Below are 140,508 nucleotides of genomic sequence, written 5' to 3' on the forward strand. Positions count from 1 at the left end.
GCACGTGGTGTGCTGCTCTGTTTATCTACCTAGCATAAGATAAAGGACTTAATTAATTGTTTAATTCATAAAATGACATTTTTATCATTGTCTCTAAAATATATTCCTTAGGGAAATAATGTAGTAAAAAAAATCTAATAATCTACAATTTAAGTTGTGGAATTTATATGTTGATACTATATTACATTAAATTAAATAATAAATATTTAAAAATAAAATAAAATGACGGGGAGCTACCTTGTGCAGTCATAACAAGGAGTACATGATTCACGTGATAAAAATTCAAAAAATGAAATTTCAACTGTTGGATATGATCAGTGAACTTAAATATGGCTTTGATAATAAATTCATAAATTTTCATATTCGTTCATGTCTCGATCTACGTAATAAAATCTAATTAGGACACTAACTCCCTAAAGACAGCTATGTCACGGGGTTAAAATTATTTTAAATTTTTTACATTGGTGCATAAAGCGGATTATTCAAACACGGGGATAATTTTGGAATAATTGTTTGAGCATCGGAGCTATTTTTAAAAGAGTAATTGAAGATTTTCAGATCACTTGAAATTAACTAAACAATATAACAGTACATGTGGCGCAAGTCTACCGCTCCATTTATCTTTTAAATGATTTAACAACTTCATAAATACTTTAAAATTAGCTACTATGACCGAAAACTTCTGTAAACATTACTACAATCTCCTTATGATGTGCTCTATCTACTCATATAAATGTTTAATGACTAATATATTCGGGTACCACATCCGCTATTACGAAGGTATGAGACATAAATATATCACTTTGTGGATCAAGGCCCAAACATTGTCGAAAATTAGTGATTTTTCGACCATGGCTATGGTACACTATAGTAACGATATCCTACGGTCAATTTTTATAAATTTTATTCTCTCAACAAAGTTAGTTTATAAAATGATACATTTACATATAACCTAATACAAATGTTATACCACAACACTAGACACGTTGTGATTCACGTGACAAAAATTCAAAAAATGAAATTTCAACCGTTGGATATGATCACTTAACTTATATATGGCTTTGGTAAGAATTCACTAATTTTCATTTTCGTTCGTATCTCGATCTACGTGATAAACTCTAATTAGGACACTACCTCCCTAAGGGCAGTCGTATCGTGCGGTTAAAATTATTTTAAATTTTTTCATGGGGGGATAAAGTGGATTATTCAAAGACGGGAATAATTTTCTGAGAATTGTTGGTTTAGAGACTTACTGTGTAACATAAAACATAATAAACTAGTCAAACCAATTTAGTTGGTATGTTATAATTCATTCACCTAAATTTAACCAAATCGACTGTTAGATGTCATTTTGATGGTGAAATATAGCGATGGTTAAAAATGTACATATTTTCATCAATGCTTAGGTCTCGATCACGAGGTAGAACCTATTTATCATCCTTAAGCTATAAAGGCAGTCGTATTTTTCCGACAATAAATTTCTCAAAGTTGTTACATGGTTAAATAGAACAGATTATTGAGTGCCTGGTAATTTTCACAAAACGTTTCGAGCATCCGAGATAATTTTAAGAGTTTTAGAAGGTTTGAGAAATTAAAAGACTCATATAGAGCTAGAAAATCATCATGTGGTGCATTGCAAACCACATAAAGATTTTAAGTGACTTTACATATTTTTAAAATTAAAAAAATCTTATAAATAGCTCTGATGCTTGAAAATTTCTCTGAAAATTACCCCAGTCTTTAAATAATATGCTCTATCCCATATAGTGTTTTTAAAATAAATTTATCCACACATACGGCTACTAATAGGTAGGTATTATGTTAATTATGGTTAATCATGTAGATCGAAACCCAAATGATTATGAAATTTCTTGAATTTCATACAATATCCATATATTAGTGTGACGATCACATCCAAAGGTTTGAATTTCAGTTGCAAAATTTTAATCACGTGAATTACAATGTGCCTTGTAATGCGGTAGAACCTTTATATTAGGTTACATCTAAAAGTATTCGTTTATAAACTAACTATGCTGAGAGAATAAAATTTAGAAAAAATGGACCGTATGATATTGTCTTTATAGTGTACTATGGTCGTGGTTTAAAATTCACTAATTTTTAGTAATGTTTGAGCTTCGATCCACACGATTAACTATGTTTACCTCATATACATTCCTAAGAGCGGCTGTATTACCTGAATATAACTAATCCAAAAAAAATTTATATGAGTAGATAGAGTGCATCACTTGGAGATTGTAGTAAGTTTTCCGGACTTTTTTGGGCCCTGTAGCTATTTTTAATCATGTGAATTACAAGGTGCCTTGTAATGTCGTAGAACATTTGTATTAAGTTATATATAAAAGAATTCGTTTATAAACTAACTATGCTGGGAGATTAAAATTTATAAAAACTGACCATATGATACCGTCGTTATAGTGTACTATGGTCGTGATTTATAATTCACTAATTTTCGGTAATGTTTAAGCCTCGATCCATACGATTAACTCTTTCTACCTCATATATTTCTAAGAGCGGCAATATTACTTGAATATAAAAATCCAAAAATATATATATGAGTAGATATAACGCATCAATAGGAGATTGTAGTAATTATTCCAGAATTATTTGGGCTCTGTAGCTATTTTTAAAGCATTTTGAAGTAGCCAAATCAATTAAAAGACAAATGAGCCGTCTGAATTGAGTCACGTATTCTTTTTAATTTTTTATTTAATTTTGAATGATCTAAAATTATCAAATATTCTCTAAAAATCACTTTGTTGCTCGAAAAATTCCCGAAAATTACCCCAATCTTTGAATAATCCGATCTATCCACTCATATAATATATATTTTTTAATTTTAACCACACGATATGGCTGCCCCTAGGGATGTAGTGTACTAATTAGGGTTAACCCCGTATATCAAAACTCGAACGATTACACAATTTTTTGAATTTCGTACCATATTCATATTTTAGCGCGACAATCACGTCCAACGGTTAGAATTTTTAATTTTTAATTTGAGTCACGTGAATTAGAACGTGCGTAGTAATGTGGTATACCATTTGTATTAAGATATATGCAAATGTATTCGTTTATGGACTAATTATACTGAGCAAATAAAAATTTGAAAAATTGACAGTAGGATATTGTAGAAATAACGATAAAAATGTAAATAAGCAAAATAAGGTGTTATTTATCTGTAACTAAAAAAATGTCATTTTATCAAATATGATAAGTTAATTATCATTTATGCTGAGAAGCACACCACGTGCCTCTTTTTTTATGCTATTGGTAAAGCACCAAAGCCATGTTGTTGTCAGAGATATTTAAGTACTTTGCCGACTCATCATGTTCACTGATGATTGAAACTCCAACTCCATGATAGAACCTGCAACTCCGATAAGACGAAGACAACAACGACGACGACGAAGACGAAACGGGAGATGAACGATGTCAAATTCAATACCCTATCATTATCCACGTTTCTTCTGTACCCAAACCCCGTTGCCCCATATTACTCATCATGTTACTCCATCCTTTCGGTGCCACGGCTTCCTCTGATGGACCACTACGGCCGGCAACACCTACTTCCTCAGATCCGGTTTTCCCTTGACATATATGATGTAGAGGTTCTTGGCTCCGGTGTTTTCAGCGCAGTTGATCGTCGCCGCCACCGGAAGACCCAGCGACATCCGGAACTTGTTCTCGGCCGACCCTCCCCTCCCTTGCTTCGACATATTTCTCTCTCACTTGCTTTCTCTTCCGCTGCTCGGGATCAATCTCAGTCTGGATCACATATTTGATAGAGAAAGGATTCCGTCTTTTTGTAATAAGGAAGACATAGAACATGTATTATTATATAATCATCTCTGACAAAACCCAAACAACAGCCACATTTTCATGCATGGCGCGTGGGTCGCACATCAAGCCGTGTACATACACGGGCCGTTCACCGAATAAGCTCTCCTCTATTATATAGGGTTTGATAGGATTAAACTTTCTCCCGTTTTCTTTTGGGAATTGATTGGACATTTTTTTGGTAAGTTATTTACTCTAACAATCTGATTTCCTCATTATTGTTTCGTCTTTTGGTACTCGGTGACCGATTACTGCTAATAATCTGATTTCCTCTTCTTCTTTTTTCCATGCAGATTGTACCCTTTGGCAGGGGCGGATCCAGCCCTGGTTTGATTGGGCTGGAGCCCAGGTGAAAATGAAACCAAGAAAAAAAACTCAACCCTCTATTAAAAAAAAACATCAGCATGGGTTTTTTCGCTGTATCTCACACTTTCACGTCTTCTTCTTTCAATCTCTGCAGCATTTCTCGTCTACTTCTGCTGATATGCTCTTCAGCCTCTTCTTCTAATCATCTTCTCGAGTTCTCGTTCAAGCCTGCATGTCACCACTCGCCATTGTCAGTCGCCTTGTTGAGTATTTTATTTGCCTATTTGGAAATTAGAATCAAAGTAGTGAAGTTTATTAATTAACATCAGGCGAGATATATACATAATGAAAGATAAAACAGAGGTGTGTAGAGATTTTTTTTTGCGCTTCGCGCAAATAAAAGTAATTTACGCTTCGCATAAAGTTAGCCCTAGTAAACATTTCAATCTCATATCGGCCACTGCCCTTTGATTCAATTGATTGTACTAAACAGCAAAACACATGGAGGTGGTAATTTGAGATTTCTTTAACGATTCTATGGTTATAGGATGAAGTTGTAAAGTTATCACCTTACACGTGCAATTAGAGATGTAGATAAGAAGGAGCTCCACAGTCTCTAAGGAATGTCACCATCCTAGGTGCCCATCTTAAAGTAATAACATTGTAAAGCATTCTGTTGTGGGATTCTCTTGGAAGCCATCCTACATCAGGTTTACCTGAGTGTAGTCTTGTTTGGTGCAAGTTCATTATCAAAGCTAGTGAAACGACGATGATCAGATTAGTGTTAAGAAATTAACAAACAAACTGAAGGTATTGAACTTGTTAACAAACAAATGATCAGTAGCTTCAACTCTAGTGATTCGAATTCATTCTTCATGTGTAATTGTGTAGTCCATGAAATTAAGCTGGATATGTGAATATGAGTTATAAGAATTATAAGAACTTCATGTGTTGACTGAGAGCTAGACTGCAAGAGAAACAAGACGAGTACGTGAAGCGTGGCTACCCCTGTTTGGGATGAACGGCAGGTCATGTTAAAACGACAAGGCGTAGATTAAAGGAAGATTCGTTCAAACAATACGTTTCTCATCTTATAAACTTTGGTACCTCATTTCCAAAAATAAAAAACTTTGGTACCTCATGTTTTACCAACACATCGGTGTTTTTTTTTTTGGAAAATGAATCACTTCATTTAGGGACACAACCCAATATAGAAAGGTCCAACAACAACTCGAAGCCCTCAATATAAAGAAATAGGAAAATAATCAAGCAATTAGTCTCCACAAAAGCCTAGTATTAGCTGACCACCCTACAAATACAAACTAAAAACTAAGAACATGAGCCCAATAGACCCAGCCAACACAGAAAAACACTAGCAAAAGTCCACATCAGCCGATGTTAACCCCGGAAAGTTGTCGATCATGCAACAGAAGTAGCACCGCACGGGAATGCATTGATGTCCTTGTGACAATCGAATCTCAAAACACCCATGATATGAGACCCAATCTGCAAAATCTATCCACCATAGACACACAAAGAAACTGAAGATCCTTACTGCCGAGATGGAACCAAGAACCAAAAATAGACCAAGAAAACCGACAACACAGATGAAAGAAAAGGGGGTGAAACACCCAATCGCAAAGAGCACCCATAATTCCTAAGGTAAGTGACATGCACTTTATACTCGCAGCCATAGGAAACCTCCGAAACAATATGAGTAGGGGAGCTTATTCAGTGCTCCACCGAAGTATGGACACCATCGCAAAGTTAATTGTCTACTTGACATGTGGCGTCTATGTTTAACATTAAATAAATGCTTTATTTCCTTTTCCATTCTTACCATCTTGGCCTCTTCATCTCTCCTCTTATTTTAAGTAATTGAACACATATGAAAAGTCTATCGAGAAAATTTCAATAGGTCATAAGTTCCAAACATGATCTGAAATGTTGCGGCTTGGAATTTAAAATTCCAAAGAAATTGAAGGTTCCTTCTGGAGGCCAAATCCATAAGTTTACTAAATCGAAACCTGTTTGTGGCATATGCAAAAAGTGGAATCAGCTTGAAAGGGGAACATGGGTTCGGTGATGGTTGCAGGGTATGGGTTCATGCAGAACGCCGATGACCCATTTACATTTTGTCACAAGGCATGGCCTTTAAAATGCAATCATATTGATGTAGTTATGCACTATCTACATTGAAACCCAGGCTAAAAAAGAAGTTTGCACAAACTGAAAAGAATGTTTGAAATCAACAGAATTTTTTGACCTTGCCTTCAACCCTTTTCATTTACCGGAAAATTGAAATCTAGTGGGACATCGATTTAACACAACGTTGTTTCAATCATTATCAATAGAAGACATAAATGGAGATCGTAAGGTAAAAGAGAAAAATTAAATAAATGATTTAATTATTCTTTTATTTAATAGTTTATAGAACAAAGTGGAAAACCACGTGTCAAGTGTACAAAAGTCGATGTCCAATCACCTAAAAAACTGAAGGTGCATTCAATCCGTTCCCTATGAGTAGGGGTAAAAGAGATAGATTGGATAATAGTAATCATAGATCTAAAAGAGATTGATTGACGAAATTGTAAAATTGAAAGGCCGATTGAGGAACGAGGTCCTCCCGATATGGACATAGCCAATTACTAACCACAGGGGATAAAGAGATCACCGAATGATCACCACATCGGGTAAAAGAGATCACATAAGGATTTCAAAAGCTAGAATAAAAGGATGAAAAAATATTGCAAAGCAGGCTAAAGAGGAACCCCTCCCACAACTCAATCCCAAGGTCAAGATTCGGAAGGATCCTAATCTGGGTAAGAGAGAAAGGGGAAGAGGGATGAAGATTGATCTAGTTTCTCTATCTAGATTTTAGAGAGAGAGGCTCTGATGGGGTCAATGCTAAAACTAGGAGAGAACCAATTATGTCATGAATTCTTTTAGGATTAGTTGTTCTGCCCAACTTCATATCGGTGCTGATGTTTGGATTCCAACAGACTTTCGATACTTTTGGTCAACAGCTCCATTACGGAGACTATTAGTTGACAATTTGACAAGGATAATTTCGTCCATCAAGTCTACAGCGCCAATTTTTCTAATTTTTTCCGCCATATTTTTTTGCCTGGAAATTACGCCAATTCCATCACCAATGGTCCTAATCCCCCCCCCCCCCCCTCCCTTTCACATCTACTGCTAAATTCATCGTAGTTAATTTCCCCCCTATAAAAAAAGCCTGCCAAATCCATCATACTAGATGCTTAATTTTTCAATTTGGTATCTTAAATTTGAGGCATGACACAAAATTAGTTCTTGCATAACATCCCCTGTTCAACAAATGTTCCTATATAACATCCCCTGTTCCCAATTTACACAATGATACACACAAAAAATCAAACAAAGCTCACATTTCCATTAATGTCAAAATACAGTTGTTCAATATTCAAAATATCCATTGTCATATAGGGAACTGGACATGGGAGCACACCAAATTGCAAAACACTGTCTAGAAATCTCTAAATTAAACATGGCATCTCATTAAATCACACATTGTCTTAACTACAAATATATTAAAGAGTTCTAATAAACTATTTACTCGGCACCACTAATAGATTGTCAATGTGTTTCATGATCATTTTGAGGTGGTTGATGCACATTCTGAAGTGGTTGTTACATATTTGGAACTTCTTGCTGTTGCTGCTGCACCATTCAAACATACACAAAATAATTCAAAAATCCACAAACCATTCACTGAACCACAAACTTCATTAATATACGAAGTTTCAAATTAGATCTACACTTTCTTTATCTAGAATTAGAGAATCATATCACACTACCGTACACGGGAAAGAGACAGAGAGGAAGTGTAGATTTGAAGATAGAGAGAGTGAATGAAATAGATTAAAGAGAGAGTGAAATGGTTGAATACGATTGAAACATTGGGAAAATTCGAGTATACATCAATGTATGCTATACATTTCACATTCGACAGTTGATATTGTTTTGTGAATGAGATCAAAAAATAATATTTGTTGTCAACCGTCAAATGTATAATGTATAACATACATTGATGTATATACTAGATTAACCCGAAAAATTGAGAGAACCAAGTCTAGTTTAGTTTAGTAATAATGGAATTTCCTAAAGTACCCCTACGGGTTTGAATTATGAATGTCAGAGCTGTTGACCAAAAGTACTGAAAGTCTCTTGGAGTCCAAACATGAGACATGGATGTGAAGTTTGTAAAAGGTTCCAAAGTTTATAAGATGAAAAACGTCATGGCTCGCAAAGTGGCCCACCACAAGAAGTTTCGTTTCCCCCCACCACAAGAGCAGATGAGGACAACCACACACCACCTTCGTTGTTGTCTGAAGTTGAAGAGAATCCAGTCAATCCACGATTCGCTTCACGCGTGACGCAACAGTTCGAATTGCTAATAGCCTTTTGTACTGTAATTAATTAGTTATTTAGAAATTAATTATGGTCTTCGTTTGGAACTTGTGCTCCAAACAAGGAGATAGGCTGGAAGAAAATGTGGGAGATTATAGAAGAGACTATAACTGATATTATCGTCATTTTTTGGATTAGAAAGAGAAGATTCACCATTATACTGATAGTGATTACTACGCAGCCTGGATCATACCATGCAATGGGGAACTACTATCCTTCTTTATCTAGTAGTGTTTTTGTTTTATAGTGAAATTGAGGACATAATCCTACTCGATCATTGTCAACTTGCCAAAAGACACTGTGTTTTTGTACCAGAAATATAAAAACAACTTGAAATTTTTTATCTGAGAATAATATTCTCCTTTTGTTCGCTGAAAAAATAACTTGGACTATCTAATGTAAAATTAATACACGTAGTTCATAACCCCCTGCAACCGCTAACAACTTTTAAATCACATCTTCATACTTATTTGTTTACCTATACATTTTATTTTCTCAATCTTATTTTAGAGGTTGTTTTGAAGGGTTCAATACTAACTCGTTACTCAATCACATATATTAGTGCATACAAGGCGATGAAAGATATATGATTTGATAACTCAACTATTGTGAGCAAATGTAACAAATAACTTTAACAGTATATCACGTCCGACATTGTTTGAAATTTATCATCTATCGTTTTTTTAGTTGATATCGTGTATGCAAAATTCAAATATATCAGCAATTTAGCATCTTCACCTTCAAATCAAATGTCATAATGAGATTAAACACATCAATAACAAGTAATTACTAATTAGGAAAATTCATTCTATGACCTAATTTTGTTCGAATAATTCGAGCTAAGTGGAACTCCTCATCTCTATAGTATTAAAAAGAGTTCTCAACTCTAATCAACAGCCTCGTTCTCCTAGTCAGCAGATCCGACGGCAGATGAGTGCGATCACTAGGTGGCGCTCAACTGCTCACCTCTAATCAAACTTTTTCACTATGAAATAAACACATTCAATAACACTCACTGCCCTACGGAATCTCCGATGCTCGTCCGGCATTGAACTCAGTCTCTCTTTCTCTGGAACAGCAACAATGTCCGTTAACGGAAACCTCAACGGCGATGAAGTGGAATCAATCACGTCGCCGTTAATTTCCCGCCACCACGGCCGGTTCGCGATCAACGACAACACGTCTCAGGTGGCTCTCGTCGGCGCCAACGTCTCGCCGATCGAGAGCCTCGACTACGAGATTTTGGAGAACGAGTTCTTCAACCAGGACTGGCGGAGCCACGACGTCGTCCGCGTCTTCCAGTACATCTTCATGAAGTGGTTCACCTGCTTCCTCGTCGGAATCGTCGTCGGAATGATCGGCTTCTGCAACAACCTCGCCGTCGAGAACATCGCCGGCGTCAAGTTCGTCATCACCTCCAACATGATGCTCGAGCAGAGGTAGAGCCTCACCTAATTTCGCTTCGGAATTTTGATTACGAAATTTTGGATGATAATTTGGGGAATTTTTGTTAGGTTTTGGCTGGCGTTCGTTGTGTTCTTCTCTTATAATTTGGCGCTTACTTTGTTTGCGTCGGCTATCACTGCTATAGTGGCGCCGGCGGCCTCCGGCTCAGGCATACCGGAGGTGAAGGCTTATCTCAACGGAGTTGATCCGCCGGGGATCTTCTCAATTCGGACCTTGATTGTGAAGGTAACATTGCATACTGTGTTGAATTTGCTTAATGTAGCTCAGCAAATATATCAGTTTTTATTAATTTTGAACTTTTGATCATATATGAGTAGAGATTGTCTATGAATTTGATAAGTTGATGAGTACTTTCTGTGCATGAATTTACAAAGTTTTGTAGTGATGGTTTTGCTGGATGTGCAGATAATTGGGAGTATTTCGGCTGTGTCGTCGTCTCTTTTGATTGGGAAGGCAGGGCCAATGGTGCATACTGGTGCGTGTGTTGCTTCGTTGTTGGGTCAGGGTGGATCAAAGAAGTATGGTTTGACATGGAAGTGGCTGCGGTACTTCAAGAATGATCGAGACCGTAGGGATCTTGTTACTTGTGGAGCAGCTGCTGGGATTGCTGCCTCATTCCGATCGCCTGTTGGTGGTCTGTTGTTTGCTCTTGAAGAGATGGCGTCTTGGTACATGTTCTTGCTGTTTGTTCATGTCTGGTCGATATTAATGTGTCTAGAACTCAGCTTTGCATATTGGGCCTAATATGTAGTGCATTTGATTAGACAAGTAAAATTGGAGCTAGTAGCTTTATGTGAAAATACTTCAAATAATTGAATATAAACTAATGTTTTGTTCTGTAGGTGGCGAGGAGCCCTTTTGTGGAGAGCTTTTTTCACAACAGCTGTAATTGCAATTGTGCTTCGAGCTTGGATTGATTTTTGCTTAAGTGGAAAATGTGGGCTATTTGGTACAGGAGGCCTGATCATGTTTGACGTCTATTCATCAGATATATCTTATCACCTGAAAGATGTGCCTCCTGTGCTAGCCCTTGCATTTGTCGGTGGTATATTGGGGAGCTTTTACAATTATCTATTGACAAAAATTCTCCGAATTTACAATTTTATCCATGAGTAAGCATTTTGCTAATGTCTTGCATATTTCAGTGATTTCATAATCTTATAGAACAAAACAGCTTGCTCTGCACTCCTTGTGATTTTTTTTTTCTTCAGGAAAGGCATCATTTACAGAGTTCTTCTTGCTTGCTCAGTTTCCATTTTCACATCTTGTCTTCTCTTTGGATTGCCATGGCTTGCATCTTGCCGGCCTTGCCCACCTGATGCATCAGAAGCCTGTCCTACAATTGGAAGGTCCGGTAACTACAAGAAGTTCCAATGTCCTCCTGGTCACTATAATGACCTTGCCAGCCTCATATTTAACACAAATGATGATGCTATCAGAAATCTTTTTAGTAAGGACACTGATTCTGAGTTTCAATATTCCTCAGTTCTGGTATTTTTAATCACATGCTTTTTCTTGAGTATCATGAGCTATGGGGTTGTTGTTCCTGCTGGTTTGTTTGTACCTGTTATTGTAACCGGTGCATCGTATGGGCGCTTTGTTGGAATGTTGGTGGGTTCGTACACAAATCTCAATCATGGCCTTTATGCTGTGCTGGGGGCTGCTGCATTACTTGGTGGTACCATGAGGATGACTGTGTCGTTGTGTGTGATTATTCTGGAGCTGACCAATAATCTGTTATTGCTACCATTGATAATGCTGGTTCTTCTTGTTTCCAAGACCACAGCAGATGTTTTCAATAGCAACATATATGATCTTATTATGAAAGCCAAGGGTCTTCCATATTTAAAGGGTCATGCTGAACCATATATGAGGCAGCTGACAGTAAGTGACGTAGTGACGGGGCCACTTCAACTTTTTAATGGCATCGAGAAAGTTAGTAATATAGTACATGTTCTCAGAACTACAGGGCATAATGGTTTCCCTGTAATTGATGAGTCTCCACCTCCTGAACCTCCGGTTTTGTTCGGTTTGGTCCTCCGTGCCCATCTTATTGAATTGTTGAAGAAGAAATGTTTTGTGACCACCCCAGTGCGGACAACTACTGATGCCTTTGAACAGATCTCCTCGGATGATTTCGCTAAAAGGGGTTCAGGCAATGGTGACAAGATAGAAGATATAGAACTGACAGAGGAGGAGATGGAAATGTACATAGACTTGCATCCATTTACTAATGCTTCACCCTATACTGTTGTGGAGACCATGTCACTAGCAAAGGCTCTCATACTTTTCCGGCAAGTTGGTTTAAGGCACCTTCTAGTGATACCAAAGATGTCCTCTGTAAGTGATTTCATCCTCCTTATTTGGTATTCTGTAGTATCAACTTTTTCGTTGCGCATCCATTAAATTCTTGTAGTTCACATGACATCCTTGTTCCGTATATGAACTGTCACTATATATTGACTGTAGTTATATGCTTGTATACTAGATTGATAAATGTTGATAATCTTTTTCAATTTGCTCAGTGAGCTTAACCACCAATCTAATTTTGGCCAACTGGAATAAGTACTTGGCTCCAAGTTATCGTATCTGAATGCCAATACGGCACCATGATATATGTGCTCAATATCTAACATTCTTTATATTATATATATATATATTACTTTTACTGTTTACTCGTTCACTCATCTTATTTACTAATTGTTTGTATCCTGCTCATTTTGCAGATAACTCCTATAGTAGGCATATTGACAAGGCACGACTTCATGCCAGAACATATATTTGGCATGCACCCTAGGCTGGTAAGTAGCAAGTCGAAAAGATTAAGATTTCGGCTCCCCCCTGCGAGTAAATTTTTTTAGGGTATCTTAGCATAGATTTAGTTTCCCTTGGGGAAAAGGTACTGTAAATAGTCTTATTTGAGCTACAGTTTCCTTGTCTAGGTTACAAAATCATGACAAGATTTGTTCCATTAATTATCAATCCCTTCATCAGAGTCCAGAGGTCAAGAACTGCTAAAGACCAGTAGCTTATATCATGCACTAAACATCATTAAACTGGAAATAATGGAACAAAGTTTTCTCATGGTGTATCACCAATCGTGGCAGTTTTGCTCTCTAATGTAGACATGTAGTATACATACATAGCGGAACAGTAAAGTTCAGGTGATCTATAGTAGTCTACATCCACTCTTTTGGGATTTCCTGTTAAAGAACCTCCGGTCTTTGTTGCACTTTGCAATTTACACCTTGGTTAGAATCTGACGGTTTTGAACTTTTGACATAAGTGAGCAATATGCTTATTATGGTTCATTCAAAGAGTCCAATAAACAGAAATGAGCGAATTAGTCTTTCCATCTTTCAATCACAACTTTATCGGATACCAATGTTCTCAACGTACAAGTATCTAATGTTTTGGAGTTAAGAATGACGCTGAGGAAAAGGCATATATGAAAACCAAACCGTGTCCTCGAGCCAAATATACTTTTTACAGGGCAGTTCAATACAGCTCTGATTGAATCAGAGGGAGGGATGGGGATGCCTCTTGCAATGCCACTACTCTCTTTTGAGACTTTTAAGGTAGTCCGCTCGTATTGTCCACAGCTGCTCTCCCACGGTTTTCATGTCTGGCCGATCAGCTCGAACTGGGGCTGCACACTGGATAGCCAAATCAAATATTTTCATCAATACGTCTGCATCTACAGTCTCCTCTATCACAGGATCAATCAATTCCATCGTTAGTCCTTCATTCAACTTTTTGAATGCCTGCGCATGTTAAGAGAAGACCCGTATATTAGTATCACAGTTGAGCTGCATTTTGTTGCTTCATGTTCTACTTCTCAAGTAGTGCTACAAAATCTATTACTAATCACTACTCAGTAATCAAGGGAAGGGAAGGGACGGGAATACAAGATCCTTACCCATCTGAGAGTGACTCGCTCTTCAACCGGTCTCTTCAGCTCCACTGGACGGCGACCTGTCACAATTTCTATAAGTAATATCCCAAATGAGTAGACATCACTTTTGACTGTGAGTTGATATGTTTTCATGTACTCCGGGTCTAGGTAGCCAACAGTTCCTTTCACTTTTGTCGAAATGTGTGTTCGATCGGTATCCATTGGGCCAAGCCTGGCAAATCCGAAATCAGCAACTTTGGCTCTCATACTTTCTGTCAGAAGAATGTTGGATGACTTCACGTCTCGATGGATGATTGGCTTTTCTAATTTAAGATGAATAACAGCTTGGGGATCAGTTTAGTTGCCAAATGCACATCAATAAAATACAATGAAGAATGTTCTTACCTGCGTATAGATGAAGATAAGTTAGGGCATGAGCAACATCAATGGCAATTTCAAGTCGCTGATTGAACTCCAAGGCTTTCCCAAGCTGACCTGTAAGTGTAGCAACACGGTTATTTATGATATCATTACTTCATATGTAAAGTTACTTAGTTTTATGTACCAGTAGCTTACCATCCAGATGTTCTCTAAGATTACCATTCGGCACATACTCTGTGATGATAAGTCGTTCATTTCCTTCATCCACATAACCTAGTAGCTTTACAAGATTCCGATGATCAATTTTGGCCAGAAGATCAACTTCGCTACTGAATTCGGTTTGCAAATTCTCAAAGAGTTCCTGTGTCAAAGTTTCCATGTTCATTTAGACGGGAGTAAAAAGAAATAATAAATATCAATATCGATACAGTCAACTCAACTTATGTGGAAAATTACCAAGTTGAAAACAAAAGCTACGGAGAAAATCCCTACTATGCAAGTCTCCAATCCACTACTCCTACTATTAACAAAATGAGTGAATCATGAACAACTGCAAGTGCCCAAGTAGTGATACCAGTGTTTTATTAGCTAGGATGTCAACGTTGATGGTATTTCCATTCATAAGCAAACCGATAAACATCAGCTTTCACTAATATCCACAACAAAGTTTCTAGATTATGAACTGTCAATACCTTCTTTGCACGTTTTATAGAAACAACTTGGCCATCAGCCAGCCGAGCTTTGTAGACAGTTCCAAAACCACCTTCACCTATAAGTTGTGATTTTGAGAAGTTGCGGGTTGCCCTGGCAATCTGACTCAAATTGAGATAAACAGAACCAAGTCTACTTAGTTTTGGAGAGTTTGTATATCTAGGACTAGGTGGTACACGATGTGGACTGGCTGTATATCTAGGACTAGGTGGTACACGGTGTGGACTGGCTGATATCTTTTCAGCGGCATGGGGTTTCACTTCAAAAGAAGGTGAATTATCCACTGCAAAAGAATAGTCAATTTTAGCATAACAATATATAGAAATAAAAAGGTCATATTAAGGAAAAAACTAATTTAAGATGGACACAGAAGTGCAACAGTGTACATAATTGTAAACATATCACTATAACAGCATGGACAGGTCAGATAGTACTGTTAATCTAACATTTGAACGAATGCATTTAAATGGTAACACGGAGCATTTGGTCACGCTATCATATGACAACCTGATATGTGATAACCTGGAGTTAGTACTAAACGCTTGAGATGTAAGAGACTTACTTGAATTTGTGTCCTTAGCAAGAGCATTGTGAGCAGTTTCTCTCCTTTTCTTATAGAAGCAGGGACAAAGGAAAACACAACACACCAACAACGCTCCACTTGCTGCGATTCCAACTGTTTTGGTCGTGAACATATATAAGTCTTTTCCATGATGGATAGGGGATCCATCCTTGGGCTCGTTATGCATAAGTTTTCTTGCTGTTTTGAAGGAAAAATCAACTGCAAAGAAGCAACACTTGATAAATGTCCGAAAACTTGAATACCAATCTTGTATTTTCAACAGCATCATAGAAACAAGAAAACGCAGGCAACATTGAGTATCAGAGCATACCTAGTGAAAGGACCAGTCCACAATATCTTCTTCCAATGTCGCCCTCCAACATGCAACCATTTGCATAGTATTTTTGAAGAGAATCACAGTATAAAAATTTCTGTACTGAATCCCCATTTATGTAAAACAAGTCCTGACCATTAGAATTCGTATAAGCAAACTGGTCCTTACAAACCTCCGGCTGTAGGACGAAAGCAGAGGCAGGGATTGCCGGCAATTGTATCAACAGCAACAAACTCAACATACTTAATGCCATTCTCAACAAAATATAATGTGCAATTTCCATTTTCTCAATGAAACGATAAGAAAGCATCTCTATAACCTTCTATTCTTCTTATCACCACAGACCTTTTCACATTCTCCAGGAGCCATATGTACTTCCAAATATAAATATCCCGCAGATGACTAATACAAGTTCAACTACTCCATACCCTTTATATACGCATGATCAGACCACCATCACTTCAAAATCCAACCAAACTCTACAAAGTACAAACAACAGAATCAAGATCAAAGTCACTGCTAACTTTCTTCTTTATCAGAATGAGCCTTTCCAAACTGCTGCATACAAACCAAGTCTAATCCACAACCATTCACTCAATACCAAGAATTCAGAACCTCAAACTCATGATACACAAAATTAAATCTTCAAGATCCAAATGATTAAAGACAAGCTCCTACCAATCAAAACAACAAAAACCAATCCAAACCCAGATGCCCAAACACCTCAAAGAACCAAAAAGCTTGAATCTTTAACTGAACATCTTACTGGATTTAGAAAAATCAAAATCCTGCAAGTCTCAGAAACCCAACATCCACAAAAGCTCTATACAAAGAGCAAGACAAGAGCTTCAAACACAATCCAATCAGCAGAATAGGGAAAAAGGGAAAGAGCATCTGAATAAAGAGAACACAAACCTGAACAGAGAGAGAGAGAGAGAGAGACAGACTATAGAGGCGGCTATGGCTTTAGCTATGTGTTAGCTAAAGCTAGCTGAAACCAAAACTGATGAATATATAGAAACAAAGACCGGCCTTGAAACACAAAGCAAGGAAGATGGTGGATTCTAATGGCCGTCTTTGTGTGAGAGTTGCATTAATGTATTGAAACATTGAAAATACAACCTCAAATTTGGACAAAGTGTTCAATGTTTCGTGTTTGACCGTTGTGAAACTACACAGATGATCCTGCGTCGAGTCCAACTACTCAGGGGGCTTTTGGCCATTTTCTTGCTATATTTTACACGATAATGGTCATGCCACCTTTTATTTTTCTTTGTATCTTGATAAGGATCAATTATTATTGTAATGGAGAATCTTGCTGTTAAATAGAGTCCATCAGTCTGGTGTCATCGAATAAAATTTCATGTTGTCATCACTTTGATCAACTGAAAATTGGTGTGGAAAGATGTTCAATTTTCTAGGTACAAAGATCATGAGAGATAGTGTGTAACATCATTTTCGTTGTACTACTTATTTACACTACTAAATATTGATTAGTAATACACCGGAACCAAGAAAAATGGTGATATTATTTCAAAAAAGAAAAAGAAAAATGGTGATATGGTTTTCCTTATCAGCTCTATTATTATTACGAACAGAATAAGAAAAGGAATTCCCTATATAATGGAATAGCCAAAGCCACTCTCAAGCCAAAACAAAGAAACATCCTCCATCGAAAAACCGAACCCTCTCTTTATCTTCTCTCTCGGCGATGTATATCAGGTGCGATTCCAACTAACGAAGACCGCGTCAAGGACAGGCCGATCTACGTAAGGGTACTTCCTGGTACGTCATTGAGGAGAAGCAATCATCACTATCGTTTACCAATGAAGTGACCGGATGTAAATCTGATAAAGACACAGTCAGGCGACTCCCTCTTCCCGAAAAAGGTTTGTATACGAACAACGTTGCTGTTATAAACTCCCGTGTGTATCTGATTGGTGGTGATTCGTATACTCGTGCACATGCGATGACAGCTCTCTTGGATATCTTCATCTTGATTTGAATTTGGATTTGGGAGTAGAAGAATGGAGCGTAGGTGGTGGGAAACATACAGAACATCAATACGAGGGAGGCGTAGTTGTTGGTCATGACGGTTCTGTTTATTCTTTGGGACCTAGGGTTTATCGACTCCGTCCCGGCGCCGATAGTTGGGAGATGTTACCGACACCGCCGCAAGGCCCCAATCCCAGGCACAACGGTTTACGCTGGACACGTCGTCTTGGTATCACTAACTAAAAATTTATTGGAGAATGCAGAATAATGAATTGTATAATGAAAATTGAAATAATTTAGAACCACAAGCGGAAAATAATAAATAATAGAGAACACCAGAATTTAACGTGGTTCGGTAAAATACCTACGTCCACGAGTAACAACAATAAAGAACCTCTACTATATAAACAAATGTTACACTCAGAGAAACACTACTTCAACACTCACACTTGAAAGGATACACTCTCACAATCACTTTTTTTTTTGGTACACATACAAAACTCTATACTTAAAGTTTTATCTCTATCTCTCACTCTTGATAACACACAAGATGATCTCTCCGGTATGGTACAACATTGCACCATTTCTCGTGCTTTTACATAGACAATTGGCTCCATGCACACACCATGCACTTAACATGCACTAGAAAGCAAAGTCAAGTTTTCTCCTCATTATATGCTCAATGTTGACATACTCATTAATACATGTTTCCTCTAACCTTCAACAATTGCAGCTTCAAGCTTCAACAATTTCCACTCGGTCCTATAGCCTACAAGGTAGCTATAGCTTCTTCAATTAATAGGTCACCAAAGCAATAATTCCTCATGCTTTCTATGTGTAATTCACTACATGATTTCTCACTTCCATTAAGGAGGGAATGACCCATCAAAACTTTACATCTACTCTGTAGGAGGAGGTGGACGTAATAACAATGCCAATGCCATGCTTTCTTTTGATTTGGAGTCAAATAAGTGGGATGTGCTTGATGACAACTTAGAGGGTGATTGATCTCCTGGCGTGGTGCTTTGCGAGGATCGATATTTGTTTTCTTCTGGCACTAGGAGTCCTCGACTCAAACTAGAAGAAGTCAAGTTATTGGCAACGAGGAGGTGGGATCAAGTGGAGGTGTGGGAGGAGGAGGTGTCTATAACATATGTTTTTGATCTGGAAAAACGTCGATAGCTATCTGAACCAGTTTAGGGACTCCCGAATGATGGACGCGAGTTTCCTGAACCTTACCGGCGATTAGGAGATGAATTTAATGCGTCATTATCTCCACAGTTATTCCAGATAAAAAAGGACGACGATCACTACTTGGCTTTGTTGTGGGATTCTTTTGGCGGGTTTAATTGTGAACTTACTTGGTGTAAGTTCACGAAAATTCTTACATTCACTCCGTGAATATTCACATGTCATTAAAACTAATGACGTGGCATAATATGAGTCACAATTTGAGTTAAATATTAAAAAAAATTGACTGACTCTGTTGTGCAAATGTGTAACACTTGCTTTTAGCAAATATGAGGTGAACCTCCACGGGATAGATGGAAGAACCTCCGGTGAGTTCATGCTTGACGTCTGTACTACTACCACCGTTGATATCCCGCACTTTTCTGCCGATTCACTGTCAAGTTATTATATTGCAAGTACTTTTTTAATACTGCTTCAGCTAAACTATTTCAGATAAGATTATGCCTGCTATAATATTGTTTTAAGAATCTGAACTTTTCACTTAATCATTATTATGCAAAAACTTACAAATCTCTACAGCGTTGTGCTTCTTGATTAATCTCCTTAACACTAATGCGGCTGGTTTCAGCATGTCATTCAGTCATTGTTTCAAAGGTGTTATGACATTGTTGTTAGGTTTACTGTTGGATTTAGTGTTATTTTATGAATCCATGCTTCTTCAAATGCTTTTTGTTACATAGCTGTTTCACCTGTTTGATCTATGATAACCATATAATTCTGATAAACTCATGAGGTAGTATCGGTGATGCCAATGCTATGCTTTCTTTCGATTTGAACCTAAGCAAGTGGGATGTGCTTGCATGGGCGGATCCATGTGGTAGGTTGTTTGGGCTCAAGCCGACAGAGTTGAAGAATATATAATAAGTTAGTACACATAAGTAATGAAAGTAGTGATGGTTCAGTTGGTAAACTACCTAATTTATTTTCCTCTATGTCCAAGTTTCGAATCATCTTTCTAGCATTTCTCATCTACTTAGTTTTTTTATCTAAACCCTACATATAGTTTTCTCTAAACGCTTAAGGTATGATATACATTTTTTTCTTTTCCTTCCCTTTTGCTTTCTCTGGTACATATATTTTGAAAAAATGTTTTGCTAAATTTGAACTTTCAATTATATGAATTCTGAAAATGTCTTCTTATATATATCATTGCAACAACAAAAGAATTTTCTTTTAACGAGTAAAGCAAATATATATGTATCAAGAAATTGCAAAAAAAAAATTACACTTCTAATTAGCCTAGACAGGTTTCTGATCCTGGATACGCCATTGTGTGCTTGACCACGACTTGTGGGGTGATTGGTCTCCCGGCGGGGTGCTTTACGAGGACCGCTACTTGTTTTCTTTTGGCACTAGGAGTCCTAAAATGAAACATAAACCCAAGAGCATGACGAGGAATGTTCCGGTGGAGATGCCGGAAGAAATGGTTCCTGGAATATATGTTTAATTATGATCTTAATTAAACAGGCTCAATGGCTACCGGAACCAGTTCGAGGTCTCCCCGGTGATGAAACCGTGCTTCCTTATGCTTACCAGCCGTTACCAGAAGCACCTAATCCCCCAAAATTTTCTCCACAATTGTGTCAGACCAAAACGGACGACGTCGAGTCGACGATCACCACTTGACTTTGTGAGGATATTGTCTGCTTGATGAGGGCACCTGCGACATGCTCAATTGTGCTGTAGGGATGTAAGCACTTACGCCCTATAACATTCCCTTGTCATTTGCTATTAATTTGCTTAGGGTTCTTGTTTAGAAATCAGTTGTTATTGTTGTGATAGCTACCTTTAGTATTTATTTTTCTTTTTTGCACTTTGCAAATCTTCATATCGATTTTTCAAGTTTCGAATTGAATAAACTACAGAGACATGATACGAATTAAGGTGTTAATTAATGGATCATTCTGAAAGTTTTCAACTAATGCTCGACTCTGATGTATACTAACCACATGATAGCAACAATATGAAAAATGAAGGCAGTTAATTACTAGCTAGGCAATGCCATCTCTGTTTGGCTTATTTCATCAGACATCAGCTGGCTTTACAAATTCTTCCAACACGTCTGTGCCATTCAGTCATCAACTGCAAAATGAATCCATTATGAATAACATTAGGAACAAGTACTGCTTTCTCATTATATTCTGATAGGAGCAAATGTAATACATTAATTACATTCACTCGAACCATAAAAATGGTGATGATTTGCCTTAATGGTGTCACAATATTTTCATGTGGTGTTGATTTTTCTAAGGTACAGAGCATGAGAATTATTGTGTAACAGCACATAGGCAGTGTATACATGCGAATCTCTTCATTTGTTGTATTATGTATTATTCATTTCCTCCATGATTAGATGTGACTTGATCGATTGAGTAACCATATAATCATATAAAAAGAGCAACTAGGGCACCATGGAACTTTGCTTAAACTTGAATTGTATTTTGTTATTGTTGCCCTATATTACAACTTACAAGTTAATTTTCTAAATCTCCCTGGGCCTTGTTTAGGGTTTAGGGTTAATTGGATACAAAGACAAGTTGGGTTAATTATGATTAAGAAACTTGGGCCTTGTTTCTAAGCGGGAGTCCACTTAAGATTTCAAACCCCGAGAACTATATAAAAGCCTGAAGAAATCCACAGAATCACTAAAATGTTCAAAAAATCGGTACCAAAATCGCGATCGGCGATTTCATCCTCCGGTCACTTCTTGCACAAAATCCGGTGACTTCCACAAGCCTCAGGCACCACCGGGCCAGAAGAAGGTAACTTAACAACGTCTCTGAATTTCGCTCTCTCTGTCTAAACCCTAATTCTAACTCCGGCAGCGTCTGATGTTCTCCCTAAAATCATCGCTTCAGATCAGGCCGAGATGGACGAGACGGCGAAAGAATCAAATTACGGAGGCGGCGGTGCGGAATTTGAACCGGTTGCGGTCTCCGATGACCGGATTTGTGAGCTTGATGTTCCGGAAAGGAATCAGGTCTGTTCAATTTGAATGGTGAAATATAAATTGAATCATTTTAATGTGTTTAATCTTTTTGTTAATTTTGTATCCATTTATTTGTAGATGTATGATGGATTTAATGTTAGCTTAGATGAAGAGAGTAAGTGGATATGTGATCAACTAGCAAATGGTACATTATTGGGCAAAAAGAAGGGCTTCTTTTCGTTCTTTACGTTTTGCGAAAGCAAGGCGAGTGGTGTGGAGTTTGATCCATTAAGGATGACATTGTTAGGTTTTTGGAGCTTCAGCATGTGCAGAAGTTGGATGTGAGTTAGAGTTTTTGTTTTTTTGTATTCTATAAGCAGGGGAATTCAGGCGTTAATGAATACGATTGATTTTTCGTGTTAGTTGGTTTCAGATTCCGTTTATTGCTTTGTATCGGAAAGAGGAGTGCACAAGTTTATTGAAGGATCCGGAACAGATTGGATTGGATGGTGAACATAATCAGAAAGCACCTACGCAGCTTAAGTGGCACAAGGTACTTGTAAATTGTAATGACACTGAAAATGTCTAGAATTGTGCAGTCAAGAGTGAACAACCAAGTGTTGATGAAATCTTTCATCTGCTTACTGGTTTGAATGATGACGACGTTTGTGAAGGACGAATTGTGCAGTCAAGAGTGTACTCGGTGTGTTTTTCTAGTGCAAATTGTATGACTGAATTTGGAGTGGTGGGTACGCTCCGGAGAGAAGACTTTTTAGATGATGGAAGGCGTGGTAGAGGCTTGGATAAAGAGCTGAAGAAGGGTGATGTCATCAGTTGCAAGATCAAAACTGTTAAGAAGAGGCCCTTTGAGTTTCAGATAATGCTTAGTTATGAATATTATCCACAATCTTGATAATGCCGATGATCTTGCGTAAAAGTGTATGGGTTACATCGTATGTTACATGAAAATGTTTATGATGTTGTTCCTAGTTCCTACTGCTATTATAGTACTGGAAATTATAAGGCTAAGTTTTGTACACGTTTTCGTTTTCCTTTTGTACAATTGAAGATCGAAATTGGTCTGAAAATCCTTTGAGCAAGTTACCACCCCTGCTGGGTATCATACTATCATATGTGCCTGTGATTCCTTATCCAATTTTCTTTCATGTGTGGATGGGTTTGAATTAATCTAGCTAGGAAGAAGCCAAATTGCCATCCAAATATCTATTCTAAACTATCCTACATAGCATTTTCATGCAAAAAGAGCCTTAAAGCTACAAGTGAAAGGTCAAGTTGTATGCGTAACTTTTTGGATTGTTATGTTTACGTCAACAAAATAATCGATGAGATTAAATAGAGGCAAAATTTAACCTAAAAAAAAACAAATTCACTATCATAGGAAATTATCGCTTTAAAGATGAACTTGAGCACGAATGACATGAACAAACAACGTGATAATTTTATGTTTACCGGATCATAATCACAATTAGAGTTCTTGATGTCACTTGCATGTGATCTGAAATTGTGGTTTCGTTTTTCTTTCTTGATTATATGTTTACCCGAAAGCTAAACATGCATATAACTGATATAAGTAACATGCATAGAGCAGAAGCAAATAAAGCCACCCAATAGAGTCATGTTCTTTAAGGCCTACGTTGTTGGCACCAATCTGGAATTTGGAGTAGACGTGTACCAATTTCGCAAAATATTTTTCTGGAATCGTATAACTCTTTCTGGGATTCTTGCAATAGTATTTGTTATCTTGGTTGGAGAGGTGAAGCCAAGAAAGAAGAGGTCACTCAATAATTATTTAGGGGACTCAATTCATTCATGTATTTCTTGACATTTCATTATATAATAATAATACAACTGATCGGATCGTAGTTGTTTTGGATTATGTGTGGTGTTCCAATTGGTGCTTAACATCTGTTAGCTTGGGATAGAAAGATTCGTCATGTGATAATAACATGAGCACTAAACTTTGCCTACCCATTAATTTGTGGCTTTTGCAAATAGAAAAATTAAAACACATCTTTGGATTGGATGTGAGCACTTTCATATGATTTATTCGAAATAAGCTTGAGCTTGATTTTGCTTGGCACATGTACGAACAAGTTGGAAGTATAAAAAGAATATTCTATATTTTTCTCGACAAGGATATATTTTTTACTTGCATCAAAAGAATCATATTCTATGTACCAAAAAAAATCATATTCTAGTTTAGTTTAATTTCAAATGAACTGTTCACGGTCTTTCCTCTTCCTTAAGCGAGGGTTTAGATTGTAAGTGGGTAGGGTTGGTCGTGTCTTTCAGTATACATGTTTATGATGCATGTCATTTTCATAAATTATTTAAATGTCGGTTCTTTTCTGGGTGTAAATGTAACGGGGAGGTTGTCTTTACAAATATAATGGAGGTTTTGATATGTGATGTTATTGTAGCGGTTCTCTTCTTGAGATTGATGGTGAGTACGTATAAACTATTTATGGAATCCGTTTTAATTAGTTCGAGATTAGACTTTTTTAGCTCATATATATAAAAAATCGTTCATTTTATTTTGTTATCTCAGCCAATCTCAAAATCTACGATTTTGATTTCATTTTCAACATTAGTAATTTTATAACAGTTACCAAGTGCGACCTTATGCTAATGTGATATGAGAAGGATAGCTATCAAATTAAGCTTGACAGTTCCTTTAAAAAAAAGAAGAAGAATTTAAGCTTGACAGTTAACTCGTTAAACTACAACTCCCAAGAATATTATCAGAAGATTCCCTAAATGTCGCTATATTTATTATTGAGTTTAAAGCTCTCTCTCTTTTTTACTCAATCATAAGTCGACGTGTGCTGGACACTCGCAATTGTACGAGGAAAAAGTTTCAACTCCCCACATTTCCCCGCCACCTGTCCGGACAAAGAAGAAGCATTTTGGACAAAAATGCCCTCCCAACACTAGTACACTCTTTTACCCCACCTACTCTTGTTGAAAATTTGAAAGTAACATCTTAACCAAAGTTTTACTCAGTTGAACTTAAAGTTTTACTGAGTTGAACTTAAATTTGGTGTGAGCAAAATAAGTTTTGAATTTGTTGTGAGTAAATTAGTTTTTGAATTCGTTGTGATAGAAAATAATTTAGGTGTTTGATAAACTATTTTTAATTTTATAAGTACTATGAGTTTGCATGATTATCATACTAGACATAAATCTTGTAACCAAAATCCTTCGTTTAACAACATTGTTCTACACTTTTACCATGTACGATTCAAGTAAAATTAATAAACTAGTAAAAAAATTAAAAATATATAGATGCAATTTGCAAAAATATACGTTGTAGAAATGAATATCATCCCAATTTTAGCCGTGGCATCTTCACATTTTATAGATTCATTTCTTGCTATTTTTAAATTTTTGTATGGAGCATCTTTTTATTTATACAAAAAGCACGTCATATTACAACCAAAAATAACATTAGTCTAATCGTTCGTTCATTAAGAGAATCTTTCAGTCAAATTAAAGGGCGAAATTAGAATAATTAGGAGAATCTCTTGAGGGGAATAACGTAAATGTATTTCCCACTAATAGTGTTCTAAATCCACGACCACATTTATTTCTTTTACCATGCGTATGAAAGTAGTCCCGGCTTTATGACTCAAAATTTGACTGAGGTAAAAACGAATTTGACTTTTTAACCGTTTCCAAAGGCAAAACCGCCACCACCTACAATCACATGCATATAAACCAGACCCTCTTCTTCTTCCTCCTCTTCATTTTTCACACACACACAGAGCTCCTCTCTCTCTCTCTCTCTCTCTCTCTCTATTTTCTTCTCACCAAATCAGTCAAACCGATCATACAATCAGGCCAAGATTTGGCCGGAATTGAGCTCCGACGATGCCGGATGGTACCAGAACGGCCGGTAACGACTGGATAAACAGTTACCTGGAGGCGATTCTAGACGTCGGCCCCGGCCTCGTCGACGACGCCAAGTCGTCGTTACTGCTCCGGGAGAGAGGTCACTTCAGTCCGACGAGGTACTTCGTCGAGGAGGTCATCACCGGCTTCGATGAGACCGATCTCCACCGCTCTTGGGTCCGCGTAAGTAGTACTTTACTTCTTTTGCGTTCTTCTGTGTGTATTTGATTCTCCGGAATATTCGATTTGCTGAGGTGGCGGTTGCGGTGGTGTTTTGGTAATTTCAGGCCGCGGCGACGAGGAGTCCGCAGGAGAGGAACACGAGGCTGGAGAATCTGTGCTGGCGGATTTGGAACTTGGCTCGCCAGAAGAAGCAGGTTACTGTTTTCTGATGAGTTTTTCCATTTTTGATTTGTTATGATTTTTTGATATGTAGTGGTTTTCGTATAGTTTGAATCAGAGTAGTGTGTGATCTAAAGATTGTTAATTTTGTGTGGAGGTGGTTAAAATTTGTATGTTACTGTCCAAAATCGAATCGAATTGCTGCTGATTTTGATAAAATGCTGATAGATTAGTGTGATTGTAGTAATTGCGGTTAAGTTTGAAGATATTGGGAGTTAAGGATGTGATCAATTTGCTGAAAATATGATTTTTTTTGCTTTGTGTTGTTCGGCAGCTTGAGGAAAAGGAAGCTCAGAGGATGACGAAGCGTCATCTGGAAAGAGAAAGGGGCCGGAGGGAAGCTACTGCTGATATGTCGGAGGACTTGTCGGAGGGAGAGAAGGGAGATGTGGTGACGGATGTATCGACTCACGGTGATAGTGTCAGAGGCAGGCTGCCGAGGATTAACTCTGTTGACGCAATGGAGACTTTTATAAGCCAGCAGAAGGGGAAGAAGCTGTATATCGTCTTAATAAGGTTGAGCATTTTTATTATTTAGGTGTATTTGGTTGTGTTGCATCGTTCCATGCGTGATCGTAGTGTTTAATACAATCACGCTTTCAGCATTGCTTAGAAGCATTGAAATGGTAGTTTCCCTTGCTACTCAGAGAACTTCATAAGAAACTGAATTTGGCTGATGGTGGCGGACATGATATTTGCTTCTGTATGATGATTTTCTTGTTTCCTGACTAAAAGTTTGCAATTGCAGTCTTCATGGTCTTATCCGGGGTGAAAATATGGAGCTTGGTCGTGACTCTGATACTGGTGGTCAGGTATTAGTTGGTTGTTGGTGTTTAAATTGATGTTATACAACTGCATTACATGATTTACATCTGTGTTGTTAAATTATATGATTACCTCTCCTGTTCCTCATGTAGCTCCCTTTATAATCTTGATTTTATGTTCTGTCTAGGTTAAATATGTAGTGGAACTTGCAAGGGCTTTGGGTAGCATGCCTGGGGTGTATCGGGTTGATCTGCTAACTAGACAAGTGTCATCACCCGAGGTAGATTGGAGTTATGGTGAGCCCACAGAGATGCTGACTCCAATAAGTGCAGAAGGTTTTGAGGAAGAGACAGGAGAGAGCAGTGGTTCGTACATCATTCGTATACCATTTGGTCCCAAAGATAAATATATCCCCAAAGAGAACCTTTGGCCACACATCCCTGAATTTGTTGATGGTGCATTGAACCACGTAATACAAATGTCCAAAGTTTTGGGTGAACAAGTTGGTGGTGGGAAGCCAGTTTGGCCAGTTGCCATCCATGGGCATTATGCGGATGCAGGTGACTCTGCTGCCCTCCTATCTGGTGCTTTGAATGTACCGATGCTTTTCACTGGCCATTCACTTGGCAGAGACAAGTTGGAGCAACTTTTGAAACAAGGTCGTCTATCAAGGGATGAAATAAATGCCACATACAAAATAATGCGTAGAATAGAAGCCGAGGAGTTATCCCTTGATGCCTCTGAAATAGTAATTACCAGCACTAGACAGGAGATTGATGAGCAATGGCGCTTGTATGATGGATTTGATCCCATACTGGAGCGAAAAATTCGAGCCAGGATCAGGCGTAATGTGAGCTGTTATGGCAGGTTCATGCCCCGCATGGTGGTAAGTACGTAGGTCCCTTTTCATGCTATAGTCAAATGTTTTCTCAACCAAAGGGACGACTTGAAATGCTGGTCTAGATTGAAATGGATGTGTTTTTTTTTCACCCTGATCAGCAGTTTGTGAAGATTATATATGTATATATATGATTTATTTGCTACTTTATCATATAAGTAAGACCTTACAAGTTTGTATTTCTCTGCAGGTAATTCCTCCTGGAATGGAGTTCCATCATATTGTTCCACAGGATGGTGATATGGATGGTGAAACTGAAGCAAATGAAGACCATCATCCTACTCCTGCTGACCCACCTATTTGGACTGAGGTATTATTTATTCTGTGTACATCTACCATGGTGGCTCCCAGACAGATAGCTGATAAGTAATTTGGAAGTGTTCTACTTTGTAAGAAATAAGGCCTTGGTCTCAAATTATGTTTTCATGTGTTATGTATGTTTGTTGTAATACAGATAATGCGCTTCTTTACCAATCCCCGGAAGCCTATGATACTTGCCCTTGCTAGACCAGATCCAAAAAAGAACATCACAACTTTGGTCAAAGCATTTGGAGAATGTCGTCCATTAAGAGAGCTTGCAAATCTTGTATGTTAGAATTCTTGTGGTATCTTCTTCGTGTTTGTATTTATCTGTGACTTATCTGACCTTTCTTTTTCTCTCTACTGTGCAGACATTGATTATGGGTAATCGGGATGGAATTGATGACATGTCAAGCACAAGTGCTTCTGTTCTTCTTTCAGTTCTCAAGCTCATTGACAAACATGATTTGTATGGGCAAGTTGCATACCCCAAACACCACAAGCAGTCTGATGTTCCTGAGATATATCGTCTGGCAGCAAAGACAAAGGTATGCATGTGAGCCATATATGAGATTAAGTGAGGCCCTATTAGAGCACTAAAATTATTTTTTGTAGCTTCAATTTATGTAAGTACTTTATCGTGTGTTTATTCTTTCACATGCTAATGGTTTTTTTGACTTTGCCTGTTTTCTATTTCCAAGCACTTCATGTCCCCCTAATCTTTCTACTTATTTGACCGCTGTCCTTTTGTGTTCAACATTGTTTACATTCAGTCCTATTTCTCATATTGCACTAAACCGTGGTAATAGTATTGCTCCTCTGGCTGTTACCTGAGCTAATGATGAGAGAATGTCTAATACTATATCTTTTACAACTACTGTTGGTATAATGTGAACCTATGTGTTAGGTTTGTTATTACTTATTGGTCCTACTTATCTGGTCCTTCTAAGTGTCTCATGACTGCGTAGAAATGCTTTTCCTTTACTGGTTAGATGCTCATCCCAATCCTTTTTTGCAGGGTGTTTTCATCAATCCAGCTTTTATCGAGCCATTTGGATTAACATTGATTGAGGTGCTCATCATACTTAAATGAAGTTTACAGGCATAATAGGTACTAACATTTTTATCTATAGTTTGAAACCAGTGTAACTGTATTCTTTTGTTGTGCAGGCAGCTGCTTATGGTTTACCTATTGTTGCCACGAAAAATGGAGGTCCTGTTGATATTATACAGGTAAACTACTCCTTGCTTATGACCATTGGTAGACGGTTTTGTACATACTGACAGATATTATACATGCAATTGTTGAATACTCTTGAAGCTCACTCAACTATCTCCGCAGGTCCTTGACAACGGTCTTCTTATTGATCCCCACGATCAGCAATCTATTGCTGATGCTCTTCTGAAGCTTGTTGCAGATAAACATCTCTGGGCAAGATGTCGTCAGAATGGACTGAAGAACATTCATCTGTATTCATGGCCTGAGCACTGCAAGACTTACCTATCTCGAATAGCCAGCTGCAAAGCAAGGCATCCACAGTGGCAAAGAAGTGATGATGGAGCAGAATCCTCAGAATCGGATTCCCCAAGTGATTCCTTGAGAGACATACAAGATCTATCTTTGAACTTGAAGTTCTCAATGGATGGAGAAAAGAGTGGACTTAGTGTGAATGAGAGTTCTTTAGAATCTGAGGGAAGTCTTGATAGAAAGACTAAGATAGAGAATGCTGTTTTGGCATGGTCAAAAGGTATTTCAAGGGACACGAGGAAAGCTGGTTTCTCAGAGAAAGCAGACCATAACAGTAGTGGTAAGTTCCCAGTGTTGAGGAGGAGGAAACATCTTATTGTCATTTCAGTGGATTGTGATACCATTACAGATCTGATTGAAATCACTAAAAAGATTTTTGAGGCTACAGAAAAGGAAAGGACAGAAGGTTCTATAGGGTACATATTGTCAACATCCTTGACCATAATTGAGATACGCTCGTTTCTGGTCTCTGGGGGCTTGGGCCCTAATGATTTTGATGCATTTATATGCAACAGTGGCAGTGATCTCTACTATCCATCTATAAATTCAGATGATCGTCCATTTGTGGTTGACTTTTATTACCACTCACACATTGAATATCGCTGGGGTGGAGAAGGGTTGAGGAAGACATTGGTACGCTGGGCAACTTCAACCAATGATAAGAAGGGTGGGAGTGAGGAACAGATTGTCACTGCATCTGAACAACTTTCAACAGACTATTGTTATGCTTTTAAAGTGCAAAAGCCAGCAATGGTAAACATTCCTCACCGCTGACTTTTGCATGAAGTAATATTGTGTTCGTGCGCATTTCAAATTGAGAATTTTATTAGGCACTTAAGTTCTGTAGTTTCTGAAAGCTACTCTCTCTTGCAGTATATTACTGTTGGCGCCTTGGCGGTATGCTGTAAAACTTATCAATTTCAATTTTGCAGGTTCCCCCTGTTAAGGAGCTTCGGAAGATGCTGAGGATTCAAGCTTTGCGGTGCCGTGTAATTTACTGTCAAAATGGTACCAGACTGAATGTGATTCCAGTGACAGCATCTCGTTCCCAAGCCCTCAGGTACATTATACTTGGTGAAGGGCCAAGTCTTGTCTAATCTTTAAACTTTCAGATACATTTGTTTTGATTGATCATCAACTGTGATTACTGAAACGTGCATATCCTTCAGGTATTTATATCTAAGATGGGGTGTAGAGTTATCAAATATGGTGGTTGTTGCCGGAGAATGCGGAGATACAGATTATGAGGGATTGCTTGGAGGGCTGCACAAAAGTGTAGTACTGAAGGGAGTTGGTAGCAATGCGATAAGCCAACTCCACACAAACCGGAATTACCCTCTGTCCGATGTCCTAGCAACTGACAGCCCCAACATCGTTCAGACGACTGAAGGTTGCGGCAGCGATGATATCCGCAGTGCCTTGGAGAAATTAGAGGTTGTCAAGAGCTAATACTGTGCATTCCTTTAGTGTCTTCATAAGCATTCTTTTTTTCTTTTCCGTCACGAACCTTGTCCTCTAAACTTTCTTTGCGGAGGCTCAGTCGACATAAAGCTCACATACCTGTATTCATATATTTCCATCTCTTCCAAAGCAAATCCTCAATTGCTTTCACTGGCTAATGGCTTGTAGCTATTTGTTTAGAAATAAACAGCCAATTTCATCCCCGTTTGTGCGACTCATGCATCTTGGGTTTACATTTTTTTGAAGAACTTGCTTACATAGTCGACTACTGTCCACGTCCTATAGTTTGCATTCGTCGTTGTGACATTAGGTCAGCATTCATGATCGAATATGGTATGAAAGAAGAAAATTGTGTTCTCTTAAATTCTCAGAAGTGATAACCAGAGCTGTTTCTTCTGGTTTGTTCTATATCTCGAAATAAAGTACCCTCATCAAGCTAGGTTGTTCGAGTGGGTCGTCACGTAGCACATGGTTGATAACTTGATATACCAAAGCATTATACGGAGACGTATATACGTTACCCGATCCCGTAATGAAGACAAAAATTGATGTCAATTTGCGGAAGCGAGCGATATACGTCTATGTATAATCGATACAGTAATATTTGGTAGGTATAAGTTGACGTGAAAGTGCAGAAACCTGGAGTTGTGGGCAACCGGAATCGTGTTCATATTCTCGGTCCTTAAAAAATAATTAGCAGTCCAATATTCCACAACTGGTTTCGTCATAGTTGGCTGCGCTTCTAAACCTAACTGTATATTGGAGACCCTGGATTTCACAACTACTATATCCTTCTGAAAAAACATTCCAAGCAATATAACCTTAAATATTTGAAATAGCATATTTTCTGCGTGATCATTTGAGGCGAAGTTGGTTTAGCAATTCATGGGATTTTCATTCTATCGTTTCTATGTGATAATAGTAAAGAACTCCATGAACTTGTTTCAAGTTACATCAACTCATACATCAATTAGTTCATCTAATGATTAGATTTAAATCCGACAATGAGCGATCACAAAGTCGGTGTATGTTTTCGGCATTTCGCCATTTGGGGCCTTCTCAATAAGTACAAGTTTGGATGTGACTGAAGCTAAGTATTACCATGCATGATGCATGCAATCAAAAACGTCGACGTATGAGATATATGAGACTACAAAGTGGGTGTTGATCTTTCATCGGAGCAATGTTTTAAAAAAACAAATGCGTATCTTAAGGCGTTATTTTGAGTCTTGAGTCTTAAAACTTGAGGCGCATAAGGCGTAAGTCTTGTATTATAAAAAATTATTAGTTAAATATGTAAATATATAATTATACACATACAAAAAGAACAAATATACATAAAACCTTACCAATTTATTGCATTTAGATATAATGAAATTCATAATCCAAACATTTTAGATAGTTTTCATCAAACTAAACACATTATATAAATAAATATAAAAAGATACCTAAAAATATTATTTTTAAGGCATAGTAAAATGCGTAAAAGACGTGAAAAACGTAACATAAGGCGTAAAAGACGTAAGTTTTTTAAGTCTCGGTGTCCAAATTGAAAAACAAAAGCATTATGTATGTAATCTTAAATTTTTTAAGTCTGAATCGAGACTTAAGACGAATTTTTTAAAATATTGAATTTGAGAAACTTTTTCATCATTAGGTTTATGAGAGTTTGTTAGGTGTGTCTTTATCACGAAAAATGTAGCTAACCCTCCTTCCCAAAACCAAAAAGTCTGAATTATTAATTTTAGGCACGAAGCTCAACCAACAATAACAACCCAAAAAAGAAAATACGAGCAGAAATAAGCACAGCATGCATGTCAAAAATGAATGAAGGAAGAGAGAGAGAGAGAGAGAGAGAGAGAGAGAGGAGTCAGTCTCTCATCTTTAAATGGTTGCGGTTGGACCAGTTGTCCATGTCCCTCCTCCTCCAAACTGCACTAAATTAATACCAAACCCAATTTAAGCTTTTCATTCACAACTTCGTCTTCTTCGTTGGGAATTTTCATCATTTGGATATTCTTGATCGATCTCTGTCTCTGAAAACTCTTGGCCCCTCCGCCTTGCACCCTCCTTGTGATTTTTTAACCTAATCATCATGAGTCCCGGGGAAGGAGGAGGAGGAGGAGGAGCTGCTGTAAGTTTCAGGAAGAGATCAAAACGACGGTCAAACAATGCTGCCGGAGCTACGAAACTGGATCCACCTCAAAACCATGACGATAGTTTTTATTACCAGTCATCTTCTTCGTCGTCCTCTTCTGTTTCTAACTATGAGAGCAAGAAGAAGAGGATTAGGAAGAAGAAGGGTAAAGGAAACAACAACAACAACAATAACAACGTTGGGGGGTCGTTAAAAAAATATGAGCTGATGTCGTATTGGGAGTTGCCGGAATATATGAAGGACAACGAGTTCATCTTGAATTATTACCGAGCTGATTGGCCTATTCTCGAAGCTCTGTTCAGTGTTTTCCGTTGGCATAATGAAACTCTCAATGTTTGGACGTATGTGATCAACATCGATTTTCAGTTTCTTAAATTATCTTTGTTTCTTGATTATGTGTTGGATCGTCTGATGGATTACTTAAAGATTTAGTTTTTCTTTTGGGATGGTTGATCATTTCTGAGGTTGATTTGATTTTGTTTGCAGGCATTTGATTGGGTTTGTTCTGTTTGTGGGTTTGACTATGGCGAATTTGTGGGAAGTGCCTCAGGTATCGGATCTCCTTGGCTTCTCTAACAGGTTTGTTCTCAATTCTGTTTTATGGAATTTTGATTTTTCCCCCTATTTATACATGTAACATATATCTTTCATAGCTTCAAGGAACATTAGGGAAAAAAATACAAAGCGAACTAGTAGAATTAGAGATAAAAGTAGTCAATAGGTGATCAAGGATATATATGTGTTTCTTGGAATTGAAGTTTAAAGCTGTGTGCTTCGTCATGTGTTTCGAGAGGCGAGTTTCCGTTTAATAGTGTTTACATTCAATATGGAAAAATATAAAAAGTGTGTTAAGGATGTTTGTACGTATCAGAATTCAGAACATACTTCAACCTTGTTTGTATATTTCCTGAAGTAGGAACTACATTTAAACAAGTATCCTTGCCATCAATTAGAATTTGCAACCAAGATTAGAAATCTCGATAAAGATTTCTGAGTTCATTTATGCCAAGTGAATGATTGAGCTACTGCTGGAATCTCTCAAGCATGCACTTTTCTGATTATGTGTTTGATATATGCAGGTACACATTTAGTGCAGCTGCAAATGTTTCCCATAATTTTAGTGCGGTAATAACTCACCTTCTATAAATTGGCACTCTTCCTCATATTATTGATTCATAAGTTAATTGATACTATAAATTTATAAGCAGGAGACAACAAACTTTGTTCATGATTTGAAGCAACTGACATCTCAGGAAGTGAACAACATTGCATCGCCTGGTCATCAATTGAGAGTGACACTATGGCCATTTTATGTGTTCTTATCTGGCTCTATGTTCTGCCTTCTTTCGAGCACCATTTGCCATCTGTTTTCATGCCACTCTCACCCCTTAAATGTCTTGCTCTTGCGCATAGACTATGCAGGCATCACCACCATGATCATCACCTCATTTTCCCCTCCGATTTACTACATCTTCCAATGTGACCCTCGCTGGCAATTCATTTACCTTGGAGGCATTACAGTAATGGGAATTGGCACCATTGTCACACTCTTCTCCCCGAAGCTGTCTAACTCCAAATTTCGAACCTTTCGAGCTTTGCTGTTTGCTTCATTGGGGTTGTTTGGGATTGTTCCGGCGGTCCATGCCAGCATTGTGAATTGGGGCAATCCGAAACGTGATATAACTCTGGTTTATGAAGTTGCCATGGCGGTTTTCTACTTGACTGGGACTGGATTTTACATCACTCGGATTCCCGAGAGATGGAGGCCGGGGTGCTTCGATTTGGCAGGTCACAGCCACCAGATTTTTCATGTTTTGGTGGTGATGGGTGCTTTGGCTCATTATGCTGCTATACTTGTCATGCTAGACTGGCGAAGCACCTTGGGGTGTGACATCAATACTAGTCTTACTCTGTAATATATACAGATACAGTGAAGCAGCTTGTTCATTTTTTCAACTACGCTTTAGATGATGATGATTGAGTAGGGCATTATCCATTTGTTGAGAGAAAGTTGTGTAAGTAAGCTTCGTCTCAAATGATAGCCTTAGAACAGAACTATAGAGGCTGTCAATTATCATTATGTTTCAGAAGAATTCCAGGGAAGAAAAAGAAGTGCAACATTTTTTACTATCAAATGTTTAATCGATGTGTGTAATTTTTTCTCGAAAAAAAAAAAGTTGTGTGTAATTCTTTGGGTAGTATAATATCTCTCTCTATGTTCTGCCTTAAAATAAAAAACCAATATTCAAATAAAACTACAAAGTACATGGTAGTAAAAAATGATGCACCTCTTTCACAAGCAGAGACTGAAGTCTGCACTTCCCTCCGATTTCTGTGATTTCAGAGATTAATTGCCAAGGTTAGCTCGAACTTGATCATCGATTTTTCGGTTTGCACATTGTACTTGGCTAAAACTACACCTACACATGTTTTGTTGCTTCTGTTACATTTCCATATGTCTTGTTGTTGCGAAGTTTTTATGATGCATTCATATATGCACCCTATAGAGCTGAAAAAAAAATCCTGAAAGAGACTCTTGAGTGATATCTTTGGTTCAAACAAACTTTTGGTAATGATGCATTAGATGGTTTTCTTAGAAGATTAAACAAGGCCTAAGAAACAACTGTTTCTTTCCCTGAACGTTTCAACTTGATTTAAGCACACTGCAAATCATTGTTGGCCTTAAGTCGGAATGAATTTGTTTTGCACTTTTGGATTGACAGTTTCTGTTTGAATTTTTTAATTTCCAGTGACTTGCACAGCAGATGAAAGCCAAAAGTCTATCACACAAGCATTTAGATAATGTATTACTCTCGCAATATGGGGTCTTTAGCCTCGTCTTTCTCAATCACAAGGTTAGAGAAGATTAAATAAGAACAGCAGAAACTTCAATATATGGTCTGAAACAAGAATCTTATATGATGAGAGAACTCCTTGAAATGAAACAACCAATATTCAAAAATAAATTATTGAATATTTTGCTACACCACTGAGGAGCGCTCATGACTACGATATTATTTTGCTAAATTATTTTGTATCTATAGGAAGCAATGACCTTGCACTAAATTATTTCGCTACACTACCGAGGAGCGCTATGTCATGGACCTAGTCATTCGGTTGCCACACTTGGTCCATAAGGCGCTCCTCCCCTATGGAGCCAGTCTTATCCAACGGGGCAATGCACTTATTTCACCATGTCTTGGGCTCATCAGGGGATCGGCTCTAGACTCTGACCAGTGTGTAGGGCGGCATACTCCCTTCTTCAACGTTAAGTCCCCGACTAGCGACAAGCTCCCCAAACTTAACCGGGTTGACCTGCCTGAAATCCTAGGAAGGAGCAGCCTGCCTGAACTCCTAGGAAGGAGCAGCCATATATCTCCCACACCTCTGATCTTGGAGCAATCCCACGTGTTCATGAAGCTCATATATCTTCCCCTATATAAATTCCATCTCCACCGAAATCACGATTGAAGACACACCTCCAAGGTTCCTACTACGTGTAATTCTCGCAACTCATCTCCATGGCTTGGTTAGTTTTTGATTTTCTACAATACTTTGTCTATGAAGATTGTAGTGTGATGCTTGTGTGAGATTATTGTTTTATATTGAGAATCAAAATTTTCAAATTGTTTTATTGAATTTTTGGTTCTTTGCCGAATTGATGGTTTCCTATAATTATTGAGTTTGTATTTCTATTGTTGTGTTCTCATACTTTTAGATAATTTTCAGATATGTGCATATGAATTTAGTACTTGGATGCAGTCCCTAATATTGTGTTTGAGTACTAGATTCATCAACCATATTGACACAAATCGAATCATGCCCTAAGTATGTTTGGTTTGTGTTGATTAAAAGTGGTAAAAATTCTGGAAATTTGCATGTGAAACCATGGTGGGTGACATCATACATGAAACTTGTCTCCAACAAAGATTTGATGCTTAAATGTAATCTTGTTTGATTTCTGTTCTAAGTGTTATTGAATTTGATTGCATGCAAATTTAGATTAGGCCCTAAGTCAATCTAAATGTTAATTGAAATCTTGCATGATTAGATGATCCCCTAAAGCTCTAATTGTATTGGTGTCTACAAAGTATGTAATTGGTCGAATTGGAATGCATGATAGGTTCGAGCTTATAATTATGTGGTGTAATGGTAAATTTAATTTAAATTTGTTAAAGAGAAGTCGATCATGTAAATAGTAATTTAGATTTTATTTTAGTAGTGAATAATCGATCTCAAACCCCCCATTATTTGTTAACACTAAAAGTTTAGAGTTCCCTTCAATTCTCCGTAAAAAACGATTCATGCTTATTATATACTAACGATGACATTTTACAGGGTTTATTATAGACGTTTTAATTAACGCTCTATCATTTAGTTTCAATTCTTAATCAGTAAGAAGAGATTAATTTTTCAATGAAGAAAACAAAATACAACAAAAACTAAAGCTAAAATCCCTAATACCAACATAGACTAGAATTATCAAAACTAATTATTGGTTTAGAAATAGAAGAAGTATGAAAAGAGAATTGTTGATTGATACACACCCAATAAGAATAATAACCTATAACAATATACATATACATACACATTAGAATGCATATTTTTACATTAAGGGTAAAAGTTAAACAAAAAAATTTCAAAAGTTAAAAACTGAGTGGGCTCAGCTGCCCCCACGTGAGTCCACCCCTGCAGTCTAACTAATTATTTCATAATGGAAATTATTAGCTAGCTTGTAAAGTTGCAATTACTCTTGATCTTGTTGTTTTTGAATGCTAATCGTGTTGGGTCATATATATAATCACTTGATAGTGGAGCACAAATTAAGGCATATATGTGGCCAGTAATACATGATATAAACCTTGGGTGCCAATGGATAAATGCATGACTTGATTGAATAACAAAATCAGGGAAGCAAAACTCAAGAAGATTGTGATCCAAGACAAATGCCACCACATTAGATGATGAGCCATGAACTAAAGGCAATGACAATTGATTGAACAAATTGGTACTACAAATCTACTATTCATCTAAAAATTAGCAATTGCATTTTTACACAATGCACCAATAAAACCAATTTGACTACCAATACCTCTTTAAATATTAAAATTGAACAATTCATTCATAAAATATTACTACTAGCCAATCTTATTTTAACACATGTGCGAATAACGAGGAACACACACAAATCAAAATTGCTATCCCCAATTAGGGTGAATTTCTAAAGATGGTTGGATGATCCCCCAATCCTCAATAAATCATTGCATTCTCCCTTTTTTCAATTCCCATCCAATTAATCAGCCAATCAAGTTATTGGTGTATTTGCTCTAAGTGGAAAGCTTCATTCGATTTTTAAGCAAATGAAGTGCTAATTTGTTTCGCACATTGTTTCACATGTGTATTCTTGAAATCAAACTTATCCATGGCATAAGTAATCTCTTTGTTGAGATGCTCGGGGCATGGTGATGACACAACAAAAAGTTGTTGTGGTCTTTTATTTTTCTTTAAGACGTCATTACACAATAAGAACTATATCTAAAGCAACCTGGACTAACAAGATGAATTATTTTGCCACAACTTTAAGTACAGTTTTCGAAGAAAAGAGGCCTTGTAAAAGTCTATCATCACAAGTCCTGAAAGAGTTTGCACAATAGTTTTATCATTGTGGTAAAGGAACCGGAGGGATTGACCGTTAGGGTTTTTATTGAGGATTGGGGGATCATCCAACCATCTTTAGCTTCTCCATCCGAGGATGGTGAGAAATTATTCTTGGTTTTCTCATTGAACCATCACTATGTGGAATCATTTGAAGCTGATGTAGTATCAACAAAGATGCATAGTGTTCATATAACAAATAAAAAAATCCTTGTGTCTATAGATGGTGAAGGGTGTCATTACCATAGACATAATTTCATTATCAATTTATGGGGCATATATACCTTTACACAAGCCTTGTTGTAACATCATTTCAGATGATTAACATTACATCCACGGAACTTTCATTTTTTAAATAAAAAAATGAATGATGAAACTATTGTACACCACATATGATAGTGTCTGTTGTTTGCTTGTAGTTATTTTGTTTTGATTTTTTATAAATAAAAGAGTGTATTAAAGAAAAAGGAAGAAGGGATGGCTGAGGGCTGAGGTTATCATCATATGCCCTAAAAAAAATTGCGCAATAGTTTCAGCATTATAGTGAAGGAACTGGGAGGGACGGGCGGTTATGGCTTTAGTTGGTGAGCCGGGGATCATCCAAAACTCTTGAACATTTCCATCCGGAATGTATCAAAATTAAAAAAAGTCATTACAAAAGAGTAATCCTATTGGAAGAGTGCATAACCGCATAAAGTCATTACAAAAAGAGTCATCCTATCGATCCTAAGCTCTCATATCCTTAAACTCTAGTCTAAGAGTAAGCAGCCACCGCAGCCCTCTTGAGAATCTTAACAAAGTAACCAAAGACCGCTCGTCCTGCGCTCATTGCCATAGCAATAAAGCCTCCATGCGACACCTTATGACTCAATAAGCATGCAAGAAATGCAGCATTGACCGCCATAGCAGTTATCTCGGCTGCGCCCGAAACCGAGATAGGAAACCCCATTCCTTTGAGTTCTCTTATAACAAGCGGATTACACCATGATATTACCGCACATCCGACAGTAAGAGACAGCAGCAGATTGAAATATGCCTGTATCGTTGGATCGAGAGGGACATTGGACTGGATATAATAATATACCCACTCAACCAGCAGTAGATAGTAATGATCAGTGGTTCTCACCTCTTTCCAAACCCTCGATAGAGCAGCCCCGGCACTCCTCACGGCTGCCGCCGTAGCAGCGAAACTACTGACGGCAGTGACGAGGGATGTTCTAGCAGCGTCACGCGCTGCTGCATCGGCTGCACGGGCGGCGGCCTCCTCCTCGGCTGCACGGTGGCGGCCCCTTCAATGCCACATTTAAACCTTGGTCAAAAAGTTGTCGCAGTCAGAAACCACTACACCACATCCCATGGTTTGTTTAGTCTTTTCGTTCTTCCTCAGTAGCACCTGTCCTACTAGCAAACAAAAAAGAGATCTACCGCAAAGTAAACAGTAACAAGGGTATGACCGTATCATAATCGTTACTATGCATTAGATAATAGATACTATATAGGGAAAAATCCTCAAATAGTATCTGAATTATACCTCAATGCATATTTTGGTACTTGGACTTTTATAACTATCCAAATGGTACCTAAACTAATGCTTCATCAACCATTATAGTACATCCTTCTGATTTACTATTAAAAATGAGAGTAAAATCGTCAAACATATGTTTCTCTCTTATTCAGTTAATGACAGATAGTATGCGAGATGGTTTATATATGTTGATAACTTGATGCTTGAAATAATAATAATAATGCACCCATCACCAATTCTTTATAGAAAATATCAGAAAAAAGGATATAAACAATATAAAATGAGCCTTCGCCAAAAACCAAGAACAAGTTTTTGTTATCTAATTTTCCATTTTTTTAATTTAAGTAATTTTAGAAAAATAAGAATTTATAGTTTAATCAATCAAAAAATGTGTTTGACAATTTTACTCTTATTTTAAACGGTAAATCAGACATAAGTACCATAATGGCTAACATAACATCAGTTTAAGTGTCATTTGGGTAGTTTAAAAGTCAAGGTACCAAAATGTACATTGAGGCATAATTCAGGTACCATTTAGAGATTTTTCTCTACTATATATTAGATATACCAATTTTCTATGCTATGCAAATCATTTTTGCACCTTAATATATCGTTGCTATCACTATGTATTTGAAAAGATTATGTGATCGACCATTGATTATAAAAAGTAAGATTTCATGATACACGATTCTAAAATTAGCAAAACCTAAGGTAGTGGAAAACTCTCAAATTACTACCTGTCGAATGTCACATTCATAAATTTATTATCAATATATGCCCTCAGCATCGACAACATTTCTCATTGTATGAAAACGATCAATTAAGCTATAGATATGTAGACGTGTGATTCCTCCCCACTTGCTATTTGTACCTATGTTGATTTTTTTCCCAATTTTTTTTTTCATTTTTGCCCTTTTTTATTTTTATCTACACCTTCATTCTATTTCATCATCGTGATTTCTTACCGATCTGACAAATGGGAAGATTATTTATTTAGAAATTTAGTTATAATTTACGTTCAATCAATGTATATATTATGCTTCTTCGGTTAATTATTTCTCCATCAATGTATATTTTTAGTTATAGATTTAAAAATATAATTTAGAAAGCCCATATAATATAAAGGTGTTCTCAAAATAATAATATTTCGATGAGTTATAAACAAATGCAAATTTATTTTGGTGATTGTACATAGATTTTGAATTTTCAAATGGAAAAATTTGTTAAATTAGAAAGAAATATTATACTAAAATAGATAGGAGGCGCACATAAAAATAAAAGGGTAAAATCAGAAATTTCGGGGAGAATTTTTTTACAAATAGTAAAAACATGAGGTGCAATTAAAATGACTCTACGTAGATATGATTTTAATAAAGAAACAAAAAATAAAACAAAGAAAAATAAGAAATAGACGGTTAAATCCTCCTTTCATTTCACGTCACCAAAGTCTCTCTCTCCTCCTTACTGATTGACCACCCGCCGCTGTTGCTTAAGTGGCCAAAGCAAACCAAAACCCCCACTACTCTCTCTCTCTCTCTCTAAAACCAGAAGAAGAACAAGGAAGAGAGAGGAGGCGAGACCACCGCCGATGGCCGACGAAGCTACCGTGGACCTCCCCTTACCGGAACGCTCCTCCATTCCCTCCGGCGATCACTCCGTCTGGGCCGACGTGTCGCCGCTCCTCGACGCCGCGTGTAAAGGTCCGTATACCTCTTCTCCTTTCGCTCCTAAGCTCAGAAGAATCTGGAGATTCTCCTCTGCTCTGCTCTGTTTTGGTTTCGGAGATGAATCCCTAGCTTGTTTATGTATAATAGCTATCGACTTCGAATTTCTAAGCTGAAACGCTGAAACTAGTAGCTTACTCGCATGTTTGGAATTTGAAAACGCTAGCATTTCGTGTGGTTATGAATCGTGGAGTGTTTAGGTGACTTAAAGCTTGAGCTGAAATCGATGTAGAATGTGTAAATCTTCATAGCTTAGTTTGATGATAGCTCAGATTGGTAGAAATGACTCAATGAGTGTTATGATTCGGTATCGAAAACATTGTATAAGAAGTTGTTATGGTTTTGGAACTTATTTGCAATTCGAGACTATTATGTCGAGCGCTCATTTCGCATTTGTCTCTGTTATTTATGACATTTCATTACAGATCTTCAAGATGGTATGCTTATTCATGGAGATAATTTCAATCTCTTTGCCGCAATGTCTGCTTTGGAGGTAAGACATTGTCTTCATTTCCTTTTAAATAGTATGGGTCGACATTGACTTATCTTTAAACTAAATAGTTTATTCAGAGTTGGATCATGATCTCCTCTCTGCCATTAATGCTGTGGACTTTACAATGTCTTCTTGTGGTACTCGTAATTGTTAGATTATGGACCCGAAGATGGATTCTGGTATAGTTTGTAAATACTACTCTGTTGATGAAGCTATTGAGGATGGTGCAGCTCCAGTTCCTATTAGCTCTGATAGAACAGTAGATGTTCAGTGCACTATTGATATTATGGACCATCTTCTAGCGTGTGAGGTATGGCATTACGTCTCTGATGGCATCCAAAGTACTCCCTTTCATATTTTTGTGATGCAGTGAGCTTAATTTTTTCACACAGATGAAATGTAAAGAGTACATGGTAGAACCCTCTTGAATAAGGCAAAAATTCTCGATATTAATCAAAGCTAATAAAATCATTAAGTCCTGGCTTTTAGTCACTCCTGCATGACTATTCTTTGTTGGGACTCTTTTTGCAGTAACATCTGCTATGAATTTATCTTTGCCTTTTCTTGTAGATTTTCAACTTTTTGTTTGTGTTTCATCATTTAATTGAAGTTCTTTGTATGTCTGAAATCAGTAAAGTAGAATAGTCACAAGTTATTGTGTTTGTTTCACAGTCTATCCTGTTGCCTTTGTTATATAACTAATCACTTATATGGCAGGCGACATGGCACAAGGGTCATTCATTGGCACAAACTGTCTTCTCTTGCATCTATCTTCTGAGGCCTGATAGGACATCTTCAGATGCATTACTACATTCTTATTGCAAAGTTGTAAGAGTAACCTGCAAGACGGTCATTTCAGTTGTCTCAGATGCACGCACTCATGAAGTAAAGTACTCCAACAGCTCTTTTCCCCTATACCATTTCAGTGTTTCCAGTGATCTGAAGTTGTTTATTGTCGATGTTGTCCTAGTAATCAATTTTTATAGCTCCTGGGATTGAATCATAGAAAAGAAATTAATGTGGACAGTAGGTTACACATGATTAATTAGCGTATCGCAGTAACTGAACGGTTACCAATGCACTTTGGTCTGCATGCAAACTTGTACTAATTACAATTATAATGTAGTCATTTTTGTTTTAGTATCTTCCTGAAAAGTGAAAGAAAGGTCTTATATCTATTTTAATTATGCTCCTGTCATTCCCAGGAAGAAGACCTCTTTACAATGTCATATGGTCTGGCTTTGCATGCGGATGGAGATGATAAGTGCTTATCAATGCTAAATGCTGTTGAAGAAACAGTTAATCGCCAATTACGTGCTTGTAAAGCACCATCCTCAAAAAGAACAGTGTTAGAAGGTACAATCTGTTCACAATCGTATACTATTATCTTTGTCAAGAAAATACTTCATGTTATATGCTCTTACTGCTATTTGTATTCCTTATTAGTTTTAGTTTATTGTAGTGATTGCCTCTTTTTGTTTCCTACCATATACTTTTTACCCACCATAGCTGTTGCAACCTTTTCAGACTGCATGTAAGTTTAGACATTTTACCAAATGGTACTTGTGTCATATACCAGCTATGTTATTTTTTGCAGACTTTGTGTCACTGCAAACTAATCTTGAATTGGAGGAAGCCTACTGCAAAGCTTTGTTATGCCGCTTACGTTTTCGTAAGGTCTTACCCTGTGCTTTTATATATATTTTAAATGCATCTGCATCATCTGTAAGCATGTGTGAATGCACTTAAAGATATGTAAATTGTAAACCCCAACTTGTTTAAGTTAGATAAAGGTGCTGTCTTTATTTTGCAGTATTTTTATCACGTTATTACTTGCATGAGACGTCCTCAAGGGAGAGGTTTGGAGTTGGCGAGAAAGCATATAGCCTCCTGCATATCAGAATTACAAATAATGCTCAACTCATCGGAGTTCCTTAGATCTAGGTCTCTTGGAACTCGTGAAGGGAGTATAGAAGATAAAACCACTGCTTCTGGTTGTCAAGCGATTGGATTTGATGCTAGTTTAAACTCTAGATTATCAGCTCCGACACCACCACGCACAATAAAAATTCTTAGTTGGAAAAAGGCAAGTATTCTGTAGTTGCTACTGATAGTGCTAGTGATTTACTTCCATTGTACTAACTCGTTTCTTTTGCAACATTTGTGATGCCAGACTATAGAATATTTTATGAAACTTCTTCACGATCTGGATGTCATATGTTCCTACCTGTTGGAGCCATCTTTAGAAAGTGTTCTGCACTTTGTTGTTGAATTCCAAAAATCATTGCCTGATTTAGTAGCAAGAGCTCATCTTCAGGTTGGGTATTCAATCGTTTCATTTGTTTCTGTTTATTGTATATCGGGTATCTGTTATGATGGCTCTAGGATTTTTTTTGGTAACATAGATTTTCGCACATTTATCTGTACCAATCTTAAAAAAAACTTGAGTCCCCTGGTTTTCACACCTATTCCAGTATCTAGAATGCAGCAACACTTCCCATTGTGAGAAGCAGTTTCTCTTTTCATTTTTGCGGCTCAAATTGTATTTTACATGGTGGTCAATCTCTACAGTTCCGTTATTTTTCTCAATTATTGACCTTGAAAAATGGCAGCGTCTGCTGGTTGAAGATGGGAAACTTTATGGCCGGGATCCAATATTCGGTGTTATTACCAGAGCTGCTGCTGTACCTCATTCTTTAAGGAACCATGATATGCAAAAACATGAATCAATTGTTCACCTAGTACAGGTGAAGCCAATTATTACTTTTGAATTATGTGTTTTTCTGTTCATTTTTTACTCTGGGGGTGATCAACTGATCATAGTTTGATTCTGATTCCTTTTTTGCTACTGAATATTTGGTAAATATTTGATGTTTTTTCCTAATGGGCATCAAGGGATATGAATTTATGAACTAATGCTATTGTATGATATTAAGCTATTTATTAATGTATTAGACATATCTCTGGGTGCTTCATCTAACATTTGAATCAATTCGTTTGCAGTTAGTAATCAATTTGCTGAAAATTTTATGTACAAATAGTGCATGGCAAAGGCGTAAGCTTGGAAAGATTTTACAGGATTGGCGTGTTGTTTACATACAGGTACTGCATGTAACATATCTTTAAATATAGAGATATTTCTTTTCTTTTTTCTACTTTCTCAACCCTCAAATGACCTCTGAATGACTGTATCTGAAGTGAACATCTTATGAAGCAATAAAGTCTAATGAGATTAATGAATAAGCTACCTTCTACATGGGCATTGTGTTGTTGAAGTGAAATGGATTTCTGCATATACTTAGCAAACTGACATTGTACACGATGCAATCCTCAGAGTGATATATCTAATTAATAGTTTGCTGTTCTCTTGCACTGTCTGTCAATAATGGTGTTGCTCACTAGGAGGACGATTTGTAACTCCAACCAGCCCTACTTATAGGGACTATTACATTGCTGCCTTAAAATCACATATTTTGAATTTAGTTAAACTTTTGACTTGAGTGGTGTACTGGTTTATCGGTGTTGTTGGTTAATATGCTTACATCTTTTCTATGTGAACTTATAGCTAGAGATGGCCTTTAGAAACGAGTTGGGGGAAAACACAAATTCTTCAAATGATGAGGTATGTTGCTCTAAGACTGTTATAATGTATACATTAAAGTTCTTGCTGAATCATTAAGCACAATTGGGTTTTGACAGAATGCGTGCATGAATGTAGTCCAACACATCCTTGTTTGGGTGGAGGAGCAAACGTACTGGATTGCTGCTCGATTTCTCATTTTAGGTTTTGAATTGGAGCTATATTCACAAAGTGAATATTGCATGGTATATTGGTACATCTATGTTGTCCTGATCAAGGTGTTAGAGAAAAAGTCTCTTAAAATGGTGGCGAGCAATGACAGTGGTAATTATGCTACATTCCGTAACTTAATTCAATTAAACAAGTTTTGGGGTTATTGAAGTTTAGTCATACATTCAACTGCATGGGCACAGGCTGCTGTCATTTTTCCATTGTAACTATTGGAATTCCTCTATATACATATTTTTTTAAGTGAGCAGATTATATGTAACACATTATTAAGTTAAAAGTATATCATATTCTGTGCTTTTTTTGGTTGGAGAGATGAATCTAGTGTAGGGCTCTGTACAGATGTTTACTGAGACTATACACCATCTGATGCATACGTACTTCTGTTGATCAGGTAGACGAAAGGGAAAGAAAAAAAGAGATTCTGGTAAAGATGTGGCAAGGGATATTCGGATTCCACCTGCAATCTTGTTTCTTCAATGCCAAATATGCATTGCAGAAGGACTTGCGATGGTAATTTTGCTTTAGTTAATCAATTTAGAAGTGTCACTACCTTCATGACACCAATCATAATGAGATGGGGTTAGGAGTTTATTTTTGAGGATTTGGATCTCATGTGTGGGTAACGAAGTTGTATGGTTCACATTATCAGCTACTCCTTTCCTAACATATATGTTTTGCTTCATTATTGAACTCACAGTTAAATGAATCCAATTTTTTCAGATGCTTGCTGCTCTGAGGAATGAACATATGATGGTACAACATCCAAGCCCTTTCAATACTGAGCATGAGGTATATCATTAATATTTTCCTTTACATTGAGTTGTTGGAGTGAACTTGGTAAATTACAGTACTATTCTCTAATGTAAATATGGGAATATGGGATGCAAAAAGAGTACACCTCTGTTATCTGGTTTGACTTTAATAGATTAGAGAACTTATTGGTCAATAATATTTTGGATGACACTGCCATTTTTCCTTTCTGGCAGAGATTTAGTCAGCACTTCGAGCTCCTACAAAAGGCTTGCATTCCTGATCAAGTTTCATACCCCTTGTTTAAGGATTCCACTACTCATACTCGTCTATTGGTTAGTCATTGTTGTGCGACAACCTTGCATTGTTTTCTGGTGGTTTTTCGGTAGGCTTACTGTTAACTCTTCCTTTTCACAGAACCTAGTTAGGTATGATCACTTTAAAGATGCTCAGAAGATTGTGAAGGAGGTGAAGAGCAGTTTTTCCAACAATCCAGAAAAATCTGCTGAACTGCGGAGGCTAGAGCAAGTAGCCGAGCACAATAGCATTGCCTTAAACATAATCTCCCGAGCCGGAGCCCGTGACCCCTCACTAAAGGTATCATTCGAGTTCAATCATCATCCTTGTTTCGCAACAGCCGTTGTCAAGAGATCTTGAAATTCCCTTCTCAACAATCCTGCCAATTTTGAACACTCGTTACCTCCACAGGCAATCATGTAGTATAGAACTTGTAACACCAATTTTTGAGGCAATATTTCGTTCTATGTATTCTTTTCCCCAAATGTAACTGCAATGAGTAAAGAATCAACCCCCACAATTGTCTGTAAGCTTTGATCGCTTTCCCTTCTTTCATATCCCCATTTTCAATCCCTGCTCTCTATTGTCCTGATGTCGTTTTTGTAGCTTTCTTGTCAAGAAAAAGAAGGATTCCATGGATATGCATCCTATCTTGTAAAGATTAAAGAAAGTCCACCGAAAATTATTTCCAAAAAGTTCGATTTGTGTCTTCTGTTTCAGTACTTTGGACCTCTCTGTTGTCCTTTATCTTTTGTTTCTTCCTGTATGGTTGGTTCTGTTATTCCAAGGACCTCTGTATTGGCAACCAGCAGCCATGAAAGTTGCATCAAGCGACGTCGTCGTTTCATGGATTTGTTATAGTATAATATCTTCGTACTTTAGGTCATCTACCTGACTCTACCGCCACCGCCTTTCTAGTTCAACAAAATCTTGGTACTGAAAACACAGTACAATGATACCAGCTCTGGAAAGCCCCCACTATAAGCTGGAATCGTCGTGTATGGCTCTGAAAATCCAGGACATTGGTTTAAATAAGAAGCATTATTTATAATTTTGCTGTCGTTTTATATATAACAATTATTGTGGGACGTCTATTTCACGAGTAAGAACTAAGAAAGTAGGAAGGTGTCATTCATTCATGAGGCTTTGTTTAAGAAACTTGAATCAGAGCTGGCTAATCACCTTGTGCTGCTATATTCTCTGATTAAATGATTTAAAATGGTGGCGTACTGGCAGTAAGAAGAAGATTATGAATTACGAAAGGATAAACATATTGTCATATGCTGTTAAGAATACCTAACATTTATACCTTGATTTCTTGGACAACAAAAGTCAAATGTAAATACATATCATCTTTTTAAAATTATTATTATATATCTTTAAATTAACGAATAAGCTAGATATAGTTGTTCATATATATAATAAGTTTGATCACTCGCGAGTCATGACAAACAAATAAACTTTATTTAGAATCGTAATATTGTTGCACAACTATGAATTGAGATAAAAATAATAATTGCATGTTGGTTCATATGGTGCTTGTACTTTTCTCAGAGTTGGAAAATGAGAAAATGCCACCTTTGTTCTATAGTTTGTTGGTTTCATATGGTTTAGGGCTAATCACATAGGTAAACTTTATGCCATAGTTTATGTGTGTTCCAAATGGCATAATTTAGCAATTTTGACTCTTTTTTGGCTGCGTACTTTTTTATCTTGGTGATTTGTCAATTATTGTATTCCATTATTTGAAAAGTATAAATGAGTGCTTGTTCCAATTATTTGCTAGGCTTTTCAGAGATGCAGAACCAAAGAGATGAAAAATAAATATGTTCTTCCAAAGTAAAAGGAATCATGGGCAATAATAATGGCCGGAATTTAAGAAAATCAGATTAAATTTGCAGGAGATTTGGATGAAGATAATTGAGCTTAAAGATTGGATCCCTAATCTAATTACTAATCACACACATCAATTAAAGAAAATCAGGCCAAATTAAGGGAAAGTTAAAAGAAGCCTGGGTGTCAAATCAGCATTGGCATTAGCTAATAAGCTCAGCTGGCCTTATAAGCTTTTCTTGTTTCTAAGCAACTTCTCTAATTCTTGTTCTTTGGACCATAACTTTATACTCATCTGTGTTTAATATTATGAGTAATAATAAAGTAAAGCTTGTTGCTATATTCCAGAAAAGTAGATCCACTACCGACACTCCTCTGTAACATCTCCGGTCATAAGTTTCATGCCAGCCATCCATCTAGACCCAACTCATAAGTCACATTCTACTATCCTTTGAAAACATTGCAATTATTACCATGATTCTAGTGAAATCAGAGAACCTTTATCCTTATTCATAATAATTCGGTAAGTAATTTAAATTGTGATTGAGCAATTTCACTCTTCAAATCTATCATCAGACAATTATCATCGGCTTTCTAAAATTTTAGGTGCTAATCGATATAAGACGTTGTCATTTGTTAAAATTCAAAATGAATGCAAGCGCATTGTCATCATCATTCACCAAATAACATCCCGGATAAGATTTAGATCGGAAAACCACCGCGGCATTACCTAAAATCAGATTCATCAATCAATTGTGATCAACTAATCAATTACATTAAAGAGTAATAAAAGACCGTAAATTACTAAAGAGGAGAAATTAACCAAAAGTAAAAACGTGGCGTGATTAAAGCTAGGGGTGGGCACGGAACGGGATGGAACGAGACGAGGCTCATCCCACGTCCCGTCCCACTCTTTTGAATCGGGACGGGACAGAGGTTTTTAAGAATGCATCACACTCGGGATTAATCCCGGTTGGGACGGGACGAGATCGGGACGGGACGAGACAAATCTCACCTTCATATGAAGTTAAATAAAAACCTATATTTTTACTTTTTCTTTAACGAAGTAACATTTAATAATGAAATTTTAACAAAAAAAATACATTTTATGTTCAAAATATTATAATGTACTATTATTATTTGAGTTAATATAATTTTGGAGTTATTAAGAATATAAATTATATTCATTTTGATACAAATATATAAGAATTTTTAAGTTTTTATTAAAGGTGGGACGAGACGGGATGAAGCGGGATAAAAATTATTTGTCCCACGTCCCATCCCACTATTATGAAACGAGACGGGATCGGGACGGAACGAACGTTTTTAGACCTCCATCTCATCCCTTCTCTATAAATTTCGGGATGAATTCCGGACAAGATTTCCGTTTTTTATGCCCACCCCTAATTAAAGCAAAAGAGTATAAAAAAGCGCACCAAAGAAGCGCGTGACATATTAACAATCCCCAAGGTCTTACAAAAAGGAAAGCCGAATTCTCTATCCATCTTTGACAGGTCGGAAAATTCAAAATTAAAATAATTAAAAATTAAAAAGAAAAATCGAATTTTGTTTAAATAAAAAGTAATAGTCGTAGGCGCCGACGGGCCAACCTTACCGAACTCATTTTTTTCTGGTCATCTCTCTCTCTCTCTAAAACTCAAGAAGAATTTCTCTCTCTAGAAATCTCCTTCGCACTTTCTCTCTCTCTCTCTCTCTTCCTCAATCGGCGTTTTCAGGTCAGTCAACCTCTCCGATCTCTCTCTCTCTCTCTCTATTTATCTCTGCTTTGTTCCGTTACGGTGGCTGAGCTGCTTCAACTACTAAACCGCGTGAATTTCATGAGCTCAAAAGATCTTTAACCGTTTCATATTCTAGCTGCTTCTTCTTTGTGTTGCTTCAATCTGCGAAATTCGAGCTTTTCTGTTATGCAATTCGGCTTCGTTTTGATGATTCTGTACAGGCGGAGCTGATCTCCTGAGGTTTTGCTGAAAGCTGAGCTCTTCGTTTTTTGTGAGCTTTTGATTTGGTTTAGTATAGCAGGTGTGGTTTGGATTGTGATTCTGAAGTGTTTAAGTGTGTAGTCGGTGAATTCGTTATGAGCTCGATGGATCTGGATTTTGGTAGAGTTAGGGTTTATATTTGATTTGCTTGAGTCTGTGTTTAGTGTTGTGATGAGTTTTGGTTTTCGAGAGGTTTGATTTCGATTGATGGAGGATTTTGTGAAGCCAGGCTGAGTTTGTTTTTTGGTTTTGAATGTTGGAGAGAGAATGGCAGGAGGGGGTGGTACTCAGAAGAGCATACGAAAAGTACTTGGATCCCTCAAGGACACCACCACAGTTTCGTTGGCGAAAGTCAATAGTGATTACAAGGTATTGAAAGTTATTCTGGTGTGATTTTGGATGGCTTATTTCGGGTTGTGATGGATCCGATTTTTCGTAATTGTGCAATTGGATGTTTGCAGGAGCTGGACATTGCGATAGTCAAGGCAACCAATCATGTGGAGCGTCCCGCCAAGGAGAAGTACATCAGAGGTAGGTTCTCTCTCTCTCTCTATCAAGATGGAATGCATATTGTCGAAGAAGGAGTTGGACTATCTGAACTGATGTAGAGTGTTTCCTTTTGAAGCTATTTTCTCTGCTGTTTGTGCAACGAGACCTCGGGCTGATGTTGCATATTGCATCCATGGTCTTGCTAGGAGGCTAGCGAAGACGCATAACTGGGCGGTAAGTACATTCTGTACTTTTTTGAAATTCTTACCCAAACTTGATTAGTCAAAAGATAGAAGAAAAACTAGAAGAAGAGACACTAGATTTGATTTGGTGGGTTAATATTTAGTGTACGTGATGAGCATTCCTTGGCTCGAATACTCATCCATCAGAGTTTCAGTGATCAGTGCTTCTGTTATATCATCTTATAATATGCTTGTTTTGGTTGAAATTCGAGTAATTAGTTATTTGTTGGTGTTCAGGTTGCATTGAAAACTCTAGTTGTTATTCATCGTGCTTTGAGGGAAGTGGACCCCACCTTTCATGAAGAACTCATGAATTATGGTAGAAGTAGAAACCATATGCTTAACTTGTCTCATTTCAAAGACGACTCCAGTCCAAATGGTACCTCCCAGTCCCTCTGACACACTCTAGTGTAATACTTCTTTTATCATAGGCTGACCATTTCACTTTGCAGCTTGGGATTATTCAGCCTGGATCCGTACTTATGCTTTGTATTTGGAGGAGAGATTGGAGTGTTGTCGTGTGTTGAAATATGATGTTGAGACGGATCGCCCAGTAAGAAATTTTCTTCTCCCGTTACCCGTTTTCTTTTAGCTTCTAACTAGATTTCAATCTATGACTTTGTTCTATAAGCACTTTCATCTCAAAATGCTACTTTGCTATTTCAGAACTGTTTGAAATTTCTGAGTTCAGTTGATCACTTTTCTCTCATTAAGCTTTACTGTTACTTTGACACTGCAAATATGAGTTCCAGATTGTCTATCTATAGGCATTGTGAAAAGCGACATACTGTTTCTCAATTTTGCACTCAATCTCTTGAAATAGCCTGTCATTCTTATTAAAAGATGTTTCTGCTGACTTATCCTAAACATTGTGGTGCAGAGGACCAAGGATTTGGACACTGTTGAATTACTTGAGCATTTGCCTGCTCTACAACAGCTTCTTTTTCGTGTTCTTGGTTGCCAGGTAAATTTTTCTTATTCCACCTCTCAAAATGAATGGGTTCATGTAATTGTGCTCTGTGTTCAAATAAATCTGGGATTGGCCACCATGTTCAGTCGTCCAAGATTGAAATATGCTGTGTGGCTATCGCCACAGTATTTGAACTTTTCAATAATAGGAAAAACTGAAATAGGCTCTCATTGTTATTCATGTCGATCATGGGCATAAACTTTGTTTTTTGTTTTCTTTTCTGCAGCCACATGGAGCAGCAGTTCATAATTTTGTGATCCAGTTAGCACTTTCGATGGTAGGTGAAGCTTGCAATGGATGAACACTTCCCCAGATCTTGCATATCAACTACACAACTTATTGCTTTTATTCTAATTGGCTTCTATCAATTCAATTAGGTTGCTTCAGAGAGCATCAAGATTTATCAAGCTATTAGTGATGGAACAGTCAATTTGGTTGACAAGGTAGGATATGGCCCTGGTATCTTTGACTAGAACTTTAGAAGTTTGCACTGTAAGCTAATCTTTTGTCAATCATAACTACGGCAGTTCTTTGAGATGCAACGCCATGATGCTCTGAAGGCTCTGGATATATATCAGAGGGCAGGACAGCAGGTAATTTCCCAGTAAATAGCTGTTCTGACAATGTCATAAAATAATGTTGTTCTAATATGTAGAGTTCGATAATGTTTTGACACTTCCACTCTTTCTAAACTTTTCAGGCAGAGAGATTGTCTGAGTTCTATGAAGTATGTAAGAATCTCGATATTGGGCGGGGAGAAAAGTTTATAAAGATTGAGCAGGTTGACTTTTCTACTTTGCAATGCCTATCACAACATATTGCATTCCTTGCAAGTATTCATGTTGAGGTAATAATGTGTTTGTAATGTAGCCCCCTGCATCATTTTTACAAGCCATGGAAGAGTATGTCAAAGAAGCTCCCCGCGTCTCAACAGTTCGCAAGGAGGTAAGAAAATTCTCTTCCTTTGAGCTTGTTAAATTGGAAGACAACAGGTCAATATTCTTCCCAGTCAGGAAAAGTGGATAATTCAAGTCTATCGGAAAAGGATAGATCAAAACTATGCTTTTTGGAACTAGTGCAGCACCTGTAAAATTTTGCTATGCAATCATGTGAATCTACTAAAGTATTTGTCAGTTCATAACAAATATAGTGTGTAGGTTATGGGAAGTATGGATGTTAATTTTATAATTAATAGTGTATTCATTTGCATTTTTATATTGTTTCTTAATGAATTTGAAGGTTATATCTTATGTGAAATGTTCTGGTACCTACAGTCCTGATATTTGAGTTTGTCATATTTCCTTTTCATTGTCTTGTCTTCATTTTCCATGGTAATAATGGTTTTCTGTTTATAGATACAGCTTCTGACAGTTCCTTCTTCAATCTTTAATTTGACAGGTGATTGTTTCTGCCCCCAAGGAAATCTTGACCATAGAGTACAAAAAGAACCAAGAAGAGGAGGAATGTCCACCTTCACCACCTCCTCCTGAAGCAGTGAAAGTGGTAGAACCTGTAGTTGAACCACCTGATTTGCTGGTAGTTCTCAAAATAATCCTTTTTATGTCATTCTTTCTTAAAATGTAGACTAGTAGTCTTCAATTATAAGTTTTTAAAATCTAAATTGGTAGGCTTTCTTTTGTTTCCAGGGTTTGAATGATCCTGTTCCAGATACTGCAGCATTAGATGAGAAGAATGCCATGGCTTTAGCTATTGTTCCAGTTTGTAAGTATTCTGTCTGTCTCTGCATGATATGTAATAAATATATTCTTGTAAGTCATTCAATAACTATGCATGAAGCTTCTTGTGTTCATATTAGATTAAAAAAAACAGACCCTCAGTACGTATCTAAAGTAACTAAAGTTGCAGCTGATCAACCTTCGGCTCAACCTCAAGCAAATGGAACAGGTTGGGAATTGGCACTTGTTACAGCCCCAAGCTCAAATGAGAGTGCTACAGCGGCTAGCAAATTGGTATACCTATCTTCCTAGTTCCCCTGAATCTTAGTGTTCACTTTCTATTGCAATTAATAGTCAGTTTCCTTGTTTTCAAAAAAGAAATAGTCAGTTTCCTTTTAACACGGATGATTTGCTTCTATTCTTTCTTTCTGTTACTTTTCATTATTCTCCTTATTTCCACCAAGAACACTATTGATGATTTTATCTGTTGATTGAAGGCGGGAGGGTTAGACTTGCTTACACTAGACAGTCTATACGATGATGCAATAAGAAGAAACAATCAGAATGTAAGCTACAATCCATGGGAGCAGGCTCCCATGAATGGTGGCATGATGCAACAACCACTTCATGATCCCTTTTACGCATCCAACACAGTGGCTGCGCCGCCCTCTGTACAGATGGCAGCAATGGCCAACCAGCAGCAACAGGCCTTCATGTATCAACAACAGCAGATGATGATGATGGGCCAACAACAACCACAGTCAATGAATCCTTTTGGGAATCCTCATGGAGCGCCGGCCCACCCCTACGGAGCAGGTGTGCCTGTCCAAGCATACAATCCATACACGGGCCTTTTGTAGATGGTATGCCCAAGGAAACACACTTACCATATACGGGAAAGAAGGGAACATGAGAAAAGTCGGTTTTAGATGCATCACAAACTCGGAGCCGCAGACCAGACATGTACCATATGTTACATATGTGCAGTAGTTAGCTAGGATTGATATTCTTTGTTAATAAGTAGTGGGAGGGAGGACTTTGAGCTATCAACATATCATCTTGTTCGGACTACATGAAAATTCTTTTATCCTGCTTTTTCATTGTTGAGGATCAAGCATGGATTCCTCTCTATTTTTCTTTCATTCTTTTCCCGTTTTTTTTCCATTCCTCCCCTCTGGTCCTGTTAAAGGATCTATATAATTGATAGAAATGATTTGTAATTCGTGATTGTTGATAAACAGTTGTGTAAAATGAGATGTGATGACACTAAATTTGGTTCGTGCGCAGCACTACCCTTCATCCCTTATGAGTTACTTTTATCTCCCTTCCTTTATACTTTGGGTAAGCATAGACCGTAGGTTGTGCATTTTTCACAATCACGTATTTACCTATTTCATTCTCGAAAGAAAATTTGTCGGTATTTTGTGAACTATATATTTGTAACACATTCTAAACACTAGAATAATATGACAATTTGAAAATAAGTTGAGCTTTTTGTGATCCAGGAGTTGATCTAGAGGAAGTATGTTAGACTACAAGTAGGGAGGATGCGGAAATAGGAGGTCGCATGAATCACGGCTTGTATAAAACACTCATTTTGAAGATGAGCGTACCAAAATAGCTCCAAAGTCCCGGAATGGTAACTCTCTCTGCCGCAATCAAATTGAGCATTCTGATGTTTTGACACATTGAGATGCAACATCTCTTCACAATAACACACCCGAGCTTCACAAGTCCGTCGGAATCATTCCTCGGACTCCATCGAATATCGAATTTTCGAAGGGAATTGAAAATCAAAATTTGTTTTTTTTATTAAAGAAAATGTTCATCACATTAGGTATACATCAATTTGCCGCCATAGCTAATGCAGTTATGTGTCAACCTCACGTCCTCTTTTGGCTCTTAACTAAACCCAGTAGCTTCCTCTTAAGCAAAGCAAAAAAAATAAAAAAAATAAAAAAATAAAAATGAAGCACACACTCTTCTTCTTCTTCTTCAATCTTCACATTTCATTATGTCGTTGTTGAAGTGCTCACAATTACAAAGCAAAACAGAATCCACCAAACAAATATGTCTTGGCTCTTTGCCTCTCTCCAACCCGACGCTGAAAACGACGCGTCGTTTCTCTCCCAAACCCTCACCCGCCAACTCCGCGGCGTCGCCACCTTCCTCGCTCCTCCTCCGCCGTCCTCATCCTCCTCCGAGCCCCCTCTCTCCTCCGATTATCCTCCGCCGTCGCCGGCGCTCGTGGGAGTCCGAAACGACCTCGCGGAATTAGGCGGGAGCTTCAAGGCCGGTCTCTCGCTTCTCTCCGTCGCCGGAATATCCAAATTGGCCTCGACCTTGCTTCCGGCTCGCAACGGAGCTTCGGACGACGACTGCGGCGGTTCTGCGCCGGGAATCACCGATGAGATTCTCGGCTTCGTCGCTGAGATTTCGAAGCTTCCGGACTGTTGGACCGGCTTCCCTATACCACTGGACCACCGCGGTAAAGTTTCTCAAGAACAACTCTATTTCTGTAGCTGAAGACTGTAGAGTTCATCTTTCAAAGTTTGATTGCAGTTTTGGTTTTCCTATTTAGTTTAATTGTTCTTGAAGTTGGTTTAAGAGCTAGAGTTGATTGCATCTTTGAATCTGTTATAGAAATTAGACCAATTCTAATTCAAGACGATGAGCTTGCTAATTCCAGTTGAACAAGACTTTTTTGGGGCTACAATGTTGTGGTGATTGATTCTGAGCTTGTTTGATTGTAGATTTTAACATGTCTAGTGCTCAGAGAGAGCATGCCTTTAGTGTTGAACAATTGGTTCCGGAGTTTGCGAGTTTAAGAGACCGAGTTTGCAGTGCGATGAGTGAGGAGCAATTCTGGATGATCTATTTCCTGTTGCTGCTTCCAAGACTCAATGCAGATGATTTTGAGCTTCTGTCGACCCCCAAGGCAAGTATCTTGCTAGTCTCGGTTTATTCAAGATAAAAAGCCTTTGATTAAGTTTGTTTCCGAGATGCTGGAGATCACTTTTTGTTCAATAGCAGTGCGTCCATGGGTGGATGTTGCCGTATGTGAGTTATTTTTGTGTAAGGTTCCACAATAGCGATTATTACTGCATGTGAGAGCTCGACATTGGGCATCATTTTGCATAACCTATATCACCTGCTGCTCTTGTGCGGCAACCTTGTCGGTTGTTATAGCCCATGGACTTTCCGTTGCTTCTCATTTTCAGCAGTGTTTTATCTTTCGTTCTACAAGTTCTAGCATCTGGTTAAGGAGATTTGAGATAGAGAAAACAGCTATTAGTGTCTTACTTTGTCATGGAAATCAGAGCTGTATTGATTTCTGTTACATGCTTCTGTGACTTGAGTCTGACCAATGTAGTGCTAGGTTCACTTTAAGTTTTTATTTGTTCAATTCTTTGTAGCTTCCAACAATAAAAGTAACACACATCCTGTTGAAAGAAAAATTTCTTCCTTTGCAGATTGTTGAAGCAAGAGATGTACTTTTGCACAAGCTTCAAAAGAAGAACACACATGTATCTGAGGAGTCAACTCTTGATTCAACTGAAAAGGACAGCCAGGTTGAGAAGACACAAGGTGAGGAAATCTCGTCTTTAAAAACAGAGATTGTAAATACAGTGGAAAGGTTAAGAATCGACGATGAAGATAGCACTGAGCAGTGGTCAGAAGAGGCTAGTATTAGTTCTGGAACTTTTGTGGATGACCCAAAGAAACTTGAACAAGATTATGATATCTCATTCAGCGATCTAGACGAGGAGGGGACTGACACTTCCTGTAGATCATCAGGCCTAAGACCAGCTCAGGCTGTAAGGGGATCAAATGACTGGGTTCGGCTGAATAGCAGTTCAGTGTTTGGTGGTGGCCATCAAAGGAATTTTACGTCGAGAGAGAAAGATTCAGAAGGTGAAGAGTCGAGTGACTGGCTCACTGTAGATAAGTCTGATTAGAGAAAATTTGGCTGCTGCTTTGCCCACTAATTGTAGAGTTTCTTGTTCTTTTTCATTGTTATTCTGGTGTTGAGTGCTATTCTGTAATTGCCTGGAAGAAAAATGCATATATTACAATAATTACATAAGCTACTTTGTGAATGAACTCCACTTTTATTAGTATGTGCTTTTGAGAGATGTATTAAGGACCAGAAGTCCACCGATATATGATAACGATTAGGGAACACCTCAAAAGCTTCAGTTTACACAAACACTATGTTATAAGAAACGCCTAGCTGCCCTCAAAATGTAGATAACAGAATCGAAAACGTTCCCTACACAACAAGAATGCACGAAGTTCATCAACAACATATGATGCAGAGCAAGATAAGTTTATAATAGAAATCGATGTCAACAACAACATTGATGAACTGCATCGAAGGATCAATGAAGTTTCCAAATCAGAGGTAAAACTCCTAGGAGGCCCGACTCAGGATTTCTATAAGCCTGGCTGAATTCTAATCAACCCCTTTCACCAAAGATGAGAAAAGACGAGGGATTTCACATAAGAAGAAAGCAACTATATAAGTGTTCCCTTTAGTACTTGTTAGGAAGATTTTTCTCTAGCTGAGCAAAAGTATTCATCACATTGATTCTGATAACTGAAACATAAACTTCCACTACATTAGGAACTTTTATTCATGAGATATCAATGAAATTGGCTTGACAATAAAAGTTTGGAAGATTTGGAGCACTAAGCTCAATTCCTCTTAAACCTAGGCATTTTTTCACTACTAGCATGATCGAGTGAAATGCTTAATCTTTCTAATCCGAAACACGAATGCAATGTCAAAGACTGAAGCTTCACACAAGAACAAAACATGAGTGGATCAGCTTGTCCAACAAAATGCACATCATAAAACACAAGAGTGGAGAGTGTGCTGAATCGATCATGAAAATATACCCCCAGAAAGCATGAGCGCAATACAATATGCCTTAATTTGGATTCTTTACCCTTCACAAGGTGAAGAATTGGAAACTCATAATAGCTGATCCTTTCACTAAATCGTTCAGATAGGTCATCAAATTCACACGTAAAGGCTAGATCAAGATTTTCAACACCCTTTTTGACGGCACAATCAATCCGGTCACCAATATTAAGAGCATACTCCTTTTAAAGGCAGCAACTAACTTTGAAGGAGACAATCCTCGAAGCCAAACGGCACGTTAGGAATCTATCTATTGTTATTACTAAAGACCGCACATTCTTCCTGCGAAACTCCCCGGTATTGCATTAGATACTATCCACCCTTTTGGCTGCGAGCATCTTACACCAATCGAATTCAAGGCTTGACATGTAAACATACATGTTCTTCCAGCGGTGAGACAAAACACTTGTACTTACAGCTTCCCTCAAACAGTCAAACTCAATAACGAGACAATGTGATGAAGGATATCATCTGGCAATGCACTGATGCGATCATTGACAATGCGGTTGCACTACATTGCTGGATATCATCTGTGTTAAAATCTAAAACAATTCACGTTGTTTTAGCTTGTTTATAACTAACCTTAATATCTAATAACAAAAAGTAGATAGGATACGAAGCATTCAGATGATAATAGGACTCTTTATCTAGGGTTTCACAAAATTCACCTTTTTTCTATCAAAATTCTCAAAGGAATCATATATAGAACTACGTACCTTAAACCCCAAAAATTCACAGAACATCTCAAATTCAACAGAATCAAACACACATAACACAATTCATCGAATGGAAAATTGGAATAGAGTGTACCTTTCTAGCAGAAGAATTCCAAACTGGTTCAGCGTCAGTAATCTGACGCATGATTTTCGTGTTTTTAGTCTCTAGGAGAATGAAGGTGGTTTTGGGTATGAGGTTTTTCTAGAAAGTAAAACATTGACTAAAGCCCTAGTGATCGTTTCTGTGTATATATACACACACACATAAACGATCAGAAGAGGACGTCCGCACCCCCCAAAAGTGTGGATGTTCATGCTTTCACCGGAATCCAGTGCCGGCAACGACTCTTCTCTTGCCAAACAAAGCCCGGGCCATGATTTGGAGCTTCTGCTTCTCGGTGGAGTCACTAGCTGCAGATTTGCAATCGACATTGATCATGCATGAATTTTCCGGTGAGTTAGCTCCTCAGACCTTCGGCTCGATCTCTTTTACCCTTATTTCTTGGTGAAGTCGTCGGGATGGTCGTGCTCTCTATTTGGCAACAGAAGCGTTACCGTCAGCGGCCTTACCTTTGTGAAAGCATCGACATCCACACTTTTGGTACTATGCAGACGTCCACCTGTGAACCCGCCTGTATGTATGTATATATGTATTTATGTTCTTTGTTAATTAAAATCATGCAATTGAGTGAATTGACAATGGTTCGTATGATCATATCGACGAGAAGGAATACAAGAGAGAATCTGATCTGCATGCCAATAATACCACATGGTGGGCACGTGAAGAGATAGAGAGAGCATTTAGTTAATTTGTATTTTTCATATCAAGGATATGTAATATGTTAATCAAACACTGATCCATGTATAGGATCGATCCATCATATATATCTAGGACAGTGGCAATTGCATGATTTAATTAACACAGAACATATATATAACTATGATTTGTAACTGTTGCTTCATTACTGTTAGGGTCTCATATCTATAGACTATAGTTGTCATTAAAGTAATATTCTTTGTTAGTTGTTTGGTACTTGTTTGTATGAATATCTGATATTATTTCAAGTCTTTGTAATAAGGGATTCATGCTTTACGTTCCCCCTTGTATTTGACAGTTTCATTAATTAAGACTCGAGGGTAATCGCACTAGCCCTCCATTCAAAATAAATAAAAAATATATATGATTTTTCTCAAATAAAGAGGTCTGCATCAATGGTTTTGGTGCGGATTTCTATTTTTTCACCACTTTTCGATCAGATTTCTTCATTTCCACCCGTATCTAAATAATATTATGTAGATTATCTCTGCAAAATTTAAGTCCATTTGGTGATCATTAAGGCCCTTAAAATCGAAAAACAAATGGATAGACTAAATTCTGTCAAACATTAACCGTTCATATTTTTAACAGAAAAACACAATTTTGAGAGCCTTAAAGATTACCAAATTGGCTGCAATTTTGCAGAGATGATCTACACAATATTATCTAGATACTAGACGGTAGAGATAAGAAAATTTGATCGAAAAGTGGTGAAAAAATAGAAATCCGCACCAAAACCATTGGTGCGGACCTCCGCAACCAATAATATATATATATATATATATATATATACAGTCATTATCCAGAGTGAAGCTTCACTCTGAAATTAGAGAGTGAAGTTTCAATTTTGTCACACTTTTCGGTCAAATTTTTTCACCATAAGAGATTTAATATTTAAGTATACTATTCAAGATCATCTCTACAAAGTTTCATCCAATTTGACAATGGTTTGAGTTTTCAAAATTGAGATTTACACGAACGGTTCACGTTGAACAGTTTTAATTCACTCATTGATTTGATCTAATTTCAATACCTTAACGATGTTCGAATTAGATAAAATTTTGTAGAGATGATCTTAAATAATATACCTAAATATTGAATCGCTTATGGTGAAAATATTTGACCGAAAAGTGTGCCAAAATTGGAACTTCACTTTGGATAGGGACTATATATATATATATATATATATATATGGTTATTCCAATGAAGGATCCTTTTTTTAGTTCAAAAAAGGGATAGCTCGTTCACCAACTTTTCGATTACATTTTCACATCTCCATCGTTCAATTTTTAGAGTCTAATGTGTAGATTACCTCTGTACAGTTTCCGTCAAAATGGTGATCGTTAATGTATCAAACTTGGTGAAAGCAATGAACACACCAAATATGTTAAACATGAACCGTTCATGTTTATAAGTTTAATTTCTAGTTTTGAATGCCTTAAACACTTCCATTTTGGCTGAATTTTTACAGAGGTGATTTACACATTAGACTATAAAAAATGAACGGTGGAGATGTGAAAATGTAATCGAAAAGTTGGTGAATGAGCTATTCATTTTTTAAACCAAAAAAAGTAATCCCTCATTAGAAGGGTCATGTGTGTGTATATATATATATATAAAAAATTTTAACTACGGACGTCCGCACTGTCTGTACGGTGCAGTTTCGGCAATTCCGGCCACTGGCGACGCTCAACGACGGTGCCGACCAACACATCTGCACTCCTCTCCTCCCGGTGCTCCTGTCTGTGCCAGCCAGAGTTGCAGCGCCGGCGTGAGACGGCCGGAATCTCAAAATTTCAAATTTCTGGGCACCGTACGGAGATTTTGAGATTCCGGCATATATATATGTATGTGTGTGTATGCAAACTGTCCTAAACATGGATCCTATGCACGAAGCGAAGTGATTTTACATTAGTTGCTGGTTGCTACATGCATATGATAACAAACCAACCACAACCAGTAGAACGGTCTCATCTGCTCAGTGTGACAGACTGAAAGCTACCTGCAGTTCATGTACGGCTCAGACTGCTCGATCTGTCCGGTTATCAGAGCCATGAATTACAAAGAGGTACTTAACTACATGGAGGATCGAAGTTAATTCGAGTACCGTTAGTTTTTACTGCATTGCATATCAGCATATGACTTGATTAATGGATTCATTCATTCAACTACTGACTATTTTAACCTACTGCCGTACCAAGAGACACCACAGCCGACAAACACCAACAGATGAGCAAGCCACGACTACTCACTACTCTCATACTCAAAAGAGTCGTAGTCAGTGGCGGATTTATGATGAAAATTTCATCTAGACTAGTTATGAGTCACTAATAAGATTTTATTTTCAATAGTGTTTTCAAGATTTTTTTTTGATGTAATAAAGATAAATTTAAACTCAAAGAGCACTATATATAGTGCTCTCATTTAACCCACTGTTCTTAAGAAGAAGATAAGATTAGGAAAACGAAAAATAGAAGGAAAATAAGAAATATAGTGACAGAAAATAGAAAAAAATGAATTTGTTAAGGGAAAATAGAAAAAACAAAGATGAAAATGTGGAAAGATGAAAGAGAAAAAAATGAGAAATCATGTGTGATAGGAATGACTCGAAGGGTCGTAATAGACTATAAAGACAAAATTTTGTAACTAAGCCAACTCAACTAACTCATTATTTATGTTTAGGAGCACATAAAAATTTCAAGTACTTTAAATTTTCGTCCGGACTTAGTGGATCCGCCACCGGTCGTAGTGGTATAGTGTATACCACAGTATATTTGAATTTCGTAGACTCGTCCGTACGTAGTTACTTTTTTAAGGATCCGTACGTAGTTGCTTACTGTTACTCTTTTAGAATACGTACATTATTGGTGCAATGCTGCATGGCGGATCTCGATCGCACTCTGAGATGCATGCGTGAAATATTGAATATGTCGATCGGGGTGATTCAAACACTAGGGCAACTAGCTACGATTAAGTTCAATTATAATGATTATTGCTCTCAGAAATGATTGAAAAGAGACAACAAGATGTCTCAATCTATCTGGATATATATATAGTCCGATCTGGATATATATGGACTGCTAGATATCACATGTCTAATAGCTAGTTAGCTTAATTGTTTGCTATCAGTGAACAAGATAATTACCAAGCTACAGTTTATGCATTTCAAATCACAATGTATGGGGGGTGTAAATTCTTTATCTAGGCATAAATTTTATTTGAATGTCTGTAGTTTACGGTTACCAACTACCAACCAAAAATCCAAGTCGGTATGCAAAGACAATGGGTTTGTTACTACCAGTATTCTAATTAAGTAACATATCGATCGGTACATATATTCAATGGATTGTCTTGGAAATGAAATTAAAACAAAAGTTATATATATATATCTATATATATATATTGTCAATTAGAATGCTGTAGACTATTACAAGTTCAGTAAAAATTCATGTTTCTTGTTTTCTTTTTTATAAAGAGGAAGTGCATATATATATTTTGGTGACTAGAGAGGAAGTGCATATTAATTACGAGTGTAAAAGAAAAAAAGTTTCTTGATAAGCTAACAATTCTCTAATATAATTATACTTCACCGCTCAGTGATGCATGACACTTTAGTTACGTACGTTCTGTAACGGTTCGAGCGTGATAGATCAATCTTCTGTTCAAACTACTGCTGCATTGCTGAGACACCCCGTCTTTCTGTTTTGTTTTAGATTAGATATTTAATAATTTTAGGGTTGTGAATTTCATCATATGGCTCGCTGAGAGACCAATCACATCAGGGTGAGGAAAGCCGATTCACGGATGGGCACAAGCATACAAACGAGCCAGCCTCTCTCCTGTCTTCCTTCAATTTATTCATCATTCACGGACACACCATAACCCTTTCAATTCAGACCCATCGTCCTCATGCTTTTCCATTTCATGTAGATTTTATCATATGCATGGACGTTGTTTGTTCCCTGTAGCTGTTGCTAGCTTGCTCTTCTGTCTTTGATCCCCACTGGTTCTCATTCGTCGACGCTGCATCTACTCCCCCACCACCATGGATATATGCATGTCCTGCATATCCTCTCTCTCTCTCTCTCTCAACACCACCATTGATCGATCTGATTTCACATGGTTGCGTAGCTGTACTCTGCCCTCAGAGCTACGCGCAACTACCGCCACACACACTGTTATATTTGTCTCATCTGTCTATTAGACTCTTGCGCTCCCAGCCCCTTCTGTGTATGTTTGAAGGAAAAATCTGTTGTGTGCGGCTGTATGAATGGATGAAACGTGTAAATATGATTCCCCATTAATCCAATTTTACTGACAAATAGTGTCCAAGAGCTTATGAAAAGTAAGAGAGCTACAGTCCGGCCAGAACTTTCAAGAAGCGATATATATCATCAAGAGGAACAGAATTGAAACAGAACATATAAGTACAGAAGGAATGATACAAGGATCCCACAATCGTCCGCGATAGATCGAGGTTAAACCCTCACTCAACCTCATGCCTAAACGTCTCTAGAATTTCAAAATTTCTGGACCAAACCCGAAAGTCCGAAACCTAATAAAGTAATAAACTATTTCCCACCCCATCTTTCACTGTTTCTTTAATTTGCTTCATCTAACCTCTCCATATCGAACCTTATATCACATAATCAACTAATAACAATGTATGCAATGACTGTAACTTGAAGGTTTCGCATCGCAAGATGTACGTCTGACAACCAGATCCTTGTTAAACACTGAAGAAGTATCGATCGTTAGAATGGTTAGATCACAAATTTGTAAAACAAATGAAAAACATGTTGAGTTCATCATGCTTTTCTTCGAAATTAAAGCTCAAAATTAGGCTCCAAACTCTAAACTCCAAAGAGAAAAATAAAACCTGGTTTATGCCTAGCTAGACATAATTCATATGAATTAACCCACTCCTGATCAACATGTGAAGAACTGAGGAAAAAGAAGATAAAGAAACGATGAATTGGTTAAAATGTGGGCTCTATACTTCAAAATAATAAAGCATGTGCTTCTTATATCCTTTTTTTGAACACCTAATTTCCCTAAAAGTTCCATTGTTAGTCCTTGGCTGTTAATGGCATTGTTGTCCTCTCTAAAGTCTAAAATGCATTAACTTAATGCATTATTGTCCTCTCTAAAGTTCCATTAACTTAATGCATTATTGTCCTCTCTAAAGTCTAAAATGGCCAATAGATTCACCATTTCGCTTATTGGTGGGACTGAAACTACTCTCACTGTAACTCACATGAACCTTTCGGGTATGAAAAATACTAGCAAAGATTGGTAAAAGCAGATGCGTGTCATAATCCTTCAAACTGAACAGTCTTGAAAAACTATAACTATATACATATATATATGATATATATATATATGATATATATATATATATATATATATGTGCATGGCATAGTTGATTACATGCAACTGTTTGGTACGTGTCTGCGACAATTCATCATTAAAATGTAGCTTACTTGTTATCATAGAAATAAACAATAACACAATTACTCTTCTTTCCTGCATGTGTTTGGTAACTAATTATAAATTAACGACTCTAAAACTTTATAGCATAGTAATCACCATTACTAGTAATCTTATGAACCAAATTAACACAAATGATTTCAGATTGGAGTGCTGCAATTTAAGGAATAATGGTTGGCAACGAGCAAAATTTGGCAGCTGCCTAGCTTTTGATCCCATAGCTAGTTGCTACTTGCTTGCCCCATGTTCACGTGATGTGCCTCCCTTAGGGTTTTTTGTTTGCTTCCAATCGTCACTTCTCCAGTCCTATATAATTCACCTCTTTTCACTACAAACCTCTGTACCATACCAGTCCCTTCTCTCTTTCTTCCAAAGAGAGATCCATACAGACTCCAAAGATGGAGTCCGGTAAGCTCAATGCTTTCTTCTTCATCTTCATTATCGTCATTTCCTCCGCCGCTCCGATTCTCGGCTGCCCTACTTGCGGCGGCAAAAAGCCTCCTCCCAAGCACACTAAGCCTAAGACCCCCAAAGGCCCTCTTCTTCCGCCCATTGTGAAACCCCCAGTCATCAAAGTCCCCCCAATCAAGGTCCCACCCGTCATCCCTCCCGTCGTTAAACCACCAATCACAATCCCACCCGTCATAAAACCACCGATCAAAATCCCACCAGTCATCCCTCCCGTCATAAAACCACCGATCAAAATCCCACCCGTCATCCCTCCCGTCATAAAACCACCGATCGAAATCCCACCAGTCATCCCTCCCGTCATAAAACCACCGATCGAAATCCCACCAGTCATCCCTCCCGTCATAAAACCACCGATCAAAATCCCACCAGTCATCCCTCCCGTCATAAAACCACCGATCAAAATCCCACCAGTGATTCCACCAATTGTGAAGCCCCCAATCACACTACCACCAGTGGTAGTGCCTCCAGTGATTCCCCCCATTATTAAACCACCAGTGGAGATTCCCCCAGTCACCACCAAGCCCCCGACCCCAGGGGCACCGTGCGCGCCACCACCCGGGAAACCATCTCCCACACCAGCTCCCAAGGACACTTGCCCCATTGACACACTGAAGCTCGGAGCTTGCGTGGATCTCCTGGGCGGGTTAGTCCACATTGGACTCGGTGACCCAGTGGTTAACGAGTGCTGCCCGGTGCTCGCAGGACTAGTTGAACTTGAAGCTGCAGCGTGCCTGTGCACCGCTCTTAAACTCAAGCTTCTCAACCTCAACATCTACGTCCCTATTGCTCTTCAGCTCCTTGTCACTTGTGGCAAGACCCCTCCTCCTGGTTTCACCTGCTCTATCTAGATCAAGTAAGTATAGTGAAACTAAGTACATTGATTAATTGAAACTCCAAACCCTAACCCTAGCACCAAGGTGTTTATATTATAATTACGACTCAGAGATAAAAGATTCCTGATTTCCTATCCTAGTCTTGGAAATTCTTTCATAATAATTAGCTTCTCTGCGTCCAACAGGCAAGAGCACAAAAGTTAAGGAGGACAGAATTAACTAATGGTCTGTCCTATAATTAATCATATCAAGACAATTATTTTATTCTCATTGCAGCAACAAAAAGAAGCTTAGCTATCACGAAGAAATTGTATCAAAATTTTTCTCTCCGCCTATTTCTCTTGTAATACAACTATACGTACTAAGTGTGTTTCTCAATGTTTTATTTCCTAAAGACTCACGTTATGATGATCAGGATGTAATAAGTGAGATTATGTACGTATTGCAGATCGAGGTAGACTCATGGAGGACTGAATCGTCATGAGCGGATGTCGATCAAGCCAGCCTCCAGTTATTTTCTTTCATTTTCTTCCTCCACAATCTATTCTTGTTTAATTTAATTAACTGGTATTGAAGCTGATTTGTATGTCTGGCTGTGAGATTATTGTACACCATTGTTTTTAAGTTAAGAGAAGATTGTTATTATTTCATCTCGAATGTGTGTTCTATCTCGATCAATGAAGCAATCAAATATGTTTGATTTGTTTACTGAGAGTGAATTTGTGAAAAATCCTCTGCGTACTCTCAAAAACCGTGAAAACCCAACGTATACAAAGCAAACGAAGGATATCGATGCATGGATAATTTAGGCAAAGACTTATCGAAAATTATATTGTACAATGCAATCTATCATGCGGCCATCATTGGGTCAGAGAAATAAAATCAAATATCAACCACACGATCTCATATGCATATTCATGGCATACATCAATGCACCATAGACCTATTTAGCTATGTGTCTTCCCCCCATTCGCCATGATTTAATTGACAGCACCAACCAGATTTGCTTAAAAATTTAATAAACTTCGATTCAATTTAGAGAGAACGAAAATGTGTTTTTTGTTTTGTTTTCTGAAGGAAAATGCATAATTTGATGGAGAATGTACCCTCCCATTCATTTAGTCCAAAGTTGTGGATAATATATCGTAGGCCAATTAGTGAGATATGAAGCAAGTTAACCTGGCTAGCTTCAACTACAGATCTATCTTCAATTTAACCGGATATACAGTAGGACAGGATAAAAACAAATAAGGTAATTTTTTCTGTGTCAATATAAGAAGCAAGGTGCCTGGTTATCTTTCGGTCAGGTCAATATTGAGCTTAATTAGGAGAGACAGATGTTCATTGGTTTTGGTTTTTAATGGGCTCAAGAATCCATCCAGCCATCCTTTTGAGTTTTGATAATATAATCGATCGATCAGCTCGCACTGTAATTGTTTACAATACGTACAGTAAAGAGCTATGATTTAACTGCGCGACTGCAACTTTAGAGACAATGTGGACACCACGTAACATGCTATATATGAATATATGATTGATAATTTGGTTATTAATTTACATCTTCTTCTTTGGAAAACTTTGGTTATTTGCGTCTACATCCGTTAATAATTTACCTTGATATGGATTATCAACCAAAAGAAGAAATTGACAGATGAAAACCAGCGTCCTCATATAGCTAGATAGATGAACCAGAGTATCATATGTCCTAATGTCCTATGGGAAATTGCCAAGAGTTGGAGAGGTACCCAGCTGGGATTAAAGAAAGAAGGGACCATTCTTAACCTGTTGCACATGGCTACATGAGAACCTGGTTCGTCTCTTATCCCATACCAGATGAGAGAAAAATCTAGCTAGCTCGTCGTGTTGTATATGTTGATACGTTCCTCTGGTTCTGTCAATGAAACCCAGAATTGCTAATTGGTTCTATGCCAGACACGGTGATATTCATTCTCCAGGACTCCGTTCAGAAGAAGTCCTATAAGCACACCCCTCACGTCCATTGCAGGCCGATATCAATGTGCTTATTGGCTTGAGAAATATGTATCTCCAAAGGCCAAGATAAAATCTGCTCTGGCTTGCACTGGGGAATCCTATATTACCATGTAATTGACATCTGAAGTAACATATATAGGAAATATGATTACTACTAACGTATATATACATGTTACAGAAAAGGGTGCCATGAGAAGTCACCAATACATCAGAACATCAAGAAGGTTAAACGGCTACGAATATGACTGGACTACACTGATCTAACTTTACCTAGAGATTTGAGGAGTCGCTATATAGGTAATGTTGATCAAAATATAGGTAAGAACTATCACCTGAGGTAAACAGACTAGGGATCTATCGAGGGGAAAATCACCCACACTTCATTCAATACAGGAACACAATATGGTGCAAGTAACATTGCAAGGAAAATGACTTCAAATATGAATCCAGAATGATTAACATTTTCAGTTCCTTTCACTAAAACAGCTTATCATCTGACTATATGCTTGACCAACTAGATTAGCCACTAAAACAACAATAAATCTAAATCAGAACTACATCTCCAATAACAAAGGTGGGCTTCCCGCACTAACAAAAACACAGCCACACCACCAATCACTAAGCCCTATGATATGAAAAATTTAAGAAAAAAAAAAGAGCAAAAAATGAACAGAAATTTATTTCTGAATCGGGGAACTATATATATGTTACAAATCCTCTGACAGAATTGCTGATCTACCCACTAGCTTATCACCAGGAGGCAAGCCGGATACTATGAGAAGCCACCAATACAGCCGACCATCAAGAAGCTTTGTTCAATGATAATCCGCTAGGAAGAAATGTAATTTGACTACACCGTTTTAACTTGGCAAGAGCTTCTTGAGACTTACCAAGCTTGAGATCCACATACACTGCAGTCAAAGAAGCGTGTGGATTGTTGGGTACTATAGACAATGCCTGTGCAACAAACTGGTGAGCCCGATCAAGTTCACCTTGCATGGCGTACAAGGCAGCAAAATTTACGTACAGAGCTCCAAGTGCCTCTTCTGGCTTGATGAACGCAAAACTTAATGCCTCTTCTGAGGCCGAACGTTTTGCAGTCGCCGACCCTCCATTCACCTCTTCATAATCAACGGTCTTGACCCCTTTCAACTGCTCAAAGTCATCTTCGGTGAACGGCAATTCAACATTATTAACTCCAGACAAATATGTCAACAAATGCTCAGCAGCATCCTTTGGCCTGTTTAGCAAGCAAAGAGCCTCTGCTGCATATACATGACCTAGAAATATGTAAATTCTCGAACATTCAGGAATCTCCAAGAGATATTTTGAAATTGACAAGGCCTTCAGTGGATTTTCCAATTCCAACTCCACAAATGCCTGATTAGCAAGAAGAGCTTGTTTAAGCAACAGATTTTCCTTTTTGCGAATCTCTCCATAAGAAGAAAGACAGTTTTGCACAAGCTCCTGAGTAGTTCCTCCCTTCTGCTCTTTTGCATCCCCATTTGCACTAACCTGACCCAAGCCTACAGAAGGCACAGAAGCCTCAGAATCGATGTTGTGCACGTTCTTGTGGTTGGAACTCTTGGATGATGCCACTTCACCGAATTCATTATCATCCAAGAGGAAATTAGATGGCAGAGAATTCTTACAGTAGCTTGATTCGGAATGGTTCAGTAAGTACAAGGCATTGGAGAGACACTGCCGGGCAAGGGACATTGAGAGCTTGGGTTGCTGATCACTGCCTAGAAATAAATCACCTTTTTCAGAGTTCCCATTCTTGGCAACCCCATCCTGCATGACAAGTTGCCTCCACTTTCCCTTGCCAATAACATAAACTCGAACTTCTGATGCACTTGGACTGTTTTTGACCAATCCCTTCTCTAGAGCCATCAGACAGCACTCAGCAAGCCGAAGCCACAACAGAGGCCGATTGTAGAAAACTAAACCTGCCTTTTGGAAACAGCGGGCAGCGGGTAATGGTTTTCCACAAGCCAAGTACTGCATACCACAATTGTATACTATCAAAAGAGAATTATCCAGAGAAAAAGTTGACAGATTCAGAGGCCTATCCTTCCGAAGAGATGAACAATTAAGCAATGCATTGGAGAAGAATACGGCTGATGTGTGATATTTCCCAAGCTGATAGTAGATGCATCCTAAATTATTGTTGATCATGCTTGAGATCCTTGTATCTGTTCGGTTGCTAGATGCCATCAACAGCTTGATTGCTTTACGAAAATTACCACGAGCATATTCAAGCTGGGACTTCAAGAGAAGAGCCATTGATAAGTCTCTGCCACGAGCGATGTTCATAGCATGCTTCACTTCTCGTTTAGCTTGCTTTAAGTTCCGAGTGAGAAGTAGAAATCGAACCTTGTAAAGTTGAGTCTTGAGCTTGAGATAAACAGAAGACACAGATATATCAGCTGGGTTCCTCGAAAGATCATTGGATGATAAGAGAGCAGTTGGCTGTGCAACATCCATGTCGAAAACCGCATTATCAAACTCGCCTGTCTCCTCAGAATCCAAAGCATTCGTATTAACATCTGAGTCCAAATTAGGAGCATCTGTGACTGATGAACTAGAAGGAAATAAAGACTTGGAAACTGTGTTTGAAGGTTGTTGCGACACAGTATTTCCATTGTCTCCCTGATTCATATAACTAACACCGAAAGCTCTCTCCAGATATAATAGAACATCCTGAATGATAATACAAAAAAAAGGGCAACAAGGATCAGCTGGGAACTAAATCCACAGAATACAAGCCTAGCACCAACAAGCAAAACAAAGCCAATCAAACAGAAAACTTGAATTCTCACACCACACCAAAAGCTGCAGTTATTATCAGAACTATCTGAAGATATTGATGGCAGTATGTACATGTATAACAAAATGTAATTTTCATGCGTGTGTGGCTTACCCAGCTTCAATGAAAGCCTAGGAGAGTCAAATGAGTGCAGATCTGAACTCAATTCAATTATGGAAGATTTATTAGGCTCACCAATCCAAGACAAACTCCACTAAAACATCATAGAGGTTTAGCTGTTAGCCTACAACCTATCATCAAAGCTGTCACTCTCATTTAACAGAAACACCCAAATCCATGACCACAGTACTCAACATAAACTACTAATAATGTATCAAAGCTGCTGATATCACCCACTCAACACAATAAAGCTGATGCATACAGTTATGCCTTATGCATCTAGAACAAACTAGGGCATAACAGGACAGTTAAGTTGATTGAATTCCGCCATCCTACACAAATAGAGTCAATCTTACAAATACAATGTGAAATTAGGGCTATATGTGAACAAATTATAACAGAATCAGCTGATGACACTATTAGCATTAGAACTTACAGCAGATTTCTTTGCATCATGGCAAGCTAGCCCCACATCAAGCAACAAAAGGCAAATATTGAGAGCAGTTTTCTGCAAATAATAGATGCACTTAGCACAGCATTACAGCTACATAAGCGACATTACTCTCAGTAAACAGACAAGTTACCTCATCTATAGGTCCTCTATTTTGAAACAAAGGTTCAACAACAGACAATGCCTTTGCATACTCATGAAGATGGAACCAAATAATTGCCTACATAAGCCAATTTCGATAAAAAACAACAGCAGTCAAATCAAAGAATCCTTTCGTTTCGATAATTGCAAAAACAAAAAAGTAAACATGGATAGTGTAACATACAATGTTTAAGGTCGTTATGTAAGTGTCAAATTCATCCATATAGACAGCAGAAGATGGATGTGTCGTTGTACTACTTGTTTTGGAACCGGAAGATGATTTATCTCCACTATTACTTGCAGACTCCGCTTGTTCTGCAGATGCTCGGGCAAGCTCTTCACTTCGCTTCTGGACGAATAACAATAATAACAAAAGGTTGAAATAGAGAAGAAAATTATCATATTGAAAGCTAACAGGTTATGCATGATGCTAGTGCTTACCTCAAATAACAGATGTGCAAATCACACACACACACACACACAGAGATATATATATATATATATATATATATATATAAGTAAGCTATCATATTGTATTAGCACAAGAATCAAACCCAACATAACTGGCTCCCAGTCATACTTTTAACTCTGAATTTAATATGGGACTCTGGTGTTTAAGAGTCTCATTCCACTCTATACAACATTTTAGGAGAACTAGGTCCATCCCAGTACAACAAGCATATTTCATGTCTGGTTCATCAGTTTCAAACTGGTAACAAAATAGATCATACATATAAGTTTTAAAAGTTATTCCAACTCAAGAATCCCAAACCTTATGATGTAGGTTTTGAGTGAGGTGGTAAATTACAATTGACTAGTTACCTGTATTCTTCTTTAACACACTGACAAGGACATTTGACTTGATCTAACACGCTGAAAAGGGCATTTTACTTCAACAATACAGGCATATACTCCCTAAATGGCCAAACCAATAGCCAAAGTTTAAGCACCTATTTACTGGTACTTGGTAATGATTTGCTTACAAAAATAGGTGTGCATATGAAAACACAAAGGGTCCTTGTGAATAGGTAGAAGACACAAGATAATGAATTACCTTGACGTCATTCAGTACTTCAAGCAACCTCTTAGGATCTGAGCAACCATCTCTACAGAATTCCGCAAGTGCGATATTATGACATATCTGATGATAAAAAAAAAACAACATTAAAGTCACAAGTAGCACAAACAGAGAGTATAAAAGCACATAACCAAAAAAGCCGTTTGTACCAAACTAGTAGAGAATCAAGAGGCAACACTAATTCAGTCCCAATCTACTTACAAGAATCTCGTAACCACTATAAAACTACTTATTGCATAAATAAACACACAATTAAAAGCTCGATTTTATTCGCAAACTTCACAACTCATTAACACTATTCGCTAGTCGTGATGAGATGAGATGATCAAGGATGTAAATTCGTCACCAATTTCAGTCACATGTGGCGAAAATCGATCTCGACTTCAGCCTACTGACTATTTCAACAGCATCTAAACCAAATCAAGTAAAGACCGCACTGAAATTTCAGCATTCAACCAAGCCAAACACTTCACTACTACTCCAAATTCCGATACAACATAAACTCGAAATCAAGCAATCACTTCACCGAAACCAATCAATCAAATCCAAAAAAACAAAAGAAACAAATCAGAGATTAGAATCCAGAGGCAATTACTTTGGGATCGCCGGACTTTCTTTTCAGGCACTCCTGCAGCGCCGTGAGGCACTGATCGAACTTGCCGGACTGGAATTGCAGCAAGGCCTCCTGCGCAAAGGCTCTGGTGGCGGACAAAACGGCGTCGTCTTCAGGCGAGGAGGAGGAGGAGGATGACCCGTCGCGAATCGGCGCGGCTAGTGACGTAGAGGAGGGAGATGAGGAGGCCATTCGAATCGATCTAGAAATCTTCGGGGAAACCCTAACTGTGAGGATTGGATTGGGGTTTGGGGGGTTTTTGAAACCCTAAATATTGAGGAAGGGGACACCTGTTAGGATTTGCTTCGCTGAAAAATGTGTCCGATTTGCAGAGAGAGAAGATTAGAGTGTGTGGAAAAGGATACGACTTGTAGAGAGAGAGAGAAGGGAGTTCTGATGAGGCTTTGTTTCGCTTTTTGCTGGTTTTGGGCTTCTCTCACCTTAGAACTATATGCCTTTTTATTTTCATTTTTTTGTTTTCTTGAGCAAACCTATTTAAATTTCTTTTCTCCAAAGTTTTATTAATTTTCCATAAATGGAAAAATGATTTTCAGAAAAAGTATATGGTCAGATTTTGTGATGGGACATGAGTCTCTAAGTTTATCTAATGAGAAACAATACTAACAAACGATCTTGTTGTGTCTCATGTAAAACCTACTGTGTATCAGTTGATGAGGATTTTGAGTTAAGTGATTGTACTCACGTATATGTTTGTGGTTATCATGTTAGAATGATGTTTGAATATCTTTGACATTTGTGTTATGTGGTGAGATTTAATACGTCATATTCTCAAAAGAGAATTCAATTTTTACTTTTTACTATTGTGTCAAGAAGAGAATTATACAGATTCTATTACTTCACAAATAATGTGAATCCGTATGCATTTTTTATTAAAATTCCAAGAGGAAAAAAGACAATTGCGAGAAATGAATTATATTACTTATATGCATACAACACGGTGTTAAATACTTGGTAAATACATACAACAAGCTTGTCCCAAACATTTGGGATTGAGGCTTAGCTGGAGTGAACATCATATAGCCCTACTTAACAAATGAAAAGGAGGTCTGCAGGAAACTATTATGAAGAAGCTAGATGGTTCCTCATAAGTTACTCTTGGACCGTCGGACTATCTGTTTCTCAACATCTGCAGAATGCATTCTGGATTCCGGATATCTTCACTGTCTTGTGAATCTTCATTCCCTTGTGAGTCCTCATTCCCTTGTGAAAAGTCGAGTGTTGTGTAAGTCTGGAAACCAATGCCGTGTCCCCCACAATCCCTCCCCCTTCCTCGTTGCGCTCGTCTCACTTCCTTCTGATGCTCAGTGAGTTCTATACTCTTCCTTTTCAAACTTGAATGTGGCATGTCCTTGTGCTTACTGTCCATGTTATTTCCCGCTAGTTCTACTCTTTTAGAGCCTCTATTGTGTGCTGTATTTACCGTAAATCTTGGTGGAGCAGTAATTGCCTCTGATGTAGATTGACATCTTTGGAGAGGCAGGCTTCTCTTGTGGAGGTTTATTCTGCCCTTTCTCCAGAGCTTGTCTAGGACATGTCGCAAGGTCTGGGGGTAATCCAAGTTGACTTGTTCACCGTACGTGGCGTTCCAAAAGGTGATGGTTGGCTCTGAGATGGACAATTGTGAATGCTCGAGAGTTTTCTCAAGGATGGATGCCTGGAGTTTGAGAAATGCAGAATCAAAGACTATTGGAGGCTGACTTCTTCTTAAACAATTAAGCATTTCGATCCACAGGAGTTCAAATTGATCACTAGTGCCCTCAGCCTGTGTTTCCATGCGTGTCAGCCATTCCAGCAGTGGGCTGGATATCATCTACAAGTGCAGATACAAAGTTAAACTATACAAGCTCTTGCTTGAACGCCGAAACTTACAGTCCATTTTTATCCAACAATAAGGAGATGCAAAACAACAGATGCAACATTCGGAGATTTCAATATCTTGAGCAGTAACCCCATTAGAAGATACACGCATTAAAGCAACTTCTTTAGATACAAAAGAGCTTTCTTATGACAGTCACGCTAAAAAAATTTCCTACAAATTGGGCTTCAATTTTTCAAACAAACTGTTAAGTTCTTTCATTCAATAACAAGAAGATGGGTCTAAAAAGTACACGAATAATTGAGACACAAAGAGCACATGAATACATGACATTATACTAAGAAGTACAAACCTCAAGAAGGGAGACGATATCCTGCTTTAGGTGAAGGGACTTGATGAAAAGTGCCAATGCGGAATATAACCTGCAATTTTCACATGAATTTCACAATACTGGACAATCCAAACATGAACTTAACAAAAAGTCTTTCCTTCGCTTGACTTACCTAGAGAACATGGGAAGACCAATTGGTGCATCTGTTCCTATCTTTGTCTGCGACAACTTCATACATCTGCATATGACACATGAAACATGATAAGTGGAAGGGGATAACGGAAAGCATCTGGAGAAACAAACATGTACAATCCCTTATTATTTTATCTAGTCCAAAATAACTTTTTCTTTCTCTATCAAGAAGATATTAAGGTGTCTCAGTTTCACTAACAATAACTCGTAGAAACAATAAAAAATAAAACTCATATTTCTTATCTTTAAACCATTTCAAGCCCACAGGATATAAACCCCCACAAACAAAACCACTTGATTTTCTTCTACCACAAAAGAACTTGTTAAGACTTGATACTAGGCAAATAGTTGACAATTACGGGGATTGAAGCACATGTAGAGATTAAACATTACAACAGTTGATTGCGTGAGTAACATTTGCACTTACCTAATAGCCAAAGCCAAGCACCCTTTGATGCCACCAGAAATCTTGTGATCATAGCCATGCTTGGTATTTCTATCTGAACTTAAATCTGAAGAACTGGAGTTTTTCAGAATACACAATAAAGCATCAATGTATAAGGAAACAATATGAAGATCCATATCCTTGAACTTTAAATGAAGCTCGTCAGCACATCCAAGCCTGCTAGTATGCTTGTCAAAGCACCTGTCCAATACAGAAACTAGATCCTCAGAGAAACTCCCAGCAGTAGTACACCCAGACAGTGAGGTACAGACAGAACCATAGAGGGACTTCCATAATGTGATGACTTGTTCAAGCTCAGTCTTCACCCACGGATAAGAAGGGGTTTCTGCGGGCCTTCCACTTTTCACGGACATAATGTCTTTCTGAGAGCAGGAGCATACAAGCAGAGGATAAAACAATAAATGGCTCATGGCGTAACAACTCTTGCTCTCACATTCCGTTTTGAACACTAAACGATCCTTCACATCATTTATGTAGCTTTTCAGACCTTCTGCTATTGCTATCCACATTGTTAAGCAGCCTGGCCCAATGTGCTTGTACAATAATTCAGTGGTGATAACGAGACTTTCCAGGGGACCAAAAGATGATAACATAAATTTAGTATACTGCTGCATTTCCAGCAGAATGTAGTCGACTTTGGATGCACTCAAACTTGAGTGAACAACCTCACAGAAATAAAGTACACTTAAATAAACCATTGGTGAAACCATTTCCATATAACCAATAGAGCAGACACCTGATTTTTCATATCCAATGTGAGGAAGCACTTGCAGGTTTTCAATATACTTGATATTCAATGCAACCTTGTAAAGAGGGGATCCCATTATAGTAGGTTCTATCTCTTCGCTGACAGCCTCTATAAACTGCAGTGCTATATGATGCAAGCCATGTCTGTCACTACCATCCAGGCTTACTTCTTCACATATATTTCTTATGAATTTCAGTATTGCATTCAAACACAGCATAATATCATCATAATTGATGGACGGTCTCTTGAACTCATGTCCAACTCCTTTCAAAACAGCTCTAAATAACCTTAAGGGGGCCTCATCAGCTGGAACCTTGCTATCATGGCAGACAGTTTGCTTTGATGATTGATGGATGAGACTGTAGATCATCTTTAGATGAAAATCCAACAGACTCAGATCCCATGGCAACCAATTAATAGGATATTGCTTCCATGAGCAACTGCCAGACATAATGGGAGAGTGCACAGAGGTTTTAGCTGATGACCGCTGGATTACCTGGTTACATGGATCATAGTCTAGAGGTTTACATTTTGCTGATATAAAATCATCAAGCAAATTAATGCACACATCCCTAGCCCAGAAGCTCCTACCGTCAGGATCAAGTTGGAAAGCTGCTTCAAAGATAGGGTCTAATACAAGGTTGATCATTGAACAATCATTCAAAGAGGTACCGAGTCTATGTAATAGATAGCACCATGTGTTCAAGCAGGCCAAGTGGACAGATACATCACATTTACTCAACATGATGCCTATAAGTGGTGTCATGATGAGCCTTGTGCTTTTCAAAGTTCCAATTTTTTGGATTTCACCACTGTTTATTTCCTGTATTCCCTTTCTTTGCATACGGGCATCCTCTTTTGCATCATTTGACGAACACGGTAATATCATTGGTGGGTGAATAAGAGCATCAATAAGACCTTCCCAGGCGACCTGGGTAATCAGATATCTATGTTAATCTACAGTATGGCATCTGAACATACTCTGAGACTAATTAAACTATAAATGCTGGTAACTGGGGTAAACTTTTACAGTCCTTGCTTGTAGAATCGCCAAGACTTGAAATGCATGATCCTAGACATTTAAGAAGTGGGAGACAGATTGATAACTTGGCACCCCAATCAACTCACAAGTATACAGAACCCATACCCTAACAACTTTGAATTAAGTTTTGACTTGAGCTCTTTTAAACCGAGATTTAGCAAAATTAACATCACAGAGAATGATCAAAATTGTTGCAAATTATAATGACTCTAAAGACTCTGTATGCTTCTAAAGAGTTAGACAAACAAACAAAAGTTATATCATATAAATGCAAATAATTCATATTTAGAACAAAACATCAAAAAAATGCTATAAATACCTGGGAAGCAATCTGAACTTGTGAATCATCATCTGAAAATGTTCTCTCAGGAATCTTCAGCATATCATTAATCAAATGTCTGTTCTTCAAGGCATAAGACCCTAGTAAGCGGATATACCATCCCCATGCTTGAATAGTTTGAACCTTCATACCACTGCTTAGCATATCGTGCATCCCAGTAAGCAACCTTGTCTTTAAATCTCTGACAATTACCTGTTTTTGGAAGACAATAAAACCAAAAAAAAAATTCTAAATACATGTTGCACGCAACAGAATAATCCATGTATAAGTACAAAGGTCAATATAAAAAGAAGAGAGCATAGAGGAGTGAGTGTACTTTGGAGAGACTTATTGGAGGAGGTATGATTGTAGGTCTAATCTTCAACAAACACCTTTCAGACATATCCCTGTCTCTCTTATCAGCACTAAGGAGCCTTCTATATATTGGAGGTGCCCATATATGCGACAAATCTCTCATGTTCTCACTTAAAACAGTTGCTAGCTTAATGACAGCCTGCCATATTATTAGCAAAGAACATAAGTAATGGAAACAATATTGCCAGTTTTACTATGATACAAAACACAACCTCACAATCATAAAACAGGATAATTATACAATCAAGATCTCAAATCATGTACGATACTAACAAAAACTGCTGCAAACTGAGAATGCAAGTGCTGACTATACCTGAATAGCCTCGAACGTTATTGACAGAGAACCAATGGGATTGTCAATGGCATGAACTACGGCGCGCAAGAGAGTATGGAAATGAGGAGCCAAAAGTGGTTTGCTCAGCTGTTGCATAGATATGCACCACACTCCTAAATTACAAACCGACTACGTTCACAAATCCACAAGTTAATATCACAAAAAAAAATGCCCAACTTCTGCACTAAATGAATGATAGGTAAATTAAGTTAACCTTCATTTTCGTAGTCGTAATGAGTCTAACCAATGCTTCCAAAACCAACCTCACATCCTCCGCTGCGAAACAAACAACAAGATCAGCTAAAGCAACCAAAACAAAATCACTGAAATTCAAAATCGAAACACTCGGTAGAATTAAACCACTTTCAAATTGATACCTGAAACTGCGGCGACAATGGCGGGGTGGTAAGTTATAAAACCCAAGCATTTCAACGCCTGCGTCGCGCTGCGATTCAAAACCGAATTATCGAAACGAAATTAGACTAATTGGAAATGAAGAGATGACTAAAAATCGATTTAGAATCATCAAAATCCTTACATTTCTTCGTCTTCGGTATCAAGATCGGCGACGATGAGACGGAGGAGGCTGCCGGAGCTCACGGCGAGAGTTTGGATCAAAGCGTGATCGTCGGGGGACTGTTCTTGGAGGTGTGAGAGAGTGGAGTAAGCGAGTGATTTGTTTGATTTGGTGCCGGAGGAAATTAGGGATTTGATTTCGTCGAGCTGGTCTGAGAAATTCGACATTGGATTTGGTGAGGGAGACGAGGAAGCGGGACTGTGAGGGAGGGGAACCCTAATTTTGGGGTTTTGTTTGAGGTTTGTGAATGACGGAGTTTCGCGCCAAAGCGCGGTAAAAAATTGGTGCGGGTGTTAAGTTTGGCGGGAGGGTGAAACCGTGACAGTAATTTTTCCTACTAGGTGTTTACAGCTGAACAGTCAGAATAGGATTCCAAACTACTGTACCCAGTTTAACAAAATAAAATATGATAAAAAAAAACTACAAAATCAGTGTGGGTTTTTAATGTGTTTATTGAAGTTTCGGCTAGGCATTTTAGTTTTTTCAGTTTTACACATGTTTTGAGGAAATGAACTTTGTCGCGGACGCATTAGCTACAAAACTGCTAGTTGGATAGATATGTTGCCTCTTGCTACTCAAAATATCTTGCATTTCGACTTCATTTAGAGGTTCGTCTTAATAGCAAATTTTTTTCATCGAACAAGAAAAAAACTAATTTCCTATATATTATACGCCGGTGGCAATTTCAACAGTGTACCTACAGTAGTGAATGTTCACAAATGACAGTGTCCGGTCAATTTTGCCATTGGTGATGTATTGCGTTTTGACGACACTGCCCCTTGAGTTGGATATGGAAGACTTCTTTCTCTCTCTCTCTCACAACCGACGTTTGTCCCCCTTTTCAGACCCGACCTCCTCTTTCTCCCTATTTGGGCTCTCCTCATACTGGGTATTCACCTTAGAACGACCACTAAAACTGGGAACGAAAATGTTTGATCAAATTCAAGCAAACGCTCTTGGTAATAGTAGTTTCAGTTTGAATCTATTATCTGTTTCTATTGGTTTTGAACTGATTGGGTTTTAATTTTAAAGGGATTTTCAACTGATCATTTGCATTTGTCTCGATTGTTGGGGATTCGTCTGATCTATATAGCGAGATAGAGAGAGGATGAGGAGTTCCCATGATCGAGCGGGGAGTAGCTATCATGGATTTTTTACATATTAAGTTCTAGGTAAGCTTCTATTTGGTTGTTCACTTTTTGCATTTGGGTGTCTGCCAATTGAGCATTTTTATGTATGGGTTTTGTACTCAAACTCCTAAAAATCTTTGATTCTTCATTATTCTTCAAAGTTCATATTTTAGAAGTCCAATTACCTCATTTTTTCTTCAGGGTGCAAACTTTAATTTCATATATGTACTGGGGAAATTGAGATTAATTTGATATGATTCAATGGGAGTTGGTAGCTCTATTGATCTATTTCGTATTTTTATTGAACTTAAACAAACCATTTTGGGTAATTGAACTTATGTTTGGATGTTCTAGGGAGCTCAAATTTGAATGAGCTGGATTTTGTTTTCTTTGCTTATTGACTTTATTTTTGGATTCTTATGTTACTCTGTTTAAATTGTGATTCTTGGTTTTATTCTGGTTAAATCTAATAGAAGGAGTGGTTGACATCTGAAAGTTGGCATAAACCAAATAGGACGTTGATTGATCTTCTCCAATAAAGTCATCTCATGTTTGGAGTAAGGTTGTGAAATGTGCTTCTTTTCCATGTCATACACCTCATAAAAATCGTAGATGATTATTGGATCAAAATCATGATATAGGAAGTGGCAATTAGATGAGTTGATCGGGTTTGTGGTTGTATAACGGAAACTCTTTATCTTAAGTTATATTTTCGACTACAAATTAATATCAGTGTTCTTGATTGCGTATAAACTAAGAGTTTTTGACTATATCTTAAACTAAAATACAGATCGATCGCAAATGTTATGATCAATTAGCTAGCAATTCCCATACGTAAGAATAAGAATGACTCACATCTCCAATAATTGATTTACGTTTCACCATAAAACTGCACTATATTTTGCTATACGAATCGATACGTGTGCCACAATTCATCAACTTGCCACATTTCCATGTCAGTTTCTGATGATCCCGCCAACTATGAACATTTCATAATAAAGTGGGGCCCCTAAAGGCAATACGTGGTTCACCAATGATTGTTAATCATGCTCATTAGCGCCTAATCACTTTCCAAAATACAAAAATATCACTTTCTTGACGCAACGAGTGATTAGGAAATGATGTTTTAGTTTAATTTCTACATTAGCTAAAGATCACAGTAACTAGCGAGAAATATGAGACATTCGCGTTTTTACCTATCAAACATAATGCGTATCTCTACTATTATAAAGTCAGCACTCAATTACCACTAAATTACGAACGGACGGAAGTGTCGTTTAGTCATCAATTTGTCACAAATAAACATAGGGACTGTAAGATAAAAAACAAAATAAATAAAACTAAACAATTAATGTATAAAAAAACTTATATAGTAGGAAATTAGGATCAAAATAATTTCCGTGAAAATATTATCGGATAAAAGGCTAATCAACACATCCAAATCACCAAACACCGGTTAACATGCCACCGTACTCGAAACCCTTCTCTACCATGTTATAGGTTGGACTTACTGGATAATACCGGTGAAGGATTACGTGGACACACATCAGCACCTATAATTTAATGTGCCTTCAAAAGTGGACAAATAATTTCTTTTGTAAAAAAAGAAAAACTCGAAAACGCACATGTTAATAGTTTGAAGCTTTCGGATTGGTAGGACGTGGATCTGACGTGGAATTCCAGTTCGTCGTCAATTTGAATTGTCGTGGCAGATATCCTCAGAGCCGTCGGATGGATAAGCTCCTTGGACCCAATGACCTATTTACACACTGAAACATAAATAGTATAGATTCTCAAATCTGGGATTCAGAGATTGAAACTCACAAGCAATGGCGTCCGATCTGTGTTACAGGTCTCCTCCTCTAACTCGTCTCATAAATACCTCTCGCCCAATACATCTAATCAAATTAAATCTTTCTTCTCCGATTCGCCGAATCAATCTGCCGAAGCTACAGACTCATACGACTTCTGGTACTATTCTATTCCTTGTTGATCAGTTCATTTGGTTACAGCTTTGATTTGAGGATTGGACTGCAAAACTGACAAGTTCCGATTTCTTTTCCATGCTTTGGAATTCATAGATATCCTCGCAATCGAGCATTCCCGCTATTGGCATTCCAGGTAATTCCAAAACCAAATTCATTAAAAGGGTTTGTAGATTGAATTGCTTTGAATTATCTTATTTACAGAGTCCAGTTTGAAATTTGCAGAGAAGCGAGAAGGCTTTACCTACTATAAAAGAGAAGGACAGCCCAAGTCCGATGACGATTACGCCGGCGGTTCGAGTTATCGACGGGAAGCTGATTGTGAAGAATCGGACGGTACTCACCGGAGTTCCGGATAATGTAACCGTCACGTCCGGTTCAGCCTCCGGTCCGGCCGACGGAATCTTCCTCGGCGCTGCATTTGATGACAACAACAGCCGGCACGTGACGTCACTCGGAGCTTTAGAAACCGGCATGCGCTTCATGGCGTGCTTCCGGTTCAAGCTCTGGTGGATGGCCCAGAAAATGGGAGAGTCCGGCGGCGACGTCCCGCTGGAGACTCAGTTTCCCACTCGGTGTTCGTTCACGCCGGGACGGACCCGTTCGCGACGATAACGGAAGCCGTCAGGGCTGTTAAAGGCCACCTGAAGACGTTCCGTCAACGTCACGAGAAGAAGCTCCCCGGGATCGTTGACTACTTCGGGTGGTGCACCTGGGACGCGTTTTACCAAGACGTGACTGAAGAAGGAGTCGAGGCTGGCCTGAAAAGCCTCACCGCCGGAGGGGCGCCGCCGAAGTTTGTGATCATCGACGACGGCTGGCAGTCAGTCGCCGGCGATGAGGATAAGGCCGGCGAGCTGCAGAGACTGACCGGAATCAAAGAGAACTCCAAGTTTCAAAACAAGGAGGATGGGATTAGGGCCATAGTGAACATAGCAAAAGAAAACTACGGGTTGAAATATGTGTACGTCTGGCATGCGATTACGGGTTACTGGGGCGGGGTCCGGCCCGGGGAGGAATACGGGTCCGTTTTGAAGTTCCCGGATTTATCCAAGGGAGTAATGGAGAATGAACCGGCGTGGAAATCAGACATTCTCCGGTTACAGGGGTTGGGACTAGTGAGCCCGAAAAGCGTGTACAAGTTTTATAACGAGCTACACAGCTACTTGGCCGCTGCGGGTGTAGATGGGGTTAAGGTGGACGTGCAGTGCGTGCTGGAGACTCTCGGAGCTGGGCTGGGTGGTCGGGTCGAGCTGACGCGGCAGTTCCACCAGGCGTTGGATGCTTCGGTGTGTAGGAACTTTGTGGACAATGGGATCATAGCGTGCATGAGCCATAATACAGATGCGCTGTACTGTGAGAAAAACACGGCGGTGGTGAGAGCCTCCGACGACTTCTACCCGCGCGATGTAATGTCGCATACGATCCACGTGGCGGCGGTGGCGTATAATAGCGTTTTCCTCGGCGAGTTTATGCTGCCGGATTGGGACATGTTCCACTCGCTCCACCCGGCGGCTGAGTACCACGCGTCGGCAAGAGCCATCAGTGGTGGACCTGTTTACGTTAGGTAAGCTACACTCTACACTACAGATTCATAATTCTTTTTTGTTTTATGAAGTTTAATTTTGGTTTGATTTTAATTAATTTGGATTTTGGTATTTTGTTTAATAGTGATGCGCCGGGGAAGCATGACTTTGAGCTGTTGAAGAAGATTGTTTTGCCGGACGGGTCGGTGCTCCGGGCCCGATTACCGGGAAGGCCGACCCGGGACTGTTTGTTTTCCGACCCGGCCCGGGATGGGGTGACTTTGTTGAAGATATGGAACATGAATAAGTACACAGGTGTATTGGGGGTGTACAACTGCCAAGGAGCAGCATGGAGCTCAGTGGAGAGGAAAAACGCATTCCACCTTACGAAATCGGACGCAATAACAGGTTATGTCCGCGGCGGCGACGTCCACCTCATTAAGGAGTCTGCTACTGATCCCGAATGGAACGGTGACTGCGCCGTGTACTGCAATCGGACAGGAGAGGTTGTGACATTGCCTTACAATGCTGCTATGCCTATCTCACTCAAAGTGCTAGAACATGAGATTTTCACTGTGAGTCCCATCAGGGTTTTGGCGGGCGGCGTGAGTTTCGCTCCTTTGGGACTAGTCGACATGTACAATGCCGGTGGAGCCATTGAAGAGTTGAGATTTGAGCAGGGATTAGTCTCCATGGAGGTTAGAGGGTGTGGAAAGTTTGGCGTGTATTCTTCGGAGAAGCCCAGGAGGTGTTGTGTTGGGACAAATGAGGTTGATTTCAGCTATGATCCAGCGTCTGGGTTGGTGACTTTGAGCTCGGATCATATGCCTGAAGAGGGGAAAAGAGTACAACTAGTCGAGGTTGAGTTATAGGCATTACTGTTAGATTAGGATTCAATTCCTCTGTTCTGTCAGGGAGGACAGGACAATTTAACCATTGTATTGTTGTGAGCTACATTAAAGTTCTATTTGTCACTTCAAATTATAATGCCTGAAGTCCTGAACCCTTCTGTAACCAAGAATCTAGCAGGCATAGATTTGTATAAACCAACCGCATAATCAAACAGATGTAAGAGAGTCGAAACTGAAAGAATCCATGAAATGTTAGCAGGTAAGCATGCATATTCAAAGCAGAAGGTTATTATAGGCTCAGCATAATACAAATTTCCACAGGAGAATGCGAGTTACTATATCACATTAATTCACATACCTGGGACAAAAGCAAATGGCAACTCTGCGAGACATTACCAAATTCTACATAAAGCTCAGCTTTGAAATTGCATAGCATTAATAACATTAGAAACCTAAAACTAGCAAACTAAATGTTCATGTCCAAGCTTACAATCACTAGAATTGGTACAGGAGATAACCTAATGGCGATTGGTGAAACCAACTACATTGAAATGATACAGAACCTACCGCATACATCTTTCCGGCTGGCATCGAACATGACACTTGACCGATATTGTCTATCCATAAGAATCTATGATCTAATACTCCATTCTGACAAGGGAATTCGAAACCTGTGCAGATGCATACTGCATCCAATCCTTTGCACATATAACAGCTTCCACCGTCTCTGGTCGCAGAGAACTCCTGTACTGATCCATCTCTTTGGCTGTGGTATCGAAAACAGAATCAGAAGAAACTGTAGACACCGGAATTGACAAAATGTCACGAGCCATCTTTGAAAGAGTAGGGTATTTCATCTTGTTCAGTTTCCACCAGCCTAGAACATCAAATTCGTGGACTCTAGGCAACAGCGCCTCTTCCAAATACTGATCAAGCTCTGACTTCATCTGTTGGCTAGTTGTCTCCATAATGTACACATCAAAGTCGGTGAGGCCGTTGTCTGCAATGGTTCCTCCTTGGGAATCCTCTGTCCTAGTGTTGCCTCCTGCATTTCCTTCTTCTGCATAAGCTGGCGTCAGAGGCAAGGGCAGTGTCAAATATTCATGAAAGAGTTCATGAATTCCATCATCAACGATCTTGATAAATGTTGGAGCTTCTTCACCATAAACTTTGTTAAAACTGAACTCAACAAGCTTCATCTTGAACCTAGGATCCATAACCACTGCTGTTGCCAATGCCAGGCAACAATTCTTCCAGTACTTTTCAATTCTTTCTTGCATCGTCTTAGTGAGGTTGCAGACAAAGAGATCCTCAGTCGTAATTGCACGAGCCAGGTCTGACTGAATTCTCCACACTTCATGGAAGAAGGTAACTGCAGTTGGGCTGGTTGTAGTAGTCAGGATGTTGGATGCATCAAATATCAGTTTCAAGTATGTGCAGAGAGTCTCAACTTGCTTCCAGTCTTCCATTGAGGGGGCTTGTTTGTAATCAGGATCCGACGTATCCAAGCAAGAAAATACTTCCTTTAACTCAGAAGCAGCCTGCAGCATTTGATATGTAGTATTCCATTGAGTTTGGTCATCAAGAGATATGCTCTTTTCACTTGGGACTTGAAGCTGTTGCTTAAGCTCCACAAACTTTTCCTCATGGGACTCTGATGTCTTCACATACTTGACACTATCCCGGACTTTTTTTACTACATCTCGCCCTGCCTCTAACACTTCTTTTGCAATACTGCTCAAAGTACGTGCAACACAATTCCCAACCAATAATTGACCATTGAGGATAAGTGGGTTCTTAATGGGGAGAAGAGGCCTTAATTTCTCAAGAGCTGCCTCATTCACTGGGTGATCATAGGTGATGGAAAACAACTTGCTCTCCAAACTCCAGTCATGAAGGCAAACAGCAACAGCATGGCTAAGCACAGAATCTGAGTCAGGATACGGTTCCATCACAACATTAAGTAGCCGCTTGTGCAACTTCCAGTCAGCATCAATGAAGTGCCCAGTAATAAATACATAACCCACGCTTTGGGACGAAGTCCACACGTCCAAGGTGAGGCAGACACGCCCGGGTATGCCCTCAATAAACTTGTTAAGGTTTTGCTTCTCCATTAGGTAAGTTGCAACACAATCACCTTGGAGAGTATTGAAGCTCACCATATTAAATTGTGGCTGGAGATTCTGAACAAAAGTTACAAACCCAGGATGTTCAACCATATGCAGGGGGTAGTCATGCATGATGATCATCTTTGCAATCTCATGACGACAACGGTCTGGATCAAAAAGAAACTGGGGTGAGTTAGCAGTACGATAACGCCGTTTTGGTGTATTTGCAGCACTGCCACCTCTTGAAGCTGGAGTATATGGAGATGACTGATTCTTGTCCTGGTTACGCTGAAGTGCTGGGCAAGTTCCCTTAGCAATGTGGCGTTTAAGGTGGCTGGTACCTGCAACTTTCGAACCAGTACTATATGCAAAACTCTGTTTGCACTGTTTACAACACGCCCTCCTACATCCAGGACTGACATTTTCAATGGTGAAATGCTCCCAAACTAGAGACTTCTTTTTCCTCCGCTTATTAGGATGTGCTTCTGGATTTGCCCCTTCAGTGTTTTCATAGGGGGCCAGCTCATTGCTGACAAGGGCCCCATCATGGTTTGCATAGTGTGTGACCTCATTGTTAGCATAAGGTATCATCTCATTGTTTTCATAGTGGGTGATCTCATTGTTTGCATAGTGAATTGCCTCATTGTTTGCATATGGAGTTTCTGTCTTTTCTTCATAGTGGGTAAGACTAAGCATCTTTTCTTCATCATGGGTGGCCATCCTGTCTTGAATGGGAGTACTCATCGGCTCTTCAACTTGAATAGGCAACGGCTCTTCATCTTGAATAGGCATCGATTCTTCAACTGGAGGAGGCACTGGATCTTTAAATGGAGTGGTCCTTGGCTCTTCAACTGGAATAGTTGCTGAATCTTCAACTGGCATAGACATTGTCTCATCAACTGGAGCAGCCATTGACTCATCCACTGGAGTAGTATCAACTTGCATTGTCACCGTCTCTTCAATTGTAGTAGTCACTGACTCTTCTATTGTAGTAGTCACTGACTCTTCAACTGTCGTAGTAAGTGGCTCTTCAACTGTAGTCGTCACTGGCTCCTTAACTGGATTAGTCACAGGCTGTTCTCCCAGATCAGTCACGGGCTCTTCAGCAGCATTAGTCACTGGCTCTTCAGCAGTATTAGTCACAGGATCTTCAGCAGAATTAGTCACAGGCTCTTCAACTAGAGTAGTAACTGGCTCATCTACAGCCGTGGTTTTTTCTTGAACAGGAGTGGCTGACTTCTCTTCGACAGTGGTGGCCATGTTGTCTTCAGAAGTATGATCCTGTATTCAGTAAATCCATGTGAAGCACAGTAAGCAGTGATACATTACATACAAAATCTGGTAAACAAATTGAAGAACCACTATAGGAGATGGTGAATGGAGGAAATAACGATGACGGTGAAGAACATATCCACAGATGGGCAGAACATAAGAGTTTGTAATGTTGAGGCCTATCTACAGATGCCCAGAATAATACAATAGATCTAACACATGCAAAAGAGCAACAACAAAATTTAAAAATTTAAATGTGAAGACTAAACCAAATTAAAAACACCATAATGCTTGTGAAATGATTATAGACAATTGGTTCTCAGAGGAAAAATAAATACATTTATGAACGCAATATGTATGTGCACAATAAGACATACGTGCCAATCCACCCTAGCAAACAAAGACATTGTTTTTCTATTCATGCGGGTTTGAAACGAGAAAGCACGACAGAAAAACTCAAGAGCATGACTAAGCATCATTTCATCAAGCTTCATGATTCTGTTTTTATCATAAATCATGTAAGAAAGACATCTATGCAAGCCAATTTGCTTTCTTGAAAATTCATGCATAGTTAAAAAGACAGTTCTGTAAAAGTCATCTATTATATGCCCATGTCCTCAACTTATTGATATAGTTAAATCTCATTTACTGTTAACAACAAGCCACTAGTCCAGATAAAAAAAGTAAAAATTGCTTCCTTTTGTGTGTGACTAAGTTTAGTTTCAGGGGTAAAAAAGAGTTGAACACTTGACTAAGAAAATAAAACACAAACATAAGACCCCCCCCCTTGGGCCCAACCAGACATAAAAGGGTTAAGGGCCGAAACAAGTTCATGAACAAGTCAACCCAACCAAACAGATCTAAACTCCCCAGTCCATCTGATTCTTAAAGTCCCCGTCTTTGCATCTTTGCAACAAAACACGAAACTCTCACAGTTTTCACCTAACCATGGATCTCCAGATGGGTCAGGTCAACGCTGACCAACACCAGAACCGGGCTAAAACTAACACAAATTAATCGAAACACACAACCAGATCTGCGACCAGTTCGAGATCGGAATCTGGGTAGCTATAAACAAGCCCAGATCAAACAGTAATCTTCCTAATTCGAACTCAAAAACAAAACTGAGCTTAAACAAAAAAAAGAAACACAACAATAACACAGCAATCTTTCCACAGACTCAGATGACATAATTCCCACACGAAAATGATCACAGCCACCTCAAAACTCACGCTGACGTATGCAAAACACAGAATTCAAAACCAAAAAAATGACCACGACGATAAAAACCAGCAACAAATTGATGAAAAATGAAAACAGCAACGTGGCGAAATGAAACAGAGCAGAAATGTTCGACGACGAAATTGGAGATGTGGTAGTTTGGAGATTGTTACCGGAGGTGAATCGACGGGAGGATGACGGAGATCGGAGAGCTCGGTCAGCGGCGGAGGGGGGGACAGATCTAGGGTTTTGCAGAGAAAGAGAGAGAGAGAGAGAGAGAGAGAGAGAGAGAGAGAGAGAGAGTCTCTGAGATTGGGCTTGAGACCCGAGAAAGGCTAATTGGACCGTGGAACAAAGAAAGTGGTTGGGATAAGGTTTTGGGGGTCAGATTGGAAATAGAGGAATTCAATTCTCTGCTCCACATTTGATTTTTTTTTGGACTTGTAGATGGTCCAATAATTTCCTATTTTTATTTTTATTCTTTTTTTGTTTTGTTTTACGAATGTAAAATTTAAAGCGGACCACGAGCCAGCCCACCCCGGTACGTGCGACGCGTGTGTAGCCCACCGGATATTGTGGACTAGTATGGGGCCCACACGGGGACTCTTTTTAGCTTTCCTTTTCTAGAGGTTGGAGAGTCGTGAGCCCAATGGTGTCTACCACATTCTGGAAAATTTGCGGGATTGTTATTGGGTTATGGTTTGGGTTAGTTGTTATTATGCTTCTACGTTGAGGGTATAACGGACAAAAAATAGTGGGTGTATTAGTGAAGATGGACATAGCTTTCAAAACTGGTATATATATACATCAAGGTGTTATTAGCAAACATTGCACCCAAAACATCAAGGTGTTATTAGCAAACATTGCACCCAACTGACCCAAGTCTTTGTTATAAAACTTTTGTTGTATGGATTTGAACGCTGTAATCTTAGTGAACTGGCACTACAAAAAACATATGTATATGCCACAAATACAAATCACAAAAGTATGGATTTATGGCTTTTAGAAGTGTGACAATTGTGAAAAGATCTCGCATTTGCATTCAAACGTGACAATTTGATTATTATAATAATTAAATTGTTAAATTTATATGAAATTTGTGGTATTTTTTACAATGACCACCAAGATAAAGGCCACACATGATGGTGATTAAAACAAGTCGTCGTGTTTAACTTTAAGTTAATGTTTAGTTGTTTAGAATTGATTATAACCGGTAATGTGCAAGTATTATTAACAAGTCTGAAATGTGTTAGAAATATATAGCGGGTTCTATCACTAGAAAGGGAGCAATAGGAAGCGGCCAGCAGTCGAGTCTCTTCAATAACATTATAAGCAGATTAGTAAGCAACTAAGGATATTTTTGTGGAAGGGAAGCGTGATGCACTTTTCACATCGACCAAGGCTAATCAATTTTCACATATAGAAATTAATAATGGGATTGCATTATAATCGAATCGCCATTCTATAGTTTAGCCGGATCATATGCACAATCAGAAACTGCATTATAAATCCAAAACTAGTAAATTGTTGGAGACGATAAATCTCACATCTAAGAAGTAACATAAACTTAAAAAAATTAGACATTTCAAAGAATTCTAGTTAATGTATCATGACTAATAAAACTCATCATAAAGAACTTCCATACTGCATCCAATCTTTTGCACATACTAGAGCTTCCACTGTCTCTGCTTGCAAGGAACTTCTGTACTGATCCATCTCTTTTGCATTGGTATCGAACACTGAGTCACAAGGAACTGTAGATACTGGAAAGGATAAAATGTCGCGAGCCATCTGCGAAAGAGTTGGGTACATCATCTGGTTTAGTTTCCACCAGCCTAGGACATCAAAGTCATGGACTCGAATTGGAAGCTCTGCCAAATACTGATCCAGTTCTGTCTTTAAATTCTCCATGATGTAGACATCAAATTCTTCTGCATAATTTGGTGCCAGAGGCAAAGACATTGTAGAGTATTCCTGAAAGAGCTCGTGAATTCGATCATCAACCATTTTGATACATGTTGCAGCTTCTTCTTCGCTATAAAATGTTGTGAAAGTGAACTCAACGTACCTCATCTTGTACCTCGGATCCATGACCACTGCTACAGCCAAAGTCAGGCTACAATGCTTCCAGTACGTATTAATTTTTTCTAGCATTGTTCGAGAAAGGTAACTAACGAAGGGATCCTCATTGTTGATACCAGCAGACAGGTCTCCATGAATCCTCCAAATTTTAGGGAAGAAGAGATTTGCAGTTGGGTTTTTTGTAGTAGCCAGGATGTATGCTGTATCAAAAATCGACTTCAACTGTACACAGAGAGTCTCAACTTGCTTCCAATCTTCCATTGAGGGGGCTTGTATGTCAAATTCGGCATCATATGTATCCAAGCATGAAAAAACTTGCTTCAATTCATTAGCGGCCACCAACATTTGATATGTGGTATTCCATTGAGCTTGATCATCAAGAAATATGTTCCTTTCACTTGGGACATGAAGCTGTTTCTTAAGCTCAATAAACTCTTCCTCAAGGGGCTCTGAAGTCGTCACGTACTTGATGCTCTCCCGGATTTTCTTGACTGTATCATGGGAATTCACCAGTACTTCTTTTGCAATGCTGCTAAGAGTGCGTGCGAGGCAGTTGCCAGACAATAGTTGACCACCGGAAGGAAGATGAAGCTTTAGACTTTCAAAAACAGATTCACTCATCATAAATGACCGATCATTATAGGTGACGGAAAATAACTTGTTCTCCAAACTCCAATTATGAAGGCACAACTTAAGAGCATGGCTAAGCGCAGTGTCCGAGTCAGGATACGGTTCCATCACAACATTGAGCAGCCGCCTATGCAGTTTCCAGTCAGCATCGATGAAGTGTCCTGTAACAAACACATATCCCAACCCTGGAGAGGAAGTCCACACGTCCAAAGAAAGGCAGACATGACCAGCTATACCCTGAATAAATTTTCTAAGGCTTTGCTTTTCCATCTGATATGTTGCAATGCAATCTCCTTGCACAGTATTAAAGGTCATTATGTTGGAGTTAAACTCAGGCTGAAGATTTTTTACAAAAGAAACAAAACCAGGATGTTCAACCATATGCAGTGGATATTCATGCATGATGGTCATTCTGGCAATGTCATTGCGGCAGTGGTTTTGATCAAATACGAATTGTGGTGTGCTAGAAGCTCGTTTGTAACGACGCTTTAATGAATTAGTAGCTACCTTTGAAGATGATGGTTCAGATTGGTTATTGTATTGGCTACGGAGAAGTGCAGCACATGACCCCTTCTCAACATGGCGCCTAAGGTGGCTGGTGCCTGATACTTTTGAGCCTTTACTATAAGCATAGCTTCGCTTGCATTGGTTGCAGTATGCTCTTCTACAATCATCACTCACAATTTCTATGGTGAAATGCTCCCAAACCGTGGACTTCCTTTTCCTCCGCTTGCTAGGCTGTGTTTCATGATGATTCTCCGCATTGTTAGGATAGGAGTCTGCCCCACTGTTTGGATAGAACGCTGCCTCATTGTTCGGATAGGAGATTGCCTTATTGTTTTCATATTCCAGGAAAGGTGTCTCCGGAACTAAAAAATGAGTTTGAGTCTGGATTAGGACCTTTTCTTCTTGATCTAATCTTTCCATCTTCTGCACATCAGGGTTGTGCTCAATAGGAGCCATCATTGGCTCTTCAGTTTCCAGGGTGATATGATCCCAAAAGTCATTTCTAGGCTGCTCTATGTCTGGATTTGTCCCCTCATGATTGTTGTCAGCGAGGTCAATATTGTTAGCATCAGGCATGATTTCTTCAAGTATAAAATCCTGCATTTTGGCAAACAGCAACAACATTAGCAGGAAGCTAAAACAGAACTAATACAAAAGAAAGCATAATGAGAGTAACACGTATAGTGAGAAAAGAATCCAAGCAGGAACAAAAAGAAAACGAAAATAAATAAATAAATCAGAACCTTTATACTGAGAAAGAAAAAAAAATCTTACTACTCCAAAGCAACAAAAAACTAACTCAAGAACATCAGATTCCCCAGAACATTATAGCAGACAAATAGTGCTAAGACCTCTAAACCACAGCTATTCACTTTCAACTCAATAGTTATGCAGTGTGTCAAAGCATATAGATGTGTGTTGCTACATAGTTTTAGCCAACAATAAGTAACAAACACCTGCTGTGCCTAATAGAGATCAAAGACCGGAACACAGGGGCAATACATTCTAAATCGAACATGCATAGCTATTCTGAATCAGAAACCAAAATACATGACTTTATGAGCAGAGCAACTCAGCCATATGAGCATAATTAAAAAAGTTTCATCATCTTCTATGGGACTACAGAGCCAAGCCCATAGTCTTATTTTTCTGTTAAAGTGCAAGCTCTTTTTTCTTCTTTTTTGAGAGACCAAACAGTTGGGCCCAAAGACCAGAGTGTAGAAGACGGACTAAAACCAAACCCAGTTCGCCTCCATATAAAACAAAAAAGCCACCCATAAACCCTAAACCCCAAATTCTCACACACAAAGTGACAAAACTCAACACCTCCTCCGTCGTCCTCAGCCGGACGCGAACCTAAACCGGAGGGGTTTACAACAACGGCGAAAAGGGTTTCTGAATCCGATAGAAAGTTTTCGACTTTCACTCTCCCAACAAAACCCTAGGCGGCCATCGCAAAACCCAACAGAGACAAAATTGAAAGCGCAGATTATAGAAACTGATGAAAGGGTTTCGGGAATTTATCATGGGGGAGATTGCAGCCAGAGCCAGATTGGCGAGGCGGCGGCGACGGCGAGCGAAAGCTGAAGGGTTTTGCAGAGAGAGAGAGAGAGGAGTGGTTTGGGCTGGGTAGGGTTGTGTGGACCGTGACGCACAAAGAGCCCAAAGTTAGTCCGTGTAGCCCAAGGAAATAAGCTGAGGGTTTCCTACTTAAATCAGTGATTATCCCGGATTCGAATTTGTTATTTTATGGTTTGTGGAAACTAATTATGATAATTTTTTCCGGAATAAAATGGAATGAATCGAACCTCTAAAAGGATAAGGATTGTCTTAAATAAGTTTGGTAAACTAATCAGTTGAGTCAAATTAGTGGCTCCTCTTTGTGAGTGGGAGCTCATGAGTTCGATAATAGACTAGATGTTATTACCACAATCGGGATATAGGAAAAAGAAAGGTTGTAGCTTGTGTGATCTAGAATGTAGCAATATAACTTGGTACATATGACCGTATGAGTTACGTTATTATTTCGCGTCGTCCTTAATCCAATTTCATCGTAGATTACTATTCATATTATTGTTGCTCTGTGAAATTGAAGAAAAAAAATTGAGCAACTCATATAGGATATGCCAAATTGTTTCAAGTTGCTCAATATAGAATGGCTGAGAAAAGGAATACATGTACACATGTAACCATCCTATTGAAATACATGTCAGTATTCAATTCCCTTTGTAATCAATGAATTCTTTTTGTTATAGGGCCTTTGTTACCTAATTTATTAGATAGCCAGAATTGAATACCAGAAATCTTTATAGAAAGAAGAGAAAAATCATTAATATTCCCTCTGGCTTTCACTTCCACCACCCCACTGTTTAAAGCCTCAAAACTTCTGTGTGATCGTCAAAGCTCAAATAAGCTTCTCGGTTTTGGACACACGATGGAGTCAGAGAAGAGCCAGAAAGGTCCGGCAATGACCAAGAAAGGAGCTTATGCTGCCATTTCGTATATGGCCTCCGCAGGTTTCTGTTATAACTTCTCCTTTAGATGTGAAAGATTTTGTCTTTCAATGATAACGTTAATCTTTGCCTCTTTGGTCTATCCCGACTATCCGTCTATGTGTTGAAATCTTGTGTAAGTTTGCTCCTGTTTTACTTGTCTGCTTTGATTTTTGTTTTAGGGTAAAGGAAATAGTTTGGGAAATTCTGCAGTTTGAGTATTTCTGTGATCATTAACGTTCTAATTACGTGAAGGAGGTCCGGTATTGTAGTATAATTTGGATATAATTAAGTATGGTTATTTGAGTTAAACACTGTTATTATGTGGACTAGAGAAAAAACATTAGTAAGTACTGTGCAGTATGCATGGTGGATCCTTGAGGAGATGATGTGGTGGGACAGACGGGTCTGGGAAGATAAAAAGATTTGATAGTGGATAAATTGATGTGATCTTGGTCACAATTGATGGAACACAAGAGGAGACTTTCTGGACATTAGTGAATACTATTGATTTGGATTATATCAATTTGAACCTAAAGTAACTGGCAAGGCTAGCTTTAAGGCTGTATCAATTTTGGACAATCAAAGAGTGTTCTTCTTATAGTTTCCCATTCCCTGTTGGCTATTGAGCTTTGCTGATTTACGATCTTATACTTATGTTCCTTTAAGGGGTTCTCAGCATTGCTTTCTTAGTGCTATGTAATTTCAATATGTGTTAACGTTATCCTATCTAGCTACCTTTCTGTGTAATGGTCACTGATTACTCTAAGCTATGTAACATGTATGATTATGCTCGTTCCTTCATTCTGCAGTTCTCTTAATAATGTTCAACAAAGCAGCCCTCTCGTCATACAATTTCCAGTCTGCCAATGTCATCACTCTTTTTCAGGTAGCTGCGCCACATTTGCCAAGTTTATTATAAGGGTCAGTCTAGTCTCCTTGAGTTGTAAACTAAAAAGCCCTTTGTTTAAAACTATAATAAGCCCCTAGAAATGATAATTTCTATGATTCCAAACCAATGTCTGATTTAAGCAAGGATTGTTGCTATAGCCATTTAATGCTTCTCCAACTCTTCTTCATAGCACAGTTGATATAAATTTTTTTCATTTTATTTTTATAATGGAGCGTGCTCGTGGGGAATTTGCTCCGAAGTTAACCAGTTAAAACCAATGAAAGGGCATGGATCCATAGTCTAAATTTCCTTGATGAGCATCGTATCTTCTGATACCAGATGCATATTACTTAAAAGTTGTTTCTTTTTCTTCTTAAGAAACATTGTGTGTGATAATTCTTAATTCATATGAATAGAATTTATTTTCTAACTGTTGTGGTTTTAGATGCTATCGTCTTGTGCATTGCTGTATGCAATGAATTGCTGGAAGATTATTTCTTTCACAGTTGAGCCACAGAGCACTACAAATAATCCAATTACCCTTGTACCAGTGAAGAAGTTGGTTCACACTCTCCCTCTCGCGATGTCTTATTTGCTTTACATGGTAGGTACAGCATACACTGTGAAACCTTTCACATTTTTTGGCGATTATTTGATTCCTTATAATTTGCATACTAATAACTCCTTTTGATGGAAGTTGGTTACAATGGAATCAGTCCGTGGTATCAATGTTCCAATGTACACCACCCTTAGAAGAACCACTATAGCTTTTACAATGGTCGTTGAGTATATTCTGACGGGTCAGAAACATTCGTATCGTGTTTTGGGCAGGTATGCAGCGGCAGTATATCCTTCTTCTCATTGGTGATTGTCTAAGTGATTTCCTGGTTATTTTCCATCCATAGTTGAATAATTGGATATTTTATTAGTGATTTGTCTAATTAACTGGTTATAATCTCCCCATAGTTAAAGTTGATTGATGTGACTTAAGGTATAGTTTCTTGAAGGTCTCTGCATTGCTAACACATTTGTAAATGCAATGCATCCAAGGACTTCATCAGTGTGGGGATAATTATAATGGGTGCGTTTATTGCTGGAGCTCGGGACTTGTCATTTGATGCCTATGGCTATGCTGTTGTCTTCGTTTCAAACATCTGCACAGCAATATATCTCGCTTCTATAGCTCATATTGGTAATTCTCTTTCGTTCTTATGTTGTCTCTTTCTTCATTCATCCATTCTGAGCTATTCTTAGTCATTCTGAACAAAGTGTAATATAAGTTCAATCTTGTAGGCAAGTCTAGTGGTCTTAGTACCTTTGGTTTAATGTGGTGCAATGGTGAGATAAGAATCCTATTCAAATTTATTCTGTTGAGTTTGTGGTTCATTACTTTTAGAGCATATACATTAGGCTGTATCTCAATATATTTGGATTTTGTGTATCATAGGAATATTATGTGGACCAGTCTTGCTGTTCTGGACATCAATCAGAGGTGATCTAACGGGGATGATGAATTTCCCGCATCTATTCTCCCCTGGTTTTCAGGTGCTTCCTTCATACCATAATAATTAACATTCTGAGTTGGTTGTGTTGATTGAGGACTATGCAAAACTCAATATCTAGTTTTCTTTGTCATTCTATACTGCTTATACATCCTACTGAGTTCGATGTTGATGTTCATATCCCAGTGAAACTCATAAATGTTTTCTATGGACTGTTAACATGCCTATTGATGCCTCATGCTTGGGGAATTATAAGCATAAAAATGACTAGCATACTTGTGCCTTAAAATAAAATACTTGTGGTCCTTTCTTCAAACAGTAGCACATAGGTATCTGGCCATTACCATCACCAATCTTTTGACATTTTCTGAGTTGAACATTTTACATTCTGAATTCGATCTGCAGGCTGTGATGTTTCTTTCCTGTGTGATGGCGTTTTCGATAAATTATTGCGTGTTTTGGAATACTACCCTCAATTCAGCTCTCACACAGACAATTTGTGGTAATCTGAAGGTGTGTAAGGACGATATGCAGATACTTGGCAGGCTAGTTACATCATTATAATCATATAAGAAAGCTATTTTCTTGAGTTTGGTGACATATATACTGTAATTGTTTCTCATTCTAAAAGTTCATGAAGATATAGGCTATATACTCTGTCAAAGTATCTTTTTCGCTTCAAATATATACTGTAGTTTTTTTTATTTTAATGAGAAATAAATATTGTAGTTGTTGGTTGTTACTGCTCTTGATCATTAGCTACATGGTGATGATTGCCCAAATGGTACATTCTGGGTTAGCCACATCCTAACCGTTTCCGCATTGATCCTTCAACCTACCCCAAAAGTACTATAACTTAGAAGCTAGAGGAACTCATGATAACCATGCATTATTTGGAATTTAAAACACAGACCATAATGCTACATGTTAATTAATATGGTAAATGGGTTAATTTGAAATTGCTAGAAGTTGGCCCTCATTTGAGCACTCAGTGACTTACTTTGAACTGGCGAAAGGGATGAGGAGGCTTATACATGTCCATTTTCTTGAACTGTACTGGCTAATTCAGTTTTTGTGTGCCATCATAACCTGCTGCTTACCTTTAATACATATTCTAGGATCTTCTGACTATTGGACTTGGCTGGTTGCTGTTTGGAGGACTTCCATTTGATTTGGTAAACATAAACTCCTATTTAGCTATAAATCTGTAACTTATGCAATGCTCATAACTAAATATCTATTTTCTGTGTGCACTACTGCCCTGCTTTCCTTACAGTTAAATGTTGCTGGCCAATCTCTTGGTTTTCTTGGGTCCTGCTTGTATGCTTACTTTAAACTCAGAGGGAAATAAGCAAGTGGCTGCATCATGTGTGAGAGTCTTCCTCCATCGAGGAGGTCAGTACTCCAGTGACTGCCAATGACTTGCCTGCATCAGGTGTCATGTTTCGATTTGTAATTTCAGATACCTGACAAAATAAATAAAACGATCGTTTGCATCAGATAATGCAGTTCATCATCACGTACCTCATCTATATATGCTCAACTTCGGACCTCATTTAGAATTTAGACTTTATTTTCATTATGGACAGCTCAGTTAGTAAGTTCCCTTTAAGTTTACACCATATATTGAATATTGTTGATCGAGTACAAATGAAGTATGAACGGATGGACCCTCTTCCCTGCTTCGATAATTTTAGGAAAATGATCTAAAATGGGATTGTAATCTTAACCAAGCAGCCCAGAAAAACTACTTGGACAGGATATATTATATATACACTAGAAAAGGTATAGATGATTACTAGATGCTAACCTGGGATGACACTACTACCATTATCTATTTTGAGCTAAGAATCTGGTGTTGAATGAATGCAATGATGTTCTTGGTACCAAAAAGGTTTTATTTTTCTTCTATGAAGTGGAGCAATTACACTTTAAGAAGCTTCTCCAATGTACGAAGCTTTCGGTACTCAGATAGTTCTTGTTTGCCACCACAAAGCTGAGAACCGACTAAATGTCATGCATGATTATTGAAACACCCATCAGTCTCATCATGCATTGCGAAAAGCTTAGCTTACTCCATTTTTCATGCTCGCTTTTCATGCCAAATCTATGACTAAGAGCCTATTAATTGGACTGTAAGGTAGAGATTTTGCACCTTCTCACCAACTCTATGTGGTAGATTAACCATGCATAATTGATGATTCTCTAGCTCTAGGGAAACTTGAAACAACCAGATTTTTATTTAAGCAAAAAGAAAGGGGGAAAAGGCAGTGGCGTGTGGGAGGCAAGAAATTAAAAAGAAGCAAACTTTTTTGTGGGTTTGGTTCAAATATTCTTGTGTTGATGAGAGTGAGAGCAGAGACTACTGTTAAGGAAAGTATGTTTGCTTTGCTGAGCTGAATGGTGATTATATTAAAAAGGGGAAGCAAACAGGAAACAAACCACACAACAACATGGCCCCTGCTTAGCCTGAAAGAAATATCACTTATGAGTGTCTCTTTGTCTACCCTCTTTAATCAATTACCGAGACTAGACTGGACTAGCAGTCAGTCTCAAAAGGATCATCGGACCAGAAATATATATATTCTGATCTTAGAATGGTCTACTCTTCATTTTCACAGAGTAAATCATCGATGTTGTACTCAATATGAGCAAAATAGTACCACATGAACGTCTTATCCACTACTTACAATATCGTAACATAAAAGGGTTAGGAACAGTAACTTTTGATGAACACATGGACTCGAGCGATTAATTTTTCATATGAAATTTGACATACTGGTGGACCGTTTGTGTGTCACGGAAGATATGTGGCCTCATGTGACATTTCCATCCGAAAGAGGGAGAGCTTGGTAGGTTATGACCTATCCTAGGATCTGGTGCGGGAAGTTCATGGGTTTAAGGCGTGGGGGAATCTGTTCATAGTGGCATGCGAAGTTATCGCCCTAAATAATGAGTGAGAGTGTGTGAGACCGAGTCTTTTCTCTCTTTTCTTTTGCAGTTCCCCAAATTTTTCAAAGAGAAGAAGGGAGACTTGGACTCAGCAGAGGGCCTTCAAATAAAAGAGAAACCTAATTAATAATAAGCATGGAAAGGAAAGGAAAGGAATGGAGAAACAAAGCTAACAATTGGTAGGGAAAACCAAGGAGAGTGTCTCCTAGAGGTAATGCAGCAAAACCCCAAGGCAGGGCTTCTTTGGCGCCGATGTCTACGCTTTGAGTTGTAAGACTTGCTTCCTCTCCTGCTGATTTTTTCTATTTATCTAATTCTACTTGATCGTGTTTCCCTTTTGCTTCTGTTTGTGCGTGTGTGAAAGATACCAACTTTGTACCTATTCCTTCCTTCTATTTAGAAATCTTGTTTCTAGACAAATACGAATTCGCTGACATTCTGCACTCATGTTCCCAAGACTTCGATTTCGATCATACACAAAGTTTGACCCATCTTTTGGTTTCTTTTCTTCTACCTGTACAATATTCTCAATACAGTAGCGGGTCAATTAGTTTTGAGCACTACAAACTGTGATTTAGGGTAATAGACTTGACAGAATACTAGAATTCAGTTAAAACTTAAAACCTAGTTTTGTCCTACCCTAGATACCAAATCATACCATACTGGTACTGTACTCGCTCTGTTTACCCTAGAAATTAAGAAATATTTTTATATATTATAAAGGTTGCAAATAAGCCAAGTGTGTTATTCTTTGTTTTAAATTTAAGAAGGCCAGGGGTGGTGCCAAAATATATAATCAATAGTACGTTGCAAGAAGAGGAGAGAGAGAGAGGTACAATGGAAAGGAGTTGTTTGGAAATTTTTGGTGGAGAATATTTTCAGGTGCATGCGTAGCAAAGCTAGTTTTGATTTATATTGAGTAGAAACTAAGCATGCATATTTGAGGAATTGAGAAACCCTAAAGTAGTGCATGTTGCTCCCCATTGAAATCATTTCACTCACCTGATCTTCCATCATCTTCACCCTTCTCATCTTCTATTCTTCCCATCCCGAGGCAAACCCTACCAGTATACATTCTCCATCATCTTCATTCCCTCATACACTCTCTCTTTCTTTTCTGATAGATGATTTCCGACCTGGTCACAGATATGCATATTCATGTTTGAATATTATCAAAAAGGGTTGTTTATTCTGCTATATATATACTCGTAGCCCTCATATCATTTCATTAACTTGTCTGCCTTTGATTCTTTAACAAGGGCTTATTAGTTCGGTAACCAAACTAGCTGAGGTAGCTTAATTGGTATACACATTTGGCACTGGGTTTCAATTTTCTTTTTTGTGTTTGCTCTCATATATATAGTATTGAAATACAATTGTGGCCTATGCATTAGTATTTGATATATCAATCTGCAGTTATTATATAGTTTCTGGGATATACAAAGTCGTAAATCATGATTTGGAAATCCGACAGATCGACCCACTCCAACAACAATACTACTTGGCCCCAACTCCACACCGCATACATACAATCCTAAGTCCCACTATATACATTGGTCTCCCACTCCACCAAGCTTAAGCTAGCTGCTAGAAGCCAAGTATATCATTTATTTAATTACCTGATATTATCTGATTATTGATGTTTTAAGTTTTTGGTCGATCAACATGGGACCAGATTAATCGAATTGACATTCTTTATTCAAGTACTTTCTCCCTTTATTTAGGTAAGTGGTACCAGGAGACCTGCCCGGGAGCTTAAAAGGGAGAAGAAATACAGAGTGTTTTGAACATCTTGATTGTTTCTGCTAGCTTCGGGTTCATGGTGTTTAAAGAGTAGATGTGCTTTATGCATATAATCTCCTTTTTTATCATATATAAGAAGCAATTTGATGTTTCAGATGCAGGAAGCAGTAGACGGATCGAAAGCGATATTGGTGAGGTTCAATCCGAAGACAGATTTACAAACACATGGCAGCTGCAGGCCACGTAAATTGATCTCAGATTGAGCCGCGCCAATATCACTTTCTTAAATAATTGCCTCTACTCTTCCAATAGCTCTCAGTCGTCCCTCTATAACTTCATAGCTAGATTTCAGTTCTTAGTTTACACATCATGCTTCAGGAAGCTTGCATTACTTATTTCGGTTACTTTCTGCATGATATTGTATGACTCAATGTTCCTACGTACATATCAACAATATGTTACTAATCTTTTAGTTTGATATGTTAGCGCCTAGCTTATTCAAAACCGTCTAGTTTCACAAGTTTCGCTTACAGATGTAAATTTCATGCGAGCAACTTTTCATATATATATATATATAACAGCAGTATATTATTAAGAATTAATTTCAGTTTATCTTTATAAATTTTACACTCAAAATCAGTTTACTCCATAAACTTTTATTTTAATCTGTTCACTCCTATATACTTTTAAATGATATCAAAGAAAAAAAAATTAAGATTTTATATAGATTATATCGATAAGTATGTTACGATACATAATTTTAAAACTTCAGTATTGTTGTAAAATTATTATGAATTTTGTTTTATTCTTGCATATATGATTTAAAACCTTCTTTTAATAGTTTTTGATCGGATTTTAACAAAGAAAATCTTAATTTTATCCTTATTGTTCTCTAGCTATGCCGCACCTGATGGATCATATTCTTTAATCTCTCTGCTTTCTGGTTCCAAGCAAGCACTTTATAGATCGAAAACTGATCAGCCATGCATGCACACAGATATGCAATCCTCACTTCTTTCTCTATCTCACATGAAATAACAATAATTGTCTTAGATTTCTTTGAAAAACATGCATGTTTCAATTACTTCTGATCAAGATTATACTTCAATCAAACCAATAATGACTAACCTTTCCCATAATATTTATTTCTACTCAATATTGAACATTCAGGATTAAGTGCAGTCAAAGAAGTTAACGTACTTATGAATAACTAAGCCTAAAGACGTGAAAAACATATAAAGCCATACAACTTGTACCGCACGTTAAACATTACCGACTATTTGTATCTCTTGCAGCAAAGATATAAAGTTATTAACACACAGAGAACAAATCAATCACAAGAGTTAAGGGTCACAGCCCCGCCTTCTCATTAGAAGAGATAAAAATGATCGACCGGTTTTCCTTTGTCTACGAATTTGACTAATTAGTTCACCAGCCAATTCACACATGTAATTAACCATTCCTTAACGCGTCATTGATTACTGTTTATGGGCAAAAACTTGATTTGACAAAAACAAACCCTGTGGAAAGCATGAGCCAGACTTTTCAATACGTATAGAAGGCTATGTATGGTATGACAATCTAACGATGTGCCAAAGATATAGGCGTCAGAAAATGGTGAGATTTACCACTTGCATTCAATTCCGACCGTAGATCATCTCAGCTCCGTACGTTAGTTCTAATTCTTTTTGTTTCTTTTGTATCATTTTACAACAGATTAACATTCTTCTTGTTACTACAAAACGAGTTTTTGCCTAGGGTATAAACATCTTGTTTGTTCAGGCTGAAGAAGATTCTTAACTTCTCAGTTGATTGTACCAAACCAATCACCCATTGTTAATTAACTTCAATTGTTACGTTTACCAGAGATGTTGCAAACTTGTGAACTGCATGAGTTGTGGACGAAATCGGATGGACTCCGGGCTCGTATCACATCCCATTCAAACTCATCAAGTTTTTCTCGGCTGCTTATCAAGAAGAGCTTTGCTTACCACAAGATGCCTCAACAGCCTCTTAATCTCTCTGTGATGAAATTGGACGGCTCTACCTTCGGTACGTAGACATGCATGCATGTATATTCTTTGTATCTGGTCTTCCATTGAGCATAAATTACGTAGGTTTCTGATGATTTATAATTGCTTCTTGAATTTTAGACGTGCGAGTTTCAAGGATGGCAACGGTGGCCAAACTAATAGAGGCCGTGAAGGATGTTTTTGATCAGTCAGCAAATGAGGATGAAGTGATATCATGGTATGTATGTGTGTGTATGTGTGTGTATGTGTGTGTGTATATATATATATTATAACATTAGCAAATATCCTTTATGTAGTTCAAAAAGTTTGATTTATAATTAATGGGATGTTCAAATTCCTAAGGCCGGTCATCATTACAACTTCGACTGGATCAATATATGCAGGTCACATGTTTGGGGTCATTTTTGCTTATGTTATAATGGCCAGAAGCTACTTGATTACAAGGAATATATTCGACTCATCGGAATCAAAGATGGCGATCAGGTAGCGATTAATTAATAGAACTGTAGTGATTAATTTTGTGGAAATGACTATTCCTTTTCAGGCTTGCTAATGATCTATCCTGTCGTTGTAAATTGTTTGTGCACGTGCAGCTTCGTTTTGTTCGGCATCTATCAGTTAATAGCTTATAATCAACAGGAAAAGAGGCTATGCTATATTCTGAACGAAGAAGAAGCTATCCTTACAATTGATCGATGTGGTTTATGATCTCATCATGATGAACACAGCTTGTAATGTATTAGCGTGAATAACTCTGATTCCCAAATCAAGAGTGATTCACTTCTCCTAATTGAACCCTGATTATATGCAATCAACATTTCTGTGTTCTTCTAAGTTTAGGAATGTCAATCATCTCAGTTAATTAGGAATCTTATTCATTGTAATTATATATGCAGCAGTATATGTGTATCAATTGTACTCTTCCAGATTAATAGAAAATCAATCTTAACAGAATGACTACAGGGAGTTAAGATTTGTGAAGGCCGGAAGAATTCAGCCATGTATGGCTACTTTTTTTTTTTGGGAGTAAGATAACTCAAAATTATACATCTGGTATGTAGGAGATCAAAATCGTTCATTCTTTGTAGTCAGAGTGTTCGTTTACGTGTTACATGTTCAGAAATCAGATGCATAAAAAATTGTTAAATTGAGGTATTGAGTTGAGCAAATCATACTCGATCTGCAGAAGTTCAATCTGCTTGAATACTAGAACCTTGAATTTTTGGATCTTATTTATTACAATCTACTTTTCCAGAAAGCAGATTCTTTTTACTGTTTTACACACAATTTTCCGGAGTTGAATCACTTGAATGAAAAGTCGGTAATTCTTTTCTGCAGTTGTGTTCACTGTAATGATTCCCTAGAAAATGGCATAAAGGAGGTTCAGACAGAGTGATCCATTCTGTTCAGAACGCAAGTTCAAAGTGATTTCTGGATTCTGAAAATGCACTAGTTTATAGTTTCCTTCTGCAAAAATGGAAGAGTATATTCTTTAGAGGCTAGGCTATGCGATGCTGCTGTATATGGCTAGCTAGCTTTGTAGGATGGGAGATCCACATGTCTCACATGTTACTGGAAAGCTGATTCAGTGGATGCTTTGTTCAAATTGCTTAGGGAATAAGTCCAGACTGATAAGATGTTCAATGCTTATGTCACAAACTTATGCACAGAATGTATACATATACATACTTTTCATCTTTGTGAAAAGCATATGTTCTGTTTGGAACAGCAGCAATTTGCAGAATGGAAAGAAAAGGAAAGTGCATATATGCAGTCCTCAAAGCAACTGGCAGTGGCATTCATGTAGCTGCAAATAACAATCTCTGAAATTATCAGCAGTCTAATCTAATGTCAACATAAATATGAGAACATAGACAAATTGTGAGGATCATTCCAAATTGATCAGGGTTAGCTCTCTAATGCAAGCAAAGGGGATTCAAAGGAAAGGATCTCATGAATCTAATTTCCTCTTCCAGTTTGTCCCTTCTACAAACACCCCAAAAGTTCTAGAATCATAAAATATAGTTCTCACACAACCTCATTTAACAGTGAGTAGGCTAAGCATCATCGACGTTGCTGCTTCCCAGTATTCAATGGAGAAGCTCTGATGCTCTTAGAGTGAGTGAACATCAGCTGCTGTTGACTTCCATGATGATCAGGTTTCTTCTTGCGTCTTGCTTGTTGAGATAAACGAGCATGGTGGGACAAGATAGCAAGGTCATTAAGATCCTGCAATGGAGTAAGAACCCTCACTACTTCATCCATTGTAGGCCGGGTTTTGGGGTCCCTATTAAGGCAGTCATAAGCCAACTGTGAGACCTTGTGTACCCCTTTGATAGAGTAATTCAACTCCAAGCGTGGATCCACAAGAAGGAAAAGTTTTCGCTTGTCAGTTAAATATGGCCTAGCCCAAGAGACAAGGTTTTGTTCCCCACTTGGGCGTTTTTTGTCCATTGATCTTCTTCCTGTCAAAATTTCAAGTAAAACTACACCGAAGCTGTAAACATCGCTTTTAGAGGTCAAGTGTCCTGGGAAAATGAAGAAAACAAAAAAGTTACTTGTTTGAATTCAAGTTCCGGGAACATGAAAATCTCCTTTGAGATCTGCAGCTTCCTTACCTGTCATCACATACTCGGGGGCAGCATAGCCGTAAGTTCCAACAACCCTGGTAGAAACATGTGTCTTGTCTCCTTGCGGCCCAGCTTTAGCCAAACCAAAATCTGAAAGCTTTGCAGTGTATTCCTATAAAGATAACTGAATCTGTTGAATAATACAAGCAAAAGAATCGACATTGTTAATCAATAACAGTAAGCACTTACCGAATCAAGCAGGATGTTGGATGTCTTAAAATCTCTATAAATGACTGGTTCTGGAGCATTATGGAGAAAAGCCAACCCTTTTGCTGCACCAAGTGCAATCTTAATCCTATTGGACCATGGCAGAGGTATAGTCCCTTCAAGGTTTTACAAAATAAATAAATAAAACATTTAAAAAGCAGTAACTATCGTAAATCATATAGAAACATCATATATTAAATTGATGCTAGAAAGCATATATACTAATTCAACAATGCAGTTGCACTAGAATCTGGTTAATATCAGATCACATAAGTACTCAGGACCGGCAATAGACTAGAATAAAGTTTTTGTATAACAGAACACGACCCAATGAAAGTATTATAGTGTTTATTTTTTCCAAAGCAGCCATGTAAAGCAGCCCTTAATTAAATACTTCACAAAGACAAAGACGAAAGGACTGGATGTTTTATTGGTATTTTCCAAGCTGAACAGAAAAAGGGTCTTGCTGATAAGTCAATACACACACATATTTATCCACTATGCAGAATTAGAACAAGAGTGTAATCATACTCACTTCTGAAGAGATGATTCTCAAGACTCCCACGAGTCATAAACTCATAAACGAGCAACCGCTGATCATCTTCAATGCAGTACCCAATAAGCTTTACAAGATTAGGATGATGGAGCTGTCCAAGAAAGTCTACCTCAGCCTGTATCGAAATCGTGACATGTCATTTCCAAATTTTCACTACCTGCACAACAATCCGTTATCAACAATAACCTACTAACCCAAGGCAGATATTTCTACTAACCACCCATTCTCTATGGCCTTGGAGACCATCTGGCTTTAAGCTTTTAACTGCTACTGTAATCCCTGAGCCAGGTTTCGCTGGTGCTGTTCCATTTTCCTCTATCCATCCTTTGAAGACAAATCCAAATCCACCTTCCCCAAGAATGCTATCAGGTCTGAAATTCCCGGTTGCAGACTTTAGCTCCTGAAAACTGAATTGGAGCAATTGGCGAGTAGGCTTTTCATCTGATGGTGGTGGATTGGGAGTATCTGAGGATAGTTGGGCTTCATTAGGGGGCAAGAGGTCTCTATTGCTAGCATTGAGATATCTGGTTTCAGTTGCTGCAATGACATAATGTGTGTAAGCCAACATTCTTCAAGGCCAGGTCTTTCAATCACCACATTAGTACATTTTGAAGCCATGACTGAAAACATCAAAGTCCAACTTTTGCAGAAACTGCTGAGTTTTAAACCAATATTACCACATGACTGACCTTATTCACAGACAAATCTAGAAAAAAAAATTAACTACAGGATGGAAAAACTAAAAGCTCACTTTTAGAATATACATGTGAAGTTAATGATTAAGCAGCATGAAGCTATACAATCAGTTCATAAAAGACTGAAACCGGAAGCTTCTCATCAAATAAAAAAGAAAATTTAGGCATCCATTAAAAAACCAAATACAGAAGTAACAGAATCACTCTCATAATTTCTCCAACCACTACCAATTCAATGATCTATTACTGTAACAAAAAAAAGATTGCTCATTTGGTGCTAGATTAGTGATTTTAACACAACCCAAGTTTGAGATCTATAGTCCAGATCATTATTTCCAAGTACAACCAAGACTGCAGGGACTGTCATAAACTACAAAAGTTTGAAACTTTATATAACAAACATAGGCGAAGTCAGAATTCTATCACTCCCATAGAAGATTACCTTGAATTGACTTGAAATCCATAAAGACAGACATAGAGAAACTTCACTATCAAAGTCTGTGAGGAACTGAACACAGGGTTACACCCACAGCAAGATTCATATATAGCAATTCCTAGACAGTTAAATCAATCTACAGAAACCACAGCTTTTCAGAAAACCCAAGAACCCAAATTGCACAATGAAATGGATTAAGCCAAGATGTATGTATCATGAGAACAAAATCTATATGTATGTAATATGTACATATATACCTGCATCATAGACAAGACTGGTACCAGGAATAGAGTTAGCAGAGTCTTTAGAAGCAGAGGACTTGCAGGAACCACTAACACCGCGTCTGAGAACAGCCCAACACCCACACTTCTTGTCCATGGTGCCTCTCTCTCTCTCTCACTTTCTCTCACAAGCTTTTCATGGGTTCATGTCACCACAAATGCATGAAAACCCAGAGAGGCTGATCACCATGGCTCTTGTTGCTTATGGGTACAATAACCTACAAAACTCACAAAAAAACAATAACAGAGGGAAAAAAAAAGAAGAAGAAGAAGAAGGAAGAGAGAAAAAGGGAGAGTGGGAATTAGGGAGTGTTGGTGGTGTTAGCTGTTGGAGATTGCAGGCATCATCATCGCAGTGTGTACAAAAAATACTTTTTTTCCACCACCTTTTTTTGTGGGGGGTGGATTGAGAACCCCTCTCTCTCTCTCTCTCTCTCTCTCTCTCTCTCTCTCTCTCTCTCGGCTTGCTTGAGAAAATTACCAAACGATGCCAATCCAACTACTATTTTGTCAGTTTGATCTCCAAAGGGACCCTGCAAATTTTGGCAATCATGGGAAAAAGAACAGCGTCAGTTATCCCAGAATGAACTGTATGCAAGTTTTGTTAATTTGATGAGGACATGGGATGAGAGAAGGATTCTATACACTACTGTAATCTTTACCAAGGAAAACGCATAGTTTTTTTGGCCTAATTAAAGCAGCAAACTTAGCAAAGCAGAATCTTGCAGTACGTATAAAATAGCAAGTCTGATATTCTTTGTCAAAGCATTTATTTTCTCATCTTGATATACCAGTTTAGTATTTTGATTCCAAATCTTTAATGTTAGTGGCAAATTCCACCCTAAACTCATGCTACTTAAACAGAAATGTACAAGCACTCAAGGATTTAAACATTAATACTCCAAGACGAAATCTATAGTATCTTAAAGTTAGCCTTATAATAAGGAGTAACACATTCATACTGGAATTTGAAGAGTGAGTTTCTGCATTAGAATTGAACAATGTCAATAAGGCCTCAAACATTTAGACTAAGCTAGCAAAAGAAATACTACTTAGGCTTATTAAAAAAAAACTACTTAGTGGTAATCTTGCTAGATCCTAAAGAGACTCATATAGTCCTTCTCTAGTTTCTATAATTCAGCATAATGCTGTAGTAGTAAACTAGTAATAACTAATAAAGTGATAACCAACCATATTCACTTCTTAAGGAAAAATTATATAAGTTGGAGACTTTTTTGGCTTTGGCAAAATCATGTCACCAGAGATTGACTGGGTCACTGAGACCTCAGAGTGACATAGGACTCGTGGTCAGCTGAGTTCACCCCTCAGAACGCAGAAGGCATCAGATTCTGACTGGTCTTCAGTTTTACTGCAGATGATGAAGTGTGAATATCTCGTTGCGCCAGAGCTAAAGATCTTCTTCCCAAACAATTTAAGGAATCTTGTCCAAAAAAAAAACAATTTAAGGAAACTGTGGTGTTTAAGAATTAACAATTAAAAGGCTTTCCCAATTAAGCTAATTAAACAATTCTTGCTTTGCTTGTTCTATTGTCTGGTCAAATCCAATAGAAATACTGAAATAGACTCAAGAGCATATTTGAGTGCTCTCTCTCTCTCTCTCTCTCTCTCACTGGGGCAATGCAGATATATTCCTATGGGACTGGGTGGAAATTAGGAGACTGATCATTGGTGGTGGGCTTTCCTCTCTCTTTTTTTCTTCATGAGAGGGGCCTTTCTAAAGGAAAAGAAGAGAGTAGAGGTGCTTGGTGAGAGGTCATTTTATGAATGGACATGATGCTTCTTTGAGTGAAGAAAACTTATACCCAACATAAGAGAGATCATATTCCATTTAGATCAAGAACGTTATTCTTAATATTTTTCGTTTATCGATCACACATTGCATTTCCATAGCCGAAATTATAATCCTTCAAACTACTCTGAAAAACCATCTTCGCTAATCAAACACCAATATACGTGCAGAAGCAGATCAAAACTAAACTCTCTGTTCTTCTAATTCTCCACTGTGCTTTACAACTTGACAGAGGCCTAGTTGGAAAGGTGTTTGTGCCCATTTGCTCCCACTAAGTGTATAGGATCCCCCACAGAGATATGGACACTGTCTGCCGACTAGTGTAACCCACTAAAAGGTAATCATATGGGCAAATAAGATATCCCATCTTAGATGTACAAAGCTTTTTAGCAAACCCTATCATTGGCGTAGGAGAGAAAGATCGAAGCTTCAAGTTCATAAGGTTCTGTATTGATCACATGCTCTAGGAGCACTACATTGCGAATATAACAAAACCCTTTCTCCAATTTACTTGGGTTAACTAGAAATCTTCTTTGGCAAAGAACGTCACATACTTTCAAGTGCACATCGGTGTCTTGAAGCTTCCTTGATTTTTGCATACACGCAAGAGAACCACAATATTAGCTTTCACTTAGATCAGAAAACCTAGTTAGGTCATAACTTATAATCTATAAAGTAACAAGATGATGAGCCATCAATCAGAGTATACATTTTAGAAAGAAAAATGAATACGTGATTGATGTGGAGCTGATGATTATCTTGAATAGCTTCCCGGTCACATGAATTTGAAAAGGGAAAAACCAACGGTGATTGCAGAACAAGATCATCATCACTTCAACTAAGTGGAGCTTGGTGCAGAGATGCTTTTGGGTCAGTCCATTTCATTTCTCTCAGACCCAATTCTATTGTTTTGCACTTTTTGTTGATTTTAATGATTCCATCTCTGCCTCCAAACTCCAAACCGCAAGGCGAAACCGCGAGATTGAGATTGAAAGCATAAATTTAAAGGCATTATTATTTCAAATTATGTGTTGATTGATGACTTCGGAAATTAAATAATCAAAACAAGCACAAATTGACGAGACAAACAACCAACATTGCTTAGTATGATTTAAGATCACAAAAGTGTTTATTATTGGGTCAAGAATCTCATATACAGATTGACCTAATTCGTAGATTATCTATCAGTTTTATGAATTCATATATATGAAAATACAGATTGATCTAATTCGTAGATTATTTATCAATTTTATGAATTCATATATATATGAAAATACAAATTGACCTACCTCACAAGCACAATGCACAATATAAATCTTATTTCACGAAAAATAAATGATGTAAATCAAACGGTTGAAAATTCTGAATTATTACGCGGTGTAAATATCGCATTTCATTTTTGAGAGTTGGGTTGGGCCTAAATGCCTTAAAAATTCCAAACCCAAATCACTCAAACCCACCTAAGAATTTTTTAATTTTTTTTTTCATAATAGATTAAAAAATTAGGGCCCTAAAAATTATTGGAGACAGCACCAACACCTTGACCAAAACAACTTCAACAAGATAAGAATACACCGCCACCTCCAAAGCACTCAATCAAGCTCCAATAAAATATCGCCACGTAAACGGATGAATATACATACAGTGAGGCCCTCCTGCGTGGCGCCACTTTATTCGTCGTTCACCCAACCCATGCGCATACACGATCAAAGCTCCCCCTCACCGGTGGTTCGCTCCCCGAGGAAACCATCATTTCTTCACCAACAAAGAAAATTAAAAAGAAATGCCCAGCAAAGCGGCCAGAGCTTCAGACAGAGACATAATTTTTCGTTGAGGAAAAAAAAAAAAGAGTAACAAAAATTGAACATTGAATCGATGAAAGCTTAGGGTTTAGGTTCCGATCTGGATCGGCGAAGTTGGGGGATTGGGGATTGAGATCGAACTGCATGATAAGGAAGAAGGAGGAGGAGAGGCGGAGGTTGCTGGCGGAGGAGGAGGAAGAAGAAGAAGAAGAGAGAGCGTGAGGGGAAGCGAAACATGTCTGCCGTAGTGTGCGGGAAGAGATCATCGATATTCGAAGAGCAGCCTCCTGTTTCCTCCAAGAGAATCCGCTTCGCTTCTTCCTCTTCCTCTTCTACTTCTCCGGTACGCTTCTCTACGACGTCGTTTGCTGCTTCTGCTCCTCGTTCCTCCCTCCTCGATCAGCTCAGGGCCGTTTTCCCGGACATGGATAATCAGGTTGCTGATTATCCTCGACTTCTTAATTGTTGTTCGTGAAAATTTATTTGCTCCGATTCGATTGGTTATTTTCGTAATTTTTGTACTGCGATCGTAGCTCATAATCTAGCAAACTGAGAGGCGTACATGTAAAAAATGTTTGGTTTAATTTGTTTCATCTGTGTGTAATTTTTGCTTATTTCGGTTGAATTTGTGATATAGAATATCGTGTGTGTATTTTGTTATACAAAGTTTTGATTGTATGGTGCTGACTATTTTTTTTTTTTGTATCAATGTGGTAGCTTCTTGAGAAAGCGCTTGAGGAATGCGGTGATGATTTGGATTCAGCTATCAGGAGTTTGAATGAGCTGCGATTGAGTTCTGCTGCAAGTAGTAAGTCTGGCGTCGCATCTGAAGCAAATGTGCAACCGCAGGCACAGGGTATGGAAAAGTTTCTGTTTTTTTTTCTTTCTTTTGGCTTCTTTGAACTTGGGCCTCACTCTGATGGACGTAACTGTATTGGTTTTATTTGTTATTGGTTGCGGTACAATTCGTTCATGTATGTGCAATTTTGGTTGTCTCTGTTATGTGACGATCTGCTTTAACTGGTTCGCGTTGTTGTTGAGTCTGCAAAATTTATGTGCATCGTGATGACACTATTACTTTGTTTCAGGTGCAGTAGCAGCGAATGGAGAAGTTTCTGGTAATGAGGATCTGTCGGGTCAAAATAACCTGCCCACGCAAGGAGCCGACTGGGTGGAGCTCTTTGTTAGAGAGATGATGAGTGCCTCTAACATGGATGATGCCAAAACTCGTGCTTCAAGAGTGCTTGAGGTCTTGGAGAAATCCATCTGTTCACGGGCATCCACTGAAGCAGCCCAAAGCTTTCACCAGGTGTGATGTCTTCCGATCAATTCTATGCATATTATTCATTTGTTACTTCCTATTGTTCCACTTTCCCCATTTCGTTTGTTTTAAAATTTGAGGTTTTAACACTGGACTTGTTGATTTGTGTTGATGTAGGAAAATATGATGCTGAAGGAACAAATGGAAGCTCTTATTCAGGAAAACACGATCCTGAAGCGAGCTGTATCCACTCAGCATGAACGTCACAAGGAGTATGAAGATAGAGGCCAGGAATTGCAGCAGCTCAAGCAGCTGGTGGCCCAGTACCAGGAACAACTAAGAACTCTTGAGGTAGATACAAATGTTACATTTGCACGGAAATTTGGGATTTATCTGATTCAATTCAGTAATGTTATCATCTCACTTTTACTCCCCAGGGGGCAAAGAGTATGCCTATGTTAACTATCAACTACATGATTTCCGTGCGACCTAGTTCATTTGGATTTGCTTCTTGCTTTTCATACCAATTGTTGCTTAAATTATACTACTGCTTTATGTGTTCAGTGTATTCTGATTACTGCGTTTTGATACCTCAACAGGTGAACAACTATGCACTTACTATGCATCTGAAGCAAGCTCAGCAAACCAGCTCCATTCCAGGGCGGTTTCACCCTGATGTGTTTTAGGTAGGAAAGATGAGTTGAAATATTTACCAATAGATTCTCTGCTTTGGTATGGTGCTGCTAATTATATGAAGACACTTCATTATGCCCTGTTATCTGGACACCGGCTATGTATTGGACTATTGGCCATCCTCTACTGAATTCTGATGAAGACACAGATTGAGTTTCATTCAAATACAATGTCAAGAATTTGTTCTCGTTCCCATTTGGCCAATCACTGCGTTTATATTTGGAGTAACTTTCATACTTAGTTGTTTTCAACTTTATAGAGTAACAGTTGTAATTCAATTGGATCCCTTCTATACTTCAATGAAGATAATATATGCTTTCAGAGTTTCAGCTCTTGCTGAATGTCTCAGGATGAGCTCTTGTACATACCATGCATTCACTTCAATGAAGACGCGGTTGGTCATGTTAATTTGTTATTGGCATCCCTGTAACTGCACGGGGTTGGCTATCTGTGGAAAACTTCATTAATCAGTATAAGGATTATTACTTTAGGATGACTACATCTTCTCTGTATATTACTTGGTTGTTCCAGAAAGTATTGGTCTAGGGACCCAAACACATCTAGCTTTTGCTTTTGCTTCTTTTATTTCCCTTTTCTTCTAGGCAAATGCCAGCAAAGATGCTGTATTTATTTGTAAAGAAATTTGAAGCTGAGCGGTTGCTGGGGTAAGCTTATAAATATCTGACAATAGTTGGTGTGCACCTGGCTTATACATACAGAACATGACTATTGCTCTAAAATCAAAATAGTTGGTAAGCCTTAAACTAAAGAGTTGAGCATTATTGAGGTAGACTGAATAGAACCCATATTCATATTTCATAGTACTGCATAAGAATAGAGATCATACCAAAGAAAGAAAAAAAATGCATTCCCAAAAACTGTAGAGGCATAAACCATGATAGTTTGCCTGCCATGAAAAGTAAAAATGACAATTTAAAGAAAATAACTAGCTAGTGGATTGTTGGTTAGAGGATTGCGAGACTCGGCCATTTCAGTGCATCTAGTTTCTGCAGGGAAGCTTGTGAAGTTTGATGAACCAGAACTGTTCTTGTTTCCTATACAACAATGGTGTGTGTGTTTGATTAATTGGACTTGAACCAAGTGCCTTACTTGATCAAAAAGCAGTGAGAAGCCTCCCACCTTTCATCATCATCTTGAACTCATCGAAATTAACCATTCCATCTCCATCTTTATCAACCTTCTTCACCATTTCCTTACAAGCCTCAACTCTATTCCCTTCTCTCAAACCCAAAGAGCACAAAACCACCCCCAACTCCTCCACAGAAATCAACCCATCTTTATCCTTGTCAAACACATCAAAAGCCTCCTTCAGCTTCTCCTCTTGGTCCACATCACTAACTTCACTTCCGGCTTCTCCTCCGCTCATAATAGACTGACCCTGGCAGAGCAAGCAGAACTCGGAAAAGTCGATCAGCCCGTCTCCGTTTGCGTCGACCTTCTTCACCATTTCTTCAACTTCCTCATCACTCATGAAGACCCTGATGTTCTTCAGCGACTCCTTCAGCTCCTGCTTTGTTATAAACCCATCACTGTTCTTGTCGAACGTAGCAAACACCCTCTTCAGCTCCGGATCCTCCTCCCTTTTCGTTGTCATCACTGACCTAACGTCTTTCTTGATCACTTCTTTCTTCGTTGCAGCCGACTTAGAAGCCGTTTGGATTGGAACAAAAGACTGAAACCATGCAAGAAGCTTGCGGTTGGGGAAATATATAAAGAAGGCAGCAAGAAATAGAAGTGCTAGCAACAGTAACGTGGTGAACACCATTATTTTTGTTCCTTCTTCTTTGACTTTGAAGAAAAACAAGGAGAAGGAGAAGATCGAAGTAGAAGGAAAGGAGGAGGAAGAAGGAGAAGAATGAAGCCGAAGATGGTTTTGTCTTTGTTTAATAAAACTCCAAAGTGTTTGTGAGATCGAAACTCAAAAGGGATTCTTGAGCACTCACGTCAATTGTGGTTAACGCGGTTTTTGGTGGAGGGGTTTGATCCCACAAACCGCGTGATCTGAAACATAAACTATATATGAATGTGGAAAATTATTATTCTTACAAAAAAAATTTTTGTAAATTATTATTTACTGTAAATGATATATATAGCTTGTGAGAAAATTAAACAATATTTGCAAAGTTGACTTGCAGAGAGACAACCAATACTGTAAAGTCCAAGGAAATTTTGATGAATAATTCTAATGATTCATAGTTTTATACCAAATGGGGTTCTTGGAAAGAAGATGACTTTCTCGAAAACAAGAGTTGCTAGGCTGCCTAGGAATCTCAATCATGCATATTAAAGATTGTTGCCTAGTCTTTTGTTCATCTCGTTACATAACGTGTTGTGGATATTCTTATATGCCTAACTAGCTAGCTAATTTGTTTGTTTGTTTGTTTAGGATTATATCATATCGGCTAGCTTTAAGATCCTTGCGTTTATATTTCACGTTTTCTTACAATATATTGCTCATTGTGCAATGGTGGAGCTAGGATTATAACATCGGGGATGCTTGATTCTCCCTAAAAAAAGACTAAAGAGTAAAATTCATCATAAATTTTCTTGAAAACTTTTGAGTTTGAGGATGCTTGAGACTCCCTAAAAAAGGGCTAAATCCGCCCCTGTCATTGTGTACTGTAATATGTTTTCACATCTGATTCTGATACATTGTACAAGTGAGTGTTTTAGTGGAACAACGATATTAATGGTTGTAAGATTAAATACTATTTTCAAATAGAAGGGACTTCTCATTCAAATCAGATAATGAGCCCTTTTTTTTCCAATCTATATCGGAGATAAAATTATGTGTCTCCCGATCCATTGTCTATATCATATCATCTCTCTCTATAGAGTTTCAACATCTGATCAGACCCGGACCTGCAGAGGCCTAAGAGGCAACAGCCTCATGCACCAAAGCTCTTGGGGCACCACACGCAAGGATTCAACATCCATAGATTTGATGAGTGGCGTCTTTTAGTGTAACAGGGTTTGTAGGAATCAAGAAGGTTTGAGAATAATTATTCTGATAGATATTCACTGATGCCATTTTTTTTAGAGAAACCAATAGGTTATATAGATATTTATGTGCCAATAGCAAGTAAATACTCATATGATGTGTCAAATGACTCAAATCATCAGACAATATGTTATGAGTCGAAACTTAATAAGGTTAAATCGAAAAAAATTGTCTATTCTATAACTGATACAAGCATAACAATAGGTAACAGATTAAATTAAATGAAAATAATATTGGGTTTAGACTCATGCTCCAAAGCTCAAGCCCAAAACATATCTTGTGAAACCCTAGGCAATGATTGTACCTTAGCCGCGATCAACCCTAGCCGCAAACAAGCATTACACATCACCAGCCGGTGAAGCAAACTTGCATCAATTATGGCTTTTCTACTTCGTGTGAATTGATCTCCATCATGCCTGAGAAGATATGGATGCAGTCTTAAACATATATTGTTGTGAAGAAGTATGAATGTATTGTTCAATTTGATCTCACTACCACCACCACCATGGAGTAAATCAAGATCGTTCCTCATGGCAATATCATGAATCCACCTTGGGTAAAATCGAGTAAGAGAAGAGTATGGAACATTAGAATAGATGAACAACTCACCCGAATCATCACACCGTTTTGAAGCACGACAACTCAAAATAGTATCAATTGCAAATAAACAACCATAAGAGTGAATGATCTGCTAATATTAAATAGATGAAGATAGGGGACGAAACCCTTATGATAAACAGGAATGGCGGCCACAAGATAGCCATACTAGGGTCAGCACAAAGAGTGATGATATTAGGGATGTGAAGGCTGACATAGTTTAGCCTCAGAGAAAGATTGTGAAACCATTTCACTTACGCCATTGTGTAAAGCCTTTCATTATATAATATTGTATCTTATAAGTTACCATATATAACAACTCACTTATCACAATAAATCAATAACTACTCATTGATTACAGTTTTTTTCTTCTAAAATAAGTTATATTAAACAATAATTTCACGAACATCTTTAGTTTTATTAGTACTTGATTCCAAGCTAAATTTCTATTTGTCTTATGAATAATATATAATTGTTTTTAGAATAGTCCTCTGTGACACAATATTATACATTCGTCATTCATTGATTTTATCATATTACCATTAATAGAGCGCACCATTTTCTAATATCGCCTCAGGTCCGGCCCTGCATATGATATGTACATTCTCCTTCCAATAGGAAAAACAGGTTATTAGGTTTATGACATGACTCTGCAAACTTCAACTAACTGTATCCTTCTGGAACGACAAAATGATGTGTATGTTGCACCATATATAGCAAGCACCATTTAATAGCTAGCTAGGTTTTCTACCCGTGCTGTGTTGTAGGTAAGAATATCATCACGAGTGCAATTTAGAATTTTGCTCTGTTCATGCTTTCAGATCGAGAAGCAAAAGCTCAAGCCTCAATCACTATGTATATATATCCATGTTAATTGGTATATGAATTAGTATAAAAAAAATTGGTATATGAATTTCGACGGAGCACTGTATTTGGATCACTATCTACTCTAGTATTAAAAATAAAGTAAGTTCAGGTGAACCAGTCACTGATTAGTAATTACCAAGGAAGATAGAGACTAGGATGGAATAGAAAGCTCAAACTCTTCGGAGGAAGCTGATCCATTGCTTTGCGTACTTATAGATAATACTCATAGTAGCATATATACCTTGCTTTTGCTGCAGGGCATGTGTTCGACGATCATATATATAGCTTCTAGGAAACGATCTCAAGAATCTGATTCTCAATATATTAACCAAGAAAAGTTTGACAATAATTTTGTACGAGCCTAATATTTGTCAGAGGTTTTGAGATTATAGTCTGGCAGTTTCCTTTAATTATGGAGATTTGGGTGAGCAAGTCACCAACCGTAAAAAAAAATTATTTTTGAGTTTATTTTTTTATCAAGTTACACTTTTATCTCTCATGAAAATATACTTACACATAGTGATAATTAATTAATTCTGGAAAAATTAGATAATTTTCAAAAAATTAACCATTTGATTTTTTAGCAAATTATAAAAAGGTACTATCTCCTAACTTATATTTAAAAAATCGATGCTTATGAATTAATTATAAAAATGTCATCACATTTAAATGAAAATTAGAAAAAAATCACTTAAAAAATATTTTCTAGACTGTTTTACCATTTCTCACTCTTTTTTTCCTTCTTTTTCTAATTTCGGCCATAACTTTCCCGTCCGGCTATAGATTTTGACGAAATTGGTACCGTTAGAAAAATCTCGCTCCCCTCTTTCATTTGATATACTACCCACTCCGAATCGACCAACAACACAAGACGTAACAACCATCGCAAATGGTTGCCGCCATCAATGGCGGTGCTTCAAGCAATTCCGGCGAAACCGAAAGTCAAGATTCTCTAATTCTAGCTATTCTCTACATTCTGAGCATACTTATACCAATTTCATTTGTATTTTAACAAAATTTCGCATATTTTCACATTTCCTCTCAGCATGTCACACCTCATATCACAACCACTGTCACAGACATTATCACACTACCTCTTAACTAACTGTCACACATACTATCACAACCGCTATCACACCCACTGTCACATAACTTGTCACACTATCTATTTACACTAACTGTCACACCCACTATCACAACCTCTGTCACACTACTTGTCACACCCACTATCACAACCTCTGTCACACTACTTGTCACAACCACTATCACACTACCTATTACACTAACGGTCACACCCCTTGCCCCTGCCCCTATCACAATCCAGTCACACTACCTGTCATAACTTCTATCACACCACCTATCACAACCACTATCACACCCCTTGTCACACCCCCTGTCACAACTCATGTCACACTACCTGTCACAATCTTTGTCACAACTCTTTTCACAACCAATATCACACTATATGTCACAACACCTGTCACAACTCACAACCCATGTCACAACCCTAATCACAACTCCTATCTCACTACCTATCACAACCACAACCACAGTCACACTTTCTGTCACACCACTTGTCACAGCCGTTGTCACACTATTTTATGTGACTATGTTGTGAAAAGATGATGAAGAAGAAAATGAATAAGAAGAATGACTAGAATTAACGTACATTTGTTTACAATTATGTGATCTTGAACTTCTTGAATCAACTCATACAATCCAAAAATTGATATTAATGTGATGTCACACCCCAACCACATTACGTATCACACTGCCTATCACACTAGCTATCACACTACCAGTCACACTAACTTTTTGCTGTGACAGGTAGTGTGACAACAATTTTCTTAAAAACAAAATCATTTGGGAACTCATAAGATCATCTCGGTCACAGTGCCCAAAGATCATCTCGGTCATATTCTCTCTCCTCTGCTTCGACGGTGTCGCCGATGAAGATCTCTACTCTGCGACGCCTCGTACAACCGCAAGTAGGGGCCTCCTCTGATCTAACATCCTCAGTCTCTACAGTTGCGATGACGCCACCCCTCAGATCAACTTCAATGACGCCGCCTCCCACCTTCAAAATGCCATACGCCGCGCCAATGCAGGAGAAGACGAAAGCTGTGGTAGCGGTGCCGAAGAAGCAAAAGAATGGAGAGGTTTGGATCAGATCGTCCTAGGGCTTTGGATTTGGTGCGGTGCCTGGAGGTCGCCGACAACCATCACCAGGGATTCCAGACAGAGGTGTGAACTAGAAAATAATTTTGACCAGTGGTATTTGTGTAAATTTTATGAAATTTGTGGGCAACGGTTTATCAATTTTATGATTTAGTGACTTTTTTATAATTTTGAAACTGTTGGTGATTTTTTTATAATTAGGTTAGTCAAATATGACTTTTTAATAAGAAGTTCTTGATTTTTTTTTTACTTCTCTTCTTATTTTATTAATAGAAAATATATATGGAGATCAACTCTAATTTTATGCCAATGCTCTGTCCCGATATCTTACTATAGAAACTAAGCCCATGCTAAAGTACTGCAACAGCTTAAGCACGCAGGCCCAAAGCGTTAGTATCAATGAATCAATCTTTGATGATGTTCGGTGTCAGATCCACAGAGGTAGACTAAACGGAAAAGATTTATCACAGATGAAATTGAAAACCATATCGCTGATCGGAGGCCAGTATATTCAACGGAGCTGCCTAATGACTGGTAGCATGCTAGCTTTGGACTATATGATAGATCGACAAGTTCAACAAGTTAATTAAGCGAAGCTTTCTCCGTAAAGAATAGTAGAATATACACAGAGATCTCATATATATGGCCCTGCAGATTGATTAGGATTTTTGATTTGTATTCAGTTCTCATGACTCATGAGAACCCCATCTCTGCGAACTACTTTGCAGCCTTGTCATGCATCTCTCTCACTTAGTAATTTTTTATTTTCACTTCTGAGAAGTGAGAATCGTTACTGTTACGGAATGAACAAACAACTGCATGTACTACAACGTACAACATAGCCAATTAGCCAGCCAGAAAGATAGCACTCATAGCAGCCCTCTTTCGTCTTGCTGTTTAAGTACTGATTAATCTGGCTCTCCATTATTGTTCTGGAAAAGCGCATATTCATTTCATTTGAGAGAGAGAGAGAGAGAGAGCTTACCTATTTTTTACCATTGAAAATTACGTCTACACACCTGATAGTAAAATTACAATACCTTAACAGCGCGCTATGTTATATGCATCTTCTAGTAATAAACTTTTCTATTTGCTCTATAGTGAATTAGATAACGTACGAACCATTGAAAATTACGTCTACACCTGATAGTACAGTTGGAAAATTACAATACCTTAACAGCGCGCTATATTCTATGCATCTTCTGACAATTGTTTTTACAATAGTTACGATAAACTTTTCTATTTGCTCTATAGTGAATTCGATAACGAACATATTTAGGTAAATGACTGTATATTACACAGTAGGGTTTTGGATTTGTTTCACAAATGAAAGAAACCAAAAAAAAGAGAGAAAACTGCATGCATGCATGTGAGTGATCATTATTGAGGTTTGGGCCCATTTGTATATAACGTTATATATATAAGACTGTTCTAACTGTTGCTGTGGTCGGCACTCTGTTTCTTTCCTTGCTGGTTCGAAACTTTGCTTCCCACACAGAGCAGCAGAGAGAATCAAATTAAGATCCAACTAGCTAGGTCGACCTTAAAAACCAAGTTAAGATCCAACTGTGAGCCTGTAATGGGTCCAAAGAGTAATAACAGTGAGCGAGAGAGGCTAGGCTGTTGGACTGAACAGGCTGTTGAGTGACCCTACGACAATGACCAAAGAGTGAAACGACAATGAAACGACAATGTATAATTGCATATGTATGTATATAATAGAGCAAGATAGGTTAAAATCGCTTGCAGAACATGCATTTTTATTGGCTATGGCTGTTTTTTTTTTTAAGAGTCAGCCCCGTCCCGTTCTTCTTCGTACTCATTAATCCTCCTCCAAGGCATAATTCACATGCACCTACTTACCCATTTCCATTACGGCAAGTCCCTTTGCCTCTCCGGGGTCCCAAGCCAGAAAAGCTTATCACCATCTCGTCCATTGCCTAATAATGACCCCGTACGTACGTGATACACTTAGAGCATCGGCAGGCCGTGTGCTTGAGTTGGAGGAGGGACCGGCCGGAGGAGCTCGAGCAGGAGAAGATGAAGTTCGCACCGGCGAGCAGGAGGAGGCGAGCTGCTCGCCCGATTGCTCGAGCAAATTTGCTCCGGCATTTGCTCGTCCGCCTGGCGGAGCCCACCGCCCGTGGGTGATGTCAGGCAAGGGCCGATTTTTTTTTTCTGTTATTGCACGCGCCAGTAAAAAAAATTGCGAGCTAATGAATGGCTGACACGTGTCTCACCGAATGGGCCAACGGTTTAATATATCTTGGCCTTCCATTTTGAATCAGAAATTTCGATCAAACGGCCAGAATTAATTGGCAACGGCTACTATTTGATCATAACGGAAATAAACCCAAAAAATTGTAAAAAAATCCCAAAAATTTCAAAACTCTCCCAAAAAATTGCCTATAAATACTACTTCAATTTGTTATGAACTCACACCAATTTGTGAACAACAAATTTCACATCTTCCTCCATCTTCTCTCTCATTTCGTTTAGCATTTTTTTCCAAAACAATGGGCACCCATTGGCTTCCTTCCGAAGATTTACAAATGTGCATTTCTTTTGTCCGTCATAGCATTGATGAATATGATGGTAACAAACAAAAGAGGGACAAATTGTGGAAGACAATTCATGGCGATTATATGCAAAATTGGGTGCTAGCACCGGGTGAGAAACCTCTGAAGGAGCCGAGGACCCGAATCACGCTCGCTTCTCACTACAACAAGTTCAAGCTACTCTTGCAAAAATGGGGCAAATGTTTGGCGGCATCACGACAACGTATAGCTAGCGGCACTTCGCTAATGGACAAAGTAAGTACATTGTTTTATCATATATTATAATTTTTATTTGATTATATGAGTGATGAACAAGAAAATGTTGCTAAGTGTTTAGATTGAATGATGAGTTATATGCTCGGATTCTTCACAATGGAGTGAGTATAGAATGAGTGATATTAGACGTTTTATAGCAAATTGGTCGAAAATCTTATCAGAAATTTAGTCCAATTATTTTGCCGACAATGACACGTGTCAATTCTCTGCTAGTCGAAAATCTTATCGGAAATCTGCTCCAATTATTTTACCGACAATGACACGTGGCAGTGATACCTGTTAATTATCTATTAGTCGAAAATCTTATCGGAAATTTTGGATAATATCGAGTCGATAATGACACGTGACACATTATTATTGGTTGTAAATACATCTGGTAAAAAAATTAATTATTTCACAACAAGACAAAATTGAATTGCTCAAGCAAATTGTAAATGGGTGTGTGAAAAAATCGATTTGCTTGAGCAAAATATGAAATCGATTTGTTTGAAGTAAAATTTGCTTCTGACCCTACCATTTGCTTGAGCAAATCTAATTTATGGGTGTGGATGCTCTTAATTTCTAGTTTTTCATTAGCAATGATTCAATGTTGGTTACCCAGAGTTCTTTCGTAATCTCTAAAGATGTTTGCATAAAAGCTAGCTAGCTTGCTGTTTTGACAATTTCACTAATTGTATGGTCATAATCGATAGAAAAATCTTATTATCATGACTTTATCAACAAGCGTCTTAGCAAACAGCTTAACTATGTGTAGGACCTGAGTTAATGCTAAAAAAAAAACTTAAAGGAAGAGTGTTTTATCTGACGTGACATGGAAATTGTTAGTAGTGCTCCGTCATGGTTGTACGTTCGTGCGAGTTCAACTCAATTTGTTATCGATCCCGAAATACATACATAGTGTTACATATGTAGAAGAACTATTCCATCACCCTCTACTAGCAACTTCGAATCTGCCTTCATGTGCAAAGTACATAGTACGGCACGGGTTACGTAAATTATTCATAGAATTTCCAGTATTTTGCGTATTAATTAAATTTGTCAGACGTACGTTTGAAGATTACATTTTAGCTAGGTAATAAAACACTTCATCTATCTTACTGCTAGTCGTAAATAATGCATCTTTCCTCAACAAAGTTCTAGCTTCTCTCAAAAGATCGAATTCAGAGTAACATCAGCCAAAGTAAAGTTATGATTCAAATCTCAGCAGCTGAATTGTGCAAAGGGAGTGGCAGAAGTAAAACTAGACATCGCAAGCAGAAAGAGTACGTAGTTAGCAAAAGCAGAAAATACGGCAATGACTTAGTATTCATACCCGGAGAATATATATAATTAATTAGAGGCGCCACTTACGTCGACTGAGGATGTTGCTGCTGCTGCTGCTCTCGTGCACCCGACTAGTCATGTATCATATGACTTAATCGTTTGACAAGCTTGCTAAAAAATCAATCAGCCATTGATTTGGAGCCTAGTTCGATAGGGGTCCCTTCAATTATCACAACCTTACAATGATAAATAACAGAACCATCTTATCATTCCCTCTGCCCTTCTTGTCCTCCTACTCTTCCATCTCTTCAATCTATTCACTACACACGCTTGTGTGGAGGCATCCACTCATTTTGGGTAAATATTTGAACACATGTAACTCCTAATAATCATCCGTCGTAAGAAGTTCATTATTTTTACAAAAAATTCTAGTATACATTAATATATGTTATACATTCCACATCCGACGGTCGATATTGTTTTATGAGTGAGGTCAGAAAAATAATATTCGTTGTCAACCGTTAGATGTATAACATATAACATACATTGATGTATAATAGATTAACCCTATTTTTACCACACATATTGTATCCAATTGGCCTGCAACGTTCTGTGCATTCATGTCTGAACTAATAGAGGAAATGAATGAAATCTTCAGTAGGTATTATACGTACATACAGCCGTGAAGCAGTAACATGCACCGACGACGTAGGTCACCTCGTGCGTTACATGCATGTTGTTAGTGCTAATAGTTCGAGAAGCAGTCTATGCACGACCACAACAAGCTAGCAATTCACAAGTACTTTGTGCGCGCGCACTGTACAGAGATTGAGTTATAACGAGGAAGCAGGTCATCTTTTACACACTTAAGGATATGCTTTCATTTGTTAGTGGGGATATATAGGCAGATAGCATAGAGCAAACCCTAAACGTGAACGATGTTTCGAATCCAATTCATTTGTTAGTGGGATTTCAAGTTTCAGGTTGTCAGCGTCGGTATTTGGTAACAGTATGAAAAAGAACCCTAAATTTAAACAAAAAGTAAAATTTCATCTGCAATTTCTATGTGCAAACCGAAAATGATATCCGAAACTGGTCATGCTCATAATTGCAACAAATATGTGCTTATTGTGAAAAAAACGTAGGGTTATGACAAGGAAGTGGGCCTCTTTTTATAAACAAAATAATTGGGGTTTCACTTTCATTTTGCCTTAGTGGGAGACTGCTGGGAGTAGCGCGAGAGAAGCCCTATACTTGAACGTTTTACGAATGTTCCGTATTCAAATTCTTAGGTGCAATCACAAAATTTCCAAACTAAATACCAGATGGATAGATTTAGTTTGCATATATACAACTGCACATGTTATACAAAGACGTGTGGGTCTATTTAAAAACAAATGATTGGGTTTTCTTCGAGCTATCGATCTCAAGCTCCCTGAAACAGTGAAACTGAAAGTGGTAGCACTGACTTCGGCTTTATGGTGTTATTTTGGCCCCATTTATGTACCAGAGAAAAACAGATAGATGAATGGCACAAGTCGATGAGCAAATGGCAGTGATAAACAGTATTACTAAAGTCTAAATAGACGTCGCTCCTCACGTACTATTTCACCTGCAAATTCAAAATCGAACCGAATCTCAGATCAATCGCAACGTTGTTCTGCGAATCAACTAGTTGTGCTAAATATGCAAATGCGCCCCACCTCTCGCTCTTGCCCTTATCTGAAATGTCATCAACCAGTGAGGAGTCCTGAGTGCCATAGTTGCTGGCTAGTTTAGAGAGATGACACATTGCTTTCAATCTCAATCGATGTCGTCATCTGAATATGCATACTGCTTTCTTTTGTAGATTAATGACTCGATCTTTCACTCATCCTAGCTAGCTAACCAGTAGGACTATGAGTTTCTTGTTATACCATTCATGTATGCTTTCACAGGATTCCATGGTAAGGTTTCAAATATTTTCCCAGAATAGGAGAGATTTCTGTTGAAAACCCAAGAGCTTGACTCCAAGGTATCAAATATTCCTTTGTCTAAGTTGTAGCTACTAGCTAGGAGCCTAGAAGAACGACATAATCGCTTCACGTATATATGTCAAGACGATGTTCTTGGTTCTTTCCAACTAAACGTTTAAACTTTGATAAAAAAAAATATAAAAAAAAACTAAACGTTTAAACGGCCATTGTTTGCTTCTATAGCTTTGTTTAATTTGATTCTCCTTCGTTTAATGTGGTTATAACGTCTATTATTCCGACCTCGAGGTGTTGTTTACAGGCCAAGACACGATGTAGGGTTTAGGGATACTTTGGTGTTGTTGAAATGTATTCAATAAGTAAATTAGGGTTTCTACCCTAGTACAAAGTAATCGCAATTGTACACCGGGAAAAAGAAATCGAAGAAGAGAGACCTGAGTAAAATATTGAATAAACTGATCGATTGTACACTGTGGGGGTCTTCTTCCAAGAGTTTTACTTCACCAAAATTTTACTTTCCTGTTTTATAGTACTGCCTTCGCTTGTACACGACAGAAGAAAACAAACTGATTGATCGATTAAGCATTTAAGCCATTAAGGAACGCTGTAACGGGTGGGTAGGGGTCTGAAATTTCTTTGTAGAACTAATTAGGTTGAGCGAATAATACGGGCCCACCGCCCAACATAACCGCCAGCATCAGCTGCATCACCACGACACCACCACAATAACCGTTTAACACCATCGCGCCGGTGGTCTCGGTCACATGATGTAATTATATATGTTTATGTTGCATATTATTTCAGAATAGGTGATCTTATCCTATCTATCTCCATACTCGATCAATGACATGATGGAGCTCATCCCATCACCAACGGCATGAATTTTAAACATGGATGATGCATCACGACATCATTCATAAAAGGAAGGTCCATACAAGGTCCTCGAAGTTTACAAGCTATAACACAGGCAGCAAGCATGCAAGTGAAGAACCCAAATAATTAAACCCTTAGTACGTAATACCTGATTTACGTTTTTTTTTGTTGTTGAGAAAACCTGATTTACGCGTGAAAATCATGGAAGTAACAAAAAAATATATCATTCATATGTTGATTTATAAGAAACAATGTGCGTCACAAACATTAGTAAAACCGGATCGGGGTGTATGTTTGACTTCACGATTAGCTCAAGTTTGGATCATGTAGTGTTATGTTGCATTTGTGAATGAATTCATTGACATTCTGCAAATTTTGAGATTGGTATTTGGTAGTGTCTTCTATGTACGATAAAAAAAATTGTAAAATATGGGTTTTGAAATGCCCAAGATATTGTTATTGTCTTTTATTTTTCTTGGTTGCTTTCATTACATTAGAGTAGTGCCGTAGTGTCATATACCTGCATTGTTGTGCAACGACCATAAGGATATACATACAAACAAGAGTTAGCTAGCTAGCTTTGAGGAATATTGCATTTCGAATGAACTCTTTTTAATCAATACATTTGAATCGGGAATTTTCATGGGGTCACTAGAAGGGGATCCCCATTAGAAGCCGATCGAGAGCCATATAATACAATTTGCTATAGTAATATTGATTCTGCGCGCAATGACCTCATGAACAGTTGGATCAGCACTGCAAATAATGCCTAAAATGATCTGGAAAAATTACATTATCATCATGAGTACGTGAGTACATCTATTATTTACTTAATTATTAACACATTATATATGTTTTATGAACATATACAAAGAAAATAAAACATGTACATAAGGGTTTGGGGGACCATAAACAACCCATACCTTTAAATCCCAATAAAAATGAAAAGAGATCTTGATCACATGGACACATGTGATGAGGATGGAGATATGGTTTTCAAATATTTCATTTTTCTAGCATTCTAGACCTTTTTTGTTTTTCTCTTAACTCATCAAGAACATTTTAATTTCCAATCGATTTATTCTAAAATCTTGAGAAGCATTTTTGTACCGTTAAATTTAACAATACGTCTCTAGATATTCTATTGAAACTGTTATGTTTTCTTCACATAATAAATTTTACTCTGTAATATTGAAAACCTGTGTTTTCTTTACTTCTTCAGAGTGCCAGCATTATTTGTTTACCTTGTGGCATATTATATGTACCCCACCGCGCACTCCCTCACTCACTCACTGCATTTTGTGGGTAAAACCCTACTTACTAGTGCCAGGCCACCCATTTTTTCCACACTCTCTTTTCTCTCCATCTATAAAGCTGGGTTGAATTGGTAGACATATAATCTATTGCAGCTTAGAGTGGTCCATTTGAGTGAGACTTTGTATGCCTGTAAGGGTATGCCCATTCCCAACTCTCTCTCTCTCTCTCTCTCTCTCTCTCTCAGCCCAGAAACTTATATCTATCTTGCTCCTGGTGAGGTTCAAATCGAAGATATATGTGAGATCTGAAGAAGAGAACTGTGTGTAATTCTAAGTCCTGGTCATGCTTTTCCACAGCTTTCTTGAACTTCAATTCTCTGCTATACTAAACTGTAATCTCTTTCAAGAGTATTAGCACAATGTTTGGGAGCTCAAGAAAGCTGTGGGACAACATGACAAATTAATCAGGATTTTCCATCCCTTTCTTCATTGTTTGCTTACAATGTGGCTGCAAATGAAGTATGGATCGAAATACTTCATCTTTTTCCCACTGAATTGACCCCTTCAGGTAATTCTCTATCTTCTTTGATATAATTAATTCAAACCCAATTAGTAAAAAACAAATCTCTTTCATTTCGCTAATCTATTTTAAGGGATGTTTTTGTCACAATTCTCTCAGAATTTGATCGGATTTGCATCATATGCATCTCTATCCTTTAATTATCTGTATTAACGTGGCCCCTGATGTATTTGCATTTTATTTCACTACTACCGTGTCCTGGTGCTGCTGAATTACAAATGTGGGTTAATTTCCATAATTTTCTGCACATTTTACAGAGCTCTTAGAGAAGAAATTCAGGATCTTGGTTATATATACTGGCACACGTTTGAGCCATGCAGAATGGTAAATTTTATAAATGTTATTCTTTTTTCTTGTTGCTGGTACATTTAGGTGAAATTTCCATTCCCAGTTGAAAATCTATTCTGACTTCCAATCCAATGAATGTGGTGAAAAATGAGTTTTGGTTCAGAGAAGATTCCCTTTCTTCTCTTTCCTTTATATATCTTCAATGATGACACACTTGGATTCCTTCTAGGCTTTTGATTTTGCTTCCTTCCATATCTTCTCCTACATTTCTGTGAAAAAGGTTAAACTTTGTCATTATCTGACAGTTTTTTTAACCATACTCATCACATTTGTTTTTTACTCTCTCTCTCTGTCTCTCTCTCTCTCTCTCTCTCTCATGATTCTGTGATTGTATTTGCTATGATGTACTTGTACAGCTGAATCTACACAATTATGCTTCCCCTGATCCAAGACTCAAAATTCAAAATCACGCTAAAACAGTAAAAAGTAACATCCACTTTTATTTCTCTTGATCACTAAATAATTACATCAAAGTCACAAAATTCCAGACAAGTTTCTGCACAGAAGAAAGATACAGATCACCAAGTCTGGATTTCTTATACATGTTTTTAACTATTTGTACTTGGAAGGGTTGTTGAGGCTTCAATAATAGCTCCTTTTTTAATTAAGTAGTTAGATTGTGGACTAGCTACCACTTTTACAGGTCACCTCTCTCTGTGTAAAGTAGACAGAAATTTTTTTAGAGAAAAACGAAAATATAACTCTTCTCATAACTATGCAGAAATTTCATACCATCTCTCTCTTTGTGTAATGGTGTAAGTCCATTATTCAGCAAATTTATGCATATAACTGCACTAATCGATCATCATTCAGGTAGTAGCTTTTATATCGCAGCAATTTCCTTGCGTAGTTCTTCTTCAATTGTAAATTTATTAATATCCAACCGGCCATCGATCAATGCGGCTAGCACTGAAACTAGTGTAATAATTCGTACTGTATCTTTAGACTTCAGCACTGCAAATTTTCCTTTACTAACCCAGAATCACTGAAATGAACTGAAGGCATACAAAGACTCCTGATCGAATTGTAATTGAAGCGATAATTAAATGGAATCTTAATTCCTGGTGTGTATGTAAGTTTAAATTTTTAGGTCCACCAGCAGTGGCGGACCGAGGGGTTTATTACTTTATTTCTATGGGGGCATAGTGGCATATTATGTTGATTCTAACCTGCAGTGGGGGCATATATTATAAGGTAATGTTTAGGTAAAAAAATTAGTATGATAGCTAATCGATCACCAATTTTCTCAATACACGCAACTGAATGGTTGCATTAGCCCTCACTTGCCCAAAGCCGGGTCCGCCAATGTCCACCAGAATCAGTCGGGTTCAGAAAAAAGCCAGACAAGGAGGCATGCATAGTTGTTCCATCTGTGCTTCACATAATATGTAAAAGCTGAGCTTAGATCTATGTAGACCTAGCTGTATATGAATAATAATTGTTCTTACTGAAAGTCATAAACGTTTAATCTCATTTACTACATATATAGCTGGGCGTACGTTATAAAATGATCTTTACTGACCTAGTTGTCAGCAACTGTGGAGTCCTAAGCTCTAAACAGTGCTGATTCCAGCAGAAACGGCAGCCATTAATACACAGTGGAGTAAGTGACTGCGACTGGGGAAGTGAATAATATACAAATTTCGAAATAAATAAATATCGGGAAGACTATGCCTTACGACTTACGAGTCAAGCTGAACTAAATTTTCTTTTTCCTGACAATGAGAAAGTGGTTCAGACTTCAGAAATAAGAGATCACCCAAGAGATATTACAGATCCAGATGAGGAAAACAATTTGGTTCAGATCAAAGAAAAGCCAGTCTTCTTCTGAGACTTGTGCTGGATTAGCCAGTCTTCTCGAAAAACCCTAGATAGATTTTCGATCGGTATTATTGAAAATTAAATGTAAAGTCAAATGTTAATTAGAAACTTGTGCCTCGAATTCACCACTATTATTTGGCGAAATCTTTTATATTATCCTAAACCCTCATTTTTTTTTTGGTCAATGTCCTAAACCCTAATTGGGATATGGAATTTTTGTCATGCTAGTACATACGTACGTACAATCTTTTGGGTACTGATTGGGTAGAAGCTCTCTCTTGGTCATTTGGGTGTCTAGTGCAATTCCTGGTCACACATGCATGTCTAAACAAATAGCTCGACCCTTAGCTTCGTATTAAATCTCCTGAAAAGTAACCATGGAATTCCAGGACACCCAATGAACATTACTCTGCTACCTGAATCGAGACTTACAATACCATTGCCTTTTTCAGTAATACTAGATTAATACGATACAATAGATTCAACATTACTTAGAACATGGCATTGATGTACATGTATATAGGACACATAAATACACATGAAATCACTTTAGGGTACTTTGATTCAAGGATATGCATTCGATCAATAAAATCGAATGTATTTGGGACACCATTTCATAATTGTTAGGTAATAATTAACAAGGGCAACGCAATATTCTAAATGACACTAAAATTTTAGTCTAGTAGACAACCATTATCGATCATGATCTAATAATTACGTTCGAGAGCTAAGCAATATGGCATCCAAAGTGAAAGTGAGCAATAACGGTCGATCGATAAGCTTTTTTGACCGTCATAGTTACACATTAAGGTCTCGCGATGATGATATATATTCGCATGATCATGACATAAAGTTAAAGAATTTTTGTTGGGGGTAAAAGCCCAGCCAATCTTGTATGAAAATATTTTGTTTGATACATTTTTCATTAGCACTATATGTTAGTTCAAAAGTATTATTTACCATAACATAACGAATAAGGCTTGATAACATATCGTATGTGCATGTTAGAATTGTAAACTACAATTACTTAGAAAAACATAGTTGGTTTGCATGATTTCATTTCCAAACTTTTATGCACTTGGGTAATACATTTGATACTTAACCGGATTCATATGATTAAATATTACACCCAATAAGAGTTACCAACAAAGGAGATTGTCTATTGCCATAACCAAGGAGATATAAGAGAAATTTGCTTATTCTTCTAGCACACTTTTAAGTTCTCATATCTAGAAAGTGTTTCCAATCCATCAGGTACGACATACCCTAATCACTATCACACTATCTTATACTTGAGGAAGAAATTTGAGTCGACAAGACATCCAAAAGGAAAACCAAGTATGATCAACTCTCATACAAGTAAAAACTTGTTTACAGCGAATGCTAGATTAGTGGAATACATTAAGACACTGCACTACATACCTATTATAAGGTGAAGCATCATTATCATGACGTGATATAACCAATTGCAACGTGACCAACGTCTTTCATTTTTAGTGACAACAAAAAAAGTGTTTTGGCTCTACTCGTCGGATGCATTCAATTCCCCGTGAGACCACAAACTGCAACTCCAGCCGATAAGTTATAAATATTCTTGGCCGAACCGGCGTCATTCCAAATATTAATTTTACCATGCCAGATTAAACTAATGTGTACACAAGCGAAAATACTTTGGATGTCCACGATATGCTGAAAGAAATTGGATATTAGCAAGAGTTGGAGGCACATGTTCCAATTCCAATGAAAGAACAAATATCACCACCCTTTTCCTTGCCATAGTTGCGAAGACATAACCCTAAATTGAAGCTAGCACAAATCAATTGAAAACAACTCCACCTAACTATTATGAAATTCAATGCTTACTGTATAGACCGTTATACTAACAAGGAAAGATCGAGCAATCATGATTACTCCGTGGTCCATGCAATATATATTGAATAGGAACCAGAAATTAAACAATCACCTTATTTCTGCTTGGCCTTCAGCCTTTGGAACTGGGCTGGTCCGGCAAAAGGAACCAACAAAAATGAAATTAACAACTAAATATGTATCACAGAATGTTGATACTTGGCTTAACGTTGCACATATTTATTATGTAGCACATCGATAGAAAACAAACGAGAATAGATTCAAATTCACAAGGTTGGTAATAAGAATCGATCGGTGGTGACACCATCAAAGTTATGAACTCTCTGAACAATGTGTCACTTTATCAACCGACACTAGTGCACAAGGTAAATCGATCACAGATAGATAATTGCAATTGCTAGAAAGCTATCAAGGTATGTATATAATGATACACTAATCAACAAATATAAACTAAACCAATCTTGTTAATCCTTTAATAACTAATTATTAAGGTGAAGATCACATGTGCAAACTGTAAAGCAAAACTAAACAATTCATAGGGACCTTAAACAACTTTCAGAGGACATGATCAAATCTGTCACTTAAATTGTCAAACTTTATAAAAACCAGACACACATTGCAAAGTAATGTTCATGATTCTTTGAAGTACAATTGGATCAGAGAGCACTACTTATCTAGAATGTTAAAGCCACTGCATCTACGTACATGCGGTATCATCACTGCAAGATGGAATGGACGGAAATGTCAACAGATAATTAGATACCTATGTTACCAGTGTCAAATTTGATTCTAAATCAAGGATTAAGGTTTATAGATTACCCAAAAACCATCACCATTCCCAAAAACAACACCGCATTGAAGAACACCAAGAGTTTTTTCGCGACAATTAATGAAACAAATTATATGAAGATTCAACTGTGCTGATTTAATTGAACAAAATCTTGAATGACCTGAACAAAAGGAGAGATCAGAGTTGTACCAAAACATTTACATGAACTGAAATATCTGATGCGGAATATTGAATGAAGCTATTGTTTTCTTGAACCTGTTAGTATCTTCCCACAGCTTTATTGAACCACAAACCAGATATATAGAGTAACCTCTGCCTCAAATGCAAAGATCAGATCTCTTATGCTAGATGCAGTTCAAGAAAGCTGTGGAAAAATACAAAGAGGATCATCTCATGTCATATCACCATCTACAGTAACAGATAAGATTCCACGGAAACTTCCACCAATCCGAACCGTTTGTAATCTGATCAGAAACAGAAAAATGGCCCTTGCTATATATGTATATATATATATATATATATATATATATATATCTCTCTCTCTCTCTGGGAGAAGAAAAATAAGAGAAAACCCCAAAAGAAGAACAGAGGGGAGGAGATGCCAGAGGATGGTGAAGAGTGGTAGGTTTTGGAGAGGAAGAAGGGTGGTATTTATAGTGGAAATTAGAGGGTTTTGCAATTTTCATTTTTGTATTTAAATGTTTTTTATTTTTCCCATCAATCCCAAGAAGAATATTGTGCCTCTGAGACTCGCAGTCACAGATTACTGTACTGAACAAAACCCCACCTTTCTTCCCCATTCCATTCAAACCCTAATTAAAAAGGCTGACTACCTTTGATCGCATTATACCACCTCAAAAAGGTAATTAATCTAATTATATTAATATTAATTATTTACGTAATTTAACAGCTATGCGAAACCGATCGTATTTAATTATAAGCGGCTGTGATGTAACTTGCTTGCCGGATCTGACGGTGACGGTTACCCTAGTGGGGGACGACGGTGGGACCCCTCTTAGATCTGTCTCTTTATAATAGGTGAAGATGTAGCTTCACGCGCTATAGGGGAATGTTGGTTTGCAGACACCTGCTAATGACGTGCGTAAGATGGAGATGGCATCGATGGAGAAACAAATTACAAGCTAATCTGGAGTCCTTTCGTAAGGTCAGGTCTGTTTAATTTAATGTCGACGACTACAAGACTGCAACCTCATCGCGACGGATCTAATGTGATCCATATAGCCCTCAATGATCTCAATAAATCGTTGAGTTATGTATGTGAAACTTAAATTTGGTATATATATATATAGAGAATGTGACGTCCATCTCATTTAATCTCACTTAACTTGGTCTTGTTTTAAGATACTTTGTTATTTTTCTATAGTCTCTAAATATAATTTAGTTAGTTGTATGATATCGTGAAATTTGAGTGATAACCTTTAAGTGACATGGTAAGAGACTTTATGCTCGACTCATAGATAAAGTCTATTATTTTCTTATTCACTATGCATTTGACTCAACTTAATTTGTATGTTAGATTCTAGCTTCACCCACTACACCAAAACATTAGTATCATTATGAGCCTTATTTGGTTCCTGATAGAAATGTAAAATCAAGATGTAATTGGCGGAAGGGAGTGATGGATTTCAAAAATGAAAAAAATTGTTATCCAAGCAATCTCACTCACACAGTCAGTAGCTGACCGTAGAATTCATGTTCAACCATCATTTGGTGTAAATCCAAAGGTGAGAAGATTTTTTTTTTAAATTGAGTTATTTTGTTTTCAACCATTGGATTTACATCCAATTGTGGTTGATTATGAATTACATAATCAACTATTAACCGTGTAAACGAGACCGATTATCCAAATGTGTGAGTCGTATAAGTTTCAAGTGTTACAATAACAGTAACACTTTTTTTAGTCCATTTTTATAGGTTGATTCAAACAAGTCATATAATTATACGTTTCTGGTTGAGTAAATCTAGATAGCTATGAGCCTATGACCCTAGATACATACAGAAAATAGTGAGATCTAGCTAGCTAGTATATACTTATTTTCCTTTCTATAAATGCACTTCAAAATGAATTTCAAAATAGATCCTGAAAACCTCTAGCAATAATGTAATTTTCATTTGTGTTTATCAATCCTTATTTTAAAACACATCGTTCTCTAATCAAATTAAAATAGAACCTTGCCAGCGCTAGCCCATGTTTCATGTAGGTTGTCACTGATCAACTTTACATCCAGCAGATTCAGATCAAGCCGCCGCGCGTAAAGCGCACGCGTTTGCACCTGCAGTTGGGTGAGTCCTTAATTAAAACCAAACCATTAATTAACCAAAATAATTAAGGGATTACGGAGCAGAGAATTACGGGGTGGTCACATGGCGGCACGTGGGAGGCGGGCCCCACTAAACCGTGGGAAGGTGTGAGAGGAGGGTATGACAGTACACTCCCGTATTTCCCGGGACGGAGGTCGCGTTGTCGGGCTGGTTTTGCGGAACACGATTCGCGTAATCCCCCAGGCCCAAATGAGGCTCTTCCTCATTGCTCCAAATAGGTGCGTACGTTAAGCCTGTGCGCACCCCCACCTCTGCGGCGTCGTTTTGTATGAAATTGATTAGTGGACGGGGGGGGGGGGGGGGGTCTTGCTTATTTGTGGTTTAATCCCAGGTTAAAAGGGCACCCAGCTGGCGCTCACTCATGTGCCTGTTAATTAACCAAAACTTTAATCATCATTTTTCCACCAACAATTGGTCTGCTTATCGTTCATCATTGTTCGTTTGTCGTTTGGTTTGATTTGATTTGATTTTGTTGCCACCCCAACTTCATATGACTTACCCTTCGATCGATAATCTTTACACTAGCTAGTGGATCCACTTCAGTTTAATTTGCTGCAATGTTATTCACCACTGTGCATAGTTTTTCCCCAGCAACTAGAGTGTGGTTCCCTAGTGCCCAGTTTGATTTATCAATTAAGGAGTAGCCAGTTCCTTTGTGTTACGACAGTGTGCTTTCAACATACTGGATTATGAGCAGGTGACAATTGAAGATTATGAAATGTTATATATAGTAGGACATACTGGATGACTTGTCTCATCGATCGATTTTCCATGCCAATGAAGTTATGCAAACTTTATGGTTCTTCATATCAAATAGTTTGTACGTACTCAATAGTGTATGATTCTGACATATAACACGTGATTGATTGACATTGAACCTTCGCCTTA

At 38.0% G+C, this 140,508-nt stretch overlaps 19 protein-coding genes and 1 long non-coding RNA gene across 24 annotated transcripts; 12 read left to right on the forward strand and 8 right to left on the reverse strand.

Annotated features, from left to right (window-relative positions):
* The first annotated feature begins 9,687 nt into the window (after positions 1-9,687).
* On the forward strand, positions 9,688-13,128 carry LOC126784117 (putative chloride channel-like protein CLC-g). The gene is made up of 6 exons (XM_050509608.1): positions 9,688-10,055; positions 10,131-10,308; positions 10,489-10,751; positions 10,926-11,195; positions 11,295-12,423; positions 12,810-13,128. Exons 1-6 carry the CDS (start codon positions 9,700-9,702, stop codon positions 12,942-12,944), a joined length of 2,331 nt encoding a protein of 776 aa, XP_050365565.1. The 5' UTR covers positions 9,688-9,699; the 3' UTR covers positions 12,945-13,128.
* Positions 13,129-13,416: 288 nt separating this feature from the next.
* Positions 13,417-17,084, reverse strand: LOC126805118 (calmodulin-binding receptor-like cytoplasmic kinase 3). 3 transcript variants are annotated; one of them, XM_050532223.1, is made up of 8 exons: positions 16,882-17,084; positions 15,964-16,445; positions 15,633-15,851; positions 15,052-15,353; positions 14,555-14,720; positions 14,384-14,473; positions 14,003-14,301; positions 13,417-13,847 (listed from the first exon to the last, which is right to left on the reverse strand). In XM_050532223.1, the coding sequence occupies exons 2-8, from the start codon at positions 16,274-16,276 to the stop codon at positions 13,638-13,640; spliced, it is 1,599 nt and encodes a 532-aa protein (XP_050388180.1). In that variant the 5' UTR covers positions 16,277-16,445; positions 16,882-17,084; the 3' UTR covers positions 13,417-13,637. The 3 variants fall into 3 exon arrangements, with proteins under 3 accessions (XP_050388180.1, XP_050388179.1, XP_050388181.1); XM_050532222.1 differs by having other exon boundaries at positions 15,964-16,789; XM_050532224.1 differs by lacking the exon at positions 16,882-17,084 and adding an exon at positions 16,645-16,872.
* On the forward strand, positions 15,090-15,830 carry LOC126790472 (uncharacterized). The gene is made up of 2 exons (XR_007671732.1): positions 15,090-15,239; positions 15,279-15,830. It is a non-coding gene; the product is annotated as an uncharacterized LOC126790472 (long non-coding RNA).
* An 8,846-nt stretch (positions 17,085-25,930) lies between the features above and the next one.
* LOC126805133 (probable sucrose-phosphate synthase 1) lies at positions 25,931-31,621 on the forward strand. The gene is made up of 13 exons (XM_050532242.1): positions 25,931-26,236; positions 26,341-26,430; positions 26,730-26,971; positions 27,204-27,267; positions 27,408-28,106; positions 28,309-28,428; positions 28,573-28,704; positions 28,790-28,966; positions 29,437-29,490; positions 29,589-29,651; positions 29,761-30,699; positions 30,879-31,006; positions 31,116-31,621. Exons 1-13 carry the CDS (start codon positions 26,033-26,035, stop codon positions 31,393-31,395), a joined length of 3,192 nt encoding a protein of 1,063 aa, XP_050388199.1. The 5' UTR covers positions 25,931-26,032; the 3' UTR covers positions 31,396-31,621.
* Positions 31,622-33,357: 1,736 nt separating this feature from the next.
* LOC126792784 (heptahelical transmembrane protein 1) lies at positions 33,358-35,693 on the forward strand. The gene is made up of 4 exons (XM_050519265.1): positions 33,358-33,906; positions 34,052-34,144; positions 34,645-34,690; positions 34,774-35,693. Exons 1-4 carry the CDS (start codon positions 33,503-33,505, stop codon positions 35,479-35,481), a joined length of 1,251 nt encoding a protein of 416 aa, XP_050375222.1. The 5' UTR covers positions 33,358-33,502; the 3' UTR covers positions 35,482-35,693.
* A 6,580-nt stretch (positions 35,694-42,273) lies between these two features.
* Positions 42,274-48,375, forward strand: LOC126791852 (uncharacterized). The gene is made up of 16 exons (XM_050518379.1): positions 42,274-42,445; positions 42,895-42,962; positions 43,117-43,272; positions 43,680-43,847; positions 44,168-44,318; positions 44,560-44,639; positions 44,776-45,048; positions 45,136-45,279; positions 45,575-45,709; positions 45,966-46,064; positions 46,528-46,584; positions 46,662-46,866; positions 47,165-47,283; positions 47,494-47,562; positions 47,760-47,858; positions 47,941-48,375. Exons 1-16 carry the CDS (start codon positions 42,334-42,336, stop codon positions 48,178-48,180), a joined length of 2,175 nt encoding a protein of 724 aa, XP_050374336.1. The 5' UTR covers positions 42,274-42,333; the 3' UTR covers positions 48,181-48,375.
* Positions 48,376-51,275: 2,900 nt separating this feature from the next.
* Positions 51,276-56,329, forward strand: LOC126804967 (putative clathrin assembly protein At5g35200). Of its 2 annotated transcripts, none has more exons than XM_050532041.1 (16): positions 51,276-51,389; positions 51,916-52,022; positions 52,115-52,184; positions 52,279-52,376; positions 52,622-52,763; positions 52,837-52,937; positions 53,265-53,348; positions 53,581-53,631; positions 53,732-53,797; positions 53,882-53,947; positions 54,055-54,135; positions 54,225-54,299; positions 54,753-54,890; positions 55,001-55,076; positions 55,221-55,324; positions 55,528-56,329. In XM_050532041.1, exons 2-16 carry the CDS (start codon positions 51,921-51,923, stop codon positions 55,888-55,890), a joined length of 1,617 nt encoding a protein of 538 aa, XP_050387998.1. In that variant the 5' UTR covers positions 51,276-51,389; positions 51,916-51,920; the 3' UTR covers positions 55,891-56,329. The 2 variants fall into 2 exon arrangements, with proteins under 2 accessions (XP_050387998.1, XP_050387999.1); XM_050532042.1 differs by having other exon boundaries at positions 51,341-51,388; positions 51,912-52,022.
* A 668-nt stretch (positions 56,330-56,997) lies between these two features.
* On the forward strand, positions 56,998-59,117 carry LOC126791078 (uncharacterized). Its single transcript, XM_050517485.1, has 3 exons — positions 56,998-57,518; positions 57,784-57,968; positions 58,504-59,117. The coding sequence occupies exons 1-3, from the start codon at positions 57,101-57,103 to the stop codon at positions 58,987-58,989; spliced, it is 1,089 nt and encodes a 362-aa protein (XP_050373442.1). The 5' UTR covers positions 56,998-57,100; the 3' UTR covers positions 58,990-59,117.
* Positions 59,118-59,565: 448 nt separating this feature from the next.
* On the reverse strand, positions 59,566-61,216 carry LOC126792628 (F-box/LRR-repeat protein 25-like). Its single transcript, XM_050519064.1, is given in 4 exon segments — positions 59,566-59,767; positions 59,769-60,385; positions 60,388-60,468; positions 60,768-61,216. Coding segments are annotated over 4 exon segments (951 nt in total). The 5' UTR covers positions 60,819-61,216.
* Positions 61,217-67,310: 6,094 nt separating this feature from the next.
* Positions 67,311-68,998, forward strand: LOC126798037 (repetitive proline-rich cell wall protein 1). Its single transcript, XM_050524896.1, has 2 exons — positions 67,311-68,304; positions 68,733-68,998. Exon 1 carries the CDS (start codon positions 67,379-67,381, stop codon positions 68,297-68,299), a length of 921 nt encoding a protein of 306 aa, XP_050380853.1. The 5' UTR covers positions 67,311-67,378; the 3' UTR covers positions 68,300-68,304; positions 68,733-68,998.
* A 1,681-nt stretch (positions 68,999-70,679) lies between these two features.
* LOC126797898 (uncharacterized) lies at positions 70,680-75,912 on the reverse strand. Of its 2 annotated transcripts, none has more exons than XM_050524779.1 (6): positions 75,471-75,912; positions 74,852-74,938; positions 73,982-74,143; positions 73,790-73,876; positions 73,642-73,713; positions 70,680-72,979 (listed from the first exon to the last, which is right to left on the reverse strand). In XM_050524779.1, exons 1-6 carry the CDS (start codon positions 75,678-75,680, stop codon positions 71,078-71,080), a joined length of 2,520 nt encoding a protein of 839 aa, XP_050380736.1. In that variant the 5' UTR covers positions 75,681-75,912; the 3' UTR covers positions 70,680-71,077. The 2 variants fall into 2 exon arrangements, with proteins under 2 accessions (XP_050380736.1, XP_050380653.1); XM_050524696.1 differs by having other exon boundaries at positions 73,982-74,146.
* Positions 75,913-76,469: 557 nt separating this feature from the next.
* Positions 76,470-81,902, reverse strand: LOC126790384 (uncharacterized). Its single transcript, XM_050516601.1, has 10 exons — positions 81,671-81,902; positions 81,510-81,577; positions 81,347-81,408; positions 81,112-81,261; positions 80,761-80,937; positions 80,424-80,636; positions 78,276-79,993; positions 77,829-77,894; positions 77,678-77,747; positions 76,470-77,319 (listed from the first exon to the last, which is right to left on the reverse strand). Exons 1-10 carry the CDS (start codon positions 81,874-81,876, stop codon positions 76,618-76,620), a joined length of 3,432 nt encoding a protein of 1,143 aa, XP_050372558.1. The 5' UTR covers positions 81,877-81,902; the 3' UTR covers positions 76,470-76,617.
* Positions 81,903-84,723: 2,821 nt separating this feature from the next.
* On the forward strand, positions 84,724-87,297 carry LOC126785226 (probable galactinol--sucrose galactosyltransferase 6). Its single transcript, XM_050510848.1, is given in 5 exon segments — positions 84,724-84,810; positions 84,921-84,960; positions 85,050-85,389; positions 85,392-86,391; positions 86,496-87,297. Coding segments are annotated over 3 exon segments (2,016 nt in total). The 5' UTR covers positions 84,724-84,810; positions 84,921-84,960; positions 85,050-85,100; the 3' UTR covers positions 87,223-87,297.
* A 296-nt stretch (positions 87,298-87,593) lies between these two features.
* LOC126784805 (zinc finger BED domain-containing protein DAYSLEEPER) lies at positions 87,594-92,120 on the reverse strand. Its single transcript, XM_050510317.1, has 2 exons — positions 91,976-92,120; positions 87,594-90,590 (listed from the first exon to the last, which is right to left on the reverse strand). Exon 2 carries the CDS (start codon positions 90,567-90,569, stop codon positions 87,840-87,842), a length of 2,730 nt encoding a protein of 909 aa, XP_050366274.1. The 5' UTR covers positions 90,570-90,590; positions 91,976-92,120; the 3' UTR covers positions 87,594-87,839.
* Positions 92,121-93,428: 1,308 nt separating this feature from the next.
* LOC126792643 (zinc finger BED domain-containing protein DAYSLEEPER-like) lies at positions 93,429-95,624 on the reverse strand. Its single transcript, XM_050519089.1, has one exon. The coding sequence runs from the start codon at positions 95,622-95,624 to the stop codon at positions 93,429-93,431; it is 2,196 nt and encodes a 731-aa protein (XP_050375046.1).
* Positions 95,625-97,403: 1,779 nt separating this feature from the next.
* Positions 97,404-101,317, forward strand: LOC126784815 (UDP-N-acetylglucosamine transporter UGNT1-like). The gene is made up of 10 exons (XM_050510328.1): positions 97,404-97,537; positions 98,326-98,402; positions 98,851-99,009; positions 99,103-99,236; positions 99,467-99,597; positions 99,699-99,743; positions 99,853-99,950; positions 100,313-100,420; positions 101,026-101,082; positions 101,184-101,317. Exons 1-10 carry the CDS (start codon positions 97,456-97,458, stop codon positions 101,256-101,258), a joined length of 966 nt encoding a protein of 321 aa, XP_050366285.1. The 5' UTR covers positions 97,404-97,455; the 3' UTR covers positions 101,259-101,317.
* A 5,156-nt stretch (positions 101,318-106,473) lies between these two features.
* LOC126799494 (U11/U12 small nuclear ribonucleoprotein 25 kDa protein-like) lies at positions 106,474-107,362 on the forward strand. Its single transcript, XM_050526708.1, has 4 exons — positions 106,474-106,654; positions 106,756-106,852; positions 107,019-107,118; positions 107,229-107,362. The coding sequence occupies exons 1-4, from the start codon at positions 106,600-106,602 to the stop codon at positions 107,265-107,267; spliced, it is 291 nt and encodes a 96-aa protein (XP_050382665.1). The 5' UTR covers positions 106,474-106,599; the 3' UTR covers positions 107,268-107,362.
* A 1,077-nt stretch (positions 107,363-108,439) lies between these two features.
* Positions 108,440-111,869, reverse strand: LOC126799485 (serine/threonine-protein kinase PBL34-like). Its single transcript, XM_050526696.1, has 6 exons — positions 111,417-111,869; positions 110,246-110,565; positions 110,008-110,143; positions 109,455-109,588; positions 109,254-109,377; positions 108,440-109,163 (listed from the first exon to the last, which is right to left on the reverse strand). The coding sequence occupies exons 1-6, from the start codon at positions 111,535-111,537 to the stop codon at positions 108,700-108,702; spliced, it is 1,299 nt and encodes a 432-aa protein (XP_050382653.1). The 5' UTR covers positions 111,538-111,869; the 3' UTR covers positions 108,440-108,699.
* Positions 111,870-115,170: 3,301 nt separating this feature from the next.
* On the forward strand, positions 115,171-117,357 carry LOC126789112 (uncharacterized). The gene is made up of 5 exons (XM_050515183.1): positions 115,171-115,488; positions 115,770-115,908; positions 116,141-116,361; positions 116,491-116,664; positions 116,913-117,357. The coding sequence occupies exons 1-5, from the start codon at positions 115,288-115,290 to the stop codon at positions 116,997-116,999; spliced, it is 822 nt and encodes a 273-aa protein (XP_050371140.1). The 5' UTR covers positions 115,171-115,287; the 3' UTR covers positions 117,000-117,357.
* Positions 117,358-117,794: 437 nt separating this feature from the next.
* LOC126788341 (calmodulin-like protein 3) lies at positions 117,795-119,004 on the reverse strand. Its single transcript, XM_050514319.1, has one exon. It carries the CDS (start codon positions 118,790-118,792, stop codon positions 118,121-118,123), a length of 672 nt encoding a protein of 223 aa, XP_050370276.1. The 5' UTR covers positions 118,793-119,004; the 3' UTR covers positions 117,795-118,120.
* Between the last annotated feature and the right edge of the window lie 21,504 nt (positions 119,005-140,508).

This window comes from Argentina anserina, chromosome 1 (genome assembly GCF_933775445.1).
Source record: "Argentina anserina chromosome 1, drPotAnse1.1, whole genome shotgun sequence".
NCBI lineage: Eukaryota > Viridiplantae > Streptophyta > Magnoliopsida > Rosales > Rosaceae > Argentina > Argentina anserina.

Bases quoted from the DNA above. Each gene is read 5' to 3' on its own strand.
- LOC126791852 (XM_050518379.1), top strand. From the start codon at position 42,334: ATGGCCGACGAAGCTACCGTGGACCTCCCCTTACCGGAACGCTCCTCC. The intron at 44,640-44,775 runs GTCTTACCCTGT...TTTATTTTGCAG, and splicing joins GCCGCTTACGTTTTCGTAAG to TATTTTTATCACGTTATTAC. The intron at 45,710-45,965 runs GTGAAGCCAATT...ATTCGTTTGCAG, and splicing joins CAATTGTTCACCTAGTACAG to TTAGTAATCAATTTGCTGAA.
- LOC126791078 (XM_050517485.1), top strand. From the start codon at position 57,101: ATGTCTTGGCTCTTTGCCTCTCTCCAACCCGACGCTGAAAACGACGCG. The intron at 57,519-57,783 runs GTAAAGTTTCTC...GTTTGATTGTAG, and splicing joins TATACCACTGGACCACCGCG to ATTTTAACATGTCTAGTGCT. The intron at 57,969-58,503 runs GCAAGTATCTTG...CTTCCTTTGCAG, and splicing joins AGCTTCTGTCGACCCCCAAG to ATTGTTGAAGCAAGAGATGT.
- LOC126804967 (XM_050532041.1), top strand. From the start codon at position 51,921: ATGGCAGGAGGGGGTGGTACTCAGAAGAGCATACGAAAAGTACTTGGA. The intron at 52,938-53,264 runs GTAAGAAATTTT...ATTGTGGTGCAG, and splicing joins ATGTTGAGACGGATCGCCCA to AGGACCAAGGATTTGGACAC. The intron at 55,077-55,220 runs GTAAGTATTCTG...CTAAAGTTGCAG, and splicing joins TTTAGCTATTGTTCCAGTTT to CTGATCAACCTTCGGCTCAA.
- LOC126797898 (XM_050524696.1), bottom strand. From the start codon at position 75,680: ATGGCCTCCTCATCTCCCTCCTCTACGTCACTAGCCGCGCCGATTCGC. The intron at 74,939-75,470 runs GTAATTGCCTCT...TTTTATCATCAG, and splicing joins GAAAGTCCGGCGATCCCAAA to ATATGTCATAATATCGCACT. The intron at 74,147-74,851 runs GTAATTCATTAT...TTATTCGTCCAG, and splicing joins AAGTACTGAATGACGTCAAG to AAGCGAAGTGAAGAGCTTGC.
- LOC126792784 (XM_050519265.1), top strand. From the start codon at position 33,503: ATGAGTCCCGGGGAAGGAGGAGGAGGAGGAGGAGCTGCTGTAAGTTTC. The intron at 33,907-34,051 runs GTATGTGATCAA...TTTTGTTTGCAG, and splicing joins GAAACTCTCAATGTTTGGAC to GCATTTGATTGGGTTTGTTC. The intron at 34,145-34,644 runs GTTTGTTCTCAA...TGATATATGCAG, and splicing joins CTCCTTGGCTTCTCTAACAG to GTACACATTTAGTGCAGCTG.
- LOC126790384 (XM_050516601.1), bottom strand. From the start codon at position 81,876: ATGTCGAATTTCTCAGACCAGCTCGACGAAATCAAATCCCTAATTTCC. The intron at 79,994-80,423 runs GTATTTATAGCA...CTGATTACCCAG, and splicing joins AAGTTCAGATTGCTTCCCAG to GTCGCCTGGGAAGGTCTTAT. The intron at 77,320-77,677 runs GTTTGTACTTCT...CTGCACTTGTAG, and splicing joins ATATCGTCTCCCTTCTTGAG to ATGATATCCAGCCCACTGCT.
- LOC126788341 (XM_050514319.1), bottom strand. From the start codon at position 118,792: ATGGTGTTCACCACGTTACTGTTGCTAGCACTTCTATTTCTTGCTGCC.
- LOC126805118 (XM_050532223.1), bottom strand. From the start codon at position 16,276: ATGCTTTCTTATCGTTTCATTGAGAAAATGGAAATTGCACATTATATT. The intron at 14,302-14,383 runs GTAAGAACATTC...ATCTTAAATTAG, and splicing joins TTATCTTCATCTATACGCAG to AAAAGCCAATCATCCATCGA. The intron at 13,848-14,002 runs GTAAGGATCTTG...TAACATGCGCAG, and splicing joins AGCGAGTCACTCTCAGATGG to GCATTCAAAAAGTTGAATGA.
- LOC126789112 (XM_050515183.1), top strand. From the start codon at position 115,288: ATGTCTGCCGTAGTGTGCGGGAAGAGATCATCGATATTCGAAGAGCAG. The intron at 115,909-116,140 runs GTATGGAAAAGT...ACTTTGTTTCAG, and splicing joins TGTGCAACCGCAGGCACAGG to GTGCAGTAGCAGCGAATGGA. The intron at 116,362-116,490 runs GTGTGATGTCTT...GTGTTGATGTAG, and splicing joins CAGCCCAAAGCTTTCACCAG to GAAAATATGATGCTGAAGGA.
- LOC126784815 (XM_050510328.1), top strand. From the start codon at position 97,456: ATGGAGTCAGAGAAGAGCCAGAAAGGTCCGGCAATGACCAAGAAAGGA. The intron at 97,538-98,325 runs GTTTCTGTTATA...TTCATTCTGCAG, and splicing joins TTCGTATATGGCCTCCGCAG to TTCTCTTAATAATGTTCAAC. The intron at 99,598-99,698 runs GTAATTCTCTTT...TCAATCTTGTAG, and splicing joins CGCTTCTATAGCTCATATTG to GCAAGTCTAGTGGTCTTAGT.
- LOC126792643 (XM_050519089.1), bottom strand. From the start codon at position 95,624: ATGCAGGATTTTATACTTGAAGAAATCATGCCTGATGCTAACAATATT.
- LOC126799485 (XM_050526696.1), bottom strand. From the start codon at position 111,537: ATGGACAAGAAGTGTGGGTGTTGGGCTGTTCTCAGACGCGGTGTTAGT. The intron at 110,566-111,416 runs GTATATATGTAC...ATGTCATTGCAG, and splicing joins CAGTCTTGTCTATGATGCAG to CAACTGAAACCAGATATCTC. The intron at 109,378-109,454 runs GTAAGTGCTTAC...TTATCTTTATAG, and splicing joins CCAACATCCTGCTTGATTCG to GAATACACTGCAAAGCTTTC.
- LOC126799494 (XM_050526708.1), top strand. From the start codon at position 106,600: ATGCCTCAACAGCCTCTTAATCTCTCTGTGATGAAATTGGACGGCTCT. The intron at 106,655-106,755 runs GTACGTAGACAT...CTTGAATTTTAG, and splicing joins ATTGGACGGCTCTACCTTCG to ACGTGCGAGTTTCAAGGATG. The intron at 106,853-107,018 runs GTATGTATGTGT...CAATATATGCAG, and splicing joins GAGGATGAAGTGATATCATG to GTCACATGTTTGGGGTCATT.
- LOC126784805 (XM_050510317.1), bottom strand. From the start codon at position 90,569: ATGGCCACCACTGTCGAAGAGAAGTCAGCCACTCCTGTTCAAGAAAAA.
- LOC126805133 (XM_050532242.1), top strand. From the start codon at position 26,033: ATGCCGGATGGTACCAGAACGGCCGGTAACGACTGGATAAACAGTTAC. The intron at 26,972-27,203 runs GTTGAGCATTTT...TTGCAATTGCAG, and splicing joins CTGTATATCGTCTTAATAAG to TCTTCATGGTCTTATCCGGG. The intron at 28,967-29,436 runs GTATGCATGTGA...CCTTTTTTGCAG, and splicing joins GTCTGGCAGCAAAGACAAAG to GGTGTTTTCATCAATCCAGC.
- LOC126798037 (XM_050524896.1), top strand. From the start codon at position 67,379: ATGGAGTCCGGTAAGCTCAATGCTTTCTTCTTCATCTTCATTATCGTC.
- LOC126784117 (XM_050509608.1), top strand. From the start codon at position 9,700: ATGTCCGTTAACGGAAACCTCAACGGCGATGAAGTGGAATCAATCACG. The intron at 11,196-11,294 runs GTAAGCATTTTG...TTTTTTCTTCAG, and splicing joins ATTTACAATTTTATCCATGA to GAAAGGCATCATTTACAGAG. The intron at 12,424-12,809 runs GTAAGTGATTTC...CTCATTTTGCAG, and splicing joins TGATACCAAAGATGTCCTCT to ATAACTCCTATAGTAGGCAT.